At 40.4% G+C, this 144,179-nt stretch overlaps 6 protein-coding genes, 1 long non-coding RNA gene and 1 pseudogene across 9 annotated transcripts in view; 2 read left to right on the forward strand and 6 right to left on the reverse strand.

The window, feature by feature from the left end:
* LOC306937037 (matrix metalloproteinase-17-like) overlaps positions 1–5,704 on the reverse strand; it is a gene marked incomplete at its 3' end in the record, with an annotated part of 12,476 nt that extends 6,772 nt beyond the window's left edge. Inside the window, exons 1-5 of the mRNA XM_079520711.1 lie at positions 5,590–5,704; positions 4,665–4,797; positions 4,348–4,489; positions 1,382–1,680; positions 1–160 (exon numbers count right to left, since the gene is read on the reverse strand). The exon at positions 1–160 is cut by the window's left edge and continues 20 nt beyond it. Coding sequence (XP_079376837.1) covers positions 1–160; positions 1,382–1,680; positions 4,348–4,489; positions 4,665–4,797; positions 5,590–5,694 — 839 coding nt within the window. The 5' untranslated portion in view covers positions 5,695–5,704. The remainder of the gene's footprint in view (positions 161–1,381; positions 1,681–4,347; positions 4,490–4,664; positions 4,798–5,589) is intronic.
* Positions 5,705–58,123: 52,419 nt separating this feature from the next.
* LOC306936511 (protein unc-119 homolog B-like) lies at positions 58,124–66,600 on the reverse strand. Of its 2 annotated transcripts, none has more exons than XM_079520052.1 (5): positions 66,322–66,600; positions 65,289–65,390; positions 60,034–60,130; positions 59,312–59,364; positions 58,124–58,538 (listed from the first exon to the last, which is right to left on the reverse strand). In XM_079520052.1, the coding sequence occupies exons 1-5, from the start codon at positions 66,530–66,532 to the stop codon at positions 58,411–58,413; spliced, it is 591 nt and encodes a 196-aa protein (XP_079376178.1). In that variant the 5' UTR covers positions 66,533–66,600; the 3' UTR covers positions 58,124–58,410. The 2 variants fall into 2 exon arrangements, with proteins under 2 accessions (XP_079376178.1, XP_079376177.1); XM_079520051.1 differs by having other exon boundaries at positions 59,312–59,484.
* A 2,742-nt stretch (positions 66,601–69,342) lies between these two features.
* LOC306936917 (uncharacterized protein) lies at positions 69,343–70,623 on the forward strand. The gene is made up of 2 exons (XM_079520583.1): positions 69,343–69,370; positions 69,501–70,623. The coding sequence occupies exon 2, from the start codon at positions 69,540–69,542 to the stop codon at positions 70,548–70,550; it is 1,011 nt and encodes a 336-aa protein (XP_079376709.1). The 5' UTR covers positions 69,343–69,370; positions 69,501–69,539; the 3' UTR covers positions 70,551–70,623.
* Positions 70,624–84,843: 14,220 nt separating this feature from the next.
* LOC306937689 (E3 ubiquitin-protein ligase TRIM21-like) lies at positions 84,844–87,702 on the reverse strand (annotated as a pseudogene). The gene is made up of 2 exons (XR_013792556.1): positions 87,607–87,702; positions 84,844–86,466 (listed from the first exon to the last, which is right to left on the reverse strand). The product of XR_013792556.1 is annotated as an E3 ubiquitin-protein ligase TRIM21-like (transcript).
* A 7,756-nt stretch (positions 87,703–95,458) lies between these two features.
* Positions 95,459–109,434, forward strand: tspan4b (tetraspanin 4b). The gene is made up of 8 exons (XM_079520598.1): positions 95,459–95,832; positions 98,503–98,572; positions 100,090–100,281; positions 101,035–101,109; positions 104,484–104,579; positions 105,410–105,523; positions 106,301–106,384; positions 107,599–109,434. The coding sequence occupies exons 2-8, from the start codon at positions 98,504–98,506 to the stop codon at positions 107,665–107,667; spliced, it is 699 nt and encodes a 232-aa protein (XP_079376724.1). The 5' UTR covers positions 95,459–95,832; position 98,503; the 3' UTR covers positions 107,668–109,434.
* Positions 97,710–99,711, reverse strand: LOC306936937. Its single transcript, XR_013791571.1, has 3 exons — positions 99,637–99,711; positions 98,543–98,580; positions 97,710–97,822 (listed from the first exon to the last, which is right to left on the reverse strand). It is a non-coding gene; the product is annotated as an uncharacterized lncRNA (long non-coding RNA).
* Positions 109,435–109,671: 237 nt separating the features above from the next.
* Positions 109,672–121,035, reverse strand: bcl2l12 (BCL2 like 12). The gene is made up of 8 exons (XM_079520154.1): positions 120,588–121,035; positions 117,342–117,534; positions 116,706–116,907; positions 115,147–115,423; positions 114,521–114,673; positions 113,846–113,916; positions 113,266–113,529; positions 109,672–112,935 (listed from the first exon to the last, which is right to left on the reverse strand). The coding sequence occupies exons 2-8, from the start codon at positions 117,530–117,532 to the stop codon at positions 112,888–112,890; spliced, it is 1,206 nt and encodes a 401-aa protein (XP_079376280.1). The 5' UTR covers positions 117,533–117,534; positions 120,588–121,035; the 3' UTR covers positions 109,672–112,887.
* Positions 121,036–128,817: 7,782 nt separating this feature from the next.
* On the reverse strand, positions 128,818–138,592 carry pax10 (paired box 10). The gene is made up of 8 exons (XM_079520153.1): positions 138,456–138,592; positions 137,311–137,518; positions 136,617–136,781; positions 135,190–135,272; positions 134,251–134,410; positions 133,528–133,601; positions 131,241–131,385; positions 128,818–130,880 (listed from the first exon to the last, which is right to left on the reverse strand). The coding sequence occupies exons 2-8, from the start codon at positions 137,411–137,413 to the stop codon at positions 130,795–130,797; spliced, it is 816 nt and encodes a 271-aa protein (XP_079376279.1). The 5' UTR covers positions 137,414–137,518; positions 138,456–138,592; the 3' UTR covers positions 128,818–130,794.
* Between the last annotated feature and the right edge of the window lie 5,587 nt (positions 138,593–144,179).

Consider the following 144,179-nt stretch of genomic DNA (forward strand, 5'->3'; position numbering starts at 1 on the left):
CACTTATCATCAGTGGGCAGTGTGTAGCTGGGGATGTCCCCCACTGATCCCTGGTAGTAGGGTTTCATTATGGACACATCTGAGGAGGAGTGGGACAGACCCAGGGCATGACCAAACTCATGGACGGCCACCGTGAACAGGTCTGTAGTACCATGCTCATCTGAGGACACAGACATAACTGTCAGAGAGGTGAATCTGTGGAACGGCCTGGACAATGTCCTAAAAAAGTGCAGTTCAATCTATACATTTAAATAATGTATAAATCAAAAATAATAGATAAGTATAAAACTTTAACAATATAGTTTGCCACCTTTATATCATAACTTATTTAGTATATACTCATTATGATATAGTAATGCTAAAACTGTAGAATAACCTTTATTTACATGTGCAATTGTGAATTCTGAGTGATCAAAATTGTGTTCTCTTCTCTTTCTTATTTTTTCTTTCTTTTTTTCCTGTATTTTGTTTGTTTCTTTTTTCTTTTTTCCTCTGTTTGTTTATTTTTTATTATTATTTCTGTTGGTGTAAATAGGATAGGCAAAATAAGCCACTGGCTTCAGCCTATACCTTTTTGGTCTAAATACTAATTTATAATGAAATGTAATCAATGTATTCAATGTTCAATTCTAAACGGAACTGAACTGAACAAACGGAGAGACAAAAGAGAGCACACGGTAAACCTTAATGCAGAGGTTAACAACCTTTTCAAGCACATGAGCACTTTTATTTTTATTTTTATTTTTTAAGATAATTTTGGGGCTTTTTTTCCCCTTCATTGATAGAAGTACAGTAGTTAGACAGGGAACAGGGAGAGAGATGGGGGGAAGACACACAGCAGAGTTCGTCAGGATCAGGACATGAACCCAGTCATGCTGGATTACCAGCCAAGGTGCCTGGACCGCTAACCAGCCCAAGCCCCCATGAGCACTATTTATTCTATTGTGGAAGCCTGATCTACCACCACCTGATCTACCACCATGTTCCAAAAAAAACCACTTGGCACAAGTATGACATTATCATATTTAATTTAACCACATGATCCCTGGTATCCCAATAGAAGAGGGGTGCCCGCACTTCTTTGACTTGAGATCTACTTTCAAAATAACCTGCTCAACAAGATCTACCCACCAAAAAGAAATATTATCTTGCTGCCTTATAGAGAAATAACAAACCTCAAATAACAGATGTTGTAAAAGTGCAGTGGTTGAATGTTGTCTAGAGTTACAGACCGTTTAGGTTTCATTTGGTTGCATTTGTACACGCACAATTTGTACATGTATTGTACAATCAACAAAATTTGGACTATAATGTGACTGAATATTTTAATTACAGGCTATGTTATTTATCTGCTAGACAATAACGTCTGTGTGCGTCTCACCTCCGTAGCCGTAGCTCCAGCTCTCCCCATCGTCAAAGTGGGTGTCGCCTGCCATTAGGGCAGTACCTGGGTAGAACGCGTGGGCCAGGTTGCCACCTGCGCCGTCGAAGGGGTATCCGTCGTTGTGGTAGGAGGAGGTGAACTCCACCCTGATGTCCCCCTCTGCTCCGGCTCCGTCCTGCAGGAGGTGGAAATCCAGGGGGATCACGTCGCTCCACGATTTGAGGGCGTAGGTCAGGATCAGCTCCACCAGGCCCGTCTGTTGGTGGAGCGAAGGTGATCGATCCAGAGATGGGTAACTGTGGACACTGTGTGGTATGACTCGTGTGAGAGGAGCTCTTATCATCATACATCATCAAATTCCGGCCAATCACAATTTTCTGCCCTCACTTTTCATCCCCAATATGTTCTTTGCTCAGCCAATCAAATCATCGCTATGGGGTGATCAGCCAATCAAATCATCGCTAAAATTCACACGCACACACAAACATCTGATCATACATAGAAAGATGCATGCTTAGATGGATGGATGAAGCCAGATTTAGCGTAGGCTAATTCTCCTAACCTGACTCCGCCAGATGGGGCAGCAGAGAGTACACTGGGAACCCAGTGTACTCTCTGCTGCCCCATCTGGCGGAGTCAGGTTATAATTCTCCACCCGTAGTCCCCAAAAAGGCCTCAAACGCCGGTTCAGCTGGAAAGTTTGGCCATCTTCCGTTTTTTTACCATCCCGCCTAGACCAGCCTCTGCCTTTTTCTTCGATCCTGGATTTTGGCAGACATTCTCAGTGGTATGACTTTGCTCAACATCATCGCTGCTGTGAACAGCTGTAAGAGCAGCCTGTTTTCTCGCTGCCCTGGAAGGTGCACGACCCAACATCTTCTGGATGTACTGTCTGAGTGACATGGTGCAAAGGATGTAGAGGAAGATGAAGGAGCAGTCAGTGTAATCCTCGCCCGGAAGGTTGCTGTGAGACAGTCCCCTGATATAGGCCAGTGGAAGAAATGGCAATTTGGCTACGACCTTCCCTTGAAAAATGGCGTTGAACTGGCCCATCAATACCCTGAAGAGGATGGCTAAAACAACCATGGCCTTTTGTTGTAAAAATTGGAGCTCAATGTTGTTGTCATTCAATGACTTTTCTTGTCTCTCAATCTTTTTCTTCTGTGAATCTGTGTTCTTCTCAAGCTTTCTTCTTTTCTTTTCCATCGTCTCCTTTTTCTTCTCCAGTTTTCTGCTTTGCTTTTCCACCACAGGTGTTAGCCTCTTGTATGTTTCAGTCCGGTACACTAAAACCCAAGTAACCCCTTCACCTAACAACGCAGTGCCAACGGAGATCAACACAATAATAATAGTGTCTTGAAACATCGTACTCGTATGAGGCTGTCGTTGGTCAAGTGAGTTTGCAGGTAGAAATAGCAAGGAAAGTAAACTTCCCCACATCTGTATTCTAGAGCTTGGGTTAGGCGATGAAACGCACAAACACGTTCTCTTATGTTGCCGGTGACGTCACAGTTAGTTCCGATCTCGCATTGTGATTGGCTGAGAGGCATTGGCAATGTATCCAAATATAGAAATAATAAATGAAATGATACGTAGCTTGCAGAGTTAGTTGAGTCAGATATACTCGAGGGGGTTCATGCTGTGCTCAAGGGTGCATTCATATACTCAAGGGGTTAATATGCTGCATTTCTATGTGGGTGTATTCCGTGTGTGCAAGACCCACATGTCATTCGCTGGTGTGGCAGTCAGCTGACCTATTGGGCGGGCTACTTAAGCTCACTAGACTGCATGCTCTTCCTGCCTTCCTTCAAGGAAGCTCTGAGAAGGAAGAGAAGTGGTCACGTGACTGGGCTGCGCCATGACACTTTCATGGACACTTTCATGGGAGCCAAACTACCCGGAAGTTTGGCAGAATGCACTGGAGTCAATGAGAGCTCAGTGACCAGCTCATGAACAAACATTATTTATGAATGACTGAGACTTTTTGTAAAGTAATCACTTCTGGAAAATAACAGAAGACATTATTGTCTGCTGTGTTGCTATTCGATGTGTACACTGTGTCATTTTTAGAGAGGTATGGTATCTAAAGAGCACAAAGTACCTTTCTGAACGCACCAAGTATCGCGAGACCCACCATTTCCTGTCTGGCAGCCAAATCTTGCGATACTTCGGAGCCAGAAACGATACCTGCTGCTGTTTAGATGCTCAGATAAAATTATATACTGTGCACTCTGTGCACATCGAAAAGTAAGTGATTAGAAAACAACCTGTGATATGTCTTCTGTTATTTTCCAGAAGTGCTTACTTTACAAAAGTGTGTGTGTGAGTGTGAGTTTGGCTCCCATCATGTCATGGCGCAGCCCAGTCACGTGACCACTTCCCTTCCTTCTCAGAGCTTCCTTGCCTTCCTTCTGCTTATGGTTCCTGGTTGCTGTTATGTGATGTTTGCTCCCACCACCACCCCAGCACCACCGGTGGGCGGTGGGCTCTGTTATTTATGTTCCCCATGTTTATCTATCTCCCTGCTCTTAATGTTTAATGATGGTGTTTGATTGTGCCGAGCAGGGAGAAAAATGTAGCAGAGCCGAACGCCAAGATAAAATATTATATGCACACTTGTATTTTACACTTGTAAAAGTTTTGCTCATAATTTTGGACTAGCCTACCTTCAATCAGTACTTTCAATCAGACAAGACCTCACGCCTAGAGCCCCCCTAGAGGAAACACTAGGCTAAAATAAAATAACAAATAAAACCTCCAAACTCAGAACATCGATGCACACAACACAAATCAAGGCAATGAATATTGCTGTCGGATAGATCTATGGAGATTTTCATTCATGTCTTGGTAAATTAACTGAATTTGATTATAATTTGATCGAAACAAACGATCAAACACACACACACACACACACACACACACACACTTATTCATGACGATGAATTATGTGTATTTTTTTTCACCTCCAGGTAATGTCAACCTTGTCCCAGCGCAAACCCACAGCAGCTCTCCTCTTCCTCTTCCTCCTCCTCCAGAGGTCCTCTGATGCAGGCGAGTCAGGGAGAGAACAGCGAGGGCTCTTCATCAGAGCCAGGGTGGCGCTGTCTGTCACAGAGACGGTTTGACAAGGACATTTGACATTTTGCTAGGGCCACTTCACCCCTTTTGCAACCAGATCTTAGGCATTCGCCAGGCATTTATCTGAAGTACATTTGGTAAATGTAGGCTTATAGGATGTCAACCCAGTGTGTGATCATGTGTGCAGTGGTTCGTAGCCTACCCAGTCGTCCTGTCTCTTCTATCCCAGCGAACCTCTGCATCTGGCGGAGAGCCCTATCAATGCCCTCGTGGGTTTGCAGCGCCCCCCTCCGGAGGTCCGGAGGGGGCATGTACCCATAACGACTCAGCCAGTCCTACACACACACACACACACACACACACACACACACACACGCACGCACGTTAAAAAAAACGGGTTTATGAGGCTACCATCTCTGTGACTCAAACACGTCATCTCCAACTTTTTTCCCTGGCATGAATCCAAGTAGCCTATCCAACACATTACATTAGCAAAGATAATTTAAGCAATAAACACAGTAGGTCTAAGTTTACTTTACACAAGATGATGATGATGATGACTGATGATAGTGCTGTATCTAACAAAGAAAAATCACTTGGAGGCAAACAACTATATACACTTGAAAGGAAAATGTGTAGGCTATAGTCTCAATGTGTGGAGGTCTCTTGCTTCTCTATCTCGCTGTCTCTCTCTCTCAGTGGCGGTGGCCGAACGGAGCGGTCTTGATACCGGAAGGTCGCCAGATCGAATAAGCGGTCCGACACGTTAAAATGACCACCGCTGAAGTGCCCTTGAACAAGGCATTGAACCACTATGATGAAATGTTCTATGAGCAGGGCCTGGCTGGAAACAAGTTCTTGAGCTTAGCCCAGATACCCTGGGTAAATATAGTAATCATTTCATTTCATTTCAGCTATAGTCCAATTGTCAGTGCACTGAGCGCACTGACAATTGGACTGAAAAACGTTCAAGAACCCTGAATTCTACATGATCTATATTAAAGCCCTTCTCTATAGCCTGCAGGTGCAGGCTATATAGGCCTACTCTATAAAAGAATGTCATATGTCATGACAGATCTTGGCCCAATGCTAGAAACAGATTAAAGTAATTTAAAGTCTTAACTCACCACTGCACCGTTATGCTGCTCCGCAGTCTGCGCGCTGCACGCTCTCAAAGAGATGATGATACAAATCACAGCTACTACGGCAACTAAATGTCCCACATAACGCATAATAAACTGCTTTTATTTTTATTTTATTTTATTATTGCAGATAGTCCATGAAGAAGAGGTACCCCGCTGGTTCTGGTCGTGAATGATATTGCAATAGACGTCGCTTAGGCTATACTTGTCTCCTCCAAAAAATGACTAGTAGGCTAAATATTTACATTTTCCTCGCTGCTTCTCCAACGAAGGAAGTTGAGGCTGAAGTGGCCTGGAACACGTGTCTTGTCCTTGATGGTTACTGTACTAACAAGTTGACTTCAATGGCAGGCAGCAGGCTATCTGATTTGGAACCCGATCGGCTCTACATCTGCGGCTTATAGTTTGTCATGGCTGCACGTCCCACGACTCCCACCCCACGAGAGATGATGCGTGGGACGATAAGCTATACTATATGAGATAGGACCCCAGTAGTCCTCCTTTGTTTGAAGAACATCCCTCTCGCTCACCCCGACCATAACCCCCTCTCTCTCTCTGTACGTCGCTCTCTCTCTCTTCCTCCTCGCGCGCGCGCACGCACGCACGGACACACGAAAGCTTGAATACAAATAATTTGGAATGTTTTTGAACCATTTTAACAGCACAAATCTTGAATCTTGATCTGATCTTCTCTGTATGTGTCCAACATAAATATTGATTTGGGGGTCCTTGACATACTGCAGTAGACCACATTCGGTTTGTGCCAGGCCTAGGCCTGCCCTACATGACCCAGTCATTTGCTGTGAGGACACCCAACCTTCCACCCGCTTCGACTCGAATGTTATCAACCGAGACTGCTGACAATGATTTATGTTGTACTTGAACAGAATTCACCTGTATTCTGCGAATGTGAAGCCGTGTAGCCTACTCTATAACCTTGCCTGTTAGGCATGCATGACAACAGTTTGTGTTGTGAATTGCATCATATCTGAGCTCTGGTTAGCATATATATATTTAGTGAAATTTCCTTTACACACCAACAATGCGAGAGTGAGTTGTTAGAGAGATTTGTTAGAGAGAGTTCCAAGAGAAGCAGTAGAAATTCCATATACACACAAAGGAGAGACAAGAGATAGTTAGAAGGTGAGAGACACAGAAGGAGGACAACCTCTACAACCAAAACAATGACGAGAAATGGAAGGAACCCCCAAGCAGCCTGTCAGCAGATAACCAGCCATAAACAAGGAGACAAACCAAAAATGTCCATTCACCAACAGTCTATCAAAACTTTAAATCAGCCAATAGACGGAGAGGTAAACGTACATCAGCTGACTTACACAGGGAAGAAACCCCACATCTGTAAACAATGTGATAAGAGTTTCAGTCGCTTAGATCACCTGAAGACACACCAGTATGTCCACAGTGGAGAAAAACCATACCGTTGTAAACAGTGTGACGCGAGTTTCAGCAGGGTAGACATTCTGAAGACGCACCAGCTTCTGCACGATGGAGAAAAACCTTTCAGCTGTCAACAATGTGATAAGAAGTTCAGTGTGTTGGTTAACTTGAAGACACACCAGCGTGTCCACACCGGAGAAAGACCCTTCCACTGCAAGCTGTGCGACAAGAGTTTCAGTCAGTTAGGTAGCGTGAAGACGCACCAGCTTCTCCACACTGGTCAAAAACCTTTCAGCTGTCAACAGTGTGACAAAAGGTTCAGCGTGTTGGTTAACTTGAAGACACACCAGCGTCGCCACACCGGGGAAAGACCCTTCAGCTGCACGCAATGTGACAAGACCTTCAGTGTGTTAGTTAACTTGAAGACACACCAACGTGTCCACAATGGAGAAAAACCTTTCGGCTGTGAACAGTGTGACAAGACTTTCTGTCAGTTGAGCAGTCTGAAGACACACCAGCGTGTTCACACAGGAGAAAGACCTTTCCACTGTGAACGGTGTGATAAGACGTTCAGTCAGTCAGGACACCTGATAACACACCGGCGAGTCCACACAGGAGAGAAACCGTACCAATGTCAAGATTGTGATAGAAATTTCAGCGTTTTGGTTAACCTGAAGAGACACCAGCGTCTTCACACTGGCGAAAAGCCCTTCCGCTGTGAGAAATGTGACAAGAGTTTTAGTCGGTTAGATATTCTGAAGTCGCACCTTAAACAATGTGTGAAGAGTTTCAGCATCGTGCTCCATCCGGAGACACGCCAGCACGTCCACACTGAAGAGAAAACATTGAGCTTCAGCAAGAGCAAGAGATTTAGTCAGTTAGGTAGTCTGAAGAAACACCAGCGTCTCCACAACGTGGAAAAACCGTTCAGCTGTAAACAGTGTGACAAGAGTTTCAGTGTCTTAAGTACCCTGAAGACACACCAGCGTCTCCATAACGGGGAAAGACCTTTCCGTTGCAAACACTGCGACAAAAGCTTCAGTGTGGTCAGTAACTTGAAGACACACCAGCGACTACACACTGGGGAAAAACCCTTCCGTTGCACAGAGTGTGACAAGTCTTTCAGGGTGTTGAGTAACTTGAAGACACACCAGCGTCGCCACACTGGAGAAAAGCCCTTCCACTGTGAACAGTGTAGCAAGTCCTTCAGTCAGATGGGTCACCTGAAATCACACCAGCGTCACCACACTGGAGAAAAGCCCTTTCATTGCAAACACTGTGACAAGACTTTCAGTCAGTTGGGTCACCTGAACACACACCAGCGTATACACACAGGAGAAAAGCCCTTCCGCTGTAAACAGTGTGACAAGAGTTTCAACGTGTTAGCTAACCTGAGAAGACACCAGAAGCATCCACACTGCAGAGAAACCTTTCTTGTGTAAACAGTAGGTCATTTGAAGACACACCAAGCATGTCATGAGAGAATGTCATGAGTGTTGAAAACACAAAACAAACACCAGTTAAAAGACCTCTAGGTTGTCTTGTTGGTTATAGCTTAATTATTTGACTCTCCCTCTGATCAGACTGCTCGGTCAGTGTACTGTGTGGTATCCAGTGTACAGTAAGGGGTGCATAGTAATAAAAGCATTACAGAATAGACCAGAATTATACAGTATTAAATATCAATACAGGATGTGCTGTAATCCCCCCTCTTTGTTTCTGTAGCACCTTTGTTGTGTATGACCAAAGCAGAACTTTTTTATGTATTATATTGCATGTCCTTACCCATGCGATTTCAATTTGAACAGAGGACTATGTCTGCATGTTTGTTTGTCAGTCTGGGGCTAATCTTGTAAACCACTGGACCGATAAGCACCAACGTCTTGTGCACACTGCCACAAAGTCAACTGATTTGTTTTCAAAAGTTCTATACATTTTTGAGGGACGCTAGCCCCTCCTATGTACAGCTTTGAGGGTCTGTGTAAACACAAACATTGAAGACAAAAGTGTGTAAACACAAACATTGAAGCCAAAGGTGAGGACACAAATTGTGATTGGCCGGCGTGATTGGGTGGGAGGTGTTGGTTGAGAATGAGATGATGTGTGATGACATATGTTGATAAGAGCGCACCCCTCACTTCATACAGGTGTGATTTTATATGAGGAGCACTTTTGCCTCACTGGGTAAAGAGCCTGCCTGGGAATCTGGAGGCCACAGGTTCAAGTGCCAGCTCTGACAATGTGTTCTTTGTGATTAGGACAAGTCAAAAGGCTGCAGAGAATTGCTGAGAAAATGAATCCTACTGTAGAAAGATAATTGGTAGTAATATATATATATATACTATATATATATATACTATAGTATGTCGTCGAAAACCATGGATGTCGTATGTCGTTTTTTCATAATTTTCATCTTTTTGAGTGGTGTAAACCACTCCTACAACTGGCTTTGTTAGTCTGTGCAGAAAAAATGAGCATGGTTGCTATGTTCACCCTGTTCATCCGGGTGTGATTTCATTACGTCAGACATGATTTCATTACGTCAGACAGGCTATATAAGACCTTACACCACTCAGTTCACACGGGTGTGATTTATTTTTAAATTGTCAAAAATCATGAAAAACAACATACTATAGTATGTCTTCCGAAACCATGAACTATAGTATGTTGTTTTTTCATAGTTTAAAAAATATAGTGCTTTGAAATTTGAGAAATGTATAATGGGGGTCAATGGCAGATTTTGGCATGTCAAAAAATCGCTTTCACCCATTCACACTTTTTATAATTCAGCTTACTGTGGAGACACATGCTGGAACTTTTTACTTTGAAATGTTTTGTATTTTATGAGTTATTTAACTTAAACGCCCAATGCATTCTCGATGGCAATAGCACACACTTTGGCATGCTACTAGTCCTACATACTTACACCTAGAAACCCCATTCAAACCTATTTAGGTTCATCTTACGGTGGACATGTTTGCCTGAAAAGGAATCTTTTAAATGTTTCATAGTTTTAGAAATATAGTGCTTTCAAATTTGAGAAATTTACAATGGGGCTCAATGGCAGATATTGGCACGTCAAAAAGTCACTTTCACCTAGAAACTCCATTCACACGTTTTATAATTCAGCTTATGGAGGGCAAACATGCTGGAACTTTTTAATTTGAAATGTTTTGTAGTTTCTGAGTTATTTAACTTTAACGCCCAATGCATTCTCAATGGCAATAGCACAAACTTTGGCATGCTACTAGTCCTACATACTTACACCTAGAAACCCCATTCAAGCCTAGTTAGGTTCATCTTACGGTGGACATGTTTGCCTGAAAAGGAATCTTTGAAATGTTTCATAGTTTTAGAAATATAGTGCTTTCAAATTTGAGAATTTTACAATGGGGCTCATTGGCAGATATTGGCACGTCAAAAAAGCACTTTCACCTAGAAACTCCATTCACACTTTTTATAATTCAGCTTACTGTGGAGACACATGCTGGAACTTTTTACTTTGAAATGTTTTGTAGTTTCTGAGTTATTTAACTTTAACGCCCAATGCATTCTCAATGGCAATAGCACAAACTTTGGCATGCTACTAGTCCTACATACTTACACCTAGAAACCCCATTCAAGCCTACTTAGGTTCATCTTACGGTGGACATGTTTGCCTGAAAAGGAATCTTTGAAATGTTTCATAGTTTTAGAAATATAGTGCTTTCAAATTTGAGAATTTTACAATGGGGCTCAATGGCAGATATTGGCACGTCAAAAAAGCACTTTCACCTAGAAACTCCATTCACACTTTTTATAATTCAGCTTACTGTGGAGACACATGCTGGAACTTTTTACTTTGAAATGTTTTGTAGTTTCTGAGTTATTTAACTTTAACGTTCAATGCATTCTCAATGGCAATAGCACAAACTTTGGCATGCTACTAGTCCTACATACTTACACCTAGAAACCCCATTCAAGCCTACTTAGGTTCATCTTACGGTGGACATGTTTGCCTGAAAAGGAATCTTTGAAATGTTTCATAGTTTTAGAAATATAGTGCTTTCAAATTTGAGAATTTTACAATGGGGCTCAATGGCAGATATTGGCACGTCAAAAAAGCACTTTCACCTAGAAACTCCATTCACACTTTTTATAATTCAGCTTACTGTGGAGACACATGCTGGAACTTTTTACTTTGAAATGTTTTGTAGTTTCTGAGTTATTTAACTTTAACACCCAATGCATTCTCAATGGCAATAGCACAAACTTTGGCATGCTACTAGTCCTACATACTTACACCTAGAAACCCCATTCAAGCCTACTTAGGTTCATCTTACGGTGGACATGTTTGCCTGAAAAGGAATCTTTGAAATGTTTCATAGTTTTAGAAATATAGTGCTTTTAAATTTGAGAAATTCAGAATGGGGGTCAATGGCAGATTTTGGCAAGTAAAGATTTGAGTGGGGTTTGAACCCAATATCTCCAGATCATGCAGCCAGTGTGCTAAGTCACTGATCTACTTGCTACCTGCCACAATGCAGTCTGCTGTTCCCTTTGAGTACAACATTGATACAAAAATAAAATACAAAAAATAAAATAACAGGAGATTTGTCTATTGTTTATTTTGCTGTTGTTTATCTCTAGACGCTAGAATGTGTATGGACCACAGTGGAACAAGTCTCTGGCTCTTCTGTCATTATCTATTCGGCCTTTCAAGAACAGCATGCACAGTGGCTCACTGGGTACAGAGCCTGCCTGGTAATCAGGAGGCTGCAGGTTCAAGTCCTGGCTCTGACATAGTGTCCCAAAATCATGAAAATATGACATAATTATGCCGTCCCAAACCATGGACTATAGTATGTCGTTTTTTCATGATTTTCATCTTTTTTTCAAATCCTCCAAAATCATGAAAAACGACATGCTATAGTATGCCGTCCGAAGCCATGAACTATAGTATGTAGTTTTTTCATGATTTACATATTTTTTTTCAAATAGTCCAAAATCACGAAAAACGACATGCTATAGTATGCCGTCTGAAAAAAATTATAACTTTGGCATGCTACTAGTCCTACATACTTACACCTAGAATCCCCATTCAAACCTATTTAGGTTCATCTTACGGTGGACATGTTTGCCTGAAAAGGAATCTTTGAAATGTTTCATAGTTTTAGAAATATAGTGCTTTAAATGTGAGAAATTTATAATGGCAGATAGTGGCACGTCAAAATCACTTTCACCTAGAAACTCCATTCACACTTTTTATAATTCAGCTTACTGTGGAGACACATGCTGGAACTTTTTACTTTGAAATGTTTTGTAGTTTCTGAGTTATTTAACTTTAACGCCCAATGCATTCTCAATGGCAATAGCACAAACTTTGGCATGCTACTAGTCCTACATACTTACACCTAGAAACCCCATTCAAGCCTACTTAGGTTCATCTTACGGTGGACATGTTTGCCTGAAAAGGAATCTTTGAAATGTTTCATAGTTTTAGAAATATAGTGCTTTCAAATTTGAGAATTTTACAATGGGGCTCAATGGCAGATATTGGCACGTCAAAAAAGCACTTTCACCTAGAAACTCCATTCACACTTTTTATAATTCAGCTTACTGTGGAGACACATGCTGGAACTTTTTACTTTGAAATGTTTTGTAGTTTCTGAGTTATTTAACTTTAACGCCCAATGCATTCTCAATGGCAATAGCACAAACTTTGGCATGCTACTAGTCCTACATACTTACACCTAGAAACCCCATTCAAGCCTACTTAGGTTCATCTTACGGTGGACATGTTTGCCTGAAAAGGAATCTTTGAAATGTTTCATAGTTTTAGAAATATAGTGCTTTCAAATTTGAGAATTTTACAATGGGGCTCAATGGCAGATATTGGCACGTCAAAAAAGCACTTTCACCTAGAAACTCCATTCACACTTTTTATAATTCAGCTTACTGTGGAGACACATGCTGGAACTTTTTACTTTGAAATGTTTTGTAGTTTCTGAGTTATTTAACTTTAACGCCCAATGCATTCTCAATGGCAATAGCACAAACTTTGGCATGCTACTAGTCCTACATACTTACACCTAGAAACCCCATTCAAGCCTACTTAGGTTCATCTTACGGTGGACATGTTTGCCTGAAAAGGAATCTTTGAAATGTTTCATAGTTTTAGAAATATAGTGCTTTCAAATTTGAGAATTTTACAATGGGGCTCATTGGCAGATATTGGCACGTCAAAAAAGCACTTTCACCTAGAAACTCCATTCACACTTTTTATAATTCAGCTTACTGTGGAGACACATGCTGGAACTTTTTACTTTGAAATGTTTTGTAGTTTCTGAGTTATTTAACTTTAACGCCCAATGCATTCTCAATGGCAATAGCACAAACTTTGGCATGCTAATAGTCCTACATACTTACACCTAGAAACCCCATTCAAGCCTACTTAGGTTAATATTACGGTGGACATGTTTGCCTGAAAAGGAATCTTTGAAATGTTTCATAGTTTTAGAAATATAGTGCTTTCAAATTTGAGAATTTTACAATGGGGCTCAATGGCAGATATTGGCACGTCAAAAAAGCACTTTCACCTAGAAACTCCATTCACACTTTTTATAATTCAGCTTACTGTGGAGACACATGCTGGAACTTTTTACTTTGAAATGTTTTGTAGTTTCTGAGTTATTTAACTTTAACGTTCAATGCATTCTCAATGGCAATAGCACAAACTTTGGCATGCTACTAGTCCTACATACTTACACCTAGAAACCCCATTCAAGCCTACTTAGGTTCATCTTACGGTGGACATGTTTGCCTGAAAAGGAATCTTTGAAATGTTTCATAGTTTTAGAAATATAGTGCTTTCAAATTTGAGAATTTTACAATGGGGCTCAATGGCAGATATTGGCACGTCAAAAAAGCACTTTCACCTAGAAACTCCATTCACACGTTTTATAATTCAGCTTACTGTGGAGACACATGCTGGAACCTTTTACTTTGAAATGTTTTGTAGTTTCTGAGTTATTTAACTTTAACGCCCAATACATTCTCAATGGCAATAGCACAAACTTTGGCATGCTACTAGTCCTACATACTTACACCTAGAAACCCCATTCAAGCCTACTTAGGTTCATCTTACGGTGGACATGTTTGCCTGAAAAGGAATCTTTGAAATGTTCCATAGTTTTAGAAATATAGTGCTTTCAAATTTGAGAATTTTACAATGGGGCTCAATGGCAGATATTGGCACGTCAAAAAAACACTTTCACCTAGAAACTCCATTCACACGTTTTATAATTCAGCTTACTGTGGAGACACATGCTGGAACTTTTTACTTTGAAATGTTTTGTAGTTTCTGAGTTATTTAACTTTAACGCCCAATGCATTCTCAATGGCAATAGCACAAACTTTGGCATGGTACTAGTCCTACATACTTACACCTAGAAACCCCATTCAAGCCTACTTAGGTTCATCTTACGGTGGACATGTTTGCCTGAAAAGGAATCTTTGAAATGTTTCATAGTTTTAGAAATATAGTGCTTTCAAATTTGAGAATTTTACAATGGGGCTCAATGGCAGATATTGGCACGTCAAAAAAGCACTTTCACCTAGAAACTCCATTCACACTTTTTATAATTCAGCTTACTGTGGAGACACATGCTGGAACTTTTTACTTTGAAATGTTTTGTAGTTTCTGAGTTATTTAACTTTAACGTTCAATGCATTCTCAATGGCAATAGCACAAACTTTGGCATGCTACTAGTCCTACATACTTACACCTAGAAACCCCATTCAAGCCTACTTAGGTTCATCTTACGGTGGACATGTTTGCCTGAAAAGGAATCTTTGAAATGTTTCATAGTTTTAGAAATATAGTGCTTTCAAATTTGAGAATTTTACAATGGGGCTCAATGGCAGATATTGGCACGTCAAAAAAGCACTTTCACCTAGAAACTCCATTCACACTTTTTATAATTCAGCTTACTGTGGAGACACATGCTGGAACTTTTTACTTTGAAATGTTTTGTAGTTTCTGAGTTATTTAACTTTAACACCCAATGCATTCTCAATGGCAATAGCACAAACTTTGGCATGCTACTAGTCCTACATACTTACACCTAGAAACCCCATTCAAGCCTACTTAGGTTCATCTTACGGTGGACATGTTTGCCTGAAAAGGAATCTTTGAAATGTTTCATAGTTTTAGAAATATAGTGCTTTTAAATTTGAGAAATTCAGAATGGGGGTCAATGGCAGATTTTGGCAAGTAAAGATTTGAGTGGGGTTTGAACCCACTATCTCCAGATCATGCAGCCAGTGTGCTAAGTCACTGATCTACTTGCTACCTGCCACAATGCAGTCTGCTGTTCCCTTTGAATACAACATTGATACAAAAATAAAATACAAAAAATAAAATAACAGGAGATTTGTCTATTGTTTCTTTTGCTGTTGTTTATCTCTAGACGCTCAAATGTTTATGAACCACAATGGAAACAAGTCTCTGGCTCTTCTGTCATTATCTAATCAGCCTTTTAAGAACAGCATGCACAGTGGCTCACTGGGTACAGAGCCTGCCTGGTAATCAGGAGGCTGCAGGTTCAAGTCCTGGCTCTGACATAGTGTCCCAAAATCATGAAAATATGACATAATTATGCCGTCCCAAACCATGGACTATAGTATGTCGTTTTTTCATGATTTTCATCTTTTTTTCAAATCCTCCAAAATCATGAAAAACGACATGCTATAGTATGCCGTCCGAAGCCATGAACTATAGTATGTAGTTTTTTCATGATTTACATATTTTTTTTCAAATAGTCCAAAATCACGAAAAACGACATGCTATAGTATGCCGTCTGAAAAAAATTATAACTTTGGCATGCTACTAGTCCTACATACTTACACCTAGAATCCCCATTCAAACCTATTTAGGTTCATCTTACGGTGGACATGTTTGCCTGAAAAGGAATCTTTGAAATGTTTCATAGTTTTAGAAATATAGTGCTTTAAATGTGAGAAATTTATAATGGCAGATAGTGGCACGTCAAAATCACTTTCACCTAGAAACTCCATTCACACTTTTTATAATTCAGCTTACTGTGGAGACACATGCTGGAACTTTTTACTTTGAAATGTTTTGTAGTTTCTGAGTTATTTAACTTTAACGCCCAATGCATTCTCAATGGCAATAGCACAAACTTTGGCATGCTACTAGTCCTACATACTTACACCTAGAAACCCCATTCAAGCCTACTTAGGTTCATCTTACGGTGGACATGTTTGCCTGAAAAGGAATCTTTGAAATGTTTCATAGTTTTAGAAATATAGTGCTTTCAAATTTGAGAATTTTACAATGGGGCTCAATGGCAGATATTGGCACGTCAAAAAAGCACTTTCACCTAGAAACTCCATTCACACTTTTTATAATTCAGCTTACTGTGGAGACACATGCTGGAACTTTTTACTTTGAAATGTTTTGTAGTTTCTGAGTTATTTAACTTTAACGCCCAATGCATTCTCAATGGCAATAGCACAAACTTTGGCATGCTACTAGTCCTACATACTTACACCTAGAAACCCCATTCAAGCCTACTTAGGTTCATCTTACGGTGGACATGTTTGCCTGAAAAGGAATCTTTGAAATGTTTCATAGTTTTAGAAATATAGTGCTTTCAAATTTGAGAATTTTACAATGGGGCTCATTGGCAGATATTGGCACGTCAAAAAAGCACTTTCACCTAGAAACTCCATTCACACTTTTTATAATTCAGCTTACTGTGGAGACACATGCTGGAACTTTTTACTTTGAAATGTTTTGTAGTTTCTGAGTTATTTAACTTTAACGCCCAATGCATTCTCAATGGCAATAGCACAAACTTTGGCATGCTACTAGTCCTACATACTTACACCTAGAAACCCCATTCAAGCCTACTTAGGTTAATATCACGGTGGACATGTTTGCCTGAAAAGGAATCTTTGAAATGTTTCATAGTTTTAGAAATATAGTGCTTTCAAATTTGAGAATTTTACAAAGGGGCTCAATGGCAGATATTGGCACGTCAAAAAAGCACTTTCACCTAGAAACTCCATTCACACTTTTTATAATTCAGCTTACTGTGGAGACACATGCTGGAACTTTTTACTTTGAAATGTTTTGTAGTTTCTGAGTTATTTAACTTTAACGCCCAATGCATTCTCAATGGCAATAGCACAAACTTTGGCATGCTACTAGTCCTACATACTTACACCTAGAAACCCCATTCAAGCCTACTTAGGTTCATCTTACGGTGGACATGTTTGCCTGAAAAGGAATCTTTGAAATGTTTCATAGTTTTAGAAATATAGTGCTTTCAAATTTGAGAATTTTACAATGGGGCTCAATGGCAGATATTGGCACGTCAAAAAAGCACTTTCACCTAGAAACTCCATTCACACTTTTTATAATTCAGCTTACTGTGGAGACACATGCTGGAACTTTTTACTTTGAAATGTTTTGTAGTTTCTGAGTTATTTAACTTTAACGTTCAATGCATTCTCAATGGCAATAGCACAAACTTTGGCATGCTACTAGTCCTACATACTTACACCTAGAAACCCCATTCAAGCCTACTTAGGTTCATCTTACGGTGGACATGTTTGCCTGAAAAGGAATCTTTGAAATGTTTCATAGTTTTAGAAATATAGTGCTTTCAAATTTGAGAATTTTACAATGGGGCTCAATGGCAGATATTGGCACGTCAAAAAAGCACTTTCACCTAGAAACTCCATTCACACGTTTTATAATTCAGCTTACTGTGGAGACACATACTGGAACCTTTTACTTTGAAATGTTTTGTAGTTTCTGAGTTATTTAACTTTAACGCCCAATACATTCTCAATGGCAATAGCACAAACTTTGGCATGCTACTAGTCCTACATACTTACACCTAGAAACCCCATTCAAGCCTACTTAGGTTCATCTTACGGTGGACATGTTTGCCTGAAAAGGAATCTTTGAAATGTTTCATAGTTTTAGAAATATAGTGCTTTCAAATTTGAGAATTTTACAATGGGGCTCAATGGCAGATATTGGCACGTCAAAAAAGCACTTTCACCTAGAAACTCCATTCACACGTTTTATAATTCAGCTTACTGTGGAGACACATGCTGGAACTTTTTACTTTGAAATGTTTTGTAGTTTCTGAGTTATTTAACTTTAACGCCCAATGCATTCTCAATGGCAATAGCACAAACTTTGGCATGCTACTAGTCCTACATACTTACACCTAGAAACCCCATTCAAGCCTACTTAGGTTCATCTTACGGTGGACATGTTTGCCTGAAAAGGAATCTTTGAAATGTTTCATAGTTTTAGAAATATAGTGCTTTTAAATTTGAGAAATTCAGAATGGGGGTCAATGGCAGATTTTGGCAAGTAAAGATTTGAGTGGGGTTTGAACCCACTATCTCCAGATCATGCAGCCAGTGTGCTAAGTCACTGATCTACTTGCTACCTGCCACAATGCAGTCTGCTGTTCCCTTTGAATACAACATTGATACAAAAATAAAATACAAAAAATAAAATAACAGGAGATTTGTCTATTGTTTCTTTTGCTGTTGTTTATCTCTAGACGCTCAAATGTTTATGAACCACAATGGAAACAAGTCTCTGGCTCTTCTGTCATTATCTAATCAGCCTTTTAAGAACAGCATGCACAGTGGCTCACTGGGTACAGAGCCTGCCTGGTAATCAGGAGGCTGCAGGTTCAAGTCCTGGCTCTGACATAGTGTCCCAAAATCATGAAAATATGACATATTATATTATGCCGTCCCAAACCATGGACTATAGTATGTCGTTTTTTTCATGATTTTCATCTTTTTTTCAAATCCTCCAAAATCATGAAAAACGACATGCTATAGTATGCCGTCCGAAGCCATGAACTATAGTATGTCGTTTTTTCATGATTTTCATCTTTTTTTCAAATAGTCCAAAATCACGAAAAACGACATGCTATAGTATGCCGTCCGAAAAAAATTATAACTTTGGCATGCTACTAGTCCTACATACTTACACCTAGAATCCCCATTCAAACCTATTTAGGTTCATCTTACGGTGGACATGTTTGCCTGAAAAGGAATCTTTGAAATGTTTCATAGTTTTAGAAATATAGTGCTTTAAATGTGAGAAATTTATAATGGCAGATAGTGGCACGTCAAAATCACTTTCACCTAGAAACTCCATTCACACGTTTTATAATTCAGCTTACTGTGGAGACACATGCTGGAACTTTTTACTTTGAAATGTTTTGTAGTTTCTGAGTTATTTAACTTTAACGCCCAATGCATTCTCAATGGCAATAGCACAAACTTTGGCATGCTACTAGTCCTACATACTTACACCTAGAAACCCCATTCAAGCCTACTTAGGTTCATCTTACAGTGGACATGTTTGCCTGAAAAGGAATCTTTGAAATGTTTCATAGTTTTAGAAATATAGTGCTTTCAAATTTGAGAATTTTACAATGGGGCTCATTGGCAGATATTGGCACGTCAAAAAAGCACTTTCACCTAGAAACTCCATTCACACTTTTTAAAATTCAGCTTACTGTGGAGACACATGCTGGAACTTTTTACTTTGAAATGTTTTGTAGTTTCTGAGTTATTTAACTTTAACTCCCAATGCATTCTCAATGGCAATAGCACAAACTTTGGCATGCTACTAGTCCTACATACTTACACCTAGAAACCCCATTCAAGCCTAGTTAGGTTCATCTTACGGTGGAAATGTTTGCCTGAAAAGGAATCTTTGAAATGTTTCATAGTTTTAGAAATATAGTGCTTTCAAATTTGAGAATTTTACAATGGGGCTCATTGGCAGATATTGGCACGTCAAAAAAGCACTTTCACCTAGAAACTCCATTCACACTTTTTATAATTCAGCTTACTGTGGAGACACATGCTGGAACTTTTTACTTTGAAATGTTTTGTAGTTTCTGAGTTATTTAACTTTAACGCCCAATGCATTCTCAATGGCAATAGCACAAACTTTGGCATGCTACTAGTCCTACATACTTACACCTAGAAACCCCATTCAAGCCTACTTAGGTTAATATTACGGTGGACATGTTTGCCTGAAAAGGAATCTTTGAAATGTTTCATAGTTTTAGAAATATAGTGCTTTCAAATTTGAGAATTTTACAATGGGGCTCAATGGCAGATATTGGCACGTCAAAAAAGCACTTTCACCTAGAAACTCCATTCACACTTTTTATTATTCAGCTTACTGTGGAGACACATGCTGGAACTTTTTACTTTGAAATGTTTTGTAGTTTCTGAGTTATTTAACTTTAACGCCCAATGCATTCTCAATGGCAATAGCACAAACTTTGGCATGCTACTAGTCCTACATACTTACACCTAGAAACCCCATTCAAGCCTACTTAGGTTAATATTACGGTGGACATGTTTGCCTGAAAAGGAATCTTTGAAATGTTTCATAGTTTTAGAAATATAGTGCTTTCAAATTTGAGAATTTTACAATGGGGCTCAATGGCAGATATTGGCACGTCAAAAAAGCACTTTCACCTAGAAACTCCATTCACACTTTTTATAATTCAGCTTACTGTGGAGACACATGCTGGAACTTTTTACTTTGAAATGTTTTGTAGTTTCTGAGTTATTTAACTTTAACGTTCAATGCATTCTCAATGGCAATAGCACAAACTTTGGCATGCTACTAGTCCTACATACTTACACCTAGAAACCCCATTCAAGCCTACTTAGGTTCATCTTACGGTGGACATGTTTGCCTGAAAAGGAATCTTTGAAATGTTTCATAGTTTTAGAAATATAGTGCTTTCAAATTTGAGAATTTTACAATGGGGCTCAATGGCAGATATTGGCACGTCAAAAAAGCACTTTCACCTAGAAACTCCATTCACACGTTTTATAATTCAGCTTACTGTGGAGACACATGCTGGAACCTTTTACTTTAAAATGTTTTGTAGTTTCTGAGTTATTTAACTTTAACGCCCAATACATTCTCAATGGCAATAGCACAAACTTTGGCATGCTACTAGTCCTACATACTTACACCTAGAAACCCCATTCAAGCCTACTTAGGTTCATCTTACGGTGGACATGTTTGCCTGAAAAGGAATCTTTGAAATGTTCCATAGTTTTAGAAATATAGTGCTTTCAAATTTGAGAATTTTACAATGGGGCTCAATGGCAGATATTGGCACGTCAAAAAAACACTTTCACCTAGAAACTCCATTCACACGTTTTATAATTCAGCTTACTGTGGAGACACATGCTGGAACTTTTTACTTTGAAATGTTTTGTAGTTTCTGAGTTATTTAACTTTAACGCCCAATGCATTCTCAATGGCAATAGCACAAACTTTGGCATGGTACTAGTCCTACATACTTACACCTAGAAACCCCATTCAAGCCTACTTAGGTTCATCTTACGGTGGACATGTTTGCCTGAAAAGGAATCTTTGAAATGTTTCATAGTTTTAGAAATATAGTGCTTTCAAATTTGAGAATTTTACAATGGGGCTCAATGGCAGATATTGGCACGTCAAAAAAGCACTTTCACCTAGAAACTCCATTCACACTTTTTATAATTCAGCTTACTGTGGAGACACATGCTGGAACTTTTTACTTTGAAATGTTTTGTAGTTTCTGAGTTATTTAACTTTAACGTTCAATGCATTCTCAATGGCAATAGCACAAACTTTGGCATGCTACTAGTCCTACATACTTACACCTAGAAACCCCATTCAAGCCTACTTAGGTTCATCTTACGGTGGACATGTTTGCCTGAAAAGGAATCTTTGAAATGTTTCATAGTTTTAGAAATATAGTGCTTTCAAATTTGAGAATTTTACAATGGGGCTCAATGGCAGATATTGGCACGTCAAAAAAGCACTTTCACCTAGAAACTCCATTCACACTTTTTATAATTCAGCTTACTGTGGAGACACATGCTGGAACTTTTTACTTTGAAATGTTTTGTAGTTTCTGAGTTATTTAACTTTAACACCCAATGCATTCTCAATGGCAATAGCACAAACTTTGGCATGCTACTAGTCCTACATACTTACACCTAGAAACCCCATTCAAGCCTACTTAGGTTCATCTTACGGTGGACATGTTTGCCTGAAAAGGAATCTTTGAAATGTTTCATAGTTTTAGAAATATAGTGCTTTTAAATTTGAGAAATTCAGAATGGGGGTCAATGGCAGATTTTGGCAAGTAAAGATTTGAGTGGGGTTTGAACCCACTATCTCCAGATCATGCAGCCAGTGTGCTAAGTCACTGATCTACTTGCTACCTGCCACAATGCAGTCTGCTGTTCCCTTTGAATACAACATTGATACAAAAATAAAATACAAAAAATAAAATAACAGGAGATTTGTCTATTGTTTCTTTTGCTGTTGTTTATCTCTAGACGCTCAAATGTTTATGAACCACAATGGAAACAAGTCTCTGGCTCTTCTGTCATTATCTAATCAGCCTTTTAAGAACAGCATGCACAGTGGCTCACTGGGTACAGAGCCTGCCTGGTAATCAGGAGGCTGCAGGTTCAAGTCCTGGCTCTGACATAGTGTCCCAAAAATATGACATATTATATTATGCCGTCCCAAACCATGGACTATAGTATGTCGTTTTTTTCATGATTTTCATCTTTTTTCAAATCCTCCAAAATCATGAAAAACGACATGCTATAGTATGCCGTCCGAAGCCATGAACTATAGTATGTCGTTTTTTCATGATTTTCATCTTTTTTTCAAATAGTCCAAAATCACGAAAAACAACATGCTATAGTATGCCGTCCGAAAAAAATTATAACTTTGGCATGCTACTAGTCCTACATACTTACACCTAGAATCCCCATTCAAACCTATTTAGGTTCATCTTACGGTGGACATGTTTGCCTGAAAAGGAATCTTTGAAATGTTTCATAGTTTTAAAAATATAGTGCTTTCAAATTTGAGAATTTTACAATGGGGCTCAATGGCAGATATTGGCACGTCAAAAAAGCACTTTCACCTAGAAACTCCATTCACACGTTTTATAATTCAGCTTACTGTGGAGACACTTGCTGGAACCTTTTACTTTGAAATGTTTTGTAGTTTCTGAGTTATTTAACTTTAACGCCCAATACATTCTCAATGGCAATAGCACAAACTTTGGCATGCTACTAGTCCTACATACTTACACCTAGAAACCCCATTCAAGCCTACTTAGGTTCATCTTACGGTGGACATGTTTGCCTGAAAAGGAATCTTTGAAATGTTTCATAGTTTTAGAAATATAGTGCTTTCAAATTTGAGAATTTTACAATGGGGCTCAATGGCAGATATTGGCACGTCAAAAAAGCACTTTCACCTAGAAACTCCATTCACACGTTTTATAATTCAGCTTACTGTGGAGACACATGCTGGAACTTTTTACTTTGAAATGTTTTGTAGTTTCTGAGTTATTTAACTTTAACGCCCAATGCATTCTCAATGGCAATAGCACAAACTTTGGCATGCTACTAGTCCTACATACTTACACCTAGAAACCCCATTCAAGCCTACTTAGGTTCATCTTACGGTGGACATGTTTGCCTGAAAAGGAATCTTTGAAATGTTTCATAGTTTTAGAAATATAGTGCTTTTAAATTTGAGAAATTCAGAATGGGGGTCAATGGCAGATTTTGGCAAGTAAAGATTTGAGTGGGGTTTGAACCCACTATCTCCAGATCATGCAGCCAGTGTGCTAAGTCACTGATCTACTTGCTACCTGCCACAACGCAGTCTGCTGTTCCCTTTGAATACAACATTGATACAAAAATAAAATACAAAAAATAAAATAACAGGAGATTTGTCTATTGTTTCTTTTGCTGTTGTTTATCTCTAGACGCTCAAATGTTTATGAACCACAATGGAAACAAGTCTCTGGCTCTTCTGTCATTATCTAATCAGCCTTTTAAGAACAGCATGCACAGTGGCTCACTGGGTACAGAGCCTGCCTGGTAATCAGGAGGCTGCAGGTTCAAGTCCTGGCTCTGACATAGTGTCCCAAAATCATGAAAATATGACATATTATATTATGCCGTCCCAAACCATGGACTATAGTATGTCGTTTTTTTCATGATTTTCATCTTTTTTTCAAATCCTCCAAAATCATGAAAAACGACATGCTATAGTATGCCGTCCGAAGCCATGAACTATAGTATGTCGTTTTTTCATGATTTTCATCTTTTTTTCAAATAGTCCAAAATCACGAAAAACGACATGCTATAGTATGCCGTCCGAAAAAAATTATAACTTTGGCATGCTACTAGTCCTACATACTTACACCTAGAATCCCCATTCAAACCTATTTAGGTTCATCTTACGGTGGACATGTTTGCCTGAAAAGGAATCTTTGAAATGTTTCATAGTTTTAGAAATATAGTGCTTTAAATGTGAGAAATTTATAATGGCAGATAGTGGCACGTCAAAATCACTTTCACCTAGAAACTCCATTCACACGTTTTATAATTCAGCTTACTGTGGAGACACATGCTGGAACTTTTTACTTTGAAATGTTTTGTAGTTTCTGAGTTATTTAACTTTAACGCCCAATGCATTCTCAATGGCAATAGCACAAACTTTGGCATGCTACTAGTCCTACATACTTACACCTAGAAACCCCATTCAAGCCTACTTAGGTTCATCTTACAGTGGACATGTTTGCCTGAAAAGGAATCTTTGAAATGTTTCATAGTTTTAGAAATATAGTGCTTTCAAATTTGAGAATTTTACAATGGGGCTCATTGGCAGATATTGGCACGTCAAAAAAGCACTTTCACCTAGAAACTCCATTCACACTTTTTATAATTCAGCTTACTGTGGAGACACATGCTGGAACTTTTTACTTTGAAATGTTTTGTAGTTTCTGAGTTATTTAACTTTAACTCCCAATGCATTCTCAATGGCAATAGCACAAACTTTGGCATGCTACTAGTCCTACATACTTACACCTAGAAACCCCATTCAAGCCTAGTTAGGTTCATCTTACGGTGGACATGTTTGCCTGAAAAGGAATCTTTGAAATGTTTCATAGTTTTAGAAATATAGTGCTTTCAAATTTGAGAATTTTACAATGGGGCTCATTGGCAGATATTGGCACGTCAAAAAAGCACTTTCACCTAGAAACTCCATTCACACTTTTTATAATTCAGCTTACTGTGGAGACACATGCTGGAACTTTTTACTTTGAAATGTTTTGTAGTTTCTGAGTTATTTAACTTTAACGCCCAATGCATTCTCAATGGCAATAGCACAAACTTTGGCATGCTACTAGTCCTACATACTTACACCTAGAAACCCCATTCAAGCCTACTTAGGTTAATATTACGGTGGACATGTTTGCCTGAAAAGGAATCTTTGAAATGTTTCATAGTTTTAGAAATATAGTGCTTTCAAATTTGAGAATTTTACAATGGGGCTCAATGGCAGATATTGGCACGTCAAAAAAGCACTTTCACCTAGAAACTCCATTCACACTTTTTATAATTCAGCTTACTGTGGAGACACATGCTGGAACTTTTTACTTTGAAATGTTTTGTAGTTTCTGAGTTATTTAACTTTAACGCCCAATGCATTCTCAATGGCAATAGCACAAACTTTGGCATGCTACTAGTCCTACATACTTACACCTAGAAACCCCATTCAAGCCTACTTAGGTTCATCTTACGGTGGACATGTTTGCCTGAAAAGGAATCTTTGAAATGTTTCATAGTTTTAGAAATATAGTGCTTTCAAATTTGAGAATTTTACAATGGGGCTCAATGGCAGATATTGGCACGTCAAAAAAGCACTTTCACCTAGAAACTCCATTCACACGTTTTATAATTCAGCTTACTGTGGAGACACATGCTGGAACCTTTTACTTTGAAATGTTTTGTAGTTTCTGAGTTATTTAACTTTAACGCCCAATACATTCTCAATGGCAATAGCACAAACTTTGCCATGCTACTAGTCCTACATACTTACACCTAGAAACCCCATTCAAGCCTACTTAGGTTCATCTTACGGTGGACATGTTTGCCTGAAAAGGAATCTTTGAAATGTTCCATAGTTTTAGAAATATAGTGCTTTCAAATTTGAGAATTTTACAATGGGGCTCAATGGCAGATATTGGCACGTCAAAAAAGCACTTTCACCTAGAAACTCCATTCACACGTTTTATAATTCAGCTTACTGTGGAGACACATGCTGGAACTTTTTACTTTGAAATGTTTTGTAGTTTCTGAGTTATTTAACTTTAACGCCCAATGCATTCTCAATGGCAATAGCACAAACTTTGGCATGGTACTAGTCCTACATACTTACACCTAGAAACCCCATTCAAGCCTACTTAGGTTCATCTTACGGTGGACATGTTTGCCTGAAAAGGAATCTTTGAAATGTTTCATAGTTTTAGAAATATAGTGCTTTCAAATTTGAGAATTTTACAATGGGGCTCAATGGCAGATATTGGCACGTCAAAAAAGCACTTTCACCTAGAAACTCCATTCACACTTTTTATAATTCAGCTTACTGTGGAGACACATGCTTGAACTTTTTACTTTGAAATGTTTTGTAGTTTCTGAGTTATTTAACTTTAACGTTCAATGCATTCTCAATGGCAATAGCACAAACTTTGGCATGCTACTAGTCCTACATACTTACACCTAGAAACCCCATTCAAGCCTACTTAGGTTCATCTTACGGTGGACATGTTTGCCTGAAAAGGAATCTTTGAAATGTTTCATAGTTTTAGAAATATAGTGCTTTCAAATTTGAGAATTTTACAATGGGGCCCAATGGCAGATATTGGCACGTCAAAAAAAGCACTTTCACCTAGAAACTCCATTCACACTTTTTATAATTCAGCTTACTGTGGAGACACATGCTGGAACTTTTTACTTTGAAATGTTTTGTAGTTTCTGAGTTATTTAACTTTAACACCCAATGCATTCTCAATGGCAATAGCACAAACTTTGGCATGCTACTAGTCCTACATACTTACACCTAGAAACCCCATTCAAGCCTACTTAGGTTCATCTTACGGTGGACATGTTTGCCTGAAAAGGAATCTTTGAAATGTTTCATAGTTTTAGAAATATAGTGCTTTTAAATTTGAGAAATTCAGAATGGGGGTCAATGGCAGATTTTGGCAAGTAAAGATTTGAGTGGGGTTTGAACCCACTATCTCCAGATCATGCAGCCAGTGTGCTAAGTCACTGATCTACTTGCTACCTGCCACAATGCAGTCTGCTGTTCCCTTTGAATACAACATTGATACAAAAATAAAATACAAAAAATAAAATAACAGGAGATTTGTCTATTGTTTCTTTTGCTGTTGTTTATCTCTAGACGCTCAAATGTTTATGAACCACAATGGAAACAAGTCTCTGGCTCTTCTGTCATTATCTAATCAGCCTTTTAAGAACAGCATGCACAGTGGCTCACTGGGTACAGAGCCTGCCTGGTAATCAGGAGGCTGCAGGTTCAAGTCCTGGCTCTGACATAGTGTCCCAAAATCATGAAAATATGACATATTATATTATGCCGTCCCAAACCATGGACTATAGTATGTCGTTTTTTTCATGATTTTCATCTTTTTTTCAAATCCTCCAAAATCATGAAAAACGACATGCTATAGTATGCCGTCCGAAGCCATGAACTATAGTATGTCGTTTTTTCATGATTTTCATCTTTTTTTCAAATAGTCCAAAATCACGAAAAACGACATGCTATAGTATGCCGTCCGAAAAAAATTATAACTTTGGCATGCTACTAGTCCTACATACTTACACCTAGAATCCCCATTCAAACCTATTTAGGTTCATCTTACGGTGGACATGTTTGCCTGAAAAGGAATCTTTGAAATGTTTCATAGTTTTAGAAATATAGTGCTTTAAATGTGAGAAATTTATAATGGCAGATAGTGGCACGTCAAAATCACTTTCACCTAGAAACTCCATTCACACGTTTTATAATTCAGCTTACTGTGGAGACACATGCTGGAACTTTTTACTTTGAAATGTTTTGTAGTTTCTGAGTTATTTAACTTTAACGCCCAATGCATTCTCAATGGAAATAGCACAAACTTTGGCATGCTACTAGTCCTACATACTTACACCTAGAAACCCCATTCAAGCCTACTTAGGTTCATCTTACAGTGGACATGTTTGCCTGAAAAGGAATCTTTGAAATGTTTCATAGTTTTAGAAATATAGTGCTTTCAAATTTGAGAATTTTACAATGGGGCTCATTGGCAGATATTGGCACGTCAAAAAAGCACTTTCACCTAGAAACTCCATTCACACTTTTTATAATTCAGCTTACTGTGGAGACACATGCTGGAACTTTTTACTTTGAAATGTTTTGTAGTTTCTGAGTTATTTAACTTTAACTCCCAATGCATTCTCAATGGCAATAGCACAAACTTTGGCATGCTACTAGTCCTACATACTTACACCTAGAAACCCCATTCAAGCCTAGTTAGGTTCATCTTACGGTGGACATGTTTGCCTGAAAAGGAATCTTTGAAATGTTTCATAGTTTTAGAAATATAGTGCTTTCAAATTTGAGAATTTTACAATGGGGCTCATTGGCAGATATTGGCACGTCAAAAAAGCACTTTCACCTAGAAACTCCATTCACACTTTTTATAATTCAGCTTACTGTGGAGACACATGCTGGAACTTTTTACTTTGAAATGTTTTGTAGTTTCTGAGTTATTTAACTTTAACGCCCAATGCATTCTCAATGGCAATAGCACAAACTTTGGCATGCTACTAGTCCTACATACTTACACCTAGAAACCCCATTCAAGCCTACTTAGGTTCATCTTACGGTGGACATGTTTGCCTGAAAAGGAATCTTTGAAATGTTTCATAGTTTTAGAAATATAGTGCTTTCAAATTTGAGAATTTTACAATGGGGCTCAATGGCAGATATTGGCACGTCAAAAAAGCACTTTCACCTAGAAACTCCATTCACACGTTTTATAATTCAGCTTACTGTGGAGACACATCCTGGAACTTTTTACTTTGAAATGTTTTGTAGTTTCTGAGTTATTTAACTTTAACGCCCAATGCATTCTCAATGGCAATAGCACAAACTTTGGCATGGTACTAGTCCTACATACTTACACCTAGAAACCCCATTCAAGCCTACTTAGGTTCATCTTACGGTGGACATGTTTGCCTGAAAAGGAATCTTTGAAATGTTTCATAGTTTTAGAAATATAGTGCTTTCAAATTTGAGAATTTTACAATGGGGCTCAATGGCAGATATTGGCACGTCAAAAAAGCACTTTCACCTAGAAACTCCATTCACACTTTTTATAATTCAGCTTACTGTGGAGACACATGCTTGAACTTTTTACTTTGAAATGTTTTGTAGTTTCTGAGTTATTTAACTTTAACGTTCAATGCATTCTCAATGGCAATAGCACAAACTTTGGCATGCTACTAGTCCTACATACTTACACCTAGAAACCCCATTCAAGCCTACTTAGGTTCATCTTACGGTGGACATGTTTGCCTGAAAAGGAATCTTTGAAATGTTTCATAGTTTTAGAAATATAGTGCTTTCAAATTTGAGAATTTTACAATGGGGCCCAATGGCAGATATTGGCACGTCAAAAAAAGCACTTTCACCTAGAAACTCCATTCACACTTTTTATAATTCAGCTTACTGTGGAGACACATGCTGGAACTTTTTACTTTGAAATGTTTTGTAGTTTCTGAGTTATTTAACTTTAACACCCAATGCATTCTCAATGGCAATAGCACAAACTTTGGCATGCTACTAGTCCTACATACTTACACCTAGAAACCCCATTCAAGCCTACTTAGGTTCATCTTACGGTGGACATGTTTGCCTGAAAAGGAATCTTTGAAATGTTTCATAGTTTTAGAAATATAGTGCTTTTAAATTTGAGAAATTCAGAATGGGGGTCAATGGCAGATTTTGGCAAGTAAAGATTTGAGTGGGGTTTGAACCCACTATCTCCAGATCATGCAGCCAGTGTGCTAAGTCACTGATCTACTTGCTACCTGCCACAATGCAGTCTGCTGTTCCCTTTGAATACAACATTGATACAAAAATAAAATACAAAAAATAAAATAACAGGAGATTTGTCTATTGTTTCTTTTGCTGTTGTTTATCTCTAGACGCTCAAATGTTTATGAACCACAATGGAAACAAGTCTCTGGCTCTTCTGTCATTATCTAATCAGCCTTTTAAGAACAGCATGCACAGTGGCTCACTGGGTACAGAGCCTGCCTGGTAATCAGGAGGCTGCAGGTTCAAGTCCTGGCTCTGACATAGTGTCCCAAAATCATGAAAATATGACATATTATATTATGCCGTCCCAAACCATGGACTATAGTATGTCGTTTTTTTCATGATTTTCATCTTTTTTTCAAATCCTCCAAAATCATGAAAAACGACATGCTATAGTATGCCGTCCGAAGCCATGAACTATAGTATGTAGTTTTTTCATGATTTTCATCTTTTTTTCAAATAGTCCAAAATCACGAAAAACGACATGCTATAGTATGCCGTCCGAAAAAAATTATAACTTTCGCATGCTACTAGTCCTACATACTTACACCTAGAATCCCCATTCAAACCTATTTAGGTTCATCTTACGGTGGACATGTTTGCCTGAAAAGGAATCTTTGAAATGTTTCATAGTTTTAGAAATATAGTGCTTTAAATGTGAGAAATTTATAATGGCAGATAGTGGCACGTCAAAATCACTTTCACCTAGAAACTCCATTCACACGTTTTATAATTCAGCTTACTGTGGAGACACATGCTGGAACTTTTTACTTTGAAATGTTTTGTAGTTTCTGAGTTATTTAACTTTAACGCCCAATGCATTCTCAATGGAAATAGCACAAACTTTGGCATGCTACTAGTCCTACATACTTACACCTAGAAACCCCATTCAAGCCTACTTAGGTTCATCTTACAGTGGACATGTTTGCCTGAAAAGGAATCTTTGAAATGTTTCATAGTTTTAGAAATATAGTGCTTTCAAATTTGAGAATTTTACAATGGGGCTCATTGGCAGATATTGGCACGTCAAAAAAGCACTTTCACCTAGAAACTCCATTCACACTTTTTATAATTCAGCTTACTGTGGAGACACATGCTGGAACTTTTTACTTTGAAATGTTTTGTAGTTTCTGAGTTATTTAACTTTAACTCCCAATGCATTCTCAATGGCAATAGCACAAACTTTGGCATGCTACTAGTCCTACATACTTACACCTAGAAACCCCATTCAAGCCTAGTTAGGTTCATCTTACGGTGGACATGTTTGCCTGAAAAGGAATCTTTGAAATGTTTCATAGTTTTAGAAATATAGTGCTTTCAAATTTGAGAATTTTACAATGGGGCTCATTGGCAGATATTGGCACGTCAAAAAAGCACTTTCACCTAGAAACTCCATTCACACTTTTTATAATTCAGCTTACTGTGGAGACACATGCTGGAACTTTTTACTTTGAAATGTTTTGTAGTTTCTGAGTTATTTAACTTTAACGCCCAATGCATTCTCAATGGCAATAGCACAAACTTTGGCATGCTACTAGTCCTACATACTTACACCTAGAAACCCCATTCAAGCCTACTTAGGTTCATCTTACGGTGGACATGTTTGCCTGAAAAGGAATCTTTGAAATGTTTCATAGTTTTAGAAATATAGTGCTTTCAAATTTGAGAATTTTACAATGGGGCTCAATGGCAGATATTGGCACGTCAAAAAAGCACTTTCACCTAGAAACTCCATTCACACTTTTTATAATTCAGCTTACTGTGGAGACACATGCTTGAACTTTTTACTTTGAAATGTTTTGTAGTTTCTGAGTTATTTAACTTTAACGTTCAATGCATTCTCAATGGCAATAGCACAAACTTTGGCATGCTACTAGTCCTACATACTTACACCTAGAAACCCCATTCAAGCCTACTTAGGTTCATCTTACGGTGGACATGTTTGCCTGAAAAGGAATCTTTGAAATGTTTCATAGTTTTAGAAATATAGTGCTTTCAAATTTGAGAATTTTACAATGGGGCCCAATGGCAGATATTGGCACGTCAAAAAAAGCACTTTCACCTAGAAACTCCATTCACACTTTTTATAATTCAGCTTACTGTGGAGACACATGCTGGAACTTTTTACTTTGAAATGTTTTGTAGTTTCTGAGTTATTTAACTTTAACACCCAATGCATTCTCAATGGCAATAGCACAAACTTTGGCATGCTACTAGTCCTACATACTTACACCTAGAAACCCCATTCAAGCCTACTTAGGTTCATCTTACGGTGGACATGTTTGCCTGAAAAGGAATCTTTGAAATGTTTCATAGTTTTAGAAATATAGTGCTTTTAAATTTGAGAAATTCAGAATGGGGGTCAATGGCAGATTTTGGCAAGTAAAGATTTGAGTGGGGTTTGAACCCACTATCTCCAGATCATGCAGCCAGTGTGCTAAGTCACTGATCTACTTGCTACCTGCCACAATGCAGTCTGCTGTTCCCTTTGAATACAACATTGATACAAAAATAAAATACAAAAAATAAAATAACAGGAGATTTGTCTATTGTTTCTTTTGCTGTTGTTTATCTCTAGACGCTCAAATGTTTATGAACCACAATGGAAACAAGTCTCTGGCTCTTCTGTCATTATCTAATCAGCCTTTTAAGAACAGCATGCACAGTGGCTCACTGGGTACAGAGCCTGCCTGGTAATCAGGAGGCTGCAGGTTCAAGTCCTGGCTCTGACATAGTGTCCCAAAATCATGAAAATATGACATATTATATTATGCCGTCCCAAACCATGGACTATAGTATGTCGTTTTTTTCATGATTTTCATCTTTTTTTCAAATCCTCCAAAATCATGAAAAACGACATGCTATAGTATGCCGTCCGAAGCCATGAACTATAGTATGTCGTTTTTTCATGATTTTCATCTTTTTTTCAAATAGTCCAAAATCACGAAAAACGACATGCTATAGTATGCCGTCCGAAAAAAATTATAACTTTGGCATGCTACTAGTCCTACATACTTACACCTAGAATCCCCATTCAAACCTATTTAGGTTCATCTTACGGTGGACATGTTTGCCTGAAAAGGAATCTTTGAAATGTTTCATAGTTTTAGAAATATAGTGCTTTAAATGTGAGAAATTTATAATGGCAGATAGTGGCACGTCAAAATCACTTTCACCTAGAAACTCCATTCACACGTTTTATAATTCAGCTTACTGTGGAGACACATGCTGGAACTTTTTACTTTGAAATGTTTTGTAGTTTCTGAGTTATTTAACTTTAACGCCCAATGCATTCTCAATGGAAATAGCACAAACTTTGGCATGCTACTAGTCCTACATACTTACACCTAGAAACCCCATTCAAGCCTACTTAGGTTCATCTTACAGTGGACATGTTTGCCTGAAAAGGAATCTTTGAAATGTTTCATAGTTTTAGAAATATAGTGCTTTCAAATTTGAGAATTTTACAATGGGGCTCATTGGCAGATATTGGCACGTCAAAAAAGCACTTTCACCTAGAAACTCCATTCACACTTTTTATAATTCAGCTTACTGTGGAGACACATGCTGGAACTTTTTACTTTGAAATGTTTTGTAGTTTCTGAGTTATTTAACTTTAACTCCCAATGCATTCTCAATGGCAATAGCACAAACTTTGGCATGCTACTAGTCCTACATACTTACACCTAGAAACCCCATTCAAGCCTAGTTAGGTTCATCTTACGGTGGACATGTTTGCCTGAAAAGGAATCTTTGAAATGTTTCATAGTTTTAGAAATATAGTGCTTTCAAATTTGAGAATTTTACAATGGGGCTCATTGGCAGATATTGGCACGTCAAAAAAGCACTTTCACCTAGAAACTCCATTCACACTTTTTATAATTCAGCTTACTGTGGAGACACATGCTGGAACTTTTTACTTTGAAATGTTTTGTAGTTTCTGAGTTATTTAACTTTAACGCCCAATGCATTCTCAATGGCAATAGCACAAACTTTGGCATGCTACTAGTCCTACATACTTACACCTAGAAACCCCATTCAAGCCTACTTAGGTTCATCTTACGGTGGACATGTTTGCCTGAAAAGGAATCTTTGAAATGTTTCATAGTTTTAGAAATATAGTGCTTTCAAATTTGAGAATTTTACAATGGGGCTCAATGGCAGATATTGGCACGTCAAAAAAGCACTTTCACCTAGAAACTCCATTCACACTTTTTATAATTCAGCTTACTGTGGAGACACATGCTGGAACTTTTTACTTTGAAATGTTTTGTAGTTTCTGAGTTATTTAACTTTAACGCCCAATGCATTCTCAATGGCAATAGCACAAACTTTGGCATGCTACTAGTCCTACATACTTACACCTAGAAACCCCATTCAAGCCTACTTAGGTTCATCTTACGGTGGACATGTTTGCCTGAAAAGGAATCTTTGAAATGTTTCATAGTTTTAGAAATATAGTGCTTTCAAATTTGAGAATTTTACAATGGGGCTCAATGGCAGATATTGGCACGTCAAAAAAGCACTTTCACCTAGAAACTCCATTCACACTTTTTATAATTCAGCTTACTGTGGAGACACATGCTGGAACTTTTTACTTTGAAATGTTTTGTAGTTTCTGAGTTATTTAACTTTAACGTTCAATGCATTCTCAATGGCAATAGCACAAACTTTGGCTTGCTACTAGTCCTACATACTTACACCTAGAAACCCCATTCAAGCCTACTTAGGTTCATCTTACGGTGGACATGTTTGCCTGAAAAGGAATCTTTGAAATGTTTCATAGTTTTAGAAATATAGTGCTTTCAAATTTGAGAATTTTACAATGGGGCCCAATGGCAGATATTGGCACGTCAAAAAAAGCACTTTCACCTAGAAACTCCATTCACACTTTTTATAATTCAGCTTACTGTGGAGACACATGCTGGAACTTTTTACTTTGAAATGTTTTGTAGTTTCTGAGTTATTTAACTTTAACACCCAATGCATTCTCAATGGCAATAGCACAAACTTTGGCATGCTACTAGTCCTACATACTTACACCTAGAAACCCCATTCAAGCCTACTTAGGTTCATCTTACGGTGGACATGTTTGCCTGAAAAGGAATCTTTGAAATGTTTCATAGTTTTAGAAATATAGTGCTTTTAAATTTGAGAAATTCAGAATGGGGGTCAATGGCAGATTTTGGCAAGTAAAGATTTGAGTGGGGTTTGAACCCACTATCTCCAGATCATGCAGCCAGTGTGCTAAGTCACTGATCTACTTGCTACCTGCCACAATGCAGTCTGCTGTTCCCTTTGAATACAACATTGATACAAAAATAAAATACAAAAAATAAAATAACAGGAGATTTGTCTATTGTTTCTTTTGCTGTTGTTTATCTCTAGACGCTCAAATGTTTATGAACCACAATGGAAACAAGTCTCTGGCTCTTCTGTCATTATCTAATCAGCCTTTTAAGAACAGCATGCACAGTGGCTCACTGGGTACAGAGCCTGCCTGGTAATCAGGAGGCTGCAGGTTCAAGTCCTGGCTCTGACATAGTGTCCCAAAATCATGAAAATATGACATATTATATTATGCCGTCCCAAACCATGGACTATAGTATGTCGTTTTTTTCATGATTTTCATCTTTTTTTCAAATCCTCCAAAATCATGAAAAACGACATGCTATAGTATGCCGTCCGAAGCCATGAACTATAGTATGTCGTTTTTTCATGATTTTCATCTTTTTTTCAAATAGTCCAAAATCACGAAAAACGACATGCTATAGTATGCCGTCCGAAAAAAATTATAACTTTGGCATGCTACTAGTCCTACATACTTACACCTAGAATCCCCATTCAAACCTATTTAGGTTCATCTTACGGTGGACATGTTTGCCTGAAAAGGAATCTTTGAAATGTTTCATAGTTTTAGAAATATAGTGCTTTAAATGTGAGAAATTTATAATGGCAGATAGTGGCACGTCAAAATCACTTTCACCTAGAAACTCCATTCACACGTTTTATAATTCAGCTTACTGTGGAGACACATGCTGGAACTTTTTACTTTGAAATGTTTTGTAGTTTCTGAGTTATTTAACTTTAACGCCCAATGCATTCTCAATGGAAATAGCACAAACTTTGGCATGCTACTAGTCCTACATACTTACACCTAGAAACCCCATTCAAGCCTACTTAGGTTCATCTTACAGTGGACATGTTTGCCTGAAAAGGAATCTTTGAAATGTTTCATAGTTTTAGAAATATAGTGCTTTCAAATTTGAGAATTTTACAATGGGGCTCATTGGCAGATATTGGCACGTCAAAAAAGCACTTTCACCTAGAAACTCCATTCACACTTTTTATAATTCAGCTTACTGTGGAGACACATGCTGGAACTTTTTACTTTGAAATGTTTTGTAGTTTCTGAGTTATTTAACTTTAACTCCCAATGCATTCTCAATGGCAATAGCACAAACTTTGGCATGCTACTAGTCCTACATACTTACACCTAGAAACCCCATTCAAGCCTAGTTAGGTTCATCTTACGGTGGACATGTTTGCCTGAAAAGGAATCTTTGAAATGTTTCATAGTTTTAGAAATATAGTGCTTTCAAATTTGAGAATTTTACAATGGGGCTCATTGGCAGATATTGGCACGTCAAAAAAGCACTTTCACCTAGAAACTCCATTCACACTTTTTATAATTCAGCTTACTGTGGAGACACATGCTGGAACTTTTTACTTTGAAATGTTTTGTAGTTTCTGAGTTATTTAACTTTAACGCCCAATGCATTCTCAATGGCAATAGCACAAACTTTGGCATGCTACTAGTCCTACATACTTACACCTAGAAACCCCATTCAAGCCTACTTAGGTTCATCTTACGGTGGACATGTTTGCCTGAAAAGGAATCTTTGAAATGTTTCATAGTTTTAGAAATATAGTGCTTTCAAATTTGAGAATTTTACAATGGGGCTCAATGGCAGATATTGGCACGTCAACTTTGAGTGGGGTTTGAACCCACTATCTCCAGATCATGCAGCCAGTGTGCTAAGTCACTGATCTACATGCTACCTGCCACAATGCAGTCTGCTGTTCCCTTTGAATACAACATTGATACAAAAATAAAATACAAAAAATAAAATAACAGGAGATTTGTCTATTGTTTCTTTTGCTGTTGTTTATCTCTAGACGCTCAAATGTTTATGAACCACAATGGAAACAAGTCTCTGGCTCTTCTGTCATTATCTAATCAGCCTTTTAAGAACAGCATGCACAGTGGCTCACTGGGTACAGAGCCTGCCTGGTAATCAGGAGGCTGCAGGTTCAAGTCCTGGCTCTGACATAGTGTCCCAAAATCATGAAAATATGACATATTATATTATGCCGTCCCAAACCATGGACTATAGTATGTCGTTTTTTTCATGATTTTCATCTTTTTTTCAAATCCTCCAAAATCATGAAAAACGACATGCTATAGTATGCCGTCCGAAGCCATGAACTATAGTATGTCGTTTTTTCATGATTTTCATCTTTTTTTCAAATAGTCCAAAATCACGAAAAACGACATGCTATAGTATGCCGTCCGAAAAAAATTATAAATTTGGCATGCTACTAGTCCTACATACTTACACCTAGAATCCCCATTCAAACCTATTTAGGTTCATCTTACGGTGGAAATGTTTGCCTGAAAAGGAATCTTTGAAATGTTTCATAGTTTTAGAAATATAGTGCTTTAAATGTGAGAAATTTATAATGGCAGATAGTGGCACGTCAAAATCACTTTCACCTAGAAACTCCATTCACACGTTTTATAATTCAGCTTACTGTGGAGACACATGCTGGAACTTTTTACTTTGAAATGTTTTGTAGTTTCTGAGTTATTTAACTTTAACGCCCAATGCATTCTCAATGGCAATAGCACAAACTTTGGCATGCTACTAGTCCTACATACTTACACCTAGAAACCCCATTCAAGCCTACTTAGGTTCATCTTACAGTGGACATGTTTGCCTGAAAAGGAATCTTTGAAATGTTTCATAGTTTTAGAAATATAGTGCTTTCAAATTTGAGAATTTTACAATGGGGCTCATTGGCAGATATTGGCACGTCAAAAAAGCACTTTCACCTAGAAACTCCATTCACACTTTTTATAATTCAGCTTACTGTGGAGACACATGCTGGAACTTTTTACTTTGAAATGTTTTGTAGTTTCTGAGTTATTTAACTTTAACTCCCAATGCATTCTCAATAGCAATAGCACAAACTTTGGCATGCTACTAGTCCTACATACTTACACCTAGAAACCCCATTCAAGCCTAGTTAGGTTCATCTTACGGTGGACATGTTTGCCTGAAAAGGAATCTTTGAAATGTTTCATAGTTTTAGAAATATAGTGCTTTCAAATTTGAGAATTTTACAATGGGGCTCATTGGCAGATATTGGCACGTCAAAAAAGCACTTTCACCTAGAAACTCCATTCACACTTTTTATAATTCAGCTTACTGTGGAGACACATGCTGGAACTTTTTACTTTGAAATGTTTTGTAGTTTCTGAGTTATTTAACTTTAACGCCCAATGCATTCTCAATGGCAATAGCACAAACTTTGGCATGCTACTAGTCCTACATACTTACACCTAGAAACCCCATTCAAGCCTACTTAGGTTAATCTTACGGTGGACATGTTTGCCTGAAAAGGAATCTTTGAAATGTTTCATAGTTTTAGAAATATAGTACTTTCAAATTTGAGAATTTTACAATGGGGCTCAATGGCAGATATTGGCACGTCAAAAAAGCACTTTCACCTAGAAACTCCATTCACACTTTTTATAATTCAGCTTACTGTGGAGACACATGCTGGAACTTTTTACTTTGAAATGTTTTGTAGTTTCTGAGTTATTTAACTTTAACGCCCAATGCATTCTCAATGGCAATAGCACAAACTTTGGCATGCTACTAGTCCTACATACTTACACCTAGAAACCCCATTCAAGCCTACTTAGGTTCATCTTACGGTGGACATGTTTGCCTGAAAAGGAATCTTTGAAATGTTTCATAGTTTTAGAAATATAGTGCTTTCAAATTTGAGAATTTTACAATGGGGCTCAATGGCAGATATTGGCACGTCAAAAAAGCACTTTCACCTAGAAACTCCATTCACACTTTTTATAATTCAGCTTACTGTGGAGACACATGCTGGAACTTTTTACTTTGAAATGTTTTGTAGTTTCTGAGTTATTTAACTTTAACGTTCAATGCATTCTCAATGGCAATAGCACAAACTTTGGCATGCTACTAGTCCTACATACTTACACCTAGAAACTCCATTCAAGCCTACTTAGGTTCATCTTACGGTGGACATGTTTGCCTGAAAAGGAATCTTTGAAATGTTTCATAGTTTTAGAAATATAGTGCTTTCAAATTTGAGAATTTTACAATGGGGCTCAATGGCAGATATTGGCACGTCAAAAAAGCACTTTCACCTAGAAACTCCATTCACACTTTTTATAATTCAGCTTACTGTGGAGACACATGCTGGAACTTTTTACTTTGAAATGTTTTGTAGTTTCTGAGTTATTTAACTTTAACGCCCAATGCATTCTCAATGGCAATAGCACAAACTTTGGCATGCTACTAGTCCTACATACTTACACCTAGAAACCCCATTCAAGCCTACTTAGGTTCATCTTACGGTGGACATGTTTGCCTGAAAAGGAATCTTTGAAATGTTTCATAGTTTTAGAAATATAGTGCTTTCAAATTTGAGAATTTTACAATGGGGCTCAATGGCAGATATTGGCACGTCAAAAAAGCACTTTCACCTAGAAACTCCATTCACACTTTTTATAATTCAGCTTACTGTGGAGACACATGCTGGAACTTTTTACTTTGAAATGTTTTGTAGTTTCTGAGTTATTTAACTTTAACACCCAATGCATTCTCAATGGCAATAGCACAAACTTTGGCATGCTACTAGTCCTACATACTTACACCTAGAAACCCCATTCAAGCCTACTTAGGTTCATCTTACGGTGGACATGTTTGCCTGAAAAGGAATCTTTGAAATGTTTCATAGTTTTAGAAATATAGTGCTTTTAAATTTGAGAAATTCAGAATGGGGGTCAATGGCAGATTTTGGCAAGTAAAGATTTGAGTGGGGTTTGAACCCACTATCTCCAGATCATGCAGCCAGTGTGCTAAGTCACTGATCTACTTGCTACCTGCCACAATGCAGTCTGCTGTTCCCTTTGAATACAACATTGATACAAAAATAAAATACAAAAAATAAAATAACAGGAGATTTGTCTATTGTTTCTTTTGCTGTTGTTTATCTCTAGACGCTCAAATGTTTATGAACCACAATGGAAACAAGTCTCTGGCTCTTCTGTCATTATCTAATCAGCCTTTTAAGAACAGCATGCACAGTGGCTCACTGGGTACAGAGCCTGCCTGGTAATCAGGAGGCTGCAGGTTCAAGTCCTGGCTCTGACATAGTGTCCCAAAATCATGAAAATATGACATATTATATTATGCCGTCCCAAACCATGGACTATAGTATGTCGTTTTTTTCATGATTTTCATCTTTTTTTCAAATCCTCCAAAATCATGAAAAACGACATGCTATAGTATGCCGTCCGAAGCCATGAACTATAGTATGTCGTTTTTTCATGATTTTCATCTTTTTTTCAAATAGTCCAAAATCACGAAAAACGACATGCTATAGTATGCCGTCCGAAAAAAATTATAACTTTGGCATGCTACTAGTCCTACATACTTACACCTAGAATCCCCATTCAAACCTATTTAGGTTCATCTTACGGTGGACATGTTTGCCTGAAAAGGAATCTTTGAAATGTTTCATAGTTTTAGAAATATAGTGCTTTAAATGTGAGAAATTTATAATGGCAGATAGTGGCACGTCAAAATCACTTTCACCTAGAAACTCCATTCACACGTTTTATAATTCAGCTTACTGTGGAGACACATGCTGGAACTTTTTACTTTGAAATGTTTTGTAGTTTCTGAGTTATTTAACTTTAACGCCCAATGCATTCTCAATGGAAATAGCACAAACTTTGGCATGCTACTAGTCCTACATACTTACACCTAGAAACCCCATTCAAGCCTACTTAGGTTCATCTTACAGTGGACATGTTTGCCTGAAAAGGAATCTTTGAAATGTTTCATAGTTTTAGAAATATAGTGCTTTCAAATTTGAGAATTTTACAATGGGGCTCATTGGCAGATATTGGCACGTCAAAAAAGCACTTTCACCTAGAAACTCCATTCACACTTTTTATAATTCAGCTTACTGTGGAGACACATGCTGGAACTTTTTACTTTGAAATGTTTTGTAGTTTCTGAGTTATTTAACTTTAACTCCCAATGCATTCTCAATGGCAATAGCACAAACTTTGGCATGCTACTAGTCCTACATACTTACACCTAGAAACCCAATTCAAGTCTAGTTAGGTTCATCTTACGGTGGACATGTTTGCCTGAAAAGGAATCTTTGAAATGTTTCATAGTTTTAGAAATATAGTGCTTTCAAATTTGAGAATTTTACAATGGGGCTCATTGGCAGATATTGGCACGTCAAAAAAGCACTTTCACCTAGAAACTCCATTCACACTTTTTATAATTCAGCTTACTGTGGAGACACATGCTGGAACTTTTTACTTTGAAATGTTTTGTAGTTTCTGAGTTATTTAACTTTAACGCCCAATGCATTCTCAATGGCAATAGCACAAACTTTGGCATGCTACTAGTCCTACATACTTACACCTAGAAACCCCATTCAAGCCTACTTAGGTTCATCTTACGGTGGACATGTTTGCCTGAAAAGGAATCTTTGAAATGTTTCATAGTTTTAGAAATATAGTGCTTTCAAATTTGAGAATTTTACAATGGGGCTCAATGGCAGATATTGGCACGTCAACTTTGAGTGGGGTTTGAACCCACTATCTCCAGATCATGCAGCCAGTGTGCTAAGTCACTGATCTACTTGCTACCTGCCACAATGCAGTCTGCTGTTCCCTTTGAATACAACATTGATACAAAAATAAAATACAAAAAATAAAATAACAGGAGATTTGTCTATTGTTTCTTTTGCTGTTGTTTATCTCTAGACGCTCAAATGTTTATGAACCACAATGGAAACAAGTCTCTGGCTCTTCTGTCATTATCTAATCAGCCTTTTAAGAACAGCATGCACAGTGGCTCACTGGGTACAGAGCCTGCCTGGTAATCAGGAGGCTGCAGGTTCAAGTCCTGGCTCTGACATAGTGTCCCAAAATCATGAAAATATGACATATTATATTATGCCGTCCCAAACCATGGACTATAGTATGTCGTTTTTTTCATGATTTTCATCTTTTTTTCAAATCCTCCAAAATCATGAAAAACGACATGCTATAGTATGCCGTCCGAAGCCATGAACTATAGTATGTCGTTTTTTCATGATTTTCATCTTTTTTTCAAATAGTCCAAAATCACGAAAAACGACATGCTATAGTATGCCGTCCGAAAAAAATTATAAATTTGGCATGCTACTAGTCCTACATACTTACACCTAGAATCCCCATTCAAACCTATTTAGGTTCATCTTACGGTGGAAATGTTTGCCTGAAAAGGAATCTTTGAAATGTTTCATAGTTTTAGAAATATAGTGCTTTAAATGTGAGAAATTTATAATGGCAGATAGTGGCACGTCAAAATCACTTTCACCTAGAAACTCCATTCACACGTTTTATAATTCAGCTTACTGTGGAGACACATGCTGGAACTTTTTACTTTGAAATGTTTTGTAGTTTCTGAGTTATTTAACTTTAACGCCCAATGCATTCTCAATGGCAATAGCACAAACTTTGGCATGCTACTAGTCCTACATACTTACACCTAGAAACCCCATTCAAGCCTACTTAGGTTCATCTTACAGTGGACATGTTTGCCTGAAAAGGAATCTTTGAAATGTTTCATAGTTTTAGAAATATAGTGCTTTCAAATTTGAGAATTTTACAATGGGGCTCATTGGCAGATATTGGCACGTCAAAAAAGCACTTTCACCTAGAAACTCCATTCACACTTTTTATAATTCAGCTTACTGTGGAGACACATGCTGGAACTTTTTACTTTGAAATGTTTTGTAGTTTCTGAGTTATTTAACTTTAACTCCCAATGCATTCTCAATAGCAATAGCACAAACTTTGGCATGCTACTAGTCCTACATACTTACACCTAGAAACCCCATTCAAGCCTAGTTAGGTTCATCTTACGGTGGACATGTTTGCCTGAAAAGGAATCTTTGAAATGTTTCATAGTTTTAGAAATATAGTGCTTTCAAATTTGAGAATTTTACAATGGGGCTCATTGGCAGATATTGGCACGTCAAAAAAGCACTTTCACCTAGAAACTCCATTCACACTTTTTATAATTCAGCTTACTGTGGAGACACATGCTGGAACTTTTTACTTTGAAATGTTTTGTAGTTTCTGAGTTATTTAACTTTAACGCCCAATGCATTCTCAATGGCAATAGCACAAACTTTGGCATGCTACTAGTCCTACATACTTACACCTAGAAACCCCATTCAAGCCTACTTAGGTTAATCTTACGGTGGACATGTTTGCCTGAAAAGGAATCTTTGAAATGTTTCATAGTTTTAGAAATATAGTACTTTCAAATTTGAGAATTTTACAATGGGGCTCAATGGCAGATATTGGCACGTCAAAAAAGCACTTTCACCTAGAAACTCCATTCACACTTTTTATAATTCAGCTTACTGTGGAGACACATGCTGGAACTTTTTACTTTGAAATGTTTTGTAGTTTCTGAGTTATTTAACTTTAACGCCCAATGCATTCTCAATGGCAATAGCACAAACTTTGGCATGCTACTAGTCCTACATACTTACACCTAGAAACCCCATTCAAGCCTACTTAGGTTCATCTTACGGTGGACATGTTTGCCTGAAAAGGAATCTTTGAAATGTTTCATAGTTTTAGAAATATAGTGCTTTCAAATTTGAGAATTTTACAATGGGGCTCAATGGCAGATATTGGCACGTCAAAAAAGCACTTTCACCTAGAAACTCCATTCACACTTTTTATAATTCAGCTTACTGTGGAGACACATGCTGGAACTTTTTACTTTGAAATGTTTTGTAGTTTCTGAGTTATTTAACTTTAACGTTCAATGCATTCTCAATGGCAATAGCACAAACTTTGGCATGCTACTAGTCCTACATACTTACACCTAGAAACTCCATTCAAGCCTACTTAGGTTCATCTTACGGTGGACATGTTTGCCTGAAAAGGAATCTTTGAAATGTTTCATAGTTTTAGAAATATAGTGCTTTCAAATTTGAGAATTTTACAATGGGGCTCAATGGCAGATATTGGCACGTCAAAAAAGCACTTTCACCTAGAAACTCCATTCACACTTTTTATAATTCAGCTTACTGTGGAGACACATGCTGGAACTTTTTACTTTGAAATGTTTTGTAGTTTCTGAGTTATTTAACTTTAACACCCAATGCATTCTCAATGGCAATAGCACAAACTTTGGCATGCTACTAGTCCTACATACTTACACCTAGAAACCCCATTCAAGCCTACTTAGGTTCATCTTACGGTGGACATGTTTGCCTGAAAAGGAATCTTTGAAATGTTTCATAGTTTTAGAAATATAGTGCTTTTAAATTTGAGAAATTCAGAATGGGGGTCAATGGCAGATTTTGGCAAGTAAAGATTTGAGTGGGGTTTGAACCCACTATGGCCAGATCATGCAGCCAGTGTGCTAAGTCACTGATCTACTTGCTAACTGCCACAATGCAGTCTGCTGTTCCCTTTGAATACAACATTGATACAAAAATAAAATACAAAAAATAAAATAACAGGAGATTTGTCTATTGTTTCTTTTGCTGTTGTTTATCTCTAGACGCTCAAATGTTTATGAACCACAATGGAAACAAGTCTCTGGCTCTTCTGTCATTATCTAATCAGCCTTTTAAGAACAGCATGCACAGTGGCTCACTGGGTACAGAGCCTGCCTGGTAATCAGGAGGCTGCAGGTTCAAGTCCTGGCTCTGACATAGTGTCCCAAAATCATGAAAATATGACATATTATATTATGCCGTCCCAAACCATGGACTATAGTATGTCGTTTTTTTCATGATTTTCATCTTTTTTTCAAATCCTCCAAAATCATGAAAAACGACATGCTATAGTATGCCGTCCGAAGCCATGAACTATAGTATGTCGTTTTTTCATGATTTTCATCTTTTTTTCAAATAGTCCAAAATCACGAAAAACGACATGCTATAGTATGCCGTCCGAAAAAAATTATAACTTTGGCATGCTACTAGTCCTACATACTTACACCTAGAATCCCCATTCAAACCTATTTAGGTTCATCTTACGGTGGACATGTTTGCCTGAAAAGGAATCTTTGAAATGTTTCATAGTTTTAGAAATATAGTGCTTTAAATGTGAGAAATTTATAATGGCAGATAGTGGCACGTCAAAATCACTTTCACCTAGAAACTCCATTCACACGTTTTATAATTCAGCTTACTGTGGAGACACATGCTGGAACTTTTTACTTTGAAATGTTTTGTAGTTTCTGAGTTATTTAACTTTAACGCCCAATGCATTCTCAATGGCAATAGCACAAACTTTGGCATGCTACTAGTCCTACATACTTACACCTAGAAACCCCATTCAAGCCTACTTAGATTAATCTTACGGTGGACATGTTTGCCTGAAAAGGAATCTTTGAAATGTTTCATAGTTTTAGAAATATAGTGCTTTCAAATTTGAGAATTTTACAATGGGGCTCAATGGCAGATATTGGCACGTCAAAAAAGCACTTTCACCTAGAAACTCCATTCACACTTTTTATAATTCAGCTTACTGTGGAGACACATGCTGGAACTTTTTACTTTGAAATGTTTTGTAGTTTCTGAGTTATTTAACTTTAACGCCCAATGCATTCTCAATGGCAATAGCACAAACTTTGGCATGCTACTAGTCCTACATACTTACACCTAGAAACCCCATTCAAGCCTACTTAGGTTCATCTTACGGTGGACATGTTTGCCTGAAAAGGAATCTTTGAAATGTTTCATAGTTTTAGAAATATAGTGCTTTCAAATTTGAGAATTTTACAATGGGGCTCATTGGCAGATATTGGCACGTCAAAAAAGCACTTTCACCTAGAAACTCCATTCACACTTTTTATAATTCAGCTTACTGTGGAGACACATGCTGGAACTTTTTACTTTGAAATGTTTTGTAGTTTCTGAGTTATTTAACTTTAACGCCCAATGCATTCTCAATGGCAATAGCACAAACTTTGGCATGCTACTAGTCCTACATACTTACACCTAGAAACCCCATTCAAGCCTACTTAGGTTCATCTTACGGTGGACATGTTTGCCTGAAAAGGAATCTTTGAAATGTTTCATAGTTTTAGAAATATAGTGCTTTCAAATTTGAGAATTTTACAATGGGGCTCAATGGCAGATATTGGCACGTCAAAAAAGCACTTTCACCTAGAAACTCCATTCACACTTTTTATAATTCAGCTTACTGTGGAGACACATGCTGGAACGTTTTACTTTGAAATGTTTTGTAGTTTCTGAGTTATTTAACTTTAACAACCAATGCATTCTCAATGGCAATAGCACAAACTTTGGCATGCTACTAGTCCTACATACCTACACCTAGAAACCCCATTCAAGCCTACTTAGGTTCATCTTACGGTGGACATGTTTGCCTGAAAAGGAATCTTTGAAATGTTTCATAGTTTTAGAAATATAGTGCTTTTAAATTTGAGAAATTCAGAATGGGGGTCAATGGCAGATTTTGGCAAGTAAAGATTTGAGTGGGGTTTGAACCCAATATCTCCAGATCATGCAGCCAGTGTGCTAAGTCACTGATCTACTTGCTACCTGCCACAATGCAGTCTGCTGTTCCCTTTGAGTACAACATTGATACAAAAATAAAATACAAAAAATAAAATAACAGGAGATTTGTCTATTGTTTATTTTGCTGTTGTTTATCTCTAGACGCTAGAATGTGTATGGACCACAGTGGAACAAGTCTCTGGCTCTTCTGTCATTATCTATTCGGCCTTTCAAGAACAGCATGCACAGTGGCTCACTGGGTACAGAGCCTGCCTGGTAATCAGGAGGCTGCAGGTTCAAGTCCTGGCTCTGACATAGTGTCCCAAAATCATGAAAATATGACATAATTATGCCGTCCCAAACCATGGACTATAGTATGTCGTTTTTTCATGATTTTCATCTTTTTTTCAAATCCTCCAAAATCATGAAAAACGACATGCTATAGTATGCCGTCCGAAGCCATGAACTATAGTATGTAGTTTTTTCATGATTTACATCTTTTTTTCAAATAGTCCAAAATCACGAAAAACGACATGCTATAGTATGCCGTCTGAAAAAAATTATAACTTTGGCATGCTACTAGTCCTACATACTTACACCTAGAATCCCCATTCAAACCTATTTAGGTTCATCTTACGGTGGACATGTTTGCCTGAAAAGGAATCTTTGAAATGTTTCATAGTTTTAGAAATATAGTGCTTTAAATGTGAGAAATTTATAATGGCAGATAGTGGCACGTCAAAATCACTTTCACCTAGAAACTCCATTCACACGTTTTATAATTCAGCTTACTGTGGAGACACATGCTGGAACTTTTTACTTTGAAATGTTTTGTTGTTTCTGAGTTATTTAACTTTAACGCCCAATGCATTCTCAATGGCAATAGCACAAACTTTGGCATGCTACTAGTCCTACATACTTACACCTAGAAACCCCATTCAAGCCTACTTAGGTTCATCTTACGGTGGACATGTTTGCCTGAAAAGGAATCTTTGAAATGTTTCATGGTTTTAGAAATATAGTGCTTTCAAATTTGAGAATTTTACAATGGGGCTCATTGGCAGATATTGGCACGTCAAAAAAGCACTTTCACCTAGAAACTCCATTCACACTTTTTATAATTCAGCTTACTGTGGAGACACATGCTGGAACTTTTTACTTTGAAATGTTTTGTAGTTTCTGAGTTATTTAACTTTAACGCCCAATGCATTCTCAATGGCAATAGCACAAACTTTGGCATGCTACTAGTCCTACATACTTACACCTAGAAACCCCATTCAAGCCTACTTAGGTTCATCTTACGGTGGACATGTTTGCCTGAAAAGGAATCTTTGAAATGTTTCATAGTTTTAGAAATATAGTGCTTTCAAATTTGAGAATTTTACAATGGGGCTCAATGGCAGATATTGGCACGTCAAAAAAGCACTTTCACCTAGAAACTCCATTCACACTTTTTATAATTCAGCTTACTGTGGAGACACATGCTGGAACTTTTTACTTTGAAATGTTTTGTAGTTTCTGAGTTATTTAACTTTAACAACCAATGCATTCTCAATGGCAATAGCACAAACTTTGGCATGCTACTAGTCCTACATACCTACACCTAGAAACCCCATTCAAGCCTACTTAGGTTCATCTTACGGTGGACATGTTTGCCTGAAAAGGAATCTTTGAAATGTTTCATAGTTTTAGAAATATAGTGCTTTTAAATTTGAGAAATTCAGAATGGGGGTCAATGGCAGATTTTGGCAAGTAAAGATTTGAGTGGGGTTTGAACCCAATATCTCCAGATCATGCAGCCAGTGTGCTAAGTCACTGATCTACTTGCTACCTGCCACAATGCAGTCTGCTGTTCCCTTTGAGTACAACATTGATACAAAAATAAAATACAAAAAATAAAATAACAGGAGATTTGTCTATTGTTTATTTTGCTGTTGTTTATCTCTAGACGCTAGAATGTGTATGGACCACAGTGGAACAAGTCTCTGGCTCTTCTGTCATTATCTATTCGGCCTTTCAAGAACAGCATGCACAGTGGCTCACTGGGTACAGAGCCTGCCTGGTAATCAGGAGGCTGCAGGTTCAAGTCCTGGCTCTGACATAGTGTCCCAAAATCATGAAAATATGACATAATTATGCCGTCCCAAACCATGGACTATAGTGTGTCGTTTTTTCATGATTTTCATCTTTTTTTCAAATCCTCCAAAATCATGAAAAACGACATGCTATAGTATGCCGTCCGAAGCCATGAACTATAGTATGTAGTTTTTTCATGATTTACATCTTTTTTTCAAATAGTCCAAAATCACGAAAAACGACATGCTATAGTATGCCGTCTGAAAAAAATTATAACTTTGGCATGCTACTAGTCCTACATACTTACACCTAGAATCCCCATTCAAACCTATTTAGGTTCATCTTACGGTGGACATGTTTGCCTGAAAAGGAATCTTTGAAATGTTTCATAGTTTTAGAAATATAGTGCTTTAAATGTGAGAAATTTATAATGGCAGATAGTGGCACGTCAAAATCACTTTCACCTAGAAACTCCATTCACACGTTTTATAATTCAGCTTACTGTGGAGACACATGCTGGAACTTTTTACTTTGAAATGTTTTGTTGTTTCTGAGTTATTTAACTTTAACGCCCAATGCATTCTCAATGGCAATAGCACAAACTTTGGCATGCTACTAGTCCTACATACTTACACCTAGAAACCCCATTCAAGCCTACTTAGGTTCATCTTACGGTGGACATGTTTGCCTGAAAAGGAATCTTTGAAATGTTTCATAGTTTTAGAAATATAGTGCTTTCAAATTTGAGAATTTTACAATGGGGCTCATTGGCAGATATTGGCACGTCAAAAAAGCACTTTCACCTAGAAACTCCATTCACACTTTTTATAATTCAGCTTACTGTGGAGACACATGCTGGAACTTTTTACTTTGAAATGTTTTGTAGTTTCTGAGTTATTTAACTTTAACACCCAATGCATTCTCAATGGCAATAGCACAAACTTTGGCATGCTACTAGTCCTACATACCTACACCTAGAAACCCCATTCAAGCCTACTTAGGTTCATCTTACGGTGGACATGTTTGCCTGAAAAGGAATCTTTGAAATGTTTCATAGTTTTAGAAATATAGTGCTTTTAAATTTGAGAAATTCAGAATGGGGGTCAATGGCAGATTTTGGCAAGTAAAGATTTGAGTGGGGTTTGAACCCAATATCTCCAGATCATGCAGCCAGTGTGCTAAGTCACTGATCTACTTGCTACCTGCCACAATGCAGTCTGCTGTTCCCTTTGAGTACAACATTGATACAAAAATAAAATACAAAAAATAAAATAACAGGAGATTTGTCTATTGTTTCTTTTGCTGTTGTTTATCTCTAGACGCTCGAATGTGTATGGACCACAATGGAACAAGTCTCTGGCTCTTCTGTCATTATCTATTCGGCCTTTTAAGAACAGCATGCACAGTGGCTCACTGGGTACAGAGCCTGCCTGGTAATCAGGAGGCTGCAGGTTCAAGTCCTGGCTCTGACATAGTGTCCCAAAATCATGAAAATATGACATAATTATGCCGTCCCAAACCATGGACTATAGTATGTCGTTTTTTCATGATTTTTATCTTTTTTTCAAATCCTCCAAAATCATGAAAAACGACATGCTATAGTATGCCGTCCGAAGCCATGAACTATAGTATGTCGTTTTTTCATGATTTTCATCTTTTTTTCAAATAGTCCAAAATCACGAAAAACGACATGCTATAGTATGCCGTCCGAAAAAAATTATAACTTTGGCATGCTACTAGTCCTACATACTTACACCTAGAATCCCCATTCAAACCTATTTAGGTTCATCTTACGGTGGACATGTTTGCCTGAAAAGGAATCTTTGAAATGTTTCATAGTTTTAGAAATATAGTGCTTTAAATGTGAGAAATTTATAATGGCAGATAGTGGCACGTCAAAATCACTTTCACCTAGAAACTCCATTCACACGTTTTATAATTCAGCTTACTGTGGAGACACATGCTGGAACTTTTTACTTTGAAATGTTTTGTAGTTTCTGAGTTATTTAACTTTAACGCCCAATGCATTCTCAATGGCAATAGCACAAACGTTGGCATGCTACTAGTCCTACATACTTACACCTAGAAACCCCATTCAAGCCTACTTAGGTTCATCTTACGGTGGACATGTTTGCCTGAAAAGGAATCTTTGAAATGTTTCATAGTTTTAGAAATATAGTGCTTTCAAATTTGAGAATTTTACAATGGGGCTCAATGGCAGATATTGGCACGTCAAAAAAGCACTTTCACCTAGAAACTCCATTCACACTTTTTATAATTCAGCTTACTGTGGAGACACATGCTGGAACTTTTTACTTTGAAATGTTTTGTAGTTTCTGAGTTATTTAACTTTAACGCCCAATGCATTCTCAATGGCAATAGCACAAACTTTGGCATGCTACTAGTCCTACATACTTACACTAGAAACCCCATTCAAGCCTACTTAGGTTCATCTTACGGTGGACATGTTTGCCTGAAAAGGAATCTTTGAAATGTTTCATAGTTTTAGAAATATAGTGCTTTTAAATTTGAGAAATTCTGAATTGGGGTCAATGGCAGATATTGGCACGTCAAAAAAGCACTTTCACCTAGAAACTCCATTCACACTTTTTACAATTCAGCTTAATGTGGAGACACATGATGGAACTTTTTACTTAAGTAAAAAAAAAAAAAGAGTTATTTAACTTAAACACCCAATGCATTCTCAATGGCAATAGCACAAACTTTGGCATGCTACTAGTCCTAAACCCCATTCAAACCTATTTAGGTTCATCTTACGGTGGACATGATTTACCTGAAAAAGAATCTTTGTTTTAGTTTTAGAAATATAGTGCTTTCAAATTTGAGAAATTTAGAATGGGGCTCAATGGCAGATATTGGCATGTCAAAAAATCACACTATAATGCCTCACGCATCAACGGGTTATTTACAAACCTGACAAGTGGTTTGAACTATCAATGTATCCTGTGGTATACTGTTTGACTAGCCCATTGCACCATTGATACCGGCCATTGAACCCACAACCTCCAGAACATGTAACCAGTGTCCTAACTCACTGAGCTATGTGCTACCTATCACAATAGTCTTCCTTTGCCTTTGAGTAACAACATTGGTACAAAAAATAAAAAATATAATGACAGGAGATTTGTCTATCGTTTGTTGTGCTGTTGTTTATCTAGACGTTCGAATGTTCATGAATCACAATGGAAACAAGCCTCTGGATTTTCTGTCATTATCTAGTTGTCTTTTTGTACACAGCCAGCATTGCCTCACTGGGTAAAGAGCCTGCCTGGGAATCTGGAGGCCACAGGTTCAAGTCCCAGCTCTGACAACATGTTCTTTGTGATTAGTTAAGTCAAAAGGCTTCAACAGAGAATTCCTGAGAAAAAGAATCCTACTGTAGTACAGACAACATAATTTGATTTACAAAGATAATCGTTAGTAATATGTAGTTTTTTTCCTATCGAAAACCATGAAAAACGACATAGGCCTATGTCGCAGATTTTGGCACATCAAAATATGATGATTTGAACCAGTACCCTCCTAAAGCAGTGGTTCCCAAACTTTTTCATGTCAAGGACCCCCAAATTGACATGAATTAGCCCGCGGACCCCCATTTGAATAGATGCCATGCAGGGATCCCAATAAGATAAGATTTTTATGGCTCTAGCAGTGATTCTCAACCCGTTTAATTTCAAGGACCCCCCAGTTTGACATGCATTAGTCTACAGACTCCCATTTAATGCTGGAGTGTTTCAACTTTACTAACTGAAGGCTAACACACACAATTACCAGGAGACGTTGACTGTGTGTGTCTGACTGATGGTGCAATGGCCTAATGATCAGTCTCTCTGTACGGACATTCCATGTTCAAGTCCCATTGCACCTATATAGCACAATGCTCGAGTACTTTGAACTTTTCAAGGCTCGAATAAAAAATAAAAACTCAAAAGCACCAGGAGACATCTGCTGAATGCCCAAAGGTGCCTTGGCTCTGTGGTGCGCTTGATCGGTTGCCTCTGCTACAGACAGTTGGCAGGTTCACGTCCCATGTCATCAAGGTGCTGGAGGACCATCGGGAGACGGTGCTCTCTCCCCCTGTTTCCTGAGTAACGGTTGGGGCTTATGTCTGAAAGAACCCTGTCCACCTAACATTTTACAGATAAGAATTAGGTCAAACGTTTAAAAATAAAATAGCAATGCATTTTGGCCCATCATCTGACAGAATAGTCTGTGTATTTGCATACTGGGCCCCGATTATAATCGCCGACAATGGCAATGTCATTTTTCTTGACTTTTGACGATGAAAACCCATTAGACCCACAAAACCCATAGAAACCCCATTCAAACTTTAAAATGTTCATCTTACATGCTGTAGGGCATTTTACTTTTACTTTACTTTACTACTTTAGCCAGACTTTGCAAACATCTATACACACACTTGTACTTCCTGCATTGTCCTTAAAATGGATCTCAGTTTAACAGTGATTTGACAGGATATGTGCATGTTTATGTCAATACCAAGGGTTAGGGGGATTTACGGTACTAGTGTAATTTTTTTATGATTTTCGACGATAAAAAAATGATGAAAATCATGAAAAACTATTTATTTTATTGTCATAGAAAACCATGAAAACAACATACAGTACTATAGTACTGTATGACGTTTTTCATAGTTTTCGACAATAGAAAAATGATGAAAATGATGAAAAACTACATAACCACTTGAACCATGCGGGTTGACCATTCAAAATGTATACATTTGTCAAAAATGTTCGATCTACAAGTTCACAACATTGTGAGATTGACCTGCATTTTTTTATTTTTTGTCCTTTTACTTTTGTATATATAATGCCAAGTAATTAAGTATATATTGATGCCAATACTTTTGTACTTTTACTCAAGTAACACTTGGAATACAGACCTTTTACTTTAACAGAGTACATTGTAGTATTTCTACTTTTACCTAACCTTACTGAGTACTTCTTCCATCACTGTCAAATTAGCGTGTCTCCTAGAGTAGGTGCCCTCACAAAAAACATGCAGTAAACCTGGTCTCTAAACTGCCTCCCCCTGGTCAGGTGGGGCGCCTGATGTTGGGGAAAGGAACTGGTTGGAATAACATGTTCCTTCCACTCGCTACGTCTAACCAGGGGAAACTCCCTCCTGTCGGATTAGACTCCTCATTCATTGAAGGAAACATGAGGTCAGTCCGTTGCTCTCCCTAGGTTGGCAGAGGGAGTGTAGCGCCCAGGATTACAATAGATTGCAATAGATGAGCGTATCCTAAATTACCTCAGACAACCAAGCTGAAGCCAACAGATGATGTCACTGGACTCAGTTCGGCTAGCTATTGAGTTTGATCCTGTGACCCCTAACTCCAATGACTTCAGCGGTACAGCCCACTCAGACATCACACACATGAGCTGCATCACGCATCCTTTCATCCACACTGGACAACACATAGATAGATGTTTATCTTGGGATTTTCTTCTCTTTTTTATTCAGTCACTGGTTGACCCAGATAAGATGAAGGGAACGGGAAGAAGTAGAACACAAAAGAAATCAAACAAATGTAAGAATCAATGGATCCTCTGTGAATGAAAGGATATGGTATATGTGTGTGTGTGTGTGTGTGTGTGTGTGTGTGTGTGTGTGTGTGTGTGTGTGTGTGTGTGTGCGTGCGTGCGTGCGTGCGTGCGTGCGTGCGTGCGTGCATGCGTGCGTGCGTGCGTGCGTGCGTGCGTCCGTCCGTGCGTGCATGCGTGCAAACTGTGCATGTTAGGGCTTAGTCAAAGTGAACATACATTAAAGCCACCCCCCAAATAGACCATGATACCAGTGGAGCATTGTGTAAAAATAGAGATGGTGGAGGATGTTTATCAAGACTCAGGAGCATATTAGAGGTGTCATGCTGAGAGGAAGAGGATGAGGTGGACGATGAGGTGAACATCAGCACACATCAATAATAAAAGTGTTGCCATTAGTTGATCCCAGCCTAAACTTTCAGAGTCATATTAAAGAACACTAGCATAATATGCTAGGGTTCCCATGCTAATATTATTAGTGTATCCATTGAACAGGATCCCCCAGGGGTCTATACTTAGTAAATACTAACACTAAGGATTCACTAAAAGAGATACACTAGAAGTTGACTAAAAGCGCGACCACCCATTGAGGTGAAACGACCTGGCATCGCGTGCAGAGAAGACAAACATTTATAGACTGGAGGTGATGAGCTGATGCCAGGCAGGTGAGGGAGATGACACACACACACACACACACACACACACACACACACACACACACAGACACACACACACACACACACACACACACACACACACACACACACTAAGCCGTTTACGTCAATATTTTTGGTGTAAAGGAATTTTCCAAACTTCCCACGTTAGTAGTCTAGATAAGGCATTCTAATGACATAGGCCTACTAAGCTTTGGTTCCATGGAAGTCTGCATCCGAGCAGACTTGAGAAAGAGCAGCCCTCCGCAAAATGTACAGACAAAAAAAAGATTGCATGGGAAGTTTGGATAATTCCTTTACACCCAAAATATGGGTGTAAACAGCTTAGTGAATCGGGCCCATATATTGACAGAGACTGTGACAGTGCGTATACTGTGTGTGGCGTACATTAGGGCAGTGATTCCCAAACCTTTTCATTTCAAGGACCCCCTAATGTACTAGATCACAGACCCCAATCTACATTTTAACTCGTTTGTCCGCTGCCTTTGCTTGTGTATTCACAATGTAATATGAGTCCAACTCAACATACATGGTATCGTGTTATCCTGTGTGTGTTTCTGTGGTGCTGACAGTGTTTGGTGGGCTCTCAGTTTTTCTCAGTTGTATGAATGGGTGCTCCGCAAGGATAAAAGGCTGGGAACCACTGATTTCATATAATTCATTTGTGGTCTACTCAAAATTCCAAGTGCCAGCGTGTGAGGAGCATGTGGGGCAGTTATTCAAATGTCAAAGAACTGACTTCAAAGGATGGTTTGACAGTTTTACAGTGATGTAGGAGTTGTTTTATTTTTTGTTGTAATAGTAGAAAAAGTTATTCACATAAACAGTATATCTCAAAAATCTACAACACAGGAGCACGTGAGCATGGCAAAATGTGAGAAAACAAAACTGAACAGGTTTTCACTGTCCTGTTTCCATCATAATTGGAGCTGTGGGGTAGGGGTAATATTTCATATAATGGCGCTTCCAGCAACAGTGCTTGGCCTTTGACAATCTACTTGCTTTGCTGAAATTGCAAACATGGACAAAATTAACCACATCAGTCTCAGGAAGGACGTTTTAAACCACAATGAAAAAAAAACAACCGTTTTAATCAGAAGAGGATTGTTTTATCAAGAAACTGAGCCTAATTTAAGTTGTGAGTCATGGCTTAGGCAAGAGAATATGTCATTTCCAGTTTCACACCAAGATGGACTGCAACATTGTTGTTCACATCTGCACACCATTGTACTTCCCCTTTGATCTAAGTATAAACGTGCACATACTGTACGCAAGTACCTTTGGAGGGCTAATCTTACAGCATGGGCACTCTGCGCCACAGTTTTATGACAACTGCATCAGTTGGAAACTATCAGTGAGAATTGTGTTGAATTCTTTCCACCGCCTTACCGCTTTATTCCAGGTGCCAGAGTTCTGTCAATAAATAAAACTATACTATGCAATCTATCACCAGTAATACTAATCTGAATGACATACAAAGAATACTTCAACAATTTTAAGGGACACATGTTTAGTATAACTGATTGATGGTGTGGTCTAAATATGAATTATGGTCTGACTTTCAGCACGGAGAGTCCCTGTTCAAGTCTCAGTCTTTTGCCAGCTAAACTACAACAGATCAACTCAAAATCTCTAAAAGACAAATCCAGTGTAGAACAGGAAAGTTACATAATGCAAATGCTGGAGTATTACAACTTTACTAACAGAAGGCTAACATACAAAAGAACACTTCAACAGTACTAAGAGTTGTCTCATGTGAGTAACTGAGTGATGGTGTCAGTATCATGTCAATATCATGTCAGTATCATGTCAATATCATGTTAGTATCATGGTATCATAACTACCGGTATGTATGATGTATTGCCATGCTTTTTTGTTCTTCCTTAATGTAAATCGCTCAGGATTAAGAGCGTCTGCTAAATGCCTAAATTGTAAATTGTCATGTCAGTGTCATGTCAATATCATGTCAGTATCATGTCAATATCATGTTAGTATCATGGTCAATGTCATGTTAGTATCATGGTCAATGTCATGTTAGTATCATGTCAATATCATGTTAGTCTCATGGTCAATGTCATGTCAGTATCGAGATGAGATTAGATATACTTTATTGTGACTATCATGTCAGTATCATGGTCAGTAAAGGTCAATGTCCTCTGTGAGGAGCTCTGTGAGCTTTATAGATCTGCTATTTTCGAATAGATGGATAGTACCAGCTGCAGTGAGAACACTTTAATGCTTTACTAATGACAATCCAATCATATGACTGTGAAATGGGTCATTTTCCATGATGAGTACTTACAATTGGTACATATATTACGGTATCATGCTGCTCACTTTTGTACTTTTACTCAAGTAAGATTTTGAATGCAGGAAATTCACAACAGAATATATTATATCGTTTCTGTCGGGTGGAAACCTAATATGTCCAAAACTGTTACTTTTCAGGATTCAAATTCAAAAACAGCAAAAGTAGCAGATCTACAAGCTCAAAACGTGGCGCGAATAAAAATATGGAGATAAGAGGTTTCTGCCTGACGGTGACGATATTGTGGTATTGCTTGGACGCACATGCGAATAGACACACTCGTGTGCATACACACACACACACACACACACACACACACACACACACACACACACACACACACACACACACACACACACACACACACACACACACACACACTCACAGAAACACACACAGAAACACACACAGAACGTCACAGACAATTTGTTTAGAGAATTTAGTTTTCTCATTCTGAACTCGTGAAAAAAGAAGGAAAGAAAAAACCAATAACAAAAACAAGAAAAGAATGCAGTAATACACATTGTAGCCTACTTGTTTACCTTGTGGATGAGACGGATATGATGACTCACAATTACAAAACAAAGAATCATAGTTATGTCACTTCTTTTGATAAATGCTAATTCTGGTCATGGGTGGTATGGCCGAGCTGATACTGTAGCCTAGGGGGATATTTCTCAAGTTAATTTAACATGCTCTTGCAGGAAAATAAAGATTTACAACTGGAAACCAACTAGGGGAGTACGCCTGAAAAGTCTTGGAAATGAGTGACTGTCCCACGCAAAGGGGGACATCTGGTCACCCTACTATCGAGGCCCTCTGCCGCTTGAAGGAGTATTCTGCTTTATGATGCATGATGAGCGTGTTGTTGGCGAAGTAGAAGCTGTCCGAGCGCGTCTCATAGGGGCTGGCGATGATCTCCTCCACTGGCCAATGGGAACAGAGAGAGTACAGGTGTAGAATCAGGGTTAAGGTTTGATGGAGGAGGTCAGAGTGGGGTGAGGGCAGCGGTTCATGTAAGCATTGTGTGGGGTCCAGGTCAGAGTGGGGTGAGGGCAGCAGTTCATGTATATTGTGTGGGGTCCAGGGATCCCCCATGGGGACTTGAGGGGGATTCAGGGGGTTAATACAGCATTACCCCACCGCCCCCCCCCTTTTTCCCTCACTGTATATGTTTCTTTTCCCTTTTTACCTCCATTATGATGAATTCCTGTTCTGTTCTTTGTCTATATAGAAGTGTCTATTTGTACGTCTCTAAATGTTTTGATGAATTGAACATGGTGGACTATATTGTAAACAAGTGTAATGCTTAATTGGGTCGTCCACTCACAGTTAACAGCCTTTGTATTGAGTTTGTGCTTGAAATGTACTGTAATTCTGCAAACTGTTAATAAATATTTCAATCAATCAATCAATCAAAATCCGTTTAACCACTTTTGCTGTTTAAGTAAAAACAATAAAATAAGTTGGGAATATCTTTGAAAGATATATCTTGTAAGGGGGTCCCTGGCAAAACAATATTTTCAAATGTGTGACAAATTGTGAGCATGGCAGATCTGCTATATTTGCTATGCATTTCAGAAAATGTTATTGATTTATTTGTAATCTTTAGAAACTTTCTAAAACGTTGTGTGCATATGAAAATGACATGCATGAAATAGGGATGCCGGGTTGAAAGTGCGTAGTGGCTAAAACTCACATATGCCAGGGTCTAATTCAGGCAAGCAGTAGATGTGTTCGCAGGTGTTGACGCTGTTGGGGATGCAGAAGCCCAGGTCAAAGTCAAAGGTTTTGAGCAGCCGGTTTCTGAAGAAGTGCCTCTCGATCAGCCGAAAGCAAGTCACCTCCTCAGTGCCCACGCTGAACTCCAGTCTGGAACACAAGGGGCCACTCTTACCCACTTAAACCTATAGGGCTCCCATAGCAGTGAATTTTTCGTTTTATGTTACAATGGGGAATGTTTTCGCTGAAAATAGCCGATCGACAAGCTCACAACGAGTTTGTCGATCTGTGATCTGCGAAAGCGTCATACGTCTAACTGTTACTTTTCAGGATTCAAATTCAAAACTAGCAGAAGTAGCAGATCTACGAGTTCAAAACGTGACGCTTAGCGCTGCATTTCAAGCTCCGCTACTTTTGATACTGTAGTTTGATCAAGTAGGGCATTACGAAAAAACAGTTTAAATATGGACATAATAGGTTTATAGCCGACAGCAATGGAACACAAGCACGCACGCACGCACGCACGCACGCACGCACGCACGCACGCACGCACGCACGCACGCACGCACGCACGCACGCACGCACGCACGCACGCACGCACGCACACACACACACACACACACACACACACACACACACACACACACAGGTCTGGCATCAGCAGGTCGTTTAACCACATAATGTCTGGGATTGACTTACAAAGCCCCTATCTCACGGAGGGCCAGGAATGTAGGAGAGAAACGATATCTTATGAATCTTCCTACAGGTATATCCTCTGGCTTGATGCCTCTGATCTCTAGAAAGAGAGAGAGAGGCAGACAGAGAGAGAGAGGCAGACACAGAGAGAGAGAGAGAGAGAGAGAGAGAGAGTTGACTATAATACTGTAATTGCATGATCTTTTACTAACTAGGGTGTGGCACACATGTTTTCATCTCTAACCCACACATCTTTAGTGCCTTTCAAAGACACTAGGGTCAAAGGTGCAGGTTATCTCTAACACAGTCGTTGTCTGTGTTAGAGATAACCTAGCCTGCACCTTTGACCCTAGCCTAGTAGAGGAAGACTTTAGGACCAAGGTCAACTTTTTTAGATTTAGATTTAGATTTGTATTGAAGGGACAGCCCCTTGAGATGCAGCATTTTCAAGAGGGACCCATAAACAAACAAAATACAAAAAAAGCATACTGTACACAAATACACAAAACATATTGTACACAGATACAAACGGATATGCAAATACATACATATATACACGGATAGCTTGCTCACCCTCTTCCACCTACCCCACCAACCACCACATAATCAGCTGTTACACAATGGAGATGAGGTCACAGTGCAAATGCATCAGTGTCATTATTGGTTACCGTCAGGTTAGAAGCATATAGACAAGTTGAGTCTAGATGTGAATATAAGGAAGTCCTGAAACTACTAAATGATGAGATGGATCTAAGAGATAGAGGGAGATTGTTCCAGTCAAATGGGGCTTTGTATAGTAGAAAGACCTCCGCTCAACCACATTTTTGGGATTTTAAAGTAAGGCTATTGTAGATGTCTTAGTGGATATGACGAGGTAGACTGACTCTACTGAGGCTTCAAGTAAGCAGGGCACCTAAAATAAATGCATTTATAGATGAAGAGAAACCAGTGTAGTTGCGTCTTGCTTTTGGCTGCAGCCAATTGAGTGATTTGTACATGAGGCAGTGGTGGGTATCATAGACATATAAACGTAGACGCCCTTTCTGGCTCTGGAACATTATTGTACTGTAAAAAGGTCTCTTTTCCCTTGATCTTGATCTTTTTTGTATTAGTTTAAGTAATTAGATGAATACACGATAACACTTTAATTTAGAACACAGCCAAATCAAATCATAGTTGTTCAATCAATAATATTAAATCAAAGCAAACTGTACAAACAATATTGGTTTGCCTCTTCTACAAAGATTTAAGTTACAAGTTACTGTCGCGTGTTGCCATTCTCTTGTACTTGTATTATTTCCCACCACGGAGTACCCTTGCATCTCGGAGGACAGGCAAGACGGGCAGTATCGGTAGGCCAATCAGAGGCAGGCGGGGCGTTACCATGTCTATGCTCGGACGTAGAAAGAAATCACGCCTTCAGCGTACACATCGCTCCAACATACCAATGAGGCATCTATGGTGGGTATCATACGGACATCTCAATACAAACCTGCACAGGGAGTTATATAAGACATTGAATGAGCCATTTAATGTCATTGTATTCCATTCATTTCAGTACAGTATGACTATGAACATTAACCACATGAACCCATTGATGTCACCTGCATTAGGTGAATATTCGGCAGAAATAGCAAATATACAATAATTATATATCTATCTATATATCTATTATATATTAATTTGGCAGAGATTTAGTGTCGAGGTGAGGAAAAAGGAGGGGACTGAGTAGCCTAGAGACACTTGGGGGACCCCACTCAACAAGGTGGTTTAAGAGTGGCTAATTTGCAGGGATTTGAAACTTGCAAATCTCTGCTGTCGGGGAGAAACCACCAGGTAGAAGCAATGCAATTAAATGAAATGTTGTTAGGCCGACAAAGTGTCCTTTAATTCAATCAGTAAATGTAATACTTACAATACAATACATGGACGACATTTCAAAGGACACAACTAAGCCGCCATGTACCTACTTTGAGGAATAAAATAATGTGTTGAAGAGTGAAACTATGCCACCTATTGGGGACATAGCCTATCTTCTGTTTCTGTAGCGTGGGGCAGCCCAGTGAGCCCACAAGTAGCCTACATCCCCAATCAATTGAACCACAAGGCCACACTATATTGGGACATATAGGCTACCTGTAGCAGGCAATAATAAGCTTTTAGTCAGTCAGGAAAACAGTAGCCAACCATTTTACTGTGCCATGCAGCCTCTGTTAACGAATGAAATCCTATACTTGATGTTGACTGTATTTTCAGGGCCGTGTACTTAGTTGACTGTCTTCCCATGGGTTACACAAAATCATTGGTTCTCAAAGTTGGGTCCGGGGACCCTGCAGGGATCATTGGGGGGTCCCATGCAGCTAAATGTTTTTAATAGTGTCACAATCATTTCAACCACTTTAACCATATATTTTGTAGGCTACTTTGGTTATTAAAAATCACACCTGTGTGAAGTGAGGGGCGCTAATATATTAAAGTCTAACTCATGTTGATTAGGTGATGTATTGGTGATGTAAAACAAACAGTGACAAAACAAACATTAAAGGTATAATCAGTGATTTTACTTAATTCAAATTCGAGCATTCGAGTGTGCTGACCATATAAGGAGTTCCTCCCTGTCCCCAGTGAGCCCATGGGGTCAAAAAACCCTAGTTTCAGTTTTGGTGGCGGTTGGCAAAGCCTTCATCCAATCAGGATGAGAGGGGCCTTCCTCCAATCATGATCGACTGGGGGCGGGCCTTGGTGCACATGCTGTTGGCCTGTTGCACTTCCCCCCACTGTAGAGCGTGCATGTGCACATTTTGTTACCGCGGCGGACTGGGTGGTTTTCCAAATCACCCAAATCACTGAATGCTCCTTTAAATTATCTTTATTGTTAATGGCATTTAATGTTTGTGTTATAGGGACAAGATGACGTACATTTTCCCTTCATTGTCATTGGCGTTTTTAAAACAAACATTGAACTAAAAACAAACATTAAACCATAGTAGGGGCTATAGCGCCCTAAAAAATAATCACACTTGTGTGAAGTGAGGGGCGCTCTTATCAATGCATCATCATCATACATCAGCCAATCAAATCATCACATTCCGTGCTACAAACACACAGACACACAAAGCTGTGCATAGGAGGGGGCTAGCGCCCCTTAATAATAATAAATAGCTGCAAGCAGCGGTAAGATGGGGTCAAGCCATAAATGCCCCTCTCTTCACAGCCTCTCCTCTGGATATGACGTCACTTGTTTTGTTACGCTGATTGGCTGAAGGGGCTGTCTGTCAACTCTGTACTCCCGCAGCCAACCATGCATTAGCAGGGTCCAGAATCCACACAAATGAAGGGAAATGCGATTTCAAGGGGGAGTGGTTAACCAGGCTACGAAAATCTTTGACATCGCCTTTTTGACGTAAAAATAAGTGGATAGAGCAGATCATATAATTCTTTCATTGGGAGATCAAAATGTCAGAGGTCCTTTGACTAATGACTGTGAGCTTCAGTTCTTGAGCAATCACAATCCTCTACAGTCTACCATATTGCCAAATTTTGTCGGACAACACAGAACTGCCAAAACTGCGAAAAATGGCTGAACCTGTACGAAAAAAATAAGGGGTCTAATAATAATAATAATAATAATAAAGGAGCAGATACAAGCTCAGTGCGTCACTTAATGCCACGCTATATGAGCTTGTAGATCTGCTATGCAGCCTGGGCCGTCGTGGCTCAGCGGTCCAGGCACCTTGGCTGGTAATCCAGTCTGGCAGTGTGCCGCGGGTTCGACTCCCGATCCTGACGGCCCCTACTGCATGTCACTCCCCCATCTCTCTCCCCCATTTCCTGTCAGCCTACTGTCTATCTATAAAAAATATAAAATAAAGGCAGAAGCCAAAAAAAAAAACACACAAAAAAAAGATCTGCTATGAAAAATCTATTATGGTGTGTTTTTTAAAAACACTAGGATAACATAAAAAAACTAGAAAGGTCGCAATTTTAAAAAATTGCCAAGTGTGGTTGCCGCAGTGGCTTACATATGCCCCTCCCACTGATATTGCCAGCCAATTACAATGTCGCGTCACCCCTGCGATCATGCGTAAGTAATTCGGAGGGGATTTATCCCCCAAAAATCATGTTTTTGCGACAAACGGTTACATTTCTCGCATTTGCGGCGCCCCCTATGGATGAAAATGTTATTGCTTTTGGTACTTGGTTGATTGAGCCACCCGCGACATGTGATTCAAATTTGGGATGGATCGGACATTCCGTTCGTGATTTATGTAATTTTTTGTAAAATAGGCCCCTCCTACTATCTTCGGACGACGATTACGGCCGAACGATACGCACTACCAAAATTCTGCAGTTGGTGTTTTAATCTGATGGGTCCGGAGATCATGTGTGCCGATTTTTGTGAGATTTGGACAAAATCTGTAGGAGGAGGAGCCAAAAGTGTGTTTTGGAGAAAATTCAAAATGGCGGAAAATCTATCATGACGCAAATGGGCGTGGCCTATATGAGGAGATGCGTCATGACTCAAGGAAATCAGGGAAAAAATAATTTTGATTTTACAACCTACGGTTCAAGAGTTATAAGCCAAAATGTAAAGTGGGCTGTTATAGCGCCACCATGAGGCCGACCGATAACATTATAAGTTGATTAATTTTAATAATTATTATGAACCTACCCTCCAAGTTTTGTAACTATAGTGCTTACAGTCTCTGAGGAAAAAATACTTGAATGTGAGAAAATGCGTAAAATCGCATTTTCCCATTCATGTCAATGGGGAAATTCTATTCACTAATAAATTCATATCAATTAAACTATACAACATTTCTCTTAAAAAAATACAAGCACATCCTTCCCGATGAAGCCGGTCAATTTGAGATATGGCTCAAGTGCGTACAGTCAAAACTGTGGGAGGAGTAGCACATAAAAAAAAAGACTAATCCAGGTAAATAATAAAGTGTTACAAGTACTATAGTCTGGTTGCCCTTTAGGGCAACCACACTAATAAATACAAAAAAGATCTGCTATGAAAAATCTTGAAAGTTTGTGCAGCGAACCTTTAGAACAGAAAACTTTGCTTCTGGGGGTCCCTGGCACAAAACATTTTCAGATGGGGGTCCGTGGCCAAATACATCCTTACCCTTGGTAAGGGGGTCCTTGACACGAAGACGTTTGAGAACCACTGCACTAAATACATGGCACATATAGGTTAGGTTCAAGTTGTTAAGTGAATAAGTCATAGATATATACAGTAAATACAGTACCTCTCTTCATGTCCAGCATGACAGCTCCACTCCCCAGGTCCCTGATCTTGAACCGGGAGAAGTTGATGTTGTATATGTTGTCCTCCGGAGAACACAGGTAATCTGCCAAACAGAAGGGTAGTGAACAACTTATCATACTTATCCAATAATGTTATTATTATTAGGGCCTGAGCGCTGCACAATAGTGTGAAGCCCTATTGAAATCGCAATGATTATTCATATTTTATCTTAAATTAATCGCATTTTTGAGGCGCTAAACGTACTCGAAAAGTTGCGAAACTTTGCACACACATCACAAGTGGTGAGAAATTGTGTATTTTAAAGGGACACTTCACCCCTTTTGCAACCAGATCATATTTTAAAAGACACTTCTTTAAATTATTGCATGAACTGTTTGTTATGAATACAGTGTAATGTCTGAAAAAAGAAAAGAAGAAGCGCTTCGTGGGTCCTTTATGTAAAGAAACAGTGTAATGTCTCTTCCACTTGAAAAGCTTTTATACAAAAATGGGGGGAAAAATGGTCACGAAGAGAATTTCATAAAAAAGGTATCTTATAACCTCTTTGTTTATGTTTGGACAGCCTTTTGCTGTTAATTTCTGTTCATGGGAGCCATTTTATATTTCCCAATCCTCTTCTTCTATAGAGAGCATAAGTGGAATTTCAACATAACAACCAATAGGCCTATATATGAAATAATAATGTTAACTATACAATTTGACAATTCTTTTTCATGTTGTTTAAAATTAAGTTAAAAACATGGTAGTGCCCCACACACACACACACACACACACACACACACACACGTGTGCCATGCATTAACAAAATGGGTTTGGCATCATTGATTGACATTGACTAATCCTGAGCTTTAATCAGACGTAGAAGCATATCGTCCACTCCTGAGCCTAAAATCCCCACGCACACACGCACGCACGCGCACACGCACACGCACACACACAGACAGACACACACACACACACACAGGCCCATGTGGTTGTAACTTTGTGGGCCGTGCAGTGCAACATTCACCCACCTCTAGTGTATCTGTTCATCCTCAGAACCTGCTTGGTGGTGGCTGGTTGGCCAGGCTTCCATTCCTCCACCACCTCTTCGTCCTCCGCCACCGACATCTGGCTGTATCCGTTCCATTCATCCGTCCCTCTGTCTTCTTCCTCTACCTCTTCATATCCTGCCGCCACATCGTCCTCTTCGCTCCCGGGTGGGGTTGGCTCTTCCCTCTCCATTGGGAGGCTCTGACGTGACCGGAGTGGGGTCTGACCCGATGTGTCAAACACACACAGTGCTGCTGTCAAGTCTGGGAGTTCTGGAGCAGTTGGCTGCGATATGATCCACACACCATGCAGTAGCACACGCGCTTGGTGTCAGTGGCACAAAGAGATTATGTCAATCTGGATTTTCTAATCAGAGACAATCCCTAATTAAAAGGGACAGCCAATGGCACCAGCTGAGGGACAAAATACCCTGGGTGGAGAGAAAATGAAAAAGCACATACTAAATGGATGCCAATATGGGAAAGAAAGAGAAAAGGCTTTAAAAAGATTTATCTCTTCATTCCTTTCAGCCACAATTTAATTTTGAGTATAGGATCTTGAGGGAAGCTGAAGGAATCAGAAAAGCAATTCAAGGTTTTTTGTTGGTTCAATTCATTGGTTTATTTCCTGGGCACAGTACACAGTTGTCTACAAGCGACAGTGATGTACTGTACTTTATGTACTTTAGTTGTAGCTATATGTTATTATTGTCTCCACCAGGCCGAAGGCATGGGGAGAGAGTATGTTTTGCACTCCGTCCGTCCGTCCGTGTGTCTGTGTGTGTGTGTGTGTGTGTGTGTGTGTGTGTCCGTCCGTCCGTCCTTCCGTCTGTGAACAGCTAATCTCCGGCACCGTTAACCCGGTCGATGCCAAATTTTGCACACACACTCCCTGGATGCCAACGATGAACCTCTGCCCCAACATTTCCAGAACGGCCTGTTATAGCGCCACCAGGAGGCCGCTTTGTGCAAAACAAGTTTTTGGACAGTACACCTACAGATTTTGTCCAAACATCATGCAAATTGGTACACAGTCTCTCTAGAGCCATTCAACAAAACGGGTCTTTTAGATTTCTCAGACTCCATCCTGATTGGCTAAGATTGGCTTCCAAAGTTCGCAGGAGTGCTCAGTTTCAAACAAAATGCTGCAAATCATGAACACATCGTGTGATTTCCGTGAAATTGTGCACGCACATTCCCACTAGGCAGAGGAAGAAATGCCACATGAACATTTTCAACTCAGCCTCATGGTGGCGCTATAACTGGCCGAAAAGTGTTTTTACCTCTAACTGCACAGATCTGTGGATAACTTTGTATGCCAACATTTTCACATCTGCTCTTTATAGCGCCACCAGGAGGCCGACATATGTAAAACACATTTTCTAATATTACTCCTTCAGATTGTATCCAAATTTCACGCAAATCGGTACACTACACATGCTCTCCATAGTCATGTGATCAAGACGGGTTTGTTTGATTTCTCATAATCCACCCTCATTGGCTACAATTGGCTTCTAAACTTTTCAGGAGTAGCCCGCTTTGTACCCGTTTTGTACAAATCGCCACAACTACTCAACGCAGCGTCCGATTGTGGTGAAACTGTGCATGCATATTCCCACTAGGCTTTGGAAGAAATGCCACTTGACAGTTTTCAAATCAGCCTCATGGTGGCGCTACAACAGGCCAAGCCGCGTCACACACACACACACACACACACACACACGTTTATATTGACGTTTATATTGATCCTAAACATTTTGCCAAACATCACACACACACTCCTATCCTCCTAGTGGAGACCTGTGCCCAGAAGGGCACTTTTTCTAGTTTAGTAGTAATTTCTACTAAAGGTCTGTGATGACCCCTAATGATTCTGATGGATATTCTGTACACAGTGTATCAACTTCTGCCATTGGATTTCCCTCTACTCTGTACTGTAGGTGTAGAGGGAGATGAACCAATGACCATTCATGAATTCAGCCATGGAGGTAAGGTTTACTAGTGTCGTAAAAATATCGATTCAAAACCGTTGCCTGATGTCACACACATCAGGCAAATATTCAAACATTTTTGGGATTTCACCTGAGTTATAATTAGTTGTGCACGTTATATCGCACTGGAAATAGCTCACAAGCGTGAAGATCTGCTATTTGTGGTGCGAGACACGATGCACATCAGCCATAAATCAGACATTAGCATATCTGATACAGTACCAGACAAGAGGAACTTGATATCTGATACATATTTTCTAGGTCAGTGGTTCTCAAAGTGTTGCCTTAAAAATATTGAGTCATAAGAATATTGATTCATCAGCCTCAGGCAAAAGTATTCAAACATTTTCGGGATGGCAACCTACACCAGCATTTCACCTTGCTTACCCAGGGGCTCCCCTGCAAAAGTAGTTAATATAGCATCACAATGATTATGTCCACTTTATCCTTATATTTGGCTATTAAAAAAATAGTAGAAGCTCCCAGCGTCACTTCGTGCCGAGCTTCGTGCTGTGTACATCTGCTATTTTGGATTAACGTTTTTTATATATATTGAAAATGTTTTTGAAAAAGATAACTCTTCTCTTCTGGGGGGTCCCTGGTACAAGGTCTTTTCGGATGGGGGACCCCGGCCAAATACCGGTACATATCAATTTGGGGGTAAAGGTTTGAGAACAAAAGTTAAAACTATAGGTTCCCTGAAACTACGTGGAGCTTGTCAGGGAGGCGCCGCCACAAAACCACATCCTGCCTCAGCCAGTCACCCCATGTGATGGAAATCCAACTGCTGGCTTCCTCACTATTAGAAATGAACGAACCGGAGTCAACCGACCAGGGTTTGTGTAACAGATTTCTCTCTTTTCCCCCTCCTTTTGTTTGCAACTCTGCCTCCTCGCTGCAGTTTTCAGAGGCGTGGCCGGGTGTGTGCGTGAGATATCCTGTGTGAGCCAACAGCTGGGTGGGAGGGTGTCAGCCAAAGAGGAAGTCCCGTCACGAGTGGAAGAAGAGGCAGTGGAGATGTGATGTGAACACATGATACAGTATCAGGTAGGTGGTATTTTTATTTTCTAACATCAATTCTTCATTATGAAGTCCACCGAGTTGGTGTGATGGATCGTTAAGCAAGGAGTGTTATAACAGGATGTTGACTTGCAAAAGTGATAACGGAAGTTTCTGTCTGTCACTGTTCAGTGTTTATCTGGAAGGCAGATGATGACAGAAGCGTTGCTACCCCTGCTGTTCTGCCTCCCTTACCTCCTTGCTACCCCCATGCTTGAGTCTACAGTTGAGCCAACCTCAGATGCCTCAACATCCCCTCTTGATATGAGGTCCAACACCGGGCCAGTTGCTTCCACAATCCTGCCAACAGCCAATAACACATTTGACCAAAAACTGACAGCAACCACAAGCTCTGCCTTTTTCAGTGACCTGAACACTGGTTCCCAAGGAGACAACAGTCGAGCCACTAATGTCAATCAAACCACCGTGACACAAACGTCAGCTGTTGGCCAACCATTGGACGCTGCTAAGAGGAACAGAGAGCCAACAAATGCGATGATGTCGGGGGACAACAAAGCATTCACCGAAGCACAGCCTCACAGAAGAAACACCACACTATATATTAACTCCACAGAAATTAAAATGTACAAAACTCTAGACCCTGCGGAAAGCAACAACCACACGCCTCCAACCAGCAACAACGAAACTCCGTATGAGAAAACAGACTTAGATGGCGACTTCAGCTCTCCGGAGTGTAAAGAGGGAGGAGAGGAGAGACCGTCACATCGTCACTCCTCTAAACTGGTCTGTTTCATTACCCTGTGGGTGCTGGGAGTGACAGTGGCTCTCTTCCTGGGCTTGACTATCTGGCTTGGGGTACGTCTGTCAGCGCAGCGAAAGAGGGACAGCTGGAGGGGTGGAGAACAACCCCGACAGGCAGTGAAACTAGGAGACGACTTGCAGAACCTGTGGGTGGCTCATAAGTCGTCTGTAGAAGAGCAGGTGGAGTTCTGGTATGCCAACAGCACCATGGTGGGGCAAGAGAGTTCAGCAGCAGAAAGGCCAAGACAGACCGAGGAGCCCAGGAGCAACAGGAGGAAGGAGGACAGAAAGGAGAGGGAGGAAGGGAACCTGTGGCCAAATGTGACACAAAAAGACATAACAGAATTTTGGTATGCAAATGGAAGAGCTTTTCCAGAAGAACCTCAAAACCAAACATGATTAACCTATGAAAAGTTGATGTATACAGTATGTGGTTGTGGGAGGTGGGAAAGGGAATTGACATTATGTAAGATAAAACAGACACACATTTATATATTAGCAGAACAAGAGGGTTTCACACTACTGTATTGCCTAACCAATTGCTAATTTGTGGTACAGTATGCCACATACCAGTTTCATAGAACATAATTTGTAATAGTAAGTAAGTAAGCATTGCTGAGCCATATGACCTATCTTCTAGCATGAGGCAGCTTGATGTACAAGTACACCCCCTGGACATGATGCTATAGCAGACTTAGCCAAAATCCAACCATTGATGCTGAGTGCCAAACAGGGAGGCATTGGGTCCCATGTAGCTTTGGGAACTTTTGTTCATTCATGATTCTTCAGATATCTTCAAGTAAATGTGATTGTAAATAAATGTTCATTAAATGTTGATGGTGTGGATTCATTATAAACTGCAAATTGCAGTGTTTGTGGTTTTAGAAAACTGTATGATCTCTGCAAAGGTGGTTTTTCACCCCGTCTGTCAGCCTGCCCGTTTGTGAAAAAAGGTTATCATGAAGTAGAATTTTCACCAACTTTGCTAGTCAAGAGTCATGTCAAAAGGAATTGCATTTAGATAGAATTGTTTTTATTCCAGAATCATCAACAGCAATGGGTAGTTGCATTCTGGAACATGCCTGGGGTTATAATTAAGTTATTAGTTCTAATCATTTGTTCTCCCATTAGTCTCCCACATAGAAGATATAAATAAATAAAAATCACACCCGTATGAAGTGAGGGGTGCTCTTTATCATCATACATCATCTCAATCTGGCCAATCACAATTTGCGTCCAATCACAAGCCAATGTTTGGGTTTACACAAATCCGGAAAGCTGGGCATAGGAAGGGCTAGCGCCCCTCAAAATGTTCAACTTTATGCCTATAAAGAGCAGCAGATCATCATGTGCAATATGTAAAATTCTAAATGGCACTTGGAATACTTTTTTGATTGCCATTGTTGGCAGCCTAGAGTTTTGTTCCAGATGTACAGATAACTTAGCTAAGGTCTGAGACAGTACACAGTACATCTGCTATTTCCGGTGTGTGCGACAACCGACAACCTCGTACAACAGAAATGTAAATGCACCATTTACCATTTACCATTTACAGAGAATATATTAAGCATTACTGGTTAATCTGCAAAGAGCTTGCATAAACCACAACATAAAAAAGTAGGCCACACTGTAGATTAGAATCTTCTACACAGTTACAAAAAAACTGTGTGTGTGTGTGTGTGTGTGTGTGTGTGTGTGTGTGTGTGTGTGTGTGTGTGTGTGTGTGTGTGTGTGTGTGTGTGTGTGTGTGTGTGTGTGTGTGTGTGTGTGTGTGTGTGTGTGTGCGTGCATGCTTGTGTGCGCGCGTGCGCGCGTGCGTGCGTGTATCTCAGATAACCCTCTTCAAGAGAATATGCCTTCAATAAAGGTGCAACTAAGGCCATAGTCCAAGTCGGTTCAAAAGAATATTATGTTTTCATTGCGTTAAAAGTAGAACTGAAAATGATAGAATACCGGTAGAAGTAATGTGTACTGTAAATGGTCAAAGGTCATTCATTAAACTGGTACAAATTCACTCTGGTGAGGAGGTATCCATTAGATAGTGAAACCCTTTACATCTATCTGGCTTGTGACAACCTCTTCCTCTTTTAACCACTTAAATAAACACTATACTATATTGCCCGGGGTCCTGAAGGGGGGTCCCTATTATGACATGCTGTACCTACAGTATAGGGTCGCTAACGGTCCTGTGGTTAATACTGTTAATACTGTGGTGAATACATGAAGAACGGTGGAGAATAACTGATCCCATTCTTCACTATAATCAGCTGTAGGTTCAATACAATCATCGGTTTGTTATCTATCTATCATTTAGCTGGGGACCACCTGGAACCCCCTCAAGGACCACTGGTGGTCCCCGGACCACTGGTTGAAAACCATCAAGTTATTGATTGTATCTAATCTAAGTGATTAGGACCTTTCCGCAAAATAATTGAAAGTGTGATGTCTTCTTTGCAGATTTGTCTGTATACAACTCCCACACAAAATCAGAATACATGTCAGCTTCCTGTTGTAGAACAAACTTCTCCTTTTTTTCTCTGCAGAAAGTACAGCAACATGACGGCATGAACAAAACAGGGTGTCTGGGCAAATATCCAGCTCCACCTATCTCAGCAGTACCCAAATCACTTAGGACAGTAGCTAGAGAGAGAGAGAGAGAGAGAGAGAGAGAGAGAGAGAGAGAGAGAGAGAGAGAGAGAGAGAGAGAGAGAGAGAGAGAGAGAGAGAGAGAGAGAGAGAGAGAGAGAAGAGAGAGAGAGAGAGAGAGAGAGAGAGAGAGAGAGAGAAAGAGAGAAAGAGAGAGAGAGAGAGAGAGAGAGAGATGAAGAAAAAAGAGGAAAGGAATAATGTTTTGTATGTGAATTAGTGCAAGGCACGTCAGCACATGCACAAAGTGTGACTTGGGTCTTAAAAGGGATTCGTCTCCATCACACCACCCATGTGAGTATAAGTGCACTATTGGTTTGGACTTGAATTGAGTTATATTTACTTTTAGTATTCATGCATTTGAGACTGAGGTCTGTATACATTTTATGGTACACAATACAGTAAAGGACATTTTTAGAAAGTTCAGGTTAGTTTGTTGACATGTCAACATGCACATTTCTACAGGTTTTGGGCTGTTTGCGTTCAATATATTCTCAACTGTTATTTATGCTTTGTTTTTCACATTATTATCACCATTTACATTTCAATGTTAAACAACAACAAATAAACAGCAGCTGTTCACTTCCTCAAATTTATACAAAGAAAGTGAACAAAATAATGGGTGGAGTGTTTGATAGAGGAGCGCCTTAAATGTATAACTCTTCTCATTATTGTTCAGTCTGTCTTTAATCAATTTGTTAATTTCTCTCGCTGTCCAGTTCATCGATGCTGCAGCTTCCCACACGACTGTTGAAATATCCAGCAGTGAGCTCAAGAACTGAAAAGAAACAGGAAGCAAAGGGTTGTGTCTCTTCCGCCACCAAACACCGCAGTAATCGTCGAAGAGGTACTGGAACAAAACGTTCCAAACTCACAAAGTGACGGTTTGGCTCGTCACAGAAAAAAAGGACAGACCCGATGAAGGATGCTGTGACTCGTCTCAGCTCTGATACAAGTCATCATTTCATTGACACTTCAAGAACAAAATAACTGAGATCCTCTGAGTGAACTGAACTCTCTGACCCACGACCTCTCTGGATAACGTCACCACCAAACCATGCCATCACCTAACATGGCTCTGTTCCGGTCAATTCACGGCAGTCTGGTTCTATTCTTGTCACTGTCTCTCTCTCTGACCTTTCTACATGCCCAAGAGACGTTCTCGCCGGGAGATGTCATACATGATGATACACCAGTGGAAACTACTTACATCAACCGAATAACGAGTCCACCTGATCAGGGTGCTGAGACAACAGTAAAACCCAAGAATGTCACTTACATCAACCGAATAACGAGTCCACCTGATCAGGGTGCTGAGACAACAGAAAAACCCAAGAATGTCACTTACATCAACCGAATAACGAGTCCACCTGATCAGGGTGCTGAGACAACAGAAAAACCCAAGAATGTCACTTACATCAACCGAATAACGAGTCCACCTGCGCAGAATGGACTCGAGGACGAGCCAGAGGATGTCACAACACCAGGGTTCCCTACATCCATGGATGGCACCACAGATGTAGGACAACCTACAGCAGATGTAACTCAAGACACTGCCGTAACTGAAGACACTGCTGTGACAGATCCGTCAGATGTAACAACTTATTCGACTGTGGACACAATTGAGTCTGACAGTGAAGCTCCTACAGCTACACTGGCCAATACACTGACGACGGCCGTGCCAGAAGAGGCTCTCATAACCATGGAGGGTTCGGCCGATGTACTGACCATGACCGTGTCAGAAACTGCTCTCGTAACCACAGATGCCCCGACAGATGCACTGACCACCACCACTACAACATTGCCAGCATTCACCGTCCCCCAAACTGCATCCATTCCACCAGACTCTGATCTTGCCACCACTGTTGCTGTTGATGATGATGATGATGCAGTCAAGTCCCTCACACCTAGCATCACCAGTGCGCCTTCACAACTCTCACCAACCACCCCTTTGAAAACGTCCCATGGGGGTCCTATCTTGACGGACACCACCATCAGCCCCCCACCATCCACGGCATCCCCACCTCCAGTCCGTATAGGACACCCAGTGATCTGGATCGTGATCGTGGCGCTCTTGATCGGGGTGATGTGTGTGGGCGGAGTCATCTGCATCTGTCTGTTCGTCAAGCGTAGGAGGCGGGGCCAGTCCAAGCAGTTGGGTTTCAGCGGCCGGAGTGGCAAGTGGACGAGGAAGAGCAAAGGTAGAGGAGAGGGTGACGAGGCCTGGGCGGGGCCAGTCAAACTACGCGGGGAAGAGTGCGATGGCGGGCGGGAGGCAGGTACGGCGGAGGAGGCAGTGAGAGACGAGGAGGCGGTGGTGCTGAGCACCTTCGCCACAGAGGGCGAGAGGGGAGAGGGAGGAGGCCCTCGGTCGCCAGTGGGGGAGGAAGGTTCCAAGGAGGTGAAGATATGGGAGCAGGAGGCGCCTCTGTTGTACATCGATGAGGATGCGTTTGATGAAGGTCTAATGCGGGCCAATAACACTAACTGTGAGTCTGACAGAGAGATCGGAGGAGAGACGAAAGGCAGTGAAAAGGGCACAGGAGGAAGGGAAGGAGTAGGAAATGGACTGAGCATGGGAGAAATGAACGGAGGATCAGCGTTCTGTTTAACCACAGCTGTTTGAAGAGGTTTGAATTGACTGCATGCATGGTCTTGGATTGATTGATTGATTGATTTATTGAAGTATTTATTAACAGTTTGCAGAATTACAGTACATTTCAAGCACAACTCAATACAAAAACTGTTAAAGGACCACTTCACCACTTTTCAACCTATCTTCATATAATAGGTCCTCACTAATAATCATGATAAATGATAGGAGGGCTGTGGGCAGTTTCGAAACCGTCTTCCAGTGACATCATCATTAGGCAGATCTTTTTTTAAACAAGATTTCTTTACAAAAATGTTTTCATTATCGTGAGAATGATGGCTTCCATTTTCGTATTGCAACTTTTCAGGACTAGTAAGCCTGCAGTTTCTATTAGCTTGTATTCCCCATCGATGATGTCACTGGTATACGGTTTCTGAACTGCCCACAGCCCTCCTATGAGACACAGACTGAGTAGAATTTTTTTTTTTTCATGATTATTTGTGAGGACCTACTATATGAAGAATTCATTGAAAAGTGGTGAAGTGGTCCTTTAACTGTGAGTGGACAACACCGTAAAGCATTACACTTGTTTACAAGAGGGTCCACCGTTTTCAATTAATCATAACATTTAGACTTAGAGGATAGGATAGGATCTTTATCGTTAGGTTCACTTATAGGCAACTCAAATTTTTTAAATCACCAACATTTGGCAGTTGAATGGTTATCATTTCAAGTTTTGCTTGCTCAATATATTTGGCTAATTGAATATCCCAGTGAGCCATGAAATAGCACTGCACGATACGATTCCAATCACGATATTTGTTTCACTTTTTTTAAAACCGTGTTGTGAATATACAGTACATAATAATAATAATAATAATAATAATAATACATATATTTATTTTGTCATTTAATGACCAAAAAACATTTATTATTATTATTTCTCTTACACATACATTTTATTCTTCTTTTTCTTTTACAATACAGTTTGTTTGGTTCTTTGGATGCCCACTTGTGTATTGCTCCAAATAGTGTAAACAGTCATCATTATATGTCTTCTTCTCCACTCCACTCTCAAATGCCCTCATAAACATGTCATATTGTAATGGATCACCATCATAAACTGGAATGTCTCTGGGGGGTAAAGTTGAATACAGATTTTGTTTAACCAGCAAAGCCGTTATATCATTCTGTCTTTGTAGCACATTGCAAATGTCACCTGCAGGGTGTGTAGTGTGAATGACATGGCCTTGACCACCTTTGTTAACATGAACGTGTCCGTTTGATTTGGTACGTTTTCAGTTTGCCCGTTTTGCCTGGGGAGAGAAAGTATTGCAATAGTGGAGTTTGCCTGGGGAGAGAAAGTATTGCAATAGTGGAGTTTGCCTGGGGAGAGAATATTGCATGGCTGGAGTTGTATGATGAGCTTTGTCTTTCCCTTTGCCCTCACAAACTGTGGCTGGGAGGGATGCTTTGTTTCCATTAACACTTTACCTTTTTGTTGGGCTTGAGCAGGTAAGTATGTGTTTGGATCTAATGTAGTAATTTCCTTTTGAGTAGCTAGCAGCAGCTCCTTTCTGCAAATCTGAGTTTGTTCCATTTGATACTTTTGAACCATTTATTGATCCCATTGTTTCCAGTACATTGATACTTTGCATTGACTGCTGCCATCTTAGTCTCAATTTCCAGTTTCTCCTTTTGCATTCGGAGTTGTTCCTGTTGCCGTCTTAGCTGTGTTTCAAGAGGTTTTCTATCCAAGGCAGCCATCTGTTCCATCAGAGCAGCCTTTTCAGCCTGAGCAATAATGGGAGCAGATGATGTTGATGAAGATGCTTTGGATGCTGTTGATTTGCGTGTGGATTTTTATTTAGAAACATTTAACACACTGTCATGGAGTCCAACATCATCAGAATTGACAGTGCTCTGGTTTTCACTTTCAGAGATGTGTATTGGTGGTTCATTTTCAACAGTGATATGCATTTGAGACTCATTACATCCAGAGCCGGACTAACAATGGAACTAGGTGGAGCTTAAGCGCCAGGGCCCGAAGCTTGCAGGGCCCGGTACGAGACTATAGGTACAACTGTTGCTTCTGTCGAAAAATAGAACGCAACACAGGAACCCCCGCTAGTGTTTTTGGTCTTCTCGTCTGACAGTTTCTGTAGCAGCCTGATACTAGCAGCAAGGGGGGGGCTTGGGTGGGTTCCCGACGGCTGCGCGTCGCTTCCTCCTCCGACAGAGGGGAAGCGAGTAAGTGACGCCGTCAGAAGCCCCCTCGCTCAGGAAGGCCCCCTCTCTCAGACCGACCAACGTGTGTTCGTGTTGTTGCGACAATATCATAGCCTACAGCCTATGTAAGAGGAATATAAACACAAAACCTTGGCGCAAAACTTCATATTTACCCTGCTCTAATGCAACAAAAGTGTGTTCTTACATCCTCCATTTCACGATTTCAGCACTCGTGAGTAAATTAATGTAATTGCTAATTTGCTATTATGAAAGTTTTCAGTGACGTTGCACCCACAACTTGGTTGCATTGTCGTCAATAATTAATCTGTCTTTAAAACGTTCTAATATTAATATAGCATATTGGCATTGTCTGTTGGTGCACACATGTTATATGGACCATGTAACAACATGGTCAACAGCATTGTTTGCAAATGTAGCTACATTTGTTGGCCACAAAGACAATTTAGACAAAACATGCTACTGCATGTTTCTTGTTAATGACTGTATTAATAACCATAAAGTAATCTCCTAGTCCTTACATAATAGTTTAGCAGAGACTGAAGTTGGAAAGGCTGTGCCCAGTGCGGCTGTGTCTTGTGTGTCAGCGGGCAGCGCAGGCAGTAGTGGATATGCGCTAAACGGCGAAAGGCATGCATGAATGTTAATTAATTAATTAATTAATTGGCTGAATCTGTAGGGCCTTTTGATTTGGTGAAGCGCCAGGGCCTTGAGAGGGGTTGATCCGTCACTGATTACATCTTTAATGAAACCCTCCAGAATATCAATATTTGGTTGAAAGTTAAACCATTGATTTTGCCTCTCAATCTCCTCTTCAGGCAATGGCAAAACCACCCATGATGAATGATCTGCTCTTGCTTCACCACACACATGAATCATTTCATCTAAATGACATTTCACAGCTCCTACATTGTCATTTGACAGCAATGTTCCTCTTAATTTAGCAGCCCTTTTAACTGCCATTCCTCTTGACATTTGATATTTTTCATTTTTTTTAAGTTCTGTTTATTGAATAGCACTTAATGACATTCAACAGTAAAGTCAACATAGTCAACATTACATTTATTTTTACATTTCTGTGCCTTTTTTTTAGATTGCCCTCCCCCCACCCCTTCCAAGATCTGTCCATCTGTGGGCAATGTCTTGTTGCCAGTACACATTCACAAATGTATATTGCGAGTGACCTAATTCGACATCACATTGGCCAGTGTTTGAATGTATAAAAGAATACAGAAAAATAAACAATAAAGTAGACAAAGAAAACAAAAACAAAACACAACAACGAAAAGAAAAAAACAACAACAACAACAATCTTAATGAATTGCAGTACAATATGGTTTGGTCGTGACATGGTCGGGCCTCCGAGAGATTGGGTGGCAAAAGGACAGGTGATTTTACGTGCACTGTGCATACTTATACATATTGTTTTGTTTGTTTTTGTTTTTAATCATTTTATTTTTTGGGGGGGGGGGGTTGTTTTGTTTTTTGTGCTGTGCTTTTATCTTACATACATACATACATACATACATACATACATACATACATACATACATACATACATACATACATACATACATACATACACTTTTTACATTATTTTAGTTGTATATGAGTGCATGCGCATACATGTATACACAAACAAACACGTGTATGTGTACCCCTTTTCACCCAAGCACCTAGTTAATTAGTGTTTTAGGTAATAGTGTGGGTTTCTAGTATTTCTACGTATCTTATAAAGGGGGACCAGGTTGTGTCGAATTTCTCCCTGGCTCCGGTAACAGATCTTTTCTAACTTCAATGAAAACATCACTTCCTTGATCCATTGTTTAAAGGAGGGGGGGTTTATTCACTTTCCAATTTAACAAGATGAGACGACGAGCTAAAAGTGAGGCAAAGGCGAATGCTTTCTTGTGATGTACAGATAATCCTTCCTCTGTCTTTACCACTCCAAATATGGCCGTAGTAGGGTGGGTTCAAATTGTTTCCCACAAATGGTTGAAAACGTGGAGAAAATCTGACTCTAGAAAGGATGTAGGTCGTGACAACTCCAAAACATGTGGCCTAATGTAGCTGGACTTTGAGAGCACCTGGGGCAGTTGGGACTGATCCATGGATAGATTCTGGCTAATATAGTATTGGAAAAGTGAAGACGATGAAACACTTTGAACTGTATTAAATTCAATTAAAGAATGATGGAGTGTGGATATGTGCTATACTGTCTGTCCATGTCTGTTCCGAAATTCCTTCTCCAATGTCCTCTTCCCAGGCCAATTTAATTCTTGTCCAAGAAATAGGCTCAATATGGTGTATTGCTGAGATGTTTTGGAAATTAGGCCTTTTTTATGTGGGTTGAGTCTCAATATATAAAGTAATGGGTCATTTGGAGGGAAATTAGGAAAAGAAGGAAACTGTCTGTTGGCAAAGCTACGAATTTGAAGGTATCTGAAAAAGTGTGATCTTGGGATATTATTGTTATTGTATATATGATTGAATGTGACAAAAGTGTTGTTAACGATTAGATCTGAAAAAGACCGTTCCTGTGCCATATATCTTGAATGCGGGGTCAATTTGTGAAGGTAGAAAAAGATGATTATGTGTTAAGGGAAGGAGGATGCTGGATTCTCTAAGGCTGAAGTGGGTTCTAAATTGGTTCCAGATTCGGATCGAATTTTTCACTATTGGGTTTTTAATGTATTTAGGGGGAGTTGGGTTGACAGCAGCTAAATATGGGGAGATTGGAACCTCGTTCTGGATCTCCATGTGACCAAATTGGGCCGTCTCTCTTGGAGAAAGTATTGAACCAATAGGGAAATTTGTTTGCTGCCCAATAGTAGTATAAAGGCTCATTCATAGTCTGGATTTTCAGTGGCGAGGTGACCACCGGAGCTGAAATAACGTTGATGGCTGTGGTTTGCTCTTCACCGCGGCTCGTGACGTCATGTTGTAGTTCGGTGGTCACCTCACCACCGAAAATCCAGACTATGAATGAGCCTTAAGAAGTTTGGTAATTCTAACCCTCCCTCTGTCTTGGAACGTTCTAAATATATATTTTTCATGTGTGGATTCAACCAACATTTCTAAGCCTTTAGCTGTATGTTTCACAATTATTTTTTTCCCTTTTCAGGATCCTACCATGTTGTGGCCGGGCATCACCATCACCACTAGACATGATTGTTCATGAGTCACAGCCCGCTTCCACACAACTCAAGGCCTATTCAGTCTGGATTTTCGGTGGTGAGGTGACCTAGCCTGGCTAATAAGCCAGACCGAATCAGCCGTTGGCAAAAAAAAATGCCTGCCGGCGGATTACGGTCTGGAGAGGCTCAATTGTACGCCCATTTCCTACACCAGAGAACTGGTGTGGCCAATCGGGACACGGTATGCAATATGGGCGGGCTTTGGTACAGCGACGTTCTCATCTCCAGACTCAAATACCACACGACAGTGTGATTTGAGTCTGGCTTATTAGCCAGGCTAGAGGTGACAGTACAGTGTACTGTACTCTCACTGTACTGTACTGGCACACGTGAAATCATCATATATACAGTTATTATGTGCGTGTGTGTTTGTGTGTGTGTTAGGTTGCGCACCAGGTGGTGAAAAACAACCATGCTATTTTCGTGCTCATACCCACCCAGCCAGGCAGGCACCCACACACATAGCTCCGTAAGGAGCACCACTCCAAAATACACCACTATCATAATGGTTCCTACTTCTGTAGGTTTTATATACTGCTGGTCCTGAGTACGATTTTGTGAAATGACAAAAAGTGAACCTTGAACCTTGAAGATGTACGATGATAAGAGCACCCCTCACTTCACACGGGTGTGATTTTGTTTCTCTTTTTTTAAAGTCTGAGAATTTTAATTTCCCTCAATGTCTAACATAAAAAATCATACTCGTGTTAAGTGAGGGGCGTGTTAAAGAGCAACTGGAGGTATGAAGATTTGAAAAATGTTTCTCCATAAAACGGATGGTAAGGGTCTTAAGATCAGCAGCACTTCATCGTCTTCTTCGTCCCCACACATTGAAATATATATATGTTGTCGATATAATTCATATATAACTAAAGATTCATGATAGATGTAATCTGTTACAAACCTGAAGCAGCATTTACGTCTGTCAGATGGTGGAGTCTCCTCTGAAGTGAAGGTTTCTGCATATTCAGCCAGTGGCTCATCCTGGACTTGAGGTGATGGAGGTGGAGAGATGATGATGGTTGCATCTCTTGTTGTCCTCGTCTCTTCCAAGGTTGGAGGCTGTTGACCTTGTTGATGTTCACCGGTAGCCATTGAAGTGAAAGTTGACATCATTAATTCTACCGAAAATATCCAGGAACTTTCACCGATTGATTGAGGTCAAAAAAAGCAGTCAGAGAGGAGTTGATCTTGACACAACTTTATATAGACGTTCTTTGTGAAACTAAAGAAAGAAAAGAGCATAAATTTCACATATGATTAAACAACATTAAACAAATGAGGTAATTAATTAATAGTATCACCATCACCAGTGTATGGAACTCCAATCTCCCGACAATTCAAACTCAGCTTCTTCTATGCAACGGTGGAATCTGTTCTCATATGGCAGTTGATGCTGTTGATATCCTTAAGTTTACACAGTACGTATGTAATAATACACAGGAATGGACAACAGGTAAGTAAAAATCACACCCGTGTGAAGTGAGTGGTGCAACACCGTGTGGGGGTCCCCGGAAGTTCCAGACCCACAGGACCAGCCAGGGTGTCGGCCCGGTTCTGGCGAGCCGCCCCACGTCCGAAACGGTAGAAAAATGAGAAAGTTACCATGTGGGGGTCTCTGGGGGTCCTCGGAACAACCAGAGCCCAAGAAACGTGCCCAGGGGGTCTGGACGATTCCATCGTGCACCGCATTGTATACGGTATGACAATGCGGTGCAATGAGTATCAGCTAGGGATGTAAATTATCGATTAATTAATGAATTGATAACCTTATCAATGAATTAACCCAGGGGTTCTCAACGTGTGTGTGTGTGTGTGTGTGTGTGGGGGGGGGGGGGGGGCTAGCCAAATTTTGGGGGGTCCCCAGATTATTTTAAAAAAATCACACCCTTGTGAACTGAGTGGTGCAGGGTCTTATATAGCCTGATCAGCTGTGGTCTGACGTAATGTCAGTGACCATAGTAACCATGCTAATTTTTTTGGGTCCCACGTACAGGTACACACACGTACAGGTACACACATACAAACATAGATACAGACAAAGCTGGTTGTTGGAGTGGTTTGCACCACTCAAAAAAAGAAAAGAAAAAGGTTTGTTTTTTGGCAACTGAATGGATGGAAAATGGAAATTAAGAGTTTACATAGTAGGCTACATGCATATGTGACCTGGGCACTAAGGCCCGGAAACAGAGCCACTCTGGGAATTACACCCAGAGAATATAATACACAGTGGCCGCAGTTACATGCAGGCTGATCATTCCGAATAAATACTTCCGAATAAAATACTTCGGAAGTAATGTTTTTTGCTGCGAGTTTACATGGGAAATGGTCATTCCGAATGATTGTTTACATGGAGATGTGATATAAGACATGATACATGTTAATTCACGTGAAACTACGCCATCTGTTGGACACATACAATATAGGCAGTTCATTCATTGTGACTGTCTCAACAATACAAACATTACAGACGAAAGACGATACTTTGAAATCCCATCATTTCATTCCGCAGTAGGGGTCGCTCGTTATTTTTGAGAGAGAGAGAGAGAGGGAGAGAGAGAGAGAGAGAGGTATACTGAGTCTAAGGTGTGATTACTGAACAGCGGACTGACGGCATTTCGTCCTCTCTCTCCTCCGTCTTTCTGTCATTCTGACTGTCTGGACCTGGTTATTGATGTGTGCAATATGTATTTCTGATGATATTACTGTGATTTGGTAGATAATTAAATGTATTTCTGGTGATATTACTGTGATTTGGTAGATAATTGAATATATTACTGTGATTTAAAGGTGATTTGTTAACTACACAGAGCTGAGATGCCAACAAGACAGAAAGTCTGCCTCTGCAAAGTTAACTGTTCTCAAACTTGACACAGTGACACTAAAGTTTATAATAGGCCCTAATGGTAAAAGTGGTTAAAACAAAAGCTAAGGCAACACAGGTGCGTTCCATGTCTTATGGGCTAATTGGTGTCTGGATGTGTCATTTATAGATAGATGTGTCAAGTGACATGATTTACAGTTTATTCAAGTCTATTAGCAGGATCACTATTGTTGAAATGAGCCAGTTATATCTAGCATGTTATATCTAACATGAATAGAGTCTGCACACAGGATAATGCTCCATGAATATTTATTGTAAAACCACCAGATAATAGTTATTGTTTCAAACACAGAACTCTTCTGTAGCAAATCAAAGACATGCGAAAACAATGTGGCACAATTCCTCGTTAGATGAACTCCATAATATACATTGATCAATGTGACATAACCCATTAAACCCAAACACCAACAATCACCTAAACTTAATCAGTAACTCTGCACTGAGAAAAGAATGTGCACATAATTAATTACAACAGTCGATTTCTTTTGAAGAACAATAATTTCCATCGTCTATAATAAGACTAGACCTGTGTCCGTGGGACATCCGGCCTACTTGGGAATGATGCTACCTTGAAGAATATTAGCTTTACTATTTAATTAAATGTTCTATAGTCATATTATTACATCCTATTTAATTAAATGTTCTATAGTAATATTATTACATCCTATTTAATTAAATGTTCTATAGTAATATTATTACATCCTATTTAATTAAATGTTCTATAGTAATATTATTACATCCTATTTAATTAAATGTTCTATAGTAATATTATTACAACACTGACGATATTAATCCTGCACATTAATTAACAAAAATGTAAAGTTGAACTGAAACCTGAATGCTGAAGTCTCACAGACAGGGATTTCAGCTAAATACTCAAATGAAACACTCAATCAGGATCTTTGACTGTAATTTGTGTTTCAATAAAATACAGGTGTAGAGTTCAATAGGTTGACTGATAATAGAGTTCAATAGGTTGACTGATAATAGAGTTCAATAGGTTGACTGATAATAATAGAGTTCACATCAATCTCCTCATTAGGACAATAAACCTGTTAATGAACCCTTCTATATAAACACACATTTGTTTCTTAAATTAAAACTAACCTTTTCATGTCAAGCTGAGGATCAGTCTAATCTGTATGATTGACAGGAGAGATGATCAGAGGAGCAGAGTTTTTACCATCATTATTAAAACATGGACTGAATAATGGATATAGTTTCTCAGTGAAGGAGCAGCCAGTGAAAGAGTAGAGGTGAACTCTGGTCTCCACATCATAAAAGGAGACCAGACCCTCCTCATAATCCACAAACACTCCCACTTTCTGGACCTTCTCTCTTACATGGAGGACGACAGCAGGGGAAGCTTTAGCCATGTACTCATTTCCATTCCTCAACCATATAGTCCAGTAACCATTGTTGGGACTCATCGTGTTTACACCTTTCCTGTTGATGGACTCTCTGGCCACTCCTAAAGTCCAGCCAGTCTTCCCTCCAACCTGAACCTCATAGTAGGACCTTCCTGAGGAGAAGCTTTGTTTTCCTAAGACACTGACACATGGAGAGAATCTCTCTGTGTTGTCTGGGACATTCTTCTTTACTTTTCCAAGACTCACTTGTTTTCCATCCCCTGACAGGATGAGGTCACAGTGTGCTATATCAGGGTCCAGAGTTACATCCACGGCATATGTCTGGATCCTCCTCAGCTCAGCATCACACAGCTTCTCCATCTCTTGACTGAGTGTCTTCTCCATCTGAGACACAGCTGTCCTCACAGTCCCCACATATGAAGAATAAGGGACATTGACCTTTGTCCAGTCCTTGGTGGGTGGAGGGGTGTTGATGAGGTTCTGGAGGAGGTGGAGGTGGTCTTCAGTGTGTGAGAGCTGCTTCAGCTCAGACCTTCTCTTCTCTAACTCTGTGATTTCCAGTTGCAGATCTTTGATGAAGCCTTCAGCCTGTTTCTCTGTTGTTTTCTGCTTCTCTTCAATCACATCAATGAGCTCAGCCTGGTTTCTCTCAATACAGCTGATCAGAGCAGTGAAGACCTGCACACTGTCGGCTATCTCTCTGTCTGCATCTTTCTTACTGAGCTCTACTGAGTGTTGGACCTCCTGAATCTTCTGTTGTCTCTCCTGTACCATCTGCTGAACTTCAGTCTTCTTTCCTTCAAATGCCTCTTCCAGAGATACAATCTGATGTAACTTGTGGTCTGACTCAGTGCAGAACTGACAAACACACATGAGGTCAGTCTTACAGAAAAGCTCCAGAGGTCTGTCATGTTTCTTACACAGAATGTCTTCCAGGTTCTTCACAGGGTTGATTAGTTTGTGTCGTTTTAGCCCTAAGACTCTGTGATGAGGCTCCAGGTGAGTGTCACAGTAGGAGGTCAGACACACCAAGCAGGACTTCAGGGCTTTGAGTTTGGTCTCAGTACAGACGTCACAGGAGACTTCATCTGGTTCAGCAGGTTCTGGGTTTGTGCTGGAAGTTTGTCTCTGCTGCTTTGACTTCCTGAACTGATCAGCCATCTCAGAGAAGGCTTTGTTAACAGAGAATTTTGGTCTCTTATTGAAGGGTTCGTCACACAGTGGACACTGACACACATCCTTAGTGTCCCAGTAATGTGTGATGCAGGTGTTGCAGTAGTTGTGTCCACATGGAGTGGTGATTGGATCAGTCCAGACAGATAGAACACAGGAACTGCTCTTCAGACAGGAGACTGCTGGCAGACGCCATTTCTTCACACTGAGAATAAAAGTGGGGGGGAAAAGAAATTGATGCAACTATATTAATAATGTTTAGCCTTGGCCGTTTGTCTGTCTGTGTGTCTCTGAGAAGCTAACCTCTGGCACCACTGGATCAATGGAACTTTGTACACATACTGGATATCAGTCTCAGTTCTCTCTTATCACTCACTCACTCACTCACTCACTCACTCACTCACTCACTCACTCACTCACTCACTCACTCACTCACTCACTCACTCACTCACTCACTCACTCACTCACTCACTCACTCACACTCACACACACACACACACACACACACACACACACACACACACACACACACACACACACACACACACACACACACACACACACACACACACACACGACTTTAATTCTCTGTTAATTAATAACTACCAGGGCAGTCAAAGTATGTGCAGACTTTATGTGCACATGTAGAAAACAATATAACATCATAAGATGATGAAAGTAGCCTTAAAAACAAAAGGTAGGCCACGACTGGGCTTTATGGGTCAGGATATAAAATGTAGACTGTCTGTCTCTCTTCACTTATCCGCAATTTGCAACACTAGATTATGTGGGATGATTTGTATTGTATATATAATGGGATGAATCTAGAGTTGCAATACCCTCCATTAACAGCCCATATTTGATCAAATTGAAATTTCCGCAGCTGTAGGGCAGGCTTGATTCTGCAAAGCGTTTATTTCATTAAAAAAAACACCATAGAAATGTTATGAGCTACTTTCTGTCAAGAAATTATTTGCAGGTGATTCTTCTAAGTGTTGGTGCAGGTGATTATTTCATTTAAGTGTTGGAGTTTGGAAGCGCTCGTTTTTGCCTTCTGCCTCCTTCATTATGTGCAATTCTAAACAGGTGGTACAACAGGGCCGTTCAGTGATTTCGACGAGCACTTCCAAACTTAAGCACAATAAATAAAGTAACATTTCTACGGTGGATTTTTATGAAACAAATGCTTTGCAGATTGAGAGAAGATAATTCAAGCTGCAATGTTGGCGAGTTTAACGTAGTTTAATACACACACACACGTAGGCCTACTAATAAACTATTAAACAGAGTGACTGACTAAAGGTTTCCTTGTTAGGATAAATCATGAACTAAATGCAGAACTCACCAATGTTGAAGTTGTCCGTGTTTGTGTAAAACTAACTAAATGCAGAACTCACCAATGTTGAAGTTGTCAGTGTTTGTGTAAAACGTGCTGTTGAAAGGTTTACTACAGACTAGAGAGAGTGAGTCGCTGCCACCAAACTTTACACTGTTTACTTTTACTACAATTTACTCACTGAGGACCTGGAGCTGTTGACCCTTTACTGCCACCTGCTGGAGGAAACACTTCACTTGAACCCCAGCATCCAAAACTGTAGGGGAACATTTACCAGGCGCCCCTCACTTCACACAAGTGTGATTTCTATTTCTCCACCTATATGTCCATGATGAGCCTCCATTGGATCCATCAAAGGTTGTTGACTTGTTGTGGGCTTGAAGATCAGCTATTTTAGGAAACAACTTAAACATTTTGTGAACGTGTTTGCAATCATATTAGAATGATTACAATGAACAACATGAATCATAAATCTTCTAAAATGTCTCCAAATGGCCATCTCTGCTTGGACATGGGCATAAAGCACTATAGTCTACTAAGGGCAGACATGTGTAAAATAATACATGTATTCCAAACTCCCAGTAGCATTCGGAATAACATGTTTATATGGTGATCTATACCGATTCAAACGGTATATACCACCCCTCCAGACCGGAATGAAAATTCATTCGGAACGGGATATTCTATTCCAATTGAGGTGTTTACATGAGCATTTTTATTCTGATGACTGGAATGAATCCATTCATTCCGAATGCATTTCTGCATGTAAATGGGGCCAATGATGACTAGCTCTCAATGATGACATAATAAAGATGTGGATTAAAGGACCCAATGCCTTCGATGGTGACGTATATCTCGATCAATGTCGGGCGGATTACAGGAAATGCCTCTATGTATATGTATATGTAATTTGTAAATTGATTAGTGGTATACTGTGGTTACTTTTGATGCGTATGCACCGTCCCAGCATATGACGTCAGGGTATAACTGGCGTCATATGCTAGCTCTCAATGATGACTAGCTCTCAATGATGACGTAATAAAGATGTGGATTAAAGGTCCCAATGCCAGAGTGTAATTGGTTTTCGATGGTGACGTAATGACGATATGTTTTAGTGTCGGGAGGATTAGAGGTAACGCTCCTATGTATACATGTATGTAGTCTGGCAACACTGCCGTATCAGGCACAAGTAGTCATTACGTAATTTGCTGGGACGGTGCATACGCATCGTCCTGGGCGAAACTAGTACTTGCGCGCTCTGCTTGCGCAAGTAATTAAGGGCTCGGGAGAGCGGTGGTTTGCTCTTCACCGCTGCTCACGTCATGTTGTAGTTCGGTGGTCACCTCACCACCGAAAATATTAGACTATGAATAACGTTTAACCCTCCCAAGGGCCCCCCGGGCTAGACAAATTTTCAGGGCCCCCCTGCGCTGCGTGGTGCGATTCGGTCGACCGGCAAAGACGTGTGGCCGGGAAAAAACTTGTTGTTGTAATTTTGCTGTGATTTTGGAGTACCCAAACCCCCCAAAAAGGAGAGGCAGGCAGGCAGGCAGACATACAGACTAGTCACTGAATTAATGCAGCCGGTAGTGCACTAATGCAGTTTTACAGCAAAATATTTCACAATGTGCTCTATAAAATCACAGTAAAGAGAGATGAGCAATACAAAGAACGAGTACAGCCACTAATAGTGCACTAATGCAGTTGTCGGTTTTACAGTAAAATATTGGGGTATTTTGCTTTCACTTTAGTGTAATTTTGGGGTTCCCAGCCCCCCGAGAGAGAGAGAGAGAGAGAGAGAGAGAGAGAGAGAGAGAGAGAGAGAGAGAGTGAGCAGACAGACAGACAGACAGACAGAGAGAGACTAGTGAAGTCACATGTGCTTTAGGGCTTTCCACAGCCCCACAACACAGCAGGCACTGTCTACAGTGCAGACAGCAGATCGCAATGTTTGCATATTCAGCCAGTGGCTCATCCTGGACTTTGGAGGTGGAGAGATGATGATGGTTGCATCTCTTGTTGTCCTCATCTCTTCCAAGGTTGGGGGCTGTTGACCTTGTTGATGTTCATCGGTAGCCATTGAAATGTAAGTTGACATAATCAGTAACACTATTTCTACATAAAATCCAATCCTTGTTACTTATTTTAATTTAATAAAGGCAGGGTATTATCAGATAACATCATATTATGATGTCATTACTGTAGCGCCAGGAATTGCCATATTGGGGCATAATCTGGCACACACACGCACTAAGTGGCAGCGGTGGCCGAACGGATTGTGGAGCGGTCTTGATACCGGAAGGTCGCCAGTTCGAATCAGCGGTCCGACACGTTAAAATTACCACCGCTGAAGTGCCCTTGAACAAGGCATTGAACCACTACGATGAAATGTTCTATGAGCAGGGCCTGGCTGGAAACAAGTTCTTGAGCTTAGCCCAGATACCCTGGGTAAATATAGTAATCATTTCATTTCACAGACAGCTTAGGTAGGTTTTGCTCAAACTGATATTTGCACATATTACATATAGCTCTCTATGCACATGTGTGATATTACCGCACAATAATCCACTAAATAGGGGCCCACAATGGAAATAATCCTTAGGGCTTTATTGTGTTATCCTCTGTGATATACTGTTGTCATGGAAGTCCTGATGTACTCTCCTTTTATCAACAAATGAATTAATTCATTCTTATACAATGTTAATGGTAGGGTCACAAGAAACCCCTATAAATAATTGCTCAATACTGACAGCCGGTCAGCAAGTGGATTCATGAATGTATGTATATAGACAATATTTTAGGCCAATATAAAAAGACTACCGGTATATACCAAATTTCCCACTCCACAACCCCGACTGCCGGACTATTAGGAAAAGAAAAGGTTTCATGTTCAACTCACTCACTGCAATGTGTCTGCCTGGCTGACTTGCAATTGGTAATGTTCCATTGGCACTCAACACTGATGTGATGTTGGAAGTAATGTTTTGTATACAGCATGTTTGTGTTTGTTTTTGTTTCATTCCTAAAACAACAGTCTCCTATTGGCCCGATCATTAAATTATTGACTTAGGAATGTGACAAAAACTACACAATCTCTGTGAATTCAAGGCTTCATGCCGCATGCGGTGTGTAAATGATAGGAAATAACTTTCCTTATTACTTAACCGTATATCAAAAGAAGTTACATCCAACACAATGGTGTGCAGTGACAGTCCTTTTTGTATTGTCTTCACACTGTGACCCTCCCATTTCTCACTTTGACTACATTCCAGGATCTCTAATTTACTCAAAGTTGGAGACAATAATTCATATCTTTAATTTAATTTCCTTCATTTAGGATTGGAATATAAACTCAGCAGATAGCACACAAAGTTCTGATGGCAAATGGCTGGTATTCAACTCTTGCTTTGAGCTGCATAGTGGATTGGATGATTGCACTCTCGCACAGTAATAAGGAAAAAACTAGAAAAAGTGCCCAGGGCACAGGTCTCCACCAGGAGGATAGGAGTGTGTGTGATGTTTGGGAAAAATTGTTTAGGAGTAATATAAACATGTTTATTTGGGTTTTGTGCGTGTGTGTGTGTGTGTGTGTGTGTGTGTGTGTGTGTGTGTGTGTGTGTGTGTGTGTGTGTGTGTGTGTGACGCGACTTGTCCTGTTGTAGCGCCACCATGAGGCTGATTTGAAAACTGTCAAGTGGCATTTCTTCCTCAGCCTAGTAGTGGGAATAGGCATGCACAGTTTCACCGCAATCGGACGCTGCGTTGAGGAGTTGTGGCGATTTGTACAAAACGGGCTACTCCTGAAAACCTTCGAAGCCAATCGTAGCCAATCAGGATGGATAATTATGAGAAATCAAACAAATCACATGATCACATGACTATGGAGAGCATGCGTACCGATTTGCATGAAATTTGGATAAAATCTGAAGGAGTAATATTAGAAAATGTGTTTTACATATGTCGGCCTCCTGGTGGCGCTATAAAGAGCAGATGTGAAAAATTCCAGGCAAAGGTTTTTCCTTGGCCTCTAGGGAGTGTGCATACATGGTTTTACACAGATCGGTGCAGTTATAGGTAAAAACACAAATCGGCCACCGTGAGGCTGAGTTGAAAATATTCAAGTGGCATTTCTTCCTCGGCCTAGTGGGAATGTGCGTGCAAAATTTCACGGAAATCACACGATGTGTTCATGATTTGCAGCATTTTGTTTGAAACGGAGCACTGCGAACTTTGGAAGCCAATCGTAGCCAATCAGGATGGAGTCTGAGAAATCTGAAAGAGCCGTTTCGTTGAATGGCTCTAGAGAGACTGTGTACCAATTTGCGTAATGTTTGGACAAAATCTGTGGGTGTACCGTCAAAACATTTGTTTTGCACAAAGCGGCCTCCTGGTGGCGCTATAACAGGCCAATGTGAAAACTTTGGAGCAGAGGTTCAGCTCTGGCATCCAGGGAGTGTGTGTGCAGAGTATGGCTGCGATCAAGCCAACGGTGCCAGAGATTAGCTGTTCACAGACGGACGGACGGACACACGGACGGACGGACGGACACACGGACACATGGACGGACGGACGGAGTGCAAAACATACTCTCTCCCCATGCCTTCGGCCTGGTGGAGACAACTACAGATATTGAGTTATTATTATTATATCTCCATATACTGTATGGAGCTGGCCTGCCGCCTGTTCCGACATCACAACACTTCATATTTGGGCATGCCTGACACAGAACTCCATATATAGGAATAAATGGACACAGAGAGACACATACAGAAATCTCCATATATGGGCATGAAAGACACACAGACAGATGGTTGGAACGGATACTCTGACACGGGTACAACGGGTATTGCATAGTGGAACGGGTACAACGGGTGGAACGGGTACTCTGACACGGGTACAACGGGTATTGCATAGTGGAACGGGTACAACGGGTGGAACGGGTACTCTGACACGGGTACAACGGGTATTGCATAGTGGAACGGGTACAACGGGTGGAACGGGTACTCTGACACGGGTACAACGGGTATTGCATAAAAGACACAGACAGATGGGTGGAACGGGTACTCTGACATAGCCTGGCTAATAAGCCAGACCGAATCAGCCGTAACTCTGACACGGGTACATTGGGTATTGCATAGCCATGTGGAGCATGGATCTCCAACTTCCACCGTCACCTATTCGGTGCACTACAGCCAGGCACCGGCCTATAATTGTTAATTTGGAAGAGTATGATATCACTCCTCTTTATATAACATTACTTGTTAGTTCTAATGCAGTCATTGTAGTTATCATTGTATTGAGTATCAAGTACTATTTCGCTTTATGGCTTGACCCTTTATGGCTTGACCCTGTTTTGAATTTAAATTGTATGAGATGGCTGACCAGCAGGAGGTGCTCTTTCACCATAATGATCCGGTGAAGATCAGTGCACTAGAAGTGGAGAGGGTGTGGTGATTTTGCCTACACATTACCCTAGTCTACTTGCCAGCCGATAGAGCCCCATTGTGAACCCGGACACTTACCCTAAAGTTTTATGTTAGAAATGTTTAGTATGGGTCCCCAGCATTTAGAAACTGCCGGATGCTAACTTGCATATGTTGGGCAATTTCCATAATTAGCATAATAAATAAGCCATTGACCATTAACAGCCTATATAAGGGAACATTTTCAAAATGTTGATTATGCTTTAAGTAGCATGTGACGTGTCAAACTAGGGGTTGCTCATGATTCTGAATCCATTGCAGGCATAGTTTTGCACGAAAAACACTCCTTTGGATAAAAACGTCCATAGACGTCATCGTGTGTGTGTGTGTGTGTGTGTGTGTGTGTGTGTGTGTGTGTGTGTGTGATGATACAGTAGGCACATGTAGGGTTTTGCAAGTGGACCCCAAAAACTAGAATATGACATACCAAAGTATGTGAGTTTGGGTTGTGTGGTGTACATGCATTGCATTTGTATTGTTGAACATCCCAAAGTAGCAGTAGCAACAATTAGCAATTTATTATTTATACACTTCTTTTGCCCTCATATGATTGGATTATATTACCTATAATAGGCAACCACACCCCCTAGAATTGTGTTGTCAATGGCTGTGTGCAAATTCAGATGAATTGCTCCAGCCACTTAGAAGGATGGGGTAATCTCTTCATGAGGAGGGAGATGCGCAATTCTGATATCTCTCTCCCTTTGCCACTTATATTGGCTCATGTGGCACACACATTATGCGATGCTCAGGCAATCACAACGCAGAATGGCACACCTTCCAGCCAAGCACAGCGTTCAATACGTGCGGATGATTCCGTCCTCAAATTCCGTCCTCACTTTTGAGTCCTCAATTTTGCAGCACAGAATGACAGACCTCCCATTCACTTACAACGGCCCCTACCTTTGTGATAACTTTTGCGGTCACTATAAAATTATTAGTTAATTGAATGATTGATGGCTTGATTAGCATGTTAATGTGATAATTATTATGTACATTATGCACTTGTTTCGTGTTTGTTTTCTGTTTTTGTTTTTTATTTTTTGTTTCAGATTTTTGTTTACTTTGTTTACTTACGTTAAATTGCGTTTGGTTGGTTTTCACCACCAATTGTCCCTGTTGTGCAGCCTAACACACACACACATATTAACTGTAGCCTATATATGATTTTGGGTGTGACAGTAGAGTATAGTGAAAGTACAGTACAGTACAGTAGAGGGACCCCCGGGGGACCCCCACACTGTAACTCTGACATTTCTCAACCATTTCGGACGCAGGCGGGACGGCTCGCCGGAACTGGGCCGGCCCCCTGGGCGTGTTCCTGGGGGTCTGGATGTTCCGGGGACCCCCTCGGGGACCCCCACACAATAACTGTCATTTCTGGACCATTTCGGACACAGGGCGGCTCACCGGAACCGGGTCGGCACAAGGCCGCCACCCTGGGGGCGTTCCTGTGGGTCTGAAATTTCCATGGGACCCCCCGGGGACCCCCACACAGAGTTGCACCACCCACTTCACATGGGTGTGATTATTTGTTAAAAGGTAATACAATGTAATAAGCCAAGGCATTAATAAGCTACTTCTGCCTATACCTTTTCGATATCGTGTTAAAAATATATTTTTGTAATGTCTCACTGAAAAAAGATCGAAATAAACCATTCATTCATTCATTCATTCATCCATCATTCATCCATCATTCATTCATCCATCATCCATCATTCATCCATCATTCATTCATCCATCATTCATCCATCCATCCATCCATCCATCCATCCATCCATCAATCCATCATTCATTCATTCATTCGTTCGTTCGTTCGTTCATTCATTCAATTAATATAGATTGGTACCCCAATCTGAAAATGTGTACAAATGGAACCAAATGGACCCTTATGAGTCATGTGGAGCACATGTTACGTAAATCACATGTCACCCTGAGCATCCCTGTGTGTGTGTGTGTGTGTGTGTGTGTGTGTGTGTGTGTGTGTGTGTGTGTGTGTGTGTGTGTGTGTGTGTGTGTGTGTGTGTGTGTGTGTGTGTGTGTGTGTGTGTGTGTGTGTGTGTGAGAGAGAGTGAGAGAGAGAGAGAGAGTCCATCAGTTGAACAAGAGAAACTGAAGTCTGGGTTAAAAGATAGTTTGTAACTATTAAATAGAATGAAGATTAAAGGGTATAATGGGACGAGGATGGGGGGGGCACATAAAGAATGACTACTCTGGAGAGAGCAAGAACAAAATAGGAGGGGCAGGGAGATGGAGGGGGTGTAACAAAACAGACATCTGGAAAGAATTGGGAGGGAACATGAGACAGAGTCAGAGAGAGAGAGAGAGAGAGAGAGAGAGACAGAGTCAGAGAGAGAGAGAGAGAGTCAGAGAGAGGGAGAGAGACCTCTAGCAGGGGATAAGAGAACAGGCAGAAGGGAGCGAAGATAAACAAACCTAGATGGAGAGCTAGATAGCTACAGAAACATAGAACGTTTATCAACCAAGTTAAACAGTGAACGACAGGCCATTTATTTTAATCTACACGAGAGCAAAAGAGAGAGACATTCAACAGTCCAGGAACAATACTCTGGACGGGAGAGCAAAGCAAAAGGGGATAAGAGTGGGGGAGAATAAAATTAATCTGACCCGGTCTTGAAGGAATACCTGCAGTGGAAAAACATAAGGGAGAACTCAAACCGATCTAGGACTGAATAAAGAGTGGACTGAAGAACACAAACATCTGAAATCGGCCTCTGAATCCCAGTTTCAGGTAATGTTTTTCTGAATAATACACACAAACTCTCTCTCTCTCTCTCTCTCTCTCTCTCTCTCTCTCTCTCTCTCTCTCTCTCTCTCTCTCACTCTCTCACTCTCTCACTCTCTCACTCACTCACTCACTCACTCACACACTCACGCACACGCGCACACACGCACACACACTTTTTTTCATCTTCTACTTGTATGACTCCTGTCACATAGTAAGGGTCAATAGACAGCAAAGCAGTGAATATTTATAAATAAGCCCCTTCAGTGTGAGGCAGGAATCACTCTGAATGGGTTGTTTATTTATCATAAACATGACCGCCTAACTGCACACCATCCCACTTATTACACGGCTACTGAAGAAATAATAAAAGTATATTAAATGATTTCATTGATTTAAAATGGATTTCATTGCTTCTGCTAAAGAAAACGCTATGTTAGATTCTACAGTTGCTTGCCACAGTTGTTGCAAATGAGCTTGATTGTGAACGGACTGTTATTGTGCACAGAGGTCTGTTATCGAGAAATAAAAGACTGACGAATGCAGTGATTGACCAATCAGAAGTGAGCATCCAACCAAGCCGTCTAAATAAAGTAATAAATCCCAGACAATATTTCTTTGAAGGCAAGGCTTTGGGAACCCTACAGTTTAGACACATGTGAACGCTTCTCTCCTAGAAGCCAGAAACCACAGAACAGAGACTTGAAAGCGTGATGTCACTGAGATGTCAAATCTGGTGTTGTTCCAAAGAGCAGTGGTTCTCCTCAGACATTATAATTTCAATGATCCCCCCAGTTTGCTGGTGGATCAGAGGTCATGGACCCCCATATCTCTGAGTTACCAACCCATAAGGGTTTTGTCAATCATCCAGCTGGGGACCCCCTGGAACACCTTCAAGGACCCCTAGGGGTCCTCGGAACCCCCCCTCCAACACACACACACACACACACACACACACACACACACACACACACACACACACACACACACACACACACACACACACACACACACACACACACACACACACACACACACACACACTATTATGTTACCACACAGGGGAGATTTGGAATGTCAAACCACACAGCTAATATTTCAAGAACAAAATCTATAAATGGTGTTATTTTGTAGCATCTTGTGGTATTGTCAGCATGCACTTTAGATTCTCATTTTTAGCATTGTCAACCAAAGCTTAACCACCGAAGCCACAGTACTTTGGTGTACAACAAATAGTGAAAATGTAAATAAAACTGACAATTTTTTCATTTTCATTTTCACAAAATATATAGGGACACCAGGGTTAATGTGGTTCATTTATACTTATCTACAAGCTAACATGTTGCATCAAAAGAACACAATATAAATCATCCTTTTTCTGTGCCAGTGACTGCATGTGTAGATTCTCTGGTTCATGGTTATTGGCTTTGAAAGAGAGTCCATATATACTATAGAGACTTCATTCCTAGACAATAGGAATGACACACATGATCATTTTTAAAGCCATAGTTTGTTCTACTGACTAAAGTACATCACTGTGTTTTTATAAGCAGGCCATGATAACAGTAAATGGAATAAGATGATTATTTACTCCTTTACTTCCAATATTTTCCTCTGTTATAGTAAGTCCATTGTTCTGCAGCAAGAACTCTCGAAGCACTAGAACCTTGCTTTTGAAGTACCACACAACAGAATTGTATTGCACTTAAAATGAATGTTTTTCCACTTGGGTGCATTCCTTGAGATTTGTTGCGGTGGGGGTGGTGTGTGGGGGTGCGTGGGGGTGTGGGGAGGGGGTGTGTGAGCTATACCTTAAACTATGTGGTGAGTCACAGCTCTGACCCTCCATTGGTCAGGGTAAACGGCCCCCGCAGCCTGGCGGTGGTTAACACAATTAAGAGCTCTCAGCCAGGGAGGGAGGGGGGTTCCTTCCTGTCAGCAGCTCTACTTCCTGTGGTGGGAACAGGTCGCTGGACTCTGCAGTTAAGACAGGGACCTGGAATGATAGAATGAGCTTACGCTGCAAATATGCTGCTGTTGTTGTGGACACAAACACACACACCAATGTAAAGTACACCACACTACACTATATGCTGCCCCTATTGTTTGCAAAAGAAACACACACACACACACACCAATGTAAAGTACAAAACACACACACACACACACACACACACACACACACAAACACAAACGCTGCCCCTATTGTTTGCAAAATGATTACGTCTTAGATATTGGTCGTTTAGTTTTTTATTTAATTACTTTCAGTTTCCGGTGTACTGTAAATGTGTTGCCTCTGATGTATACCAACATGCAAATATGCACATGTGTGTGCGTGCAAACACATGCAAACAAACACATGCTAACCACAGTGACACACCACAACAAACCCATAAGACGCCCCCCGCAGTCAGCTTATTTCACCACACTAACCCACATCTCATGCACCCACAAACACACAGGAAACACACATAGCTGAATGCTATGGATGTGAATAAAAATGTTTCGCCACTGAAGTCACTGAAGTAATTTTCCAACAATGAAATGTATTTCTCTCTCTCCCGCTGTTACTGCTGTCTGTCTGTCTGTCTGTCTGTCTGTCTGTCTGTCTGTCTGTCTGTCTGTCTGTCGGTCGGTCGGTCGGTCGGTCGCTCACTCACTGTCTTTCTCTCACAGAATGTCGGCATCTCGGAAGTGTCTGTGCTGCGTCAAATACCTGATGTTTGTCTTCAACCTCATCTTCTGGGTCAGTATCTGGGAATACATTTTTGGTTTTATTTACCACTAATCTTACAGAGGCAGTATGCAAACTAAATACATGTACAATATACGTACTGTACGGATGGTTTTAAGTACTGTTCACATAAATAAATGCATGGTTTGAGGAACACATACTGTACATCATCTGACTACCATTTCTACTTTGACTGGGCTGCATTTAAAACATTTAAAGATTGTTCTTTACACATCACACAGTTACAAAGAACAGCCTATAAAGCCTTTATCACTTCATAAAAATAATGAACCTTCCGACTTTGGATGAGTATCAGAGCAAGTGAGTCGAGGCAATAAGTCCCATTTACAGTTAAAGTGTTTCTGTAGTTTCAACTACATCATACTTTGTATCAAAGACATTCATATGTACTTTTGTGTTTGATGCTAAGCAAATACTGCCAATGTGGACCTTTACACAAGTACTATTGCTACCACTACTTAAAAGGATTTGTTTACTTAAGACAACACTAAATTAGCTTCAATGTCATCCTATATATTCCCAATGCAACTGAGAGCAAGCTTTTGTAGAAAACAGACCTAAATCTCGGTGTGGCACTTTTCCACACCAGCAAGCTCTGAATTATGCACAATACATTCTATACTGCCACAGATAAACTAGTTCCAGGCATCTGAATTAGACTGGAATAAGCCAACCCAAAATGGGCTGTGAAGTCAATGTGAAACAGGCTGTGATCAAGGGGGTATAACTGAATTAAAGCAAGGTTTGGCGCCACAGCGGCATGTTAAATCCAGGCTCAGTAATGGTGAACATGTGCTCGTTGGTAAGAGCATATGGAAATGAGCTTAGGTGGTCCCCTGTGCCAACGTTCTGTTTATGTAGGTCAAACAGGGGCCGATGATTATACCTTGGGGCCTGGAATCCAGCTTGGAAAGAAATTAGCATAGCTTCTCCACTGCCACATTTTCTACACAAGACTTACGCCAGGGGTTGCTTTTTGTATGAGAAGTATATCTTTTGGCATAAGGCGACTGCCAAAATAGCTTCTTGTTACAGCAGCTTGAGATTTGCCTCACCTGGAATCAGATTCCTTTGCCGTTTCACTGGACATTCGCTGGACTCCTAGCTTCAGTTCAGAGGTTCTGCCAAACATTCCTCCTCCCATCCAGTACTTTCTGCCATGGTTGGAAGGATCATTTAAAGTGCAGTAGCTTAAGGCAGTATAGTTTCAAACCTTTTGTGCAAAAGGCACACCAATGGGCAAGCCAAAGTGCACACCTCTATTCATAGTGAAAATAGTCAATTTACAGCTACTTTTGCTATTTTTCAACATTTGTGGAAAATAAGGAAATCAATAAAACATTTAGCCTATAATGACACGCCCAATATAGAGATGACTGGTTGAAATATATAATTGATGGTGCGATTTTATACAAATATAAATCGGTGCCAATATAAATCGGGCTTAATGGTTTCCTAATAAAACACTCAACTCTGGTCCTCTGTCCGTCCCTTCCTCCACCCTCCAGCTCGGAGGGTGTGGCTTATTTGGTGTAGGGGTGTGGCTGTCCTTCACGCAGGCGGAGTTCTCCTCGCTGCCGCTGTCCTTCCCCTCGCTCTCGGCTGCCAATCTGCTGCTGGTTGCTGGGGGGGTTACCATGGTGACGGGTTTCCTGGGATGCCTCGGCGCTCTGAAGGAGCAGCGGTGCCTTCTGATGACTGTGAGTGACATCCCTGCACAACAAAGTTATTCTATTCTGTATATAGAAAAATCACACTCGTATGAAGAGAGGGGCGCCCTTATCGTCATACATCACATTCCATGCTCAGCCAATCAAATCCTCAATATGGGGTACACACATTGCTCATCCAATCAAATCATTACTATGGGGTGCTCACAAAGCTTGGCATAGGAGGGGCTAGCGGCCCTCAATAATATGCCATTGAGCATATTAGACATCGAGTTGAATCTGTGGTAATTTCATGGAGTAAAACTATGACGACAAAGTGTTTCTTGACTACCTTTTTTCACTGACGAAAACGAAATAAAAACTAAGCTATGATGACTAAAACTATATATTGACAATGTCTGAATGTCGTCTCGTCAACAAATAAAAACTAGACTAAAAGGGAGAGGAGATCCAGTAGAACTACAGTAAGACGAGACATTTCATGCTTGGTTGTCGTCTATTTTCGGAGCGTACACACACACACACACACACACACACACACACACACACACACACACACACACACACACACACACACACACACACACACACACACACACACACACACACACACACACACACACACACACACACACACACACACACACACACACACACACACACACACACACACACACACACACACACACACACACACACACACACACACACACACACACACACACACACACACACACACACACACACACAGCTGGAACTCACTTCCATTCTCTCCCTCTGCAGTTCTTTGTGATCCTGTTGCTCTTGGTGCTGACGGAGGTGACTCTTGCAGTGATCATCCACCTGTTCCACAACAAGGTTAGTCCAACGTCTGCATTCATTTAACTCTGAGAGGGTACAAATGAACGCTGTACTGATGCCATTCTTGCCTTACCGATTCCAATATACAGGCAACGTGTGAGTACCCATCCGATACCAATACATAATCACACGTAGCAGTGCTAACTTTCTCTCCTGCTCTACTATTAGAAAGAACAGGCTGGGAGGCAGCCGTTAACCCATTCAAACTGGGAAAGCATCTTGATAAGCATCTTCAATCTTGAAAGTGTGGAAACTACTGATTTAGAAAGCATCTATATATAAATGCACCATGTCTCTGTCTGTCCGTCTGTACGTACAGTACGTGTGTACGGCTGTAACTCGAGAACCGTTCTCCCCACCGACTTCAAATTCAACACGCGTTCCACACACCCACAGGGAGTACCAGTACCACACACCCACAGGGAGTACCAGTACCGCACACCCACAGGGAGTACCAGTACCACACACCCACAGGGAGTACCAGTACCACACACCCACAGGGAGTACCAGTACCACACACCCACAGGGAGTACCAGTACCGCACACCCACAGGGAGTACCAGTACCACACACCCACAGGGAGTACCAGTACCACACACCCACAGGGAGTACCAGTACCACACACCCACAGGGAGTACCAGTACCAGCGACACACGCGTTCCACACACCCACAGGGAGTACCAGTACCAGCATTGTAGGCATTATCGACAGCTTTTCCGATACTGGTATTGGTATCGGTACAACTCTAGTACAAAATACACATTTGTATCCTCTCAGAGTTACAAATGGATACTGTGTATCTCCCGACTATGCCATCGTAAAATTACCAAACCCATATTTTAAAGCAAATATGCGTTTTCATTCTATTTTGAGGGGCGCTAGTCCCTCCAATGCATGGCTTTCCGAAATTACATCATGTGGCAGGCTGTTTAGAACTTAAAAATCACACCCGTGTGAAGTGAGGGGCGCTAATATATTAAAGTCTAACTCATGTTGCTATGATTAGGTGATGTAATGATGATGTAAAACAAACGGTGTCAAAGCAAACATTAAATTCTCTTTATTGTTAATGGGATTTAATGTTTGTGTTAGGGACAATACAAGATGACGTAAACTTTCCCTTCATTGTCAATGGCGTTTTTAAAACAAACATTGAACTAAAACAAACATTAATTTCTCTTCGTTGTGAATGGCGTTTTTAAAACAAACATTGAACTAAAAACGAACATTAAACCTTATATAGGAGGGGCTAGCGCCCCTCAAAAATCCCCATCGCCAGCCAAGTCCATGGATTTTAATGTTTGTTTAGGGTAGTTATGATGTAATTTAGTCAAGTCTATGGACTTTACTGTTTGTTTAGGGCAGTAAATGACAACATAAGACACTTTTCATTTTTCATGACATGAGAACATCAACATGCCCCCCAAATTCTGGGCGCCCCTCACTTCACACAAGTGTGATTTCTATTTTGTACACTCATACAGCACCAGTGCAGGCTATTTTTAGGGGGGGACTTCATGAAACGTTGACCTTGACTCTGCAAACTCTTAAGTAGGCCTACATGTTGTGTGATTCACATGAAAGAGCTCAAACTGGGCGTCAGCCAGAAACATCAGACGTCCACTGTAAGGTTACTGTGCTTTTTACTGTCAAATTCAGAGAGTATAGGGTTAGAGCAGGACATTCCAACTGTTCCAGGATATGCTGTTGTTGAATATCAGGGACATTATGAGTACTGGCTCTATCGCACAATGCTGAGCCCTCCCAGTCCCTTAGCCTTTACAATGCTGAATCCATGGCCATGGTCTCCCAGCTCTCCCAGGCAAGAGACAGGGGAAAATGCATCCTTGTTAGAGGAAGCAAGGCTTCCGCATCACACTTCCTGCACTGGATTTTGCTTCTCCAGTGGTCGAGTCGCTTGGCTAAGCAACAAAATGGATGACTTACAGCTGCTGACCGGCACCAATTGTTTTCTCTCCTAGTCCTACACACTATATTGTCTGTGAAACTTAACTATATCAGAAGTGCATACAACCATTCATGCTGGAGAATTCAATAAAAATGGTTTTCTTCCTCATGTCCGGCCAGCTTCTCACGTCTTTCCAGTGGGTGGTGCAGAAGAGTGTAGCAGCATCCGGTTAGGCCACATGCCCACATCTCCAGTACATTGTAGCTACATCTCATGATACGTTCCATGTTTTGGGATTCATCAGACACACGCATCAGAGGTTGTTATTTTCCATTTCTTCATGGAGGCCTTGTAGCCTCCTTCGTTCTGGCGGAGTAAACCCTGCCTACGTCAACATGTCTTGTTCTTGGTCTCTCTGTTCCTGGTATATTCCTGGTATGTGACCTGGTTATGTCATCTTGACCTAGAGCCTGATTATGATCTTGCCTCTTAAGCCAGACAGCTCCTCCACAATCTTTCAATGCTACAAACGGAAGCTCTGTTTGTCATATGATGCTAAGAAGAAAGCTTAGCCACCTCATTTCATCTTGTTTCACTAGCAACCAAAGTTTTGTTTTTACGGCATGGCTCTGTAGGAGGCAGACATGTTTAGAAGAAGGTCTGTGTATCTGTGTCTCCAGTCCAGATATCACAAACTGCCTGGAACAATCATTTATTGTGCACACTGCCAGTAGGCCACAGAAGAACCTGCACAAATCTTCTCCACGTTTTATATTATTTTAAATATTTAACTTTAATTAAAATGTAATTCAACAGGGCTCTGATCAGGCTGAGCATGCTGCTCTGAGATTGTAGATTAGCAATTCTTATAATCTTTGGGGAAAAACAGACAGAGACCAAAAAAATCCTCTAGATACCTCCTCAACTACCTTCCCCGTCCGTCAACCTACTATACTGCTATTATCAGTTACTGTACTATGTATTATTGCCCATCAGCGTCACTCAGACAACACAACTTGGATCATTTAATGATTTCACTTTCTAGTAGGACTGCAAGACCTTCAGTACAACTCTGCCAAAGTTAATATACTGCTTTACGCATTCATAACGACAGAAAGTTAACATAATGCATGTATTTTAGTTCAAGCTGTCCACATAATATACACCTGTCTGGTCTCATCAGTTATCATTAAATTATCTTAAACTGTCAAAAGGAACGTGAATCTCTACCACCACTGACTGTACAGTATGTATAGCCTATTGCATCTTGTGAATAAATAGCACCTGAATAGTAGTTGAATGAATGGAGTGCGCTATCCTCATATAATAAGGCTATTAATGCATTGTGTTGATCAACTGAGTTTAAATTGATGATTCTAAACAATTCACTGTCAATGATACACAGAACCTGCATGCCTCAAATAACCTAATGGTCTGCCTTTCTTACTTTCTCTTTCTCTCAGCTGGACGACAAAGCTCAAAACGATTTAAAAGAGGGAATGAAGGTTTACAGAAGCGATGAAGGACTAACAAAATCCTGGGACAATGTCCAGAGAATGGTGAGGAATTCTCCCTCTGTGGTGCTTATACAGTATACACTAGCTAAGTGATTTAAGCATCACTTACATCACCCGACAGATGAGTTCCATCTGCATTGGAGATGTGACTGTAAAAATGTCCAGATACGTTCAGTTACTGCAGTTTACATCAACATTTATCCAACCTGCAGGTGCAGCTATAGAACAAGCTTCAGTTCCCAGATGGACAACATAAGAAATCTGAAATAAAAAGATGAACCACGGTTGTTTCTCTGTAGCCTGACATAATCAGACTAATACAGAGAAAATCAGTTCACTCTGGCACATTTGTCTGGTTTCCAGGCTAGTTTCTCTGATCCTAGATCAAATAAAGCCTGAGTTATGCTTAGATGCACGCCAGTGTCGCACACTTACCGTAATATAGCAGATCTACAATCTCACGTAGAAGTAGAAGTAAATGTAGAAGTAAATGTATCAATACCACAATCTAGAAATACTTTGTTACAAGTAAAAGGCTGGTACAAAAGTATTGGCACCAAAATGTACTTAGAAAGTACAAGTTCAATATGTATAACTTTTTTGTTTAAATAGTTGATCTACAAGCTCAATGATGCATGTATGTTTTGTAAAAAATAATCTAACTAGTAAGTGCAGTTTTCAAATTATTGTAGTGGAGTAAATTTGCTTCTGAGATGTAGTGGAGTAGAATTAAAAGTAAAAAGTGTTGAAAATTGGAAATACTCCAGTAAAGTTAAGATATTTCAAATGTGTACTTAAGAACAATACTTGAGTACATGCACTTACTTCACACTACTGGACTTGATCTCTCTCTGTCTGTCTCTCCCTCTCAGTTCAAATGCTGCGGTGTGTCAGATAAAACAGATTGGTATGACGTGCTGAACGGCACGCTACCCTCATCGTGCTGTTCTGACGGGATGACGCACTGCGTGGATGGATGGAGCGAGGTCAGTCTGCTGCTTATAGCCACATGTGTTCTGGGTCAAACAGTCAGAACAGTCAGAACAGTCCAACACTCGGTGAAAATCTAAATAGACAATCTACAAGCTCTCAGCGTGTCACATTGCGACGCATTGTGAGCTTGTGTAGATCGGCTATATTTTTCAAAGAGATTTGGTGAGGGGGAGATCAGAGTACAGACCCATGGGGGACCGTGGCAAATGAAGTATATAGGGTTTAATTTAAGTGGTTAACTTTTTCCAGATGTGTGTGCGTATTCACATGTTGAAAGAATGTCAGCAATGGATCACGCTGTGACAATGCTAGCTAGTTCTTTTCTTTTGCCATGTTCTTGCAACACCGCCAGTCGTACTTCATCTGCCAACCCTTCATGCTTTAACAACCCATCCAGCTTTAATTCCCTCTTTCTGTCACACCCTGCAACCCATCCTTCTCTCTCTTCCGTCAAATCCATAAACGATTCCATCCATCATGGTTTGCCAATACGAGATGACACGCCGGTCGAGACTCAAGGCACGAGGCCATCAGCTGTTCGGCACAGCCAGTAACTGGGCTCGTGGCACACTTAGGCATGCCTCACGAGTCTTAAGGCCTGGCACGCCTGGCTGTATAAATCATGTGTTAACAAAAACAAACGCTCCTCTTCCAAAACCATCCCTGGAAAAACAATATCTCACTCTATCCATCCATCTGTCAACACCGCTTCCTTTTATCACTCGATCTCGTTGCTCAATATCTGTGTCTCCGCTCCCTTCTCTCTACAGCCATGTTACCAGAAAGCCCGGCAGTGGCTGTTAGACAACATCCGTTCAGTGATGGTGTTTGGAGTGTGTATCGGCATTGTGCAGGTAGTTAACCTTTACTTTTTTCAGTTTATTTTTATTCAATAGTTCTGGGTGTTTAAATATACATGCTGGAAGCATTCTGTAGAATGTCAATGTTTTGCTGGTGATTGGAGGGTATATTTTTGACTGGCTTGCAAATGATATTTCAGTTTGCACTGAAATTTGTCTTGCGACCAAGCGGCATTGTACAAACACATACAAACATTTAACATAACACAGAGAACAGAAAAGAAAACACAATTACATACTTAATAATATAAAGGCAAGACCAATGTCCACAGCTCAGTCTACTCCTGGCCCAAATCCTGATTAAGCCTCAAAGTCGACTGATGGACAAAGGACCTCTTAGTCTTTAGTCTGACCTTATTGTATGCATTGCTGGAACACCATCTCCTTCCAGAAGGCAGCAACGTATACAGTACATATACTATATTCTCTCCATATTGAGAATTGTGACTTTAAGGCTACAGACAAACATCCATACCAGCTGGTATATACAGTACTGAATAACTCACAATCACAGAAGTGAAAAACGAAAGAGGAATCCATCTACTAGCACCAAAAGATCTTAAACGGCGAAGGAAATAGATTCTTTGCTTTGTTTTCTTACACACCGTTCAATCTGATCTTTCCACGACAAAAGATGATCTATTACTACTCTACTCCTATGTATATGAACATACTTGGTTGATCTGTTCACTATGAATAGTAATGGGGGATCTGTGTGTCTCTAGTGGCCGGGCGTTCTGGCCATGTTTGTGGGTGGGAAGCCAGGTGGAGAAGGTGAGCTCTGTCGTTGCACTAGTGACACCTACAGGTTGGACGAGGTACCTGTTAGTATGGAGCAGAACTGAGAGGGATAGCAAACTCACTACGCTGGTGACAGTGAAATAAATAAAGCAGCCGGTGACTCCATGTGTATCAGAGGAGACACGGTTGTCTACTCTACTACACCGTCCCCAGAGCAATGGTACGCATTAGCAGCAGTGTACTGTCAAAGTATGTGTTGTGTTGTGTACACATGGATGGGGGGAATTGGCATAACTGAAGAGAAACAATTAATAAAGTAAAATAACTGAAAAGTAGTAGAAGAAATGAAGAAATCTGCATAATAAACAGCTTTTCTTTTATACCCACTATCGCCAACTGCCACTATTTATTTGAAGTTATTGTCATAATTTCTCATACCTGTGTTTGCCGTTTTCTCTCTTTGTCAGCTCCTGGCCTTGGTTTTCTCTCTGTTGATGTACTGTCAAATACTGCGTGCTGAGAAGTATATGGACTGACCCCAAACCAGACTCTCACAGGCTCCTGGAATGGGAAAGCTAATTATGAACTGCTCTGGGATCAGATAACATCAACAGCCTGAAATCATCATCTACACAATATTCAACACATGATCCCAAGTTGTGACTCGTGATTGCATCTGTTAAGATACAGTGGTAAAATCCTTAGTGTTAAAACACTTACAGTTCTGAACTTTGGGTGGGAGACTGGACGTGTGTCACCGTTGTCCCCTGCCCTATTGGTAATACCAAAGGTCACAATGTCAGCGTTTTCTGTCTGAAAAATTGCATCGTTTTTGAAACCCTGAATAATTAACAAAGGGAAGTTATAAAGATAAACTGCACTAAAATAGAGATTGTTTGCTTTAAAACTCTCCAGTTGTTTTTCCCTGATGTACAAAATGGTCTGTGTAGATTTGTTTGAGTAGCTTTAACTGAATAGAAATAAGGTAACACTGCACTAAAACATGGATTCACTGCTTTCCAAACGTACACAATGTGTTTTTTCCACCTGCTCCCAAACTGACACAATGGTTTTTTTTTCAACCGACAAGAACTCCTGTATTAATATGCACAGTGCACACACCTGTGGCCACATTGTGCCACTCTAGTTTCTCTGCAATGTGTATTCAAGGAGAGTTATGTAGTCCATCACATACAATTTCACTTGCTTATCCTGTATGGGGTATGATTTCTAATGAATGGCTATTTTCCCCGATTCCATGAAATTGGTATAAAACGTCTGGGTTTCCGAGGCTATGAAATTGGTATCACTACCTGAAAATGACATTTCTGTTTACTAAAGGAAAGACGGTGAGACCCCATTACTGAACAAACACTAGCAATGATCTGGATTATAGAGGCAACAACAAAATATCACAGCTGCTTTAAAAACAATACAGTGCAATTCATAAGCAGTTTGTTAGGGTCTGATTTAGTCAATGCTTGTTCATAGACAAATCCAATTCATGTTAATTTAACAGATTTTTAACTGTGTACATACTGTAACCACCATTAATCTTTCATATTACAAATGGAACTGTATTTGTAGCACCTTTTAGATTACAGATAGGAAAACAGCATTCAACAAAAATCTGTTTTTACTTGATGAATGGCACTCAGGTGGCACAAGATCTTGCGGACCACCACAGAGGTTGTGGGTTCGAATCCACCATGGTGCATCCAGCTTTGTCAGGGGAGGGGAGGGAAGGGAAGGCAGGCGGGGTGGGTGATATTGGTCATTGCACTCCTACGGGCGAAGACGAAGACCCTACGTCCTCTTAGTGGGGGCCCCTCACTGACAGGTGAGTCAGTGGGATACAATCATACAACAGAAGTAACACTACAGAAATATTTGTGGGGAGGAATTAATTGGCATAACGACAAAATTGGGCAGAAGAAAGGGGTTACAAAATAATTGGCTCTAAATATGTACAGATGTGTGTCAATATTGAAATACCTGTCACCAACTCCAGCGAAGAAAATATTACCTAAATGAATGTGTAGCAGCCTTTCTTATTTTTGTTTTATGATTTCTGTTGGACTTTACCAAAAACAGTGTCATTTGTTATGCTTTTAGAGTGATAGATGACATGAATGTGCATATTTTATCAAATACACCACAATTAATGTACATCTGTGGTTATGAATGTAGTAGTTGATTCCTGTTCAAATAAAAGTACATGCTTGTATTAATGCCATTATAAGATGTTATTGTAGATGTCTTCTTTAGTGGGACATACTATATTAAAATACTGTATATCTGGACTCAACATTGTAGCCTTTAAAATGTGGGATTCATTCAGTGCATTTGAGGGGTACATACACAGTAGATTGTAGAATCCATGTACACATTTGTAACTTGAGTGTACAAAAACAGAACCAAATGGATTATTTGGTTCCATTTAAGCACCGTCGGATAGAATCAAAATAAGACTGACGATTGTAATGTACTGTACTGTAATGTAATGTACTGTTATTCACATCATATGGTCATTTTTTTTTTTTTTATCAAAATTTGTAAATATTTGAGACATTTCTATAAAGTAGTAGAGAAACCAAACAACATTAAATAATGTCTTTAAAATACTTTTATATAAAATAAGTAAAAAAAACATCTCAAATTCTATACATGATGATTTTCAACAAATAAATACAGATGTAGTGGCAAACATTAGGTCACAGACCCCATTGGATTCAATTTAGGTTTTTTAATCTCTGGGATCCCAATCTACCCTCAGTGTTAATCTAACTCTGAAACGTGTATAAATTGAATCAAATGGACCATTTGGTTACAACTCTGAGTTACACACCCGTAAAAATCCATTTAGTTCCTAATCATTTGCTGTGGACACCCTCGACGTCTTTTTTTTTTTAAATTAATTTTAATCCCATGATTTTGTAACCCATTTTTCACCCGTGTCAATTATCTAATGTGATCGTGGGCTCTACACACCCTCCGCCAACCTGGGGAGAGCAACGGACTTGAACTCATGCTTCCTTCATGCATGAGTGTCGAAGTCACTCCTTCACACCTGACGGGGAGTTTCCCTAGTTGGACATAGCGCGTGGAAGGAACACGTTATTCCAACCAGTTCCTTTCCCCTCCATCAGGCGCCCCGGCTGGCCAGGGGGAGGCAGTTTTCCCCTTAGACCATCTTAACTATCAGTTCTGGTTCCCAAACCTTTTAGCTCGAGTCGAGACCAAAGAGACGTTGTATGTCTCTCCGGGACCCAAACTAATGAAAATAGCAGAGCTTTTATTTAAAAAATAAATACAAATATATTTACTCATGAAACATAAAAATGGGTCCCGACAGCAAGTAGTCTTGCAGCCATCCTAAATATTGCTAACATTGCTACCTGAGGATATCCAGTTTACCTTTGTGTGACACTTGTCTTTTCAACCAAGTATAAATTAGGCTTTAACATTTGAAACATGTAAGTGGTCAGCGCAAAAAAACCCAACTTAAATGTAAGGCTATTAATAATAATGGTGGGTTTTGACATACATTCTTTAACTTTACTATACAATTATTTTGACCAGGAAGTCCTAATGAGAACTGTTTTGCAATAGACCTGGCCAAGGCAGCAGCCGTAAAAAATTAAATAACACATGATCAAAAGCAACACATGTTGTATACAAAATATCCACAATAAAATAAAAGAACAGCTGTTCAATCCAGCTTCCTCCATCATCACATTCTTCATGAAGTCCTCAAATATATCACTGGATATAAATGTTAGATCTTTCTGTAGATTACTACATGGCCAAGGTGCATACTAGGAAAATACTGTATTTGTATACAGCCTATATGAAGTCCTCAAGACGGAAATCCGTCCTGGGGACGGAAAACTTTAACCCGTGTTCCCCCAAAAACTGTACTGGGTGCAATTGACGCATCAATTTTGTTTTGTGCAATCCAAAGGAAATAAAGACAATTCCCTGGAAACATCACGGTAACCACAGAGGAAAGGGTGCCAATTTAAAGATGATTATACTGTATGTTATAGGTGATTTGTCACCTATAACATTAGCTAAAAGATCAAAGTTTGAAATGGTACCTTCATTTATAGATTTTTATGTCACTGATTTAATTGTCCATTTGTGTCCAAGATCCAGCTTTTAGTACAGCCAAAAGTCTAGAAACCCTGCGGTTACGTTATATATTTTGTTTGTCCGTCCGGGCCGGGGTCTCCCAGGGGTCTGTAATTGGACCCCTCCCTTTTCCCTCTACAACAAATCTCTTAGCAGATTTACAAACAATGCATTGCAAAAAAAAATAAAAGAAAAAAGGATAGATTGATCTATAAAACATAAACAAACATTACAACCCAGGGTTTCTAAACATTAGTTGAAGTCCTAATCAATCATGTATCGCTAGTCCCCAATGTTTCAAACACAAGTCAAAATAACTTATTTGGGTGAACAGAAAGGACTCCCAGTTCAGGATTAATCGGATAAACTCCATAAAACCCTGAAATACCTCACAAATACTTAAATATAAACATCCCTTTAAGAAGTTAGGTTTCTTTGAGACTTGTGTCATAGTGACCCTGGCTATTTAATCCAGGAAGACCTTAAGAGGAAACACTAATTCATGTCTTTACTGTAAACATATTATGCCTCTTATACCATGCCCGTAGAGAATACTCGATTCTGATTGGCTGTTGATTGTGCTTATTTTCAGGTGGCTGCATAATTTACATTGCCTTGCTCTTACATTTGAAATTAATTATGCATAATTAAATAAAATATTGAAGCTAATATTAGCAGCAATCTATCCATCTATTTCAATATAACGTTCAAAGGTTTGGGGTGTAATATAAAATGTATGTGTTGATATACGTTTTGAATATTTCTGTAAAAGATGGGACAATTATTGACTGTCAGTTGGTACTAATTATAACGTCGTAACTAGGGCTTCTCCTACTTGCTGGAGAAGTAAGGTAACATTTTTTTTAATGTTATAATATAGTGCCAACAAAGTGTAAAGAGCATATTGCCCCAGAATATGAATAAACACTGCTTATATTTCAAATGCTAGTGGTCATGGTATAAGCAGACAATGAACTCTGAGAGATGTGGTTATAGAAAAATAACTTGAATCTGGATAATTAGCTTCCATATCATACATACTATTTCCATAACCACACAGCTCATCGTTATTATCCCTTTCATTTCGTTCCTCGTCATGAATTTGATATTTCCAATAATAAATACAGACATCATCTCATGTAGTGTCAGTGGTGCAGATTGAAACGTTCACTCTGCTGTACACCTTTATCACCTGGAAAAACATGACGACGGCGATAGTCACATGGGTGCACTTGTTTAGGCACTGCTAGTCAAACTCCAAGTCAGACAGGGCGGACCACGACCAGGCGTGCTGTGATAATCGGGTGTATGTGAAAAGCAGTCAGCACACATTAGGATTCCAATCTGTCGTCTCCTGATCGAGAGCCCAAACTGTAGTTGTAGCTGGTTACTGACTAAAATCTGAATGAGCCCCGGCAACAGCTAGTCATGGAATGTTTATGTCTAGGAGTTGAGTGCACCCAATGTGTCACCAAAGCATTACAGTGTCACTTGCTTCATACCCCTCCACTTTGGCTTATTTTCTATACAGTAGGCGGGGGAGGGGCTGAAAGTGTGTTACATTACTATTTAAACCTGAGTGGCGGAAGTGATCGTCCAAGCGGCATGAAGGCTCTTCATGTTCAGTCATACTCCAACTCCACAGCCTCTTCTAAAACTACGATGTTCTCCTGCACACAAACAATAAAGGAATAAAGGAATAAACTAGGATAATGATACTGGATGATTGATATAAAAGGGTCAATGTAATCTGGGGAATGTGGATCTCTAATGACCAACATATATTAGAAGTAATAAATACAAATAGGAAAATATACACATATGGATGGACCGATGTGCATAAGACACATATATAAAAATATTCCCAATGTCCAAGAGGACAAAATCCAGTGTAAGACAACACAAGAATGAACTGGATTATCATTAACCACGTAAACCCAACTTCATAATGACATGCCCAAAATAGGCATAAGAAATAGGTTCTTAATAACATCGCTCACCCATCCTCCTTGTTTCTTCACCCATGGTGCAAAGGTCTCCATGTAGCGCTCAGCGTATCCCTGCATGCGCTGGGTGCCTGTGGCTGTCACCACGCGCCGTGACACTTCCATGGTGATGGCCACGCGCCGCAGCGTGGGACTGGCCGGTGCCGGCGTGGGTGGAGGCGTGGCCACCTCGCTGCTGGCGAAGGTGTCCAGGAGCTTGGCGAAGGACGGGTAGGAGAGACGGGTCAGTGATGATCTCAGGAATTGATCTGACTGGATCTGATGAAAGAGGGACGAGAGGATAGGCTGTTGGGTAAGACAAAAGCAACGCATACAGGTGCATTTGATTGGACGACAGCCGACCGATCACGTGCATGTGTGTAAATGAAGACCTATATATACTCTATGCCAAGCGGAGATAGGCATAACACAAAATAATCTGCAACTGCAATACACAAATATATCTGGTGTTAATATGCGCTACATAGATGTGCTCTGCGCGGCACATTCCTGAGCAGTGCACGGTAGGGGGACCATTGCCCGTCAGTGAATGACGAGATATCAGTCAACAAAGTAGAATGTACATTGTACATACCTTCTTGTTGATGGCGTCCGCCTCCATGGACAGTACCTGGATCAGCTTCTGTAACACTGCCTCCTTGTCAGCTGTTGGAGAATGAAGTTACAGTTATAGGTAGTGTTGCCAGATTTTGTGAGAAAAACCAGGCTATTTGAAAATAGCATTAACCCGCAACTACCAATATTTAAAAATGTCTTATAATAAGCAGACTATTCTAGAGTTTAAGGAATGATGGGCCAAACCACATGTCTATGCAAAGACATGGGTAAAAAGACAATTTTAACCAGTACAGATACTGTTGTTTTCAGTATCATCCAATCAATCCTGAGGAAAAGAATCAGTGACTAGTATCCACCCCAAAAATACGGATCGGAGCATCCCTAATGAACATTGACGTTTGTGCAACTGTATGTTTGTACGCTGCTTATAAAAAAATCAAGTCTTTTGCACATCTACAAAGATGACAGGTGCGTAGGAGAAGACCGAACAATGGCCCAAACGTACTGAAAGAAAAAACTCCTGCACACTGTCCGCAAATGCAAGAAAATATTTTATGGGATTCATCTTGTGTTTGTATTGCAATACATATACATGCAATACTTAAGTCATGTCTTTTGTGAAGTGTGTGTTGTCAAAGTACATAGGCGTGCGTGCGTGCGTGCGTGCGTGCGTGCGTGCGTGCGTGCTCACCAGGTGGAGGTTTGTCAGAGGGTGCAGGCTTGGGCTGACTTGGCAGTGTGCAGGGTGCGGGACTGGGTCTCTTTATACTCTTCATACTGTGGGACCTCTTGGCCAGCTTGTCCAGCCTCTCTGCCACCTCCTCGTAGAACTCTGGAGGGTGATCTACAAAGCACGACAATACACCTTCATATCAGCACTTGACAAACAAGGAGAGATTTGATACATCTGAATAAAGAAAGACTTCGACGCCGTGCAAGTAACCTTAAGCTACATTCAAATATAGATTGTTCGAGCAGCGCGATTACATACGTACAAAGTCATCACACAGCATTTCATGCTTTTCTCTCCTGATCAGCGCTACTGGTCTTATACACACACAATGATATACAGACATGAGGTGACATGAGGCCTGAGTGGCCAATGGCCATTATAAACAAGAGCACAAACAATCAGTACGGGTCTTGGGCATTTTCCGTTATTTTGGGCTATGGTAGACCGTGAAGACCTCTACTTTGTTGTACGATTATATTTTTTTGAATTATTAAAATGGATAAGTTCTGATAGTTATTGAATCGCTCATTTCGATTGACTGTTGCAGCCCTAGTTTCTATCATAAGACGATGGAGATCACTCACTGGGAGAGACGGGGGACTTGGCGGGCTCTGGGACTTCTCTCTTGGGTATATCCAGCGATGTGGGCCTCTGAGGACGGCCATCTTCTTTCTCTTTGTCCTCCTTCTTGTCTTTGTCCTCTTTCTTGTCTTTGTCCTCCTTCTTGTCTTTGTCCTTCGACTTGATCTTGAAGAAGTCAGAGATCTGCTTCCGCAGCTTCTTCTTCTTCTTCTTCACCTTCTTCTGTTCCTTGCCGCCGTCTTCCTCTGACGATGTCGAGGATGGAGACAGGAAGTCGCCCTGCGAATGGAAACGACAACATCGTTTACAGTTCAAAATTATGCTAAAAATACAACTGCTCAAAAGCTCACTTTGAGAATTTCCTTCATAATCAACAGCATGAAAGGCTGGAACACAAAGACAGCCCCTAACAGGGCAACCAGACTATTGTTTTTGTAAATTTGGATACTTTGGCACACTACTCCTCCCACAGTTTTTGCCGCACACACTCGAGCCATATGTCAAATCGACCGGCTTCATCGGGAATCATGTGCTTGTATTTTGCTAAGAGATCCGTTGTATAGTTTAATTGATGATTAATTAATTAGTTCTCCATAGACTTATAATGGGGAAGCCCACTTTATGTTTTGGCTTATAACTCAAATACAAATATAATTTGTGTATTTTACCCTGGAATCCAGGGCAAAATTTTTGCCCTGGATTCATTGGGTCATGACGCATCTCCCCATATAGGGCACGCCCATTTGTGTCAGGATAGATTTTCCGCCATTTTGAATTTTCTTCAAAACACACTTTTATTTTCTGATTCTACAGATTGTGTCCAAATCTCACAGAAATCGGTACACATGATCTCTGGACCTATCGGACCGCGTTTTAATTTTAAAAAATTGTCCGTATCGTTCGGCCTTAATCGTCGTCCGAACACGAACGGAATGTCCAATCCATCCCAAATTTGAATCAGATGTCGCGGGTGGTTTAATCAACCAAAAGCCAAAAGCGATCCCATTTTCATCCATAGGGGGCACCGCAAATGCGAAAAAGTTAACCGTTTCTTGCAGAAAAATGATTTTTGGGGGGATAAATCCCCTCCGAATTACTTACGCATGATCGCAGGGGTGACGCGACATTGTAATTGGCTGGCAATATCAGTGGGAGGGGCATATCTAAGCCACTGCGGCAACCACACTTTGCAATTTTTTAAAATTGCGACTTAAAATTGCGACCTTTCTAGTTAACACTGTAGGTGTTGCAATATCTCACAGAAATAGTCCAGCTTTGAGGGATGTGTTTGTGACTGTCGCGGTACGTGCGTGTGCGTGTGTGTGTGTGTGTGTGTGTGCTGCGCAACAGTGACACTTGGTGGTGAAAATAAACACTATTTCGGTGCTCGGATGGACCCAGCCAGCCAGGGACACACATTGCTGGGCAATGGAGTGGCTGCACCACTCAAAAAAATGGGTGGTTCTATCAAGTTAAGTTTTCAAACTGTATACTACAACTGAATAAATGTGAAATGTCAGCACCTCAATAAGAAACATTGGAAAAGAAACGTCATCCTTACATCGAGTTGATCCCTGATATGCTGCACAGCAGGGCTGACGCCGTTCTGCTGTCCATCTCTCTCCAGGGTGCTGTTTGAGGACTGAGGGAGGTCGCCATCTTTGACAGGGCGGCGTACGGCTGTTGGAATACGCTTGATCCGCTTCTTGATGGTGCTCTTCCTCTCGTCCGCCGAGCCGTCGCCCTCATCCTGAGAATTTCGTCTGTGATGTGGGAAGTATAAAGGCACAAGAATTAGGTGCCAACTTGAGATGCACCATTATGTCAAAGCAGAGGGAAGTGATGTTAATGACATATGAGAGAGATAAGTCAAGGTTTTAGCTTTGCTTGTGTTAGTTTGATGACATCTGATTGAAGTTAAATTTGGATCTTTTCAAATAAAAATGGATGTGATAGATAGGCCTGTCACAATAATTACATAATCGCAATTATTTGAGCTAATGACAATTATTTTGGATAATTATCACAATCTTCCATGTTGAAAAAGATTCATAGTATACATTTTCAAAACATTTCCAAAAATAGCAGATCTACAAACGTACAACGCGTCACACGCTTGTAGATCAGCCATTTCCAAAAAGTTTTTAGATGCAATTTAGGTTGAAGAGATGAGTCAGGATATATCTGGTGAATGTACCTATATTTGTGGGGATCTTTGTAGGTGCCTCCAACCCTTCCAGGTCTCTCCTCCAAGGGGATAGATAGGCTCTTCCAGATGAAGGCTTTGAGCACCAGCCGGGTTTCGGCCTTGATCTCCACCAGGGAGATTGATGAGACCGAGGACATAGAAGAGACAGAGGTGGGGCGATCTGTGGTTTCTTCTGACATGGCTGAAGGAGAGGAACACAGAGTGACACAGTGAAGCACCAACCTAATTTATTTCTGAAAAACACAAAGTGTAATTTCCGGGTCGCAGCCAGTCACTCCATCTCCTGAGACACTGGACATTGGAAATGTAAATGCGCTAAAATGTCATGATGGAATGTGCTTGACGGAATAGCCTAGTAGACGTTTATAAAGCCTCCGGCAGCAGACAGGATAGCGAATGACTCTGTACAAATGCAAGCCTTTTTAGACAGTTTGTCACGCAAACTGGCCACCTGTGTTCTAGCTGCACCTTTCATCTTTTTTTTAATGACACTTTTGGCACCAATTATCTTTTCAGGTCTGGATTTTACCATCCTAGCGGGTTTGTTACCGTCTGTGCCCGGTCGCATTTTGCCGGACGTATCGGCCCCCTTGCCCACAACTCTTTGTTGTTCACCCTCCTGACCCCCTCCCCTGGCATCTCCAGCCCAGACCCTGTCACCCTCCAACGGCTTCCGTTGTTCTTGCTCATCATCTGTCCCCAATGCACTTCTGAACTCCGTTCAACTCGGAGAGGGACAGAGACATAATACAGATTAGCGGTTTTGTTGAGCAATCCCACAGGTGCTTTCGATGAAGGGGCAAGTGAGTTTAGAAGAACTGGGTCGGGAAGGAGAGAGTGCAGGGAAAACGGGCCGTGACACTCAGAGGGAAGGAGTATATGGCGAAGGCATTTCAGTAGGGAGGGGCTGCAGTGTCTGGAGAGATGGGAGTGTGTGTATGTAGAGAGAGAGAAAAAGGCAGGGGTTGGTGCGACGGGCCATGGCTGCCGGTGCAGGGGAGCAGGGTGAGGGAATGAGTGAGTGGGCCTAGGCTATTTTCTGCCATTACAGTGACAAACAAAAACAGACTCATTACAACAATTTACAATTTAGGCATTTAGCAGACGCTCTTAATCCAGAGCGACAGTTTTGCAATTGCTTTGTGACTCAACTAATGAACCTTTAACAGATTACTCAATTACAATACAGCCCACTTTTAGGTCCCGACTCAAACCCGAATGAATATATTTGGATCAGACCGGAGTGGAATATTGTATTCCAATTGAGGCGTTTGTTTACATGAGCATATTTTTTTTCTAAATGAGCAGTCATTCTAAGTGGAATATACCTACCTCAATGTAAACACAGTCACTGGCTGAGAGACACTAGACTAGACATAAAAATATACTGCAAATTCACATTCAATAGATTTCCCTTTAGAAATGAGCTGTGTGACTGTGAAGGAAGGATGTGGCGATTCATTTTTGACTGATCCGTTCAGCAGCTATCCACTTGCAATCTGGGGTTAATTTCAATCAGTGACTGTATCCCAAACATAAAGGTCACACAACAGTCATGACCCATTCTAGGTTGCGGTGCGTACGCGTTTTTATGTGTGCAATCTTTTTCTTTAAGTTTCCCACAAGCTCCCTCTCTTTTCAGAAATGTATAAAAAAAATAGCTACAAGCTTAGAACACACAATGGGACACTTGCAATTTTCACTCTTTTTGAAATAGGGCTTGAGTGATTAATTCACAATGTATCTATTTTAAGTTTGGGCCCTGGAAAGACACCATATTTCTCTTTTGGGTCTCGGGCTGATATGGTTTGGGAAAGCCTGATTTAAATCACAGTATCATAGTGATAAGCTGACACAAAGATATATCCCACATAATGGCACAGCCAGCCAGGTGAAGTGAAAGCAACACACAAAAAATACTCCTCGACGATCCAGTTGGTCAACATTTCACACATAATGTATCTAGACTCACGGCATGCCTAACGCTCCAGATAACATTTGGGACCTTGCCAGGTAGGCTGAGTGCTGATGTTTCATGTGTGTGTACTTACACACTAAGGTTTTCACTACACAAACTCAAGTCTAATTAATTACAACTAAAATACACTGGAATCACAGCATACCACTACAGTGTTGGGGACTGGATTTTGGAAGGGAAAACTCCCACGAACTTTGGTAGGTGCAACCGTGCAACATGTTTGATAACATGCCCCAGACAGGCTAATAAAGTCATGCCTTGAGGCTACCATGGATAGAATGTGTGTGTGTGTGTGTGTGTGTGTGTGTGTGTGTGTGTGTGTGCACTTTTTAGACTTAGATAGCATTTGATACAGATTTATAGCATGTTATGTAGACAGCACAATAATTGCATTGTATGTAGACATAGCACTTCATAGTATATATGTACAGCATAGTATAGTATATATGTATAGTTTATATGTACAGTGTCATTATATAGATATGTTCTAGCTACGTTCTTAGCTTACGCATGTTTCTTGATAAATGCTTTTTATATATGTGATGTATTCCCATGCTTTTGTTCTTGCTTAATGTAAATCGCTCTGGATTAAGAGCGTCTGCTAAATGCCTAAATTGTAATTCTAATTGTGTGTGTGTGTGTGTGTGTGTGTGTGTGTGTGTGTGTGTGTGTGTGTGTGTGTGTGTGTGTGTGTGTGTGTGTGTGTGTGTGTGTGTGTGTGTGTGTGTGTGTGTTAGTTATCTGGTATGGCTCCATAGAAACCACTACTACAGGAACCACACCCTTCACCTACAACAGTATGTCACAAGTCTTGTGATACACATATAGTGAAATCCACAATGTTAATTTAGACATTTTTAACTCAAACATTGTACAAAGTATACACTCAGAGTTAGAATTGCCCTAGCCATGGTTCACATGACGCTCGTACATGATAATTATGACAGTCATGTTTCAGTGCTAGAATTGCACCCCATTATGATTTTACTGTGATATCACTCGCATAAGCTGCTGCTATATAGCTTCAAAGTTTCACCTTATTTAATTAGATGAAAGACATGTGAATTTCTGAAATTAATTATTTGTAATGCAGTGTGATTCTGAATTCTGAATGTAATTTGTTACCAAAGATCAAAGACCTGCCGCCATTCATGACATCAAGCACATACATACTGTACATACTTACACCAGGAATGGTAAATCAAACTAACTGGACTTGTACATTAATGAAACAATAAAAGTTGAATTGTTGTCACCTGCTGCTGCTGTGTGCCCGCGCAGGACTCAATGAATCACTGCTCTCCAAACTTCACCGAGGAACTTCTTTCATCACGGCTGTTTGCATGAACACCTAAACACGCACTGACTGGATCTATAAACAACACGACACTGTATGTACTGTATGTATCTACAGATAAATAACACGAATGAATGCAGCCCTTTAACTTCCGAGTCGTCAGTCAGCTTTTAAACGCCGACGGACAGACACGGAATTACATTGCCGGGGGTGGGCTACGCTAGCTAACGTAGCTTGGCTAGCTAACCAAGATGTCCAGCAGGTAAAGTTTTGATAAAGTTCGAGTAACTTTATGAAAGGACATGGTGCTGCCGGCCGGTCGTTAATGCTCTACGTGTTACAGCAAGCAACCTCCACATTCCAGTTAGAGCGGTTGTCCGTGTTTTAAAGGGAGATTAATAACTTGTTTGAATGAGTGCCCCAGGACGCGCCGGCCGGCCGGACCTTTTTCACGCTGCCGTGTTATGTTTGTTGTTGGCAATTGGAATGCAACACACGTAGTGCGCATGCTCTGTTGCGCGAGGGTGTCGCTGGCCAAAAAGAACAGATCTACAAGCGAAGGTGCGACCAGGGTGCGACGAGTTGACGACGCGTTGTCAGCTTGTAGATCTGTTTTTTTTTGGTCAGAAACTCAGAATAGAACGAGCTACTAGCTCGACGACAGAGTACACTACAGCTGTACAGCATCTTGCAATGGGTCTGGTCCACAAGATTCGATACACCACCAAGATACCCATGTACCTGTCTAGATACTTCCTTAATGTTAACGAAGTCCACACCCACAACACCAGAGGGAGTGCAACGAACCATGTACAACCCAGATTCGGCACAAACAAGTGACTAAATTATTTTCGCTCCTATGCCACCAAAATGTGGAACGCCCTACCAACAGTCATTAAGACATGCGAATCCCTCGACTCCTTCAAAACCGCTCTCAAAGGGCACCTACGGACGGCTGCAATTCGAAACTGGCCCCCGTAAAATCTGAATCCCCCCCACTCCTTTTTCCCCTCACTGTATATGTTTCTTTTCCATTTTTACCTCCTTTATGATGAATTCCTGTTCTGTTCTTTGACTATATAGAAGTGTCTATTTGTACGTCTCTAAATGTTTTGATGAATTGAACAAGGTGGACCCTCTTGTAAACAAGTGTAATGCTTAATTGGGTCGTCCACTCACAGTTAACAGTCTTTGTATTGAGTTTGTGCTTGAAATGTACTGTAATTCTGCAAACTGTTAATACATATTTCAATCAATCAATCAAACACACACTGACACAGTCAGGTGGAGGTGAGGTGGGGTCTAGCTCTGGTCCATAGCTCTAAATTAGAGCTATGGACCAGAGCTAGACCCCACCTCACCACCACCGCATCAGCATTCAGATCTCAATGCCATGCAGGTGTTTTGTGGTCAGTCACTTCATTATAATCATCAACATCTGTATCAAATCTTATTCCAAAGCAAAACGTTTGCCTATTTGAGTCTGGACAAGTGGACATCAATGATCATGAAAATGTTTTATAACCATGTTATGCTGTCAAGATCGTAATTGTCACTTGATTCAAGATGCTTTATTGTTACCTATCATTACAGGTTTTGAGCATTGCAGCAACAAGAAATAGAATAGAATATAATTTAAAACAAAGTGAAATACTTCAGTTGACAGTTTTAGTTTTCATATAACTATTGGGTGCCTGAGTTAGTCGTCTTCATATCTGTTACACATTTTAAATTGAACAACACATGTTTAGATATTGTTTGTTGATATAGCCTACAATCACATACACATTACACATTCACCTCTGCATTTGTCCCATGATAACAAGGCATATGTCCCCAGCAGAGTAGTCTGTCACATCTCACTTGGCCAATGGTAAGATCTTTGTTTCTCTGTTCTTTCATCTTCCCATGATGGGATACCAAGATTTGAATCCTTGTGGCGGTAACACATGGATGTCAAAGTAATACTCAAAATGGTGGTACATTCCACAAAAGAGGCAGTACTTGTGTTGTGCTATATGCAAACCCATTTCACTCGATTAGGTGTAGACCTACAGATCTTCGGTTCAGGTATTTAAGTTAATCAGCCTTGTGACACAGGAAGTGAAAGTTATTGATTGTATTTTCACATGTCTTGATTGTGGAAAGTCATCTGTGTGTTTTAGATGTCATTTTTTGGCAAAGCTCTGTTACTGGTGGTTTATGCATCATAAATAGCCGATCTATGCTAACAATGCATTGCGGATGCATTGCATGATTTTGAGCTTGTAGGGTGGGCGATATTGTGATAAATATCATCATTATGCCGTTTCAGAGATTTCGTACATGTGATACAGTGAATGCACATTCTATGATTTGCAGTTCTATACCTTAATTTATACTTCTGTAGAACGATGGTTTTGTTCACCAAAAATAATACGTATTTTGGTCTAAATGGTCTTGTACTGTTAAGTAACTTGAACAATAACCATAAAAACCTGCATGAAAGAATATCGTGATAATATCGTGTATCGTGATACTGCTTGAAAAAATATTGTGATATTATATTTTTCCATATCGATCACCCCTACTTGTAACTCAAGTAGTACTGCTATTTTCGGTCCATCCTACCATATTATGCTTTGTTGTGCAGGATTACACATAATACTCCTCCAAAATCAAGCATTAGGCCATGAAAAAAGAATCACTGTAATTTCAATATGATAGCAAGGAAAAAAGAACTCTGCAAACACCAACATACATCATATATTTTCATTAAAACTTTCATGACATTTTTTTATTTTGTCTCACAATAGTACTTGTAATCTCACCTTTCTTGATGAATGGTGGGATGGGGCTATTGATCGAGTCAACACATCAACATCATGTGCTAGACTAGGCCTTATTCAATTCAACGTCTTTCATAGACTTCATTACTGCAAATCTAAACTTGCCACAATATATCCTGGAATTGATGACAAATGTGATAGATGTGCTCTCTCACCAGCTAATCACACACACATGTTCTGGTCTTGCCCCAAGCTGGTACACTATTGGACTAAAATATTTGAGATTTTGTCTATCTTTGAGGTCCGTTTGGAGCCGTCTCCCCAGATCGCCATTTTTGGGGTACCATCAGATTTTGAACTTCTAACCCAGAAACAGTCTAATATGGTGGCATTTGCCACGCTGATAGCAAGACGTAGAATATTGTTGGGATGGAAATCCCCAACTCCCCCTTCTATAGCTATGTGGCTTAAGGATATTATGGGGTTTTTAAAATTGGAAAAAATAAAATGTACAATTAGAGGTTCAACAGAAAGGTTCTTTTCTAGCTGGCAACCGTTTATTACTTACTTTGGGAATCTGAGAGTACTTCCGACAGACTAATTGAGTCAATACTATGTGTTTCTTTTGCTTTCTCATGATATAATTGTCTATAAAGGAGTATATCATTTATAGAGGGTGATGTATGACAACGTTCCGATTCAACGCAATCTTTTCTAACATAACTTGTGACTATCTTTTGAACTCTAATAACCCAACTTATAATTGTATTTATTTTATTTATTTTTGTTTGTTGTTGTTTTTTGTTATTTATATTGTTTTTGTCATCTGTGCTTGAATTATTGTTTTTGTCATCTGTGCTTAAATTATTTTTTTGTGTCCTACTGTTTACACTTGGTCAAAAAATTATCTTTTTCTTTTTTTTTCTGTACTCAATTATTATTGTTTTTTTTTAATATATTGTTTTAATTGTTTTAATAATGACGATAACTGTGGGGGGAGGGATGGGGTGAGGGAGAAAATGAAAAAAGAATGGTATGTTCAAACTGAATTTAAATTGTTGAAACCCACTACCTTTTAAAAAAAACAATAGTACTTGTAATCTTTTCAAAGTACAACATGGTTAACTACTATTTAATATGCTTTCTTTTCTCTTGTCATGCAGTGTGTAGGCTGTATGTAGGCAAAATTATCTAGATTCTTAAGCTTTCATAATAATCTCTGTTATATAGATGATCATAATAAGTGAAATAGTAAATATTTTACAAAACAAGAGCAATTTATCTGGCATCTATAAGATGTCAAATTGTCGATGACTGAAACAATTTGCATTTAATATTATTTAATAAAACATCTCACAACAATACAGTGGCAAAAGTAACAAAGCTTTCACAGATTGAACTCACCGACTTACACACTTACACACGTGTATAAGCATTAAGCAGACCCCACAGTTTTCCTATCTGTTCAACTGGAATGGATCCACGGATATTATAAATGTTGCAGGAGGAAATATCTTTTCTCAGATGGTCTGCTGATATATTGTATTTAAACAGCAGTGGGTTCTCAAACATTTTCATTTCAAGGGAGTTGTAAGGGACTGTAAGGGAAACCTGAGGGGCCCTGGACCACACTTTGAGAACCACTGATATACTAGGCAGGATGGTGGGGATGTTTTATTCTGTTTCTGGTCAGACAGTAGATAATATCACAATTTCACATATTAATAAAAATATGTATGTTAACCAAATTAACAATTAATAGGCCACATCAAATTCAAGCCCCACTACTTTACAAAACAATGGCCCTCTATTACAGATTTACAGTTATACTTTCTCTGTGACCCCATGCATCAAATATCCTACTTTTGGGACCCGCAGAACAATTCAGTTGTTTCATATCGCCATCATGTCCACGATACATGAAACAACACTGACTCACAAATACAGCACATGGTTGTCAATTCTAAAGTGTTGTGCAAAGACAACTTGAACATATAGAACAGACAATAGACCAGAGCGTGTCTACAAATACAAGTCGCTACACTCTAAGAAACGGGAGGACACTCAGACAACCTGTGAAAAAGGCACCAGATGTCGTTCCTCCCGAGAGCGTAAAGCTTTACCAGAAGTCCTTTTTTATCGTTGTTTGATAGTTGATTTGTTTTTTGTTGTTTTTTAATAGAGCAATCCTCTTGTCCTCTTGTCTTAAATTGTAATAAACATCATAATTCATATTGTTATGCAATGATGTTTTCAAATAAACTTGAACTTGAACATGAACAGATTACTGATATGAAAATGAGGAGCACCGCAGTTGAGCTTCTTGTCTCTCTCTCTTTCTCTCTCTCTCTCTCTCGCTCTCTCTCACACACACACACACACACACACACACACACACACACACACACACACACACACACACACACACACACACACACACACACACACACACCACACACACGCGCACACACACACACACACACACACACACACAAACGTGAAGCAAAATTCTCAGCACAGCCCCCCCCAAACCCTGCCCAGCGTCACCTCAATATCAAGACACTGGTACAAGGATTGGGAGAAACCAAACTAAGTAGAATAATATCGGAGTTTGGATCGTGGGAGTGGAAGAACCTACAGGAAAATAAAAGGGAGGGAGGGGGGGTATCAGTGACAGAACAGCAGTAACGAAGTCAAAAATAAAAGTTTTTAACTTGTGGTGCGTTTTAAAACTTTAAGTCACACACATGTAATCTTTGCCCTCTTACCTCCTACTCTTGCAAAGCCATTTCCTCCCCTCCGAATTTCTCGTGTTGTCCGCTTCCCTCCTTCTCGTCTCGCTCTCAGACACTCTCAGACTTCTTTATTTTTAGTCTGCAGTGTGCATCAGGGACCCTTCCTGCCCTGTGTGCCCTCTGCCCCGTCCGGAGCCCTTTCTACCTCTCACTCTATGCTGTGCTCTCTCTATCTATCCCCCTGCCCTAGTGGCAACCCCCCTTTTCTCCTCCCCCCAAATCACTGTTCCTCTGAGCCAAGGGCCAATAGGGAGCCCGTCAGCGGGGCGAGGCACTTCCTCTGTGACAGGAAGCTAACAACAAACACCCAGAGACCACAGAGAGAGAGAGGGAGAGAGAGAGAGAGAGAGAGGGAGCAAGTGCTTGTTGATGACAGAGAGAGAGATGAAGAAAGGCAGATGTTTTGATTGCTTTTAGTGACATTTTTTGGGGCCAGGAAGAGGCCAGTGTTGCCTACTGTACATCTGTGGTTCTCAAAGTGGGGGCCTTGTGTGGGAGGGTTCCAGGGGGTCCCCCGACTCCCCCGCAAAATGATTGGTAACTTTGAAAGGGTACAAAGTGGAGCCAATTTGACCCGTATCTTCTCAGAGTTATGGGGGGTCCGTGGCCTAATGCACAGTAAACCTTTCCATTCATAGATCACTAAAAACTATGAGCCAAGAAGATTTAACTTCATGGGTAAGAGTCAGTGACCAATTCCTACTGTATTAAAACTATTTACTTTGTTGACAGGGGTATACCAGGGCTCTATATACTTCCAAATGCTTGCCTTTTATGAATTGGGGCGCTAGGGTTCATGTGGTTAATGGGTTAATAGGTGCTTAGATATTGAAGAGATAAGAGACAAGAGTTCTATACGTATTGTCGTGAATTGTTGATGATGTGCTTTATCCACCTATAATGGCTGGAAGGAGGACATGTTTATGCCATATAGAGGGACTTGCTTATTATTGTTCTGGAGTTGTTACAATGAAATGTGCCTTTCAGAGAGTTTTAACTGATTCTCGATCAGCATATTGTTGTTGTCGGGCAGAAACCTCTTATCTCCATATTTTAACTTTTTAACTGTTATTTTGTAAATTAAGGCCATACTTGATACTGATAGTATCAAAAGTAGCAGATCCACAAGCTCGAAGCATGGCACGAAAACGCACTCCGAGCTTGTCAATCTGCTACTTTTACTATTTTTGAATTTGAATGCTGAAAAGTAACAGTTTTGGACATATGATGTTTCCACTTGACAGATACACTCTGTACATCAATGGAGAGGACATACATCATAGAACTACATAGGAACTTTCCTTCTGTTCTTGGACTTCTGGAGTGAGAAACGTCAAGGGGGAGTCAGTGTCTTATGGATGTTTAACCACTATATACTTCGACAAATAGCGGAAATAGACGATCTGGGCAAAAAATCTTGCCTATTATGACATTCCCAAAATTGGGACACCAGGTTTAAAGTTGTTACTGATTTCAGCAAGCCAAGTCATACCATACCAAACATATAGAAAGAAAGAAAGAAAGAAAGAAAGAAAGAAAGAAAGAAAGAAAGAAAGAAAAGTAGGGATGATGCAGACGATGGAAGGATGAAGGGAGGAGTGCTGATTGAACGATAGTCATGGGTCGAGTTCGGACTTTGTAGATAAACAGTAGAACTGCTGGGTGTGTGTGTGTGGGGGGGAGCAGGGTCTTTGGGGGATAGTTGGACGTGACTATTTAACAGATTATCTCTGCTGTAGCATCCTCTCCACATGTCATTAACTCCAGCCTTAATTGGCTGGCATAACCATAGAAATCCAACAACTTGATTACAGTCTATGACCCTACATGGCCAGAGCCATGGGAGTTCTTGAATGAACAGGGATGAAGGGTGTGTGTGTATGTGTGTGTGCGTGCGTGCGTTAGTGTGTAAGAGTGAGAGATGAGAGATAGTTGTCTTTCATCCTGTGTGTGTGTGTGTGTGTGTACATTTATTCAAGTATGTTTTTTAATTACTGGAGTATTTCCAATGTTCAGTACTTTTCCTTCTACTCCACTATAGATCTCAGAGAAAAATACTATACTTTTACTCCACTACAATTATTTGAAAACATTAGTTACTAGTTACTTTGTACATTTTGATTATTATCATAAAACATACAGTAACCATTTAAGCGCTAGCTATATATATCGGATATTTGAAAATATCCGATCTACAAGCTCACAATGTGCCACCGCTGCGATGCTACGCATTGTGAGCTTGTAGATCTTTTGGATAATATGAGATGGAAGATCTTCGCATAATGAGTACTTTTACTTTTGGTATTTTAAGTAGGCTGCTACATTTCGATGCCAATACTTTTGTACTGTGTACAGTATTTATGCATTGTGGTATTGAAACTAAGTGAAAAATGTGAGTACTTCATCCACCACTGTGTGCGTGCGTGCGTGCGTGCATGCATGCGTGTTTGTCGGTCTATCAGTCTGTACAGTATGTGTGTTGCATGTCTCCTGCAAGAATCACATGTCAGTCAGAGCTTTATTCACAGTGGGTGTGGTGATATACTGTAGTTAGTAACAAAAACAGGAAATCCACAGGCACATATACAGGAAATGCTACTGTTAAGTGAGAGAGAGTGAGATAAACATGAAACTTTTATCTGAGAAGACTTTCTGGAAACTGAAAAGTGATTTGTTATGAAAAAACGCTCCTTTTGTATAAGCAAAACCTACCCAAATTATGAAGAGAATAACCTCTACTCACGTCAGAGACAGCCAAATCACACGAAAGCTTAAGTTTAAAATGTAGATTTTTGTTGTCGGTTTATTCTAGGTTTGTACAGTTTCACAAAAGGGAAATACATAAAAAACAGTAGTCATCTAATGACACCTGTTAACAGTACACTCAAATGCTCTTAAATACACGCAAAAATGTCACAATGCACTTACATTCACACACTCACACACTCACCCATACGGTCACAGTGCTAATATTGTCCAGGTGAAATAGAGGAAGGGGTGGGAATTCAGTTTGAACAAAGGGACAGTGACACAAACCTGAACAAAAATAGGTCATCACAGCATGGCTATAAGCTACTATCCTTTATCACTAGTTGAGGTTATATTGTCTTTTCTCTTGATTGTCTTCATAAATTGGAGTTCTGCTTGATTGTCTTCAGCTTGACCATACAGTAGGTTATTGTTTAAATACTGTAAGATATGTCCTTTGTGTAGAGATTAAGTCCAGGCTGAGTCAATTTTAATGCTTGATTGTCACTGAATGCCTTGACTTTCACTGGTAACCCTGGCCTAGACAATAAAGATCCTCCATGTTAACTCTGAGTGTGCACAAATGGAACCAAATAGACCCGTAAGGATCCTTTTGGTTCCATTTTGTACACTCTCAGAGTTACACATGATCTGTAAGGGTCCATTTGTACACTCCCAGTGCAAAAACACGTAATGTTTATGATTGTCACTTCAGATCACGTTGCAGTCTATCATAACAACACATTTCTACCTTTTGGGCCAATGACCAAAGATGGTGAGAGAGCAACTTATCAATAAATGTGTGCAAAAGGACAAAGCTATCATTTGAATAGTATAACAAAACAAATGGAGTATCATCAATAACACATGTCCATTTGTCAACATGTCACACCATGATCTCGTGAAGTATGCAGTTGTCTATATGGCTATTAGAGCTATTGCTGTAGATTAACAAAACTATTCCCAATTTAAACATAAATTAGAGCGTTACTGGTGATTCTGTAGCATCTGGTTGGCATTTGGTACTCTTACTGAAAACCTATCGTTTCAAAACATACATTTGATACTGTATATTCTGCACATCAATCTCACACAGTATTCCCCATCTTGCACAAACGTGTTCCATGACACTTACTCTATGTACGTGTTTAACAGCTAAGTGAAATGAGTGAAATCTAAAACTGAAGCCTGAATGAGGTATGCTGTGTTTCAAATTATAAGTTGCATCATATATTTAGTATTAAAATGTGCCCTTTTATGGAATTCAAACCTATATGACAAGCATTACATAACCAACCAAATGAACCACAGACTACAGTTCCAGACTATTTGAGAATGATTTGAATGTGACAGAATACATTCAAAATGTAGTGTTATTGAAATGTGTCTTTCCATATGGGGGCAGTTCACCTGAAGGTCAGTCAGATGAGTGAAACAGCAGTGCCAATTTCCTGTCTTCAAAGCGTCACATTGCTGAGTCACATTGGTTGGATTGATTTCAGTTGTGCTGCATTATTTAAGCATTGTGTTGAGTTTCTGTCCATAGCTGAGTTTGTGTAGCACTTTAACTGCTATTAGAGATCATATAACATAACAGCCATATTGTTCCAAAAAAATAAATTTCAGTTTTTCCTTTTAAAATCAGTTGTTTTTGTTGAGTGGCACAGTAGTATGATGACGAAGTATGTATCAGGCTTTTGTCATGTTTCTTTGTTGATAAACTGCTGCCTAGTATCACCCATACGTTGTCCCCGCACTGCAAAATCCTCTTGTTCACAGCATCTTTGTTTTGGAGTCGGTATAGCCTCAGTGATCTGTGTCCAGAAATGTCATATCCACCTAAGAGATTGTCATTCTACTGAAGTCTGGTCCAGTATTGTCCCAAATCCTGTTCACTTCCTGTAACCTGTGCTGCTAGTGACCCACCAGGAGAGAGATACCCTGAGAGAGGCAAAGGCAGAAAGGGACACATCAATAGCAAGACAACACAGTGAATATACAGTATATACAGTAACAGCCCAGGGTTTACGTAACTCTGAGACTGTACAAATCTTGTTACAGCTTAGTAAACTTAACTCTGAAAGTGTACTGCACAATAAATGTAACCAAATGTACATTTGTACAGTCAGAGTTGACACCGTAAAAGCCAAGAGACACTCTCAAACAGTACCAACACACACACATACACATACACAAGCACATACACAAGCACGCACGCACGCACGCACGCACGCACGCACGCACGCACGCGCGCACGCACGCACGCACACGCTCACACGCACACACACAGCAGAGACTCACCTGTGCTGGTGTTGGCAGAGTGAGAGGGGTGCAGGTGAGGGGAAGGGTAGGGCGGGGAATCAAACTTGCGCGGGAGGGAAGAGGGGCATGGGGGAGATGAAGGGAGCATGCAGGAGTAGGAGGAGGTGGACTGAGGCGATAAGGACTGGAGAGAGAGGGCCAGAGGGAGGAGGAGGGAGAGAAGAGAGAGGGCCAGAGGGAGGAGGAGGGAGAGAGAGGGCCAGAGGGAGGAGGAGGGAGAGAGAGGGCCAGAGGGAGGCGGAGGGAGAGAGAGGGCCAGAGGGAGGAGGAGGGAGAGAGAGGGCCAGAGGGAGGAGGAGGGAGAGAAGGGCCAGAGGGAGGAGGAGGGAGAGAGAGGGCCAGAGGGAGGAGGAGGGAGAGAAGGGCCAGAGGGAGGAGGAGGGAGAGAAGGCCAGAGGGAGGAGGAGGGAGAGAGAGGGCCAGAGGGAGGAGGAGGGAGTGAAGGGCCAGAGGGAGGAGGAGGGAGAGAGAGGGCCAGAGGGAGGAGGAGGGAGAGAAGGGCCAGAGGGAGGAGGAGGGAGAGAGAGGGCCAGAGGGAGGAGGAGGGAGAGAGAGGGCCAGAGGGAGGAGGAGGGAGAGAAGGGCCAGAGGGAGGAGGAGGGAGAGAAGGCCAGAGGGAGGAGGAGGGAGAGAGAAGGCCAGAGGGAGGAGGAGGGAGAGAGAGGGCCAGAGGGAGGAGGAGGGAGAGAAGGGCCAGAGGGAGGAGGAGGGAGAGGGCCAGAGGGAGGAGGAGGGAGAGAGAAGGCCAGAGGGAGGAGGAGGGAGAGAGAGGGCCAGAGGGAGGAGGAGGGAGAGAGAAGGCCAGAGGGAGGAGGAGGGAGAGAGAGGGCCAGAGGGAGGAGGAGGGAGAGAAGGGCCAGAGGGAGGAGGAGGGAGAGAAGGCCAGAGGGAGGAGGAGGGAGAGAGAGGGCCAGAGGGAGGAGGAGGGGGAGAAGGGCCAGAGGGAGGAGGGGGAGAAGGGCCAGAGGGAGGAGGAGGGAGAGAAGAGAGGGCCAGAGGGAGGAGGAGGGAGAGAGAGGGCCAGAGGGAGGAGGAGGGAGAGAAGGCGGATAATTTAGACCAGAGCAGGCAGGGGGAGAAAAACAGGAGAGACGAGTGTTAGAAAGAGGTTTGTCTACAGGGTACACTGTAAAATCATTAGAAAGGGGTTTGTCTACAGGGTACACTGTAAAATCATTAGAGATGGATACAATAACACAGGGTTGTATTGTGTAGAGGTCAAAGTTCAGTTTGAATTCAGCCCAGTAACTGTCACTAAACAGAATTGAAATAGTAGATGGTTTAATCATAAACATTATGTCATGTCTGATTATTTGTTTAAATGTTGCCTCTTAAAACTCCAGATAGACCATATTAGGACAGTGCTGAGCAGTAGATTAGCTTAGTTTAACTACATTGCCCAGTAGCTTGTGGTATAGCTTTCACTATTTTTAGAATGATGCAGAATTTAATTAGTATTGTTTTTCCACTAAAGCTGGTATATTGACAGAAGTTACATCATTACATTTTCTGTACCACGTCAATGGTATCATTCTATCACTAACAAAGGTAATAGAGCATGCACATCCACTCTAGCCCAGGTGCTGGACAAATGGCAGTACAGGAGAAAGAAATAGAGTCCGCAACACTGGTAAGGAAAACTCAGCTCCACTGGTTTATTAATTCAACGTTTGGATCACTGGGATCTTCTTCAGGATTCTGATCACTATCATATCATGTACTGTATTGGGATAATATAATATTACTCATTCTCCATCTTTGATAATAATTCATGCTTTATATCAAACACCACAGTTGAAATTTGCGATGCCCAGAAATTGTCCAGACGTAACCTCACCACAAGAGGGCGACATGACACAAGCTATGACTTTCTGTGATCTTCGTTATTCTGTTTTACAACTATTGCTTTAATGTATAAGTAGGTGTTTAGAACACTGATTACAATTTAGAACATTTTCACCTGTACCACTACCAATATTATAACAATTTGCATTACATTTACAACACACATAAGACTATGGGAGGCTTTATGGGACATTAGTATCTATTTGTTGTTAGTTTTTATGTATGTGCAGTCGCATATTAGTAGGAAAGACATGGACAGGAGCTTGGGCGCTTGGCAATGTCTCCCAGCAGGAGAGAGGGGAAAAAAGATAATAAGTATACTGAAACTAGAACATGTTTTGTATGTGTAGGCTATATGCGCGTCAGTCCGTGCGTGGGTGCGTGGGTGCGTGCGTGTGTGCGTGTGTGTGAGTGTGTGTACCTGCATATTGGAGAAAACTGAGAGAGAGCCATAGCCAGAGAGAGAGGTGTCACCACGACTGCTGTGCATGGAGCCTGGCGCGCACACACACACACACACACACACACACACACACACACACACACACACACACACACACACACACACACACACACACACACACACACACACACACACACACACACACACACACACAAATATATAATTCCAATAAGATCATAATGAGTTGTGCCTTAAAGGGAAATCCCCCTCTCTTGGTTCATAGGGGGAGAGTATATGTTCTCTATGTCACAGTGTTTCCCAAACTATATGGGTCGGGACCCATTTTTGGTCACGGATCAATATTTTATTTTTGTACACTTGAGTCCCGGGGGACACCAAATGTATATTTTGGGCCCTTAAGCTGAATTGTTTGGGAACCACCTTACTATGACACATATGTGACCTCGCCGGTCCACTTCTTTTCAATTGAGTTTTAGCAGTAATGTAACGCGTCCTTGACATGAAAAAGTTTGAGAACCACTTGCCCTACAATACCTCCCTGTTAGCCACCTGCTTTGCTGGGGGACCCAAGGATGCGGGTCTCCCTCGAACAAACGTCAGTTTGTTTGATGTGGAAGCAGAGCATTGTTATGGATGGAGGCGTTGCCTCCGTTCTGTACTTTTCTATTTCTGCGGGTCAAATACTGTCCATTCAATACGATGTGATTCACAGACGTGTACCTGATGCGTTGCCATGGTGAGAGTGGTAGATAGGAGAGTTGAAGGAGGTGCTGAGAGGAGTGGCCGTGTGCTGGGATACAGAGCTCCCGGCCCCTGACCTCCGCTGATTACGAAGCTTCTCCTCCCGCCTCCATTTGGCTCGCCGATTGGAAAACCATACCTGTCAATCAATCAGTGCAATCGGTCAATAAATCAAGCAATATCGCGTTTATTTAGCAACCACTCTTTCAAAATTAGGTTCATGGCATCCTAGTGTCTTTCCATTAAGACATGTAAATCCCTTGACTCCTTCAAAACCGCTCTCACAGAGCACCTACGGACAGCCCCCTAAATATAGTCTGTCCCCCCCCCCCACCCCCCACACACCCTTTTTCCCCAATCTGCACCTTTTTTCCTTTCTTCTTTATAATGATGATTTCCTGTTTTTATAGAAGTGTATATTTGTACGTCTCTAAATATTCAGATGAATTGAAAATGGTGGTCCCTGTTGTAAACAAGTTTAATGCTTAATCATGGTGTCGTCCACAGTAACAGTTTTTGTATAGACTTGAAATGTATTGTACCCATCTGCATAGTGCATACTGTGAAATAAAAAAATCAATCAATCAATCAATAAATCAAGTAGAAATGCCTAAAAAATAATGGTATAAAAAATAATTTGCATTTTGAGTGTTACAGCTGATTTAATACAATATACCCACACAATGGGTCTGGAGTCTGGAGTCTGGACTCTTTTCTGGGTTGCAGATCTATTTGCATGGGTCGTGAGTAAATCAAAATGTACTTCAAATACCAAAAGTAAATGGCCGAAATGCATACTGTATATGAGGCCGAAGTGGGTAATGTATGTTTTGTAATAATAATCAAAATCTACAGTAAGTAACTAGTAACTAAAGTTTAAAATAAATTGTACAATATTTTCCTCAGCAGGCTGCTTACCTGAATGCGGGCCTCTGGGAGGTCGATCTTTGACGCCAATCTCTCTCTGGCAAATACATCTGGGTAGTGTGTCCTCTCAAACTCTGGAGGATATACAGGGACATAAAAAACGATGTATGTGTGATGTTTATGATCTCTGTACTGGTTCTGAATCTTTTCTGGATCAAGTGTTTGCGGCCCACCCATCTGACCACTTAACAGATTAAGACCGTAATTAGAGCATGTTTATTTTAACAATGAATCAATCATTTGTGTTCCGTAGTATACTTGAATTTCCTATTCATCGGTATACTCAAAACTGAATTTTCAAAGTTTTAAAGAAATAAAAGATTTTTTTTTAACATTAATATCTTTTATATTAATGTTATATTAAAATCGTAGTGTTTTGCCAATTATTTCCTGGACCAGATCCCTGGTAGCTACTGTACTCCTCCATGAGTTGTCACATACTTTTTTCTTCGAGTTCACCTCCCGCGCTCGCTGCGACGGGGCCACCGTCAAGAAAAGGAATGACATCTCGGATGTACCAAGACTAGGGGGAGTGGACGATGATTTGCGATTCTGTCCCTATCGGTACATAAATCGGACGTCGCTAAGTCGACTGAAGGTGACTCTGAGGAAGATCGCCAGATCGAAAAACGTCAGTCATTATTATTTATACTAGCACCTGAATAAAAAGGCTTAAATTGTCCAAGCTGCTCTAGCGTCTTCTCCTTCCTCGACTGAAGGTGTCTTACTCGCCTAACCTCGCCCGGCGGTGGCTCACGTGGCTCATGTCACCTTCAGGCGGCTCGCCTCCGTCAGTAAAACCGAGTACGCCTTTTTCGGAAGGGTTTTTCAATCGTACTGTGACATACGTTACGTATATACGCTTCCACATGTGTTGGGTTGCATCCAACCTTTCAGTTACAGCACTGGTTCTCAACGTGGGGTTCAGCGACCCCTAGAGGTAAGTTGTTGACTTAAGCAGCTGTAGGGTCAATAGGTCCTACTCAGACAGGAGTCAAAGGTCCTACTCAGGCGGACATACTGTATGGACAGACAGACGGACGAACTGACAGACAGACACATTGCTGTGCATTGGAGACGGTGTGCCACCGCTCAAAAATCTGAGTACTTCTTCCACCACTGTTGTCTTCATACGTTGCTGAAACATGCATCCAGTGGTGGACAGCAACTAAGTAGATTTACATACTTTTTGGAGCATTTTTTTCTGTTTTACTTTTTTGCAAGCTGATGACTTTCACTCCGCTACAAAAATATAGAACTTTTGATTCCAGTCCATTTCTAGGAAGGGACTCTTCTTGGGACCCAAACTTACCAAAATAAATTATGAATGAACCACATCGTCACGTTCTGACTATTTAAAAATGTTAATATATTATAGTACTCCAGCACTTTCTGAAACCTGGTTCTTGTGTCCATACCTCTCTCCAGAGCGTCGATCTGCTCCTGGCTGAAGCTGGTGCGGTTCCTCTGCAGCTTCCTCTTCAGCTGGAGGTGGATCTGAGTCTCGTCCACCTCCTCCCTCTCTCTCTGGCCTCGTTCTGCTGCCACCAGCCCCATGCCCACCTCATCCACCACACAGCCATCTGACAGAGAGACAGAGGGAGGGGGGGGGGGGGGGGGAGAGAAAGGAAGAAAGCAGGGGAGAGAGAGAGAGAGATGGAGGGAAAGACAAAAAGACACAAAGAGAGGACGAGAGAAGGGGGGAACAAGGGATGAGCAAGAGAAAGGGTGATGAGAGGGGATGAAATTGGGCTCAGGGTTATTTTATTTGTGTGTGTGTGTGTGTGTGTGTGTGTTTGTGTGTGTGTGTGTGTGTGTGTGTGTGTGTGTGTGTGTGTGTGTGTGTGTGTGTGTGTGTGTGTGTGTGTGTGTGTGTGTGTGTGTGTGTGTGTGTGTGTGTGTGCATGCGTGCATGCATGCATGCGTGTGTGTGTATTGGCACCCTCTGTTTCTGCTTAGTCAAGTGGAAGATTTCTTCACTCCACTACAAGCCGTCTCACACACACACGCTCGCGTGCACGCATGCGCGCATGAACGCATACACGCACCAAACATTCTTTCTCATTCAAGTCTTAATTGCTCTGAGCAGCAGTTGTGTGTTGCATTGCCTACCGGTGCCATGCGATGGCATGGTGCTGGGTTGATGGTACCAGCTGCTGGCTGGCGTCCAGTCTGTGCCACTCTGTAAGTTGAGCATGGTGAGTTTCTCACACATGACCCCTGACCCTGATCTCACCACTTCCGCGACCACACCTTATCTCCACCAATCACACCAAGGACCACACCTGATCAGACCTCTCTCCACCAATCAGTGCAAGCCCTACAAGAGGGTGGCAGAAGGGACAAGAGAGAAAAGAGGGTGAGTGATAATCAAAAGAGAGATCGAAGAAACAATAATCTCATAACATAACAAAATCATCATACAGGTCATTTGTCATATCTCGTCCATTGACTCACAACTTACAATACAACATTACTGCTGATCATTTCCTAGAGCATACCGTAGTTTGCATTTCCGAAAGCCATTGGATTCCATGCATTTAAGTACAGTAGCATACTAAGGAAATCAACTTGCAGACTCTTGCTTGAGAGAGGTAAACACTATTTCTTTGTCAAAGTTATGTTATCATTACATTTTGAAGCATTTTAAAGTGCAGATTGAAATTAGTTGCTGGACAAAAAACAGATGTACCAATGAAATTCAAATGTCCACACAATGATGTTATGCATACATATTATGGCTCGTCAATCTAACTAAATAGATTGACGAGAAACATAAAAATCGAACTAAAGCTAGTGGGGAATACTAGAAAATAATATAAATAATGGAAATATCTATTATGTTTATATGTGGCTGGTCCTTTAACCACTGAAACTCTATTGCGCACGCACGCACGCACGCACGCACGCACGCACGCACGCACACACACACACACACACTGTGACACACACTGTGACACACACACACACAGCTACACCCTACAACCCCAAATACACACACAGATAGATGTCTCAACATAATGACTTGCACACAAACACACACATGCTCAAACGCACTCAAATGCAAACCTCAAGCCCCAAAGATACTCTATCTCTGAATCATACACAGACATCCCCAACCCCAACACAACACATACGCACACATGCACAAATACACCCCCCCCCCCCCCCCCCCATACACACACTTGACTGCAACATGCCCCTAGGCGACACATCAGTGAGTTCATCCCAAACACACAGGGTAATAATTAAGGCACCTCTCTGAGTCCTGCTCTGTCCTGGCATTGACTACAGCCATACGCACGCTTGAAAGGAGAGAGTAGCACTGTCAACTGACATTAGGTGTCTTGTAAACGGGGCTAGACACTGCTAGATGTTACCTACACTAATGCACAGACAAAGCACTGCCTGCACACTCACTACAATGTGGAAAATATTAGAAAATACAGGGTGAACAAAGGTGTTACCAATGATAATAATTAAGGATCTGTAGAGTAGTTTCAGTGAGACATGCACAGTAGCAGAACCCTGACTCTGTGTGACCTGATTTGAACACAACCAACAGCTGTGTTTTTCCCCTACTATTTCATGTCAAAATTGTTTCTCAATAAATAAATGTGCAGAAGAAGCTGCATGTGCCCACATTACCTTATCCTATTATAACAAAGCAATTGTGTAGCATTTTATTTTAAGTTATTGTCATACATAATTTTGTTTTTGTTCTCTCAAATGAAAGTGTGCCTTGAGCAGCGCAAGCATACTGATTAAATGAAATACACTTGGTTCCAAACATTAAGCACAGTTGTGGGTGAATGATGGAAACTGTAGGAAAATCATGCAGGAGAGGGAATAATACTGTCAGATTGCTATTGAGTCATGTAACCGCAACACTGCACTGTAACATACAGTACACACTCATACCCTAGAATAAAGAAAAGTGAACACTCCAATAGATGTGTTAAACTGCAATTAAACATGCATGCTCACACACACACACACACACACACACACACACACACACACACACACACACACACACACACACACACACACACACACAGATACACACACACACACACACACACACACACACACACACAGATAGACACAGATACACACAGATACACACAGACAGACACACGCACACACCACACACACACACACATGCGCGCGCACACACACACACACACACACACACACACACACACACACACACACACACACACACACACACACACACACACACACACACACACACACACACACACACACACACACACACACACACACACACACAGAGAGAGTGAGAGATAAAAGAAGAAACAAATGCTAATGAAACCTTTCTCTTACTTCAGCATTTTGCCTGATCCTATACAGTAAAATCCTCAGTGAGTCAGTGTATAAATGAACACTGAGGATTGTACTGGGAACACAGGGAAGAGTGACGTAAAACGTACAGCTGTATTGTAACGTCACGTACTTTGGATGTGATACTAATCTATACTCCGTACTGAAAAGAAACCTGTTGTTAGATTGAAATGAGTCTCTCAGACAGACTGTTGACTCCCAAAAGGAAAAGAGAGCGCTGTAACCACTGTTTTCCCTTTGTTTTGCAGATGGGTTCCCAGATTGGCTTGGAATTAGTTATTTTAAGCAAATGACACTGTCATGCAGTGGATTTTAAATTAAGTTAAACTCTACTATAAATGTGTGAAACCCTGAAATTGACTGTGAAATGAGGATAATCCTCAGTCACTCTATCTTTCTCTGACACCATTCTGTCTGAAATCAAAGCAAGGCAGCTTATTAAAACCAATCTACTGCACTGCACTTGTGTTAGCCCCAACAGTGTTAAATGAATTTAAAAGGAATTTAACTGACTGTATCTGATTCTGAATTGAATTGAATTGAATTGAATTGAATTGAATTGAATTGAATTGAATTGAATTGAATTGAATTGAATTGAATTGAATTGAATTGAAGGCTATAGAACTAAGCTTTTGTTGTACAGAAAAGTTACAGAAATTAGAGAGATAAAATAGAGAGGTCATGACACTAAATCAAAGTCAGACCCTGCATTCTATTATTAATTATTTGTAGCATCAAAAATGCAATATTATTTAAAAGACATTGTACAGTAATCCATGAAAAAGAATAAAAGCTGAAAGGAGGATATATTTCTCAGGAGAGAATATCGGAATCATGTAGTTAGAGATTAAGCTGCAAAACACAAATCTATTTCACTATAAAAGCTTGCACACTAACATCTCAGCTGTAACTCAGATGGCACGTAGAATATATAATCTTTCCTGTCATTTTATGTAATACATATTACATACTGTATAATATTCCAATTGTCAACACAAAATGTCTGCTGAGTCGTGGCCGATCGTAGGTAGCATATAAAAAAATGGCAACCAATACCAACACCTATTCTATCACACGACAATGTCGCCTGCCGACAAGAAGCTCGTAGATCGGATCTTGTCGGCAAGCAACACTGTTGTCAAATTAGGCTATAGGAGGCGAGATGAGCTTTAATTTCGTCTGGGAGTCAAAGGTCGCACGTGCAGGGTCGCCATGCTGTTGCTTGTTCTCTGCCATGCAGGTCTTCCTATCTCTCTCTCTCTCTCTCTCTCTCTGTGCTTCTCATATTTGTGAAGTGAGGAGTTTCAGCAGAGGTCCTCACCTACAACTTGGAGGGGGTTGGTGAAGGATCCCCCCAAAAACGTCTTGTCTTTCCTTTTCCCTTCTCGGCGTTCCTCTCCTGCGCGCCCTGCTTCCCAAGCCCAGGCCTCTGGTCCTCAGGTCCTACTCTCCCTCCCTTTCACCGCTCTCCCATCCAGCTCATCTGACCTCGCTTTTGTTGACTGTGTGTGATCATTTGCTCAGAGAGAGAGAGAGAGAGAGAGAGAGAGAGAGAGAGAGAGAGAGAGAGAGAGTAGAGGAAAAGCAGGCAGTAAACAGGGAAGCAAGCCACACAGAGAGAGGGAGAGATGGAGAGAGTTAGACGGAGCGAAAGAGAGGGTGAAAGGGAGGGGGTGCTAGGAGAGAGAGAAAGAGAGACAGAGAGAAACGTGTCTTCAGGCACTCTGGTCCTCGGAGCCATGGATGGAGAGAGGGAGGGAGAGTGCAGGGCGGGGTGGAGGGAGGGAGAGAGGGATGACACACAGAGTCAGTGTCAGTGTCAGGTCTGGACTTAATGCCAGGAAAAGAGGTGGTGAAGTGAGAGAAGAAGAAAGAAAGAGAGAGAGAGAGAGAGAGAGAGAGAGAGAGAGATGTTGATGGAGGATGGAAACAACCGTTATTTATTTTGAAATGTAAAAACAAATCAAAGACTTAATGTTTGTACGTTTTACCTTCCTCCTCAACCCTAAAATACCTGAAGTTGCACCATTTAATATACCAGACACGAATAAATTAATTACTATTACTACTGAATACGGTATCACATAATTACTAGCAATGTTGAAATAATTACATTTTCAGTACTGAAAAATTGAAATACAATAACAAGCAAAACAAAATCAGTAAATCGGTATCTTATCTATGCTTATGAGAGATAAAACCTTTATGACTCTGATGTATAACCAGTACTGGAATTTGGGATGAATAAAGTATATTTCCATTGATCTACAGTATCTTATTCAATTCTCTATTCAATTCAATTCAGGCTTTATTAGCACGAGAAATATATAAACATACATTAACAAAGAAAGTGTGAATTAAAACTAAGAAATGTATGTACATTGTCTAGCTAAACTTACCCTTCTCATAAAAAAACTGTTGGGCATTATAATTAAGTAGCATGGTATATTAGGCCAATGATTCTCAACCTGTACGTGGGCCAAGGTCCACTGGTGGGCCATGAGGATATATGTACAAAACACTAAGATTTTAATGATAATATAGCAAAAAATAATGTAAAAACAAAAGTATTTTTCTTTGTGATACCAATAAAGTATACTACGTTAGTTCCACTGATCCAAGCCGGAACACAATGAAATGATTGATCATCAATATAAACATGCACACGGCCCACCCATCTGACCACTTAACGTGTTAAGTCAGCTTGTGAGTCCTTAAAGATTTGTGACGCTATACACATTGCAATTGAGGTCATCTGACAGAATTTAAATGCTTTTCAGAAACTTGGAAAACATAATCTAAATACATAATTGAACAAACACAGGCACTTCCAGGCAAAGGATCAAATGTAATATGCATCCATAAACATGGATGCATATTACTATTCTTTTAGACACACATACCCATACGGGTATTTCGGGGCTTGTCCAAATCCGCCATTTCTTCACACGGTGAAACAACACAGTCATTGCAATTGCATTACGGAATGTACACAGTGTTACATTGTATGGCTTTTTTTTCTTCATAGCATATATGGTGAAGTATTGTAGTATTGCAGGTAATTGCAACAACCACTGATATTAATTCTATATATTAATACTATATTAATTCTGAGATATGAAAACGGTACTGCCAAATTATTGTAAACTTTCTGTGATTCTGCCAAAATTATATCTTTGAGACACACATCCGAGTTTTTGCCGGGTCAATCGAGCGAATCAGGTGACTTTGATCCCCTTCCCCTGACCTATTCACTCATACTAGGACATGATGTATGTGTAGGCAGAAGAATAGACTAGCTACTTCTGGTCCCAAATCCTCCATTCTCACATAATCTGGCAGATATGGAGTTGATCGTAATTTCAATTGTATTAATCACACAAAGTCACAATGCTGATGGTCAAACGTCATGATTAGGGATGTCCGATATATAGAGGGTATATGCACATGCATAAAGTGAGTAATTGAGTGGCAAATCAAGTGGCAAAGTGAGTTTAATGTTGTTTAATACAATCTGTTTGAATGTATGGTCTGTCAAGGCCAGAATGCAGTTTTTTGCCACTTAGTGACGTTCCTGCATAACTTCCGGGTATGATGATGATGTCACGTGCATACCCTCTATTGAATTCTTTGCAGATATCCCGATATTGTCCAACTCCTAATTTCCGATACCGATATCAACCGATAACGACATATGCCGTCGTGGAATTAACCCGCCTAATTTTATTGTGATGCCCCGCTGGATGCATTCATAAATGTAAGGTTTTCCAAATAAAAATAAACATTATCATACATTTGGGAGAAATTTAAATGAATTCCGAACCGATAAATGAATACCGATAACGATATTTTCCGACATTACATTTTTATGCAAATATCGGCCGATAATATTGGACAGCCCTTTATGACACCAACCTCGTGTTGATCTCATCTCGGAATGCAGACGAAAGCTACCACTCTATTAACACCAACACACACATGCATGCACGCATGCAGACAAACACACACACAAACACACGAGCACACACACACAGAGCACGCCACAGTCTGTTTGGCGTGATTTCACTCTGACTGCACTTTGACACTGTCGTGACACCCCATTTGCATATTTCATTGGATTAGACCGGAAAAAAACAGTCCTTGTCACGAAGCAGAAGAAGAAGAAGAAGAAGAAGGAAAGGAAGAAGAAGAAGATGCTGATCATAAAGGCAGAGAGAGATGAGACATTTTGCACATTGAACAAATTACAGACCAAACCTACAGAATGTCACTGAAACAACCCAGTGCTGTGTTTTATTGCTGCAGTTTTGTTTTAGATTATTTTCATGTTATGCTGTGACAAAGTGTCTGTGGCAGCCAGTGCACTGATCGTTTCTCAAAGGCAGCATGTAGGCCTACTTACTGCAGGTTGTATTTCTGTACATATCAGGAGTTTTCATTTTGTGGAGAAGAGAGTGCGGAGAGAGGAGCCTTCTTTGTATTGTTCTGTTCTTACATGTCACACTAAGCATTGTATCATGAAACATTAATGGCAGTGAAGCATTGAAAACACACACAAAGATGCACAACTTAACTTAAAGGTATATTCAGTGATTTCACTTAATTCAAATATC

Source organism: Electrona antarctica (genome assembly GCF_951216825.1).
Source record: "Electrona antarctica genome assembly, chromosome: 14".
Lineage (NCBI taxonomy): Eukaryota > Metazoa > Chordata > Actinopteri > Myctophiformes > Myctophidae > Electrona > Electrona antarctica.

Excerpts from the sequence above, each read along its gene's own strand:
- tspan4b (XM_079520598.1), top strand. The coding sequence starts at position 98,504 with ATGTCGGCATCTCGGAAGTGTCTGTGCTGCGTCAAATACCTGATGTTT. Across the intron at positions 101,110-104,483 it reads TCCACCTGTTCCACAACAAG|CTGGACGACAAAGCTCAAAA; the intron begins GTTAGTCCAACG and ends TCTTTCTCTCAG. Across the intron at positions 106,385-107,598 it reads TGTGTATCGGCATTGTGCAG|CTCCTGGCCTTGGTTTTCTC; the intron begins GTAGTTAACCTT and ends TCTCTTTGTCAG.
- pax10 (XM_079520153.1), bottom strand. The coding sequence starts at position 137,413 with ATGTGTGAGAAACTCACCATGCTCAACTTACAGAGTGGCACAGACTGG. Across the intron at positions 136,782-137,310 it reads CATGCCATCGCATGGCACCG|ATGGCTGTGTGGTGGATGAG; the intron begins GTAGGCAATGCA and ends TCTCTCTGTCAG. Across the intron at positions 134,411-135,189 it reads TCCCAGAGGCCCGCATTCAG|GTATGGTTTTCCAATCGGCG; the intron begins GTAAGCAGCCTG and ends ATTGATTGACAG.
- bcl2l12 (XM_079520154.1), bottom strand. The coding sequence starts at position 117,532 with ATGTCAGAAGAAACCACAGATCGCCCCACCTCTGTCTCTTCTATGTCC. Across the intron at positions 116,908-117,341 it reads AAAGATCCCCACAAATATAG|ACGAAATTCTCAGGATGAGG; the intron begins GTACATTCACCA and ends CCCACATCACAG. Across the intron at positions 112,936-113,265 it reads TGAAGAAACAAGGAGGATGG|GAGAACATCGTAGTTTTAGA; the intron begins GTGAGCGATGTT and ends GTTTGTGTGCAG.
- LOC306936511 (XM_079520051.1), bottom strand. The coding sequence starts at position 66,532 with ATGGAGAGGGAAGAGCCAACCCCACCCGGGAGCGAAGAGGACGATGTG. Across the intron at positions 65,391-66,321 it reads GATGAACAGATACACTAGAG|ATTACCTGTGTTCTCCGGAG; the intron begins GTGGGTGAATGT and ends TCTGTTTGGCAG. Across the intron at positions 60,131-65,288 it reads CATGCTGGACATGAAGAGAG|AGATCAGAGGCATCAAGCCA; the intron begins GTACTGTATTTA and ends CTCTCTTTCTAG.
- LOC306936917 (XM_079520583.1), top strand. The coding sequence starts at position 69,540 with ATGATGACAGAAGCGTTGCTACCCCTGCTGTTCTGCCTCCCTTACCTC.